This window comes from Anomaloglossus baeobatrachus, chromosome 8 (genome assembly GCF_048569485.1).
Source record: "Anomaloglossus baeobatrachus isolate aAnoBae1 chromosome 8, aAnoBae1.hap1, whole genome shotgun sequence".
Lineage (NCBI taxonomy): Eukaryota > Metazoa > Chordata > Amphibia > Anura > Aromobatidae > Anomaloglossus > Anomaloglossus baeobatrachus.
The window spans coordinates 41,128,200-41,272,378 of record NC_134360.1 but is presented as its reverse complement, the minus strand read 5'-3'; positions in this window follow the sequence as shown (position 1 = coordinate 41,272,378).

Genomic DNA, 144,179 nt, shown 5'->3' with positions numbered 1-144,179 from the left:
GAGGGGAAAAAAAAGAAAAGAAAAACAACCCTGCTCGTGAGAGCTTACAATCTACAATGAGATATGGGGGGGGTGGCAAGGTACAAGTGCTTATTTACAATGACAATCCAGCCATCTCACGGAAATGGGGGATGGTTTCCTGGACCAGAGCCTTGAGATGCATTTGGGTGCCATGGAGTTTGATGGGTGCCATGGAGTTCTGATCTCCCAGAAGCGAACTTAAGGAGAATGGCTCCCAGAGGTGGTGCATGTGCAGATGAGATCTCAGTTCGTCATTGAGGCGGTAGCTCAATCTGCGCATGCACCACTCCGGGCACTGTTTCTTTGAAGCACCGCTGACAGTGTCTGTATGTTCCTGCCTCACAGCGCATAGTGCATGCAGCAAGCATCCGGGAAACCTGCCGCACCGCCCGCAGCATCACCCTGCTCCATCACCTCCCGTGCCTCCTTTGACCCCACTCCACCACCGTTGCCACCACCAGTAAGACACCACTGAATTATAAGATGGACCCCATGGGTTGTTTTTTTTTTACCTTTTTCTTCTTTAAATTTGGGGTGCATCTTATAAAACCAAAAATACAGTACCTTCATTTGAAATGGATCCTGTAAAAAAATAATTTACAAATGCAAGAATAACAGATCACTAAATAGCAATCATTAACAGATCCGTCCTCCATAGACTCCAATGTTAACAAAAAAACGGATCCGGCAGAAATCAGTTTTTTAACAACGGACAAGAAAGTTGTGTTTGCAGAACTTTTTTCCCAATGGATCTCTGCAGGATCCCTTCTAATGGATGATTACTGGACATGTGGACTCAGCCTTACACTTTGTTATCCTAAATGTAGCAATTAATATGAGATTTATGGAGGATACTTTCTGTGTGTCGGATCTCTGGAGGTTCCCTGGACATGTCAGAGGAATGTAATGTTATGGTTGTATTATCATCATTAATAATATTTTCGCCTTCTGGGCTGTGGGGTGGACACATTTTCCGGGATTTGCGTTAATAGGCCCTGGTATTCTGGGATGTCGCTGCTTGTCCTTCTGACCTGTGAGTTTAGCCTTCTTTGGACACACTGACCCCTGGCCGAGCCTAAGGCTTCTCTGACCTGATCCCACCCGGCTCCTGCTCAAGCCGTCTCTCTTTGGTAGCCATCTCTGGTATTCACGTGGCCCAGACAGCGAGCTGGCCTTACCTGAGATAATTCTGTGTAATTACACCCTTTAACACGCTTTAAACGAGCCGTCCTTTGTTTTTACTTAAAAGACATGACATTCTCTCCTATTCACACCAACAAAATGCCCAGGGAATGTTATTTGCTGACCATTTACTTCTAATTAATTCTGTTTCATGGTGCCCCAAGACCCTAATGGCTCCTGGGGTGACTGATGGGTACAGACTGCTACAATTATGTTCGGGCTACATTTAAGATTGAGACATTGATTAGATTGACAGTCGGAGTCCGGTAAAATACATTTGATGAGCAGTGAAATTGCCCTCTTTTCTGCTTCTAGTGACTTGTCATACTTTTTTTGCCCTTTTTTGCTATTTATGTGGTTCATTATGTAAATAGACAAATGTGCATGTTTCTAAATTTGTGATACATTTTCTCATCAATGTATCCGAATTAGGGTATATCGACGACATTCTCATCAAGACAACTCCTCTACAATGTCAACATATGCACTAGGTCACTCTGTGCTGCTAATGATTCATTATAATACCAAAATACTCCAGTGGAACAGGACAGGTACATTTAAATATTTGTTCTCATATGGCTCTGTTCACATTGCATTGTAGCCAAGGCCAGACATATCATTGGTGCAACCTGTGCAGAGGCACAAACACTCAAAAGCTAAAGGGCAACTTCCACCTACAACGCGAGTGGACTTTTGCACTATGCTGAGCTATTGTGACGTCTGCCCGGGACCACAGACTCAGGATGGCTGTCATGGACAGACTAGAGGCTAGCCACCCACTCAGCAGGATCCCAAGGGCCCCCAAACCCTTTAACCCCTGTACAGGGATCTGTAATTACTACATGGCCCAGGAGGTCCCTACCTATGGAAGGCTGCAATCCGGAGAAGAGTAGTTGCCAGTTAGGGTCAAAACCAGGGGGTAAAACAGGGACAAAATCAGCAGGCAAGAGCGTAGTCAGGAAATTAGGCTAAGGTCAAACCGGAGATGGCAGCGAGGTACAAAAACGGCAGGCAGGAGAGTGGTCAGAGGTCAATATATGGAAATCAATAGTATAAAAGCAGGATGTGAACCAGGCAGCAGCAGTAAATTGCAAGACTACATCTGGCAGTAACCAGCACACTGAGGAGCAATATGAAGGGTGTAGTGCCTTCCTATTGGCCCTGGCTGAAAAGTGGTAACATCAGCTGGAAGACACACGTCACCACAGTCAGCTAGTGGTACTGTAGGTCCTAGTGCAACCTCGCTTCTAGTGCAACCCCGCCTAGTGGATGTGCCACTTCTGGGGCAGCAATGGGCTGCTATTTTTAGGTTGGGAAGGGCCAATAACCATGGACCTTCCCAGCCTGATAATACCAACACCCAGCTGTCTGCTTTAGGCTGGGAAGGGGACAATAACCATGGACCTTCCCAGCCTGATAATACCAGCCCTAGGCTGTCTGCTTTAGGCTGAGAAGGGGTCCATAACCTTATACCTTCCCAACCTGATTAAATACCAGTTCCCAGCTGTCTGCTTTAGGCTGGGAAGGGGCCAATAACCATGGACCTTCCTAGCCTGATAATACCAGCCCTAGGTTGTCTGATTAGGCTGAGAAGGGGCTAATACCTATGGACCTTCCCAGCCTGATAATACCAGCCCTCAGCTGTCTGCTTTAGGCTGGGAGGGGGCCAATAACCATGGACCTTCCCAGCCTGATAATTCCAGCCCTCAGCTGTCTGCTTTACCTACGCTGGTTACCAAAAATAGGGCGGACTCTGTCATTTGTTTTTTTATTTATTATGTTCACAGCAGGGTACAGGCATCGTCCCCATGCCAAAAAGCTTGTTGATTGGTTGCAGCCTTTCAACAAACTTTATTAGCATACAATCTGCATCCAAATTTGGACATGGAATTTCGTCAAAAATCTGTGTTCGAATTTGAGCCCCAGACACCAGGTGTCTGGTATGAGCCCCGAACTTTACCGTTCAGGTTCGCTCATCCCTAAGTGAACTGGATTCTGTTAGTCTAAATATCACAAATGATATAAAAGTGTTAGTATGTGAAGGCAGATTGGTTTTATAAAACATCCGAATAGATATACAGAAGTTGTCAGGAGTGTATCCATCCCCTATGTCAGGGGTGGGGAACCTCTGGCCCGCGGGCCATATACGGCCCGGCATGCCCTCTTATGCGGCCCCCGGGCAGAGTCCCGGGGGCAGCAGTGCTCGAGCCGCCACCACCATCTTGTGGACCGCCGGCCCTTTAAATCCACACATGTGCTGCTGTGGTCACCAATGCGTTCTCCCGCTGGCCAGTGCCAGTGAGAGAGGACTTACTTTGTGGGCGGGTTTAGTGCTCTGCATTGCCTGCCCTCTGCCCTCGGTGCTGCATGCCCCCGACCCTCTGAGCTACGTACCCGCCCCCCGGCCCTGGGAGCTACGTACCCACCCGCCCGGTCCTCTGAGCTACGCACCCGCCCCCAGCCCTCTGAGCTATGCACCCGCCCCCCAGCCCTCTGAGCTACGCACCCGCCCCCCAGCCCTCTGAGCTATGTACCCGCCCCCCAGCCCTCTGAGCTACGTACCCGCCCCCCTGGCCCTCACAGCTACGTTCCCGCCCCCCGGCCCTCTCAGCTACGTTCCCGCCCCCCGGCCCTCTCAGCTACGTGCCCGCCCCCTGGCCCTCTCAGCTACGTGCCCGCCCCCCCGGCCCTCTCAGCTACGTGCCCGCCCCCCCGGCCCTCTCAGCTACGTGCCCGCCCCCCCCGGCCCCCTCAGCTACGTGCCCGCCCCCCGGCCCTCTCAGCTACGTGCCCGCCCCCCGGGCCCTCTGAGCTACGTACCCGCCCCCCGGCCCTCTGAGCTAAGTACCCGCCCCCTGGCCCTCTCAGCTACGTACCCGCCCCCCGGCCCTCTCAGCTACGTGCCCGCCCCCCGGCCCTCTCAGCTACGTGCCCGCCCCCCCCCAGCCCTCTCAGCTATGTGCCCGCCCCCCCGGCCCTCTCAGCTACGTGCCTGCCCCCCGGCCCTCTCAGCTACGTGCCCGCCCCCCAGGCCCTCTGAGCTACGTACCCGCCCCCCGGGCCCTCTGAGCTACGTACCCACCCCCCGGCCCTCTCAGCTATGTACCCGCCCCCCGGCCCTCACAGCTACGTGCCTGCCCCCCGGCCCTCTCAGCTACGTGCCCGCCCCCTGGCCCTCTCAGCTACGTGCCCGCCCCCCCGGCCCTCACAGCTACGTGCCCGCCCCCCAGCCCTCACAGCTACGTGCCCGCCCCCCGGCCCTCTCAGCTACGTGCCCGCCCCCCGGCCCTCTCAGCTACGTGCCCGCCCCCGGCCCTCTCAGCTACGTACCCGCCCCCCGGCCCTCTCAGCTACGGTGCCCCCCCCCGGCGCTGCGTGACCGGTACCTACTCTCCGGTGCTGTGAGTCCGGCGCTGCTGTGTGCCCAGCGCCAGCCCTCTGCTGCTGTGTGCTCTGTCAGTGCTTTGTGGCCCCCCTCCCCTCAGTGCTGTGTGCCCCCCAATGTTGTGTATCACCCCAGGTTTGTGTGTCCCTCCCCCCCCTCCACTGATGTCAGGGCTCCGCAAGTGATATGTGCCTTCCCAGTGGTGCCTCTTGTGTGGTGCCTGCGCCCCAGCCCCTCTTGTGTGGTGCCTGCGCCCCAGCCCCTCCTGTGGCGCCTGCACCCAGGCGTCTCTTGTGATGTGCATGTCCTCAGCGTCTCCTGTGACTTATACATCACAGGAGGGGCGGGGGGCATATACATCACAGCGGCAGCAGACATCGCTGTGTGTGAAGCCGTAGGAGCGAGGAACATCTCCTTACCTTAATGAGGAAGGAAGGAGGTGGGCGGGATGTTTACGTCCCGCTCATCTCCGCCCCTCCGCTTCTATTGGCCGCCTGCCGTGTGACTTAGGAAGGAGGCGGCCAGAGCGACGTCGCAGGGCAGGTAAGTGCGTGTGAAGCTGCCGTAGCGATAATGTACGCTACGGCAGCTATCACCAGATATCGTATGTGCGACGGGGGCGGGTACTATCGCGCTCGACATCGCTAGCATTGGCTAGCGATGTTGCAGCGTGCAAAGTGCCCCTAACAGATGATTACCGGAGACGTGATGTCACTCGAACACTGCACCGGAGGACGTCGGACTGACCGATCAGCCAATTGTGAATTGCTCATCTTTAGGCTATGTGCGCACTAGAACTGTGAAGTTTCTCAAGAAAATTTCTTGAGAAACTTCTTGCAGTGAAAGATTTCCGGACCTCCGGAAAAAATCCGCGGCAAATCCGCATGCGGATTTGCCGCGGATTAGCCGCGAAATTGCCGCGATTTACCCGCGGGTGGTTCCCTGCGGATTTTTGCAGGCTGTACTGCCGAAATCCGCAGGGTACCTGCGGAAATAATGGACATGTTCATTTTCTCAAGAAATTTTCTCGAGAAATTCTTCTCAAGGAAATTTCTTGAGAAAAATCCACACAAGTGCGCACAGCTTTTTTTTTTCCCATAGAAATTGCTGGGAAATGTCTGCACAAAGATTGCAGACATTTCTCAAGAAATTTCCGCGGCAAATCCGCGGGTAAATCCGCGGGTAAAAAGCTCTAGTGCGCACAGAGCCTTAAACTTTTAAGGGAATGTGTCATCACAAATAAATCAGAATTTTGTGTTACATGTATTTTTAAAAACATCGTCAGTGGTGTTTTTTTTTTTTTTTTTTTAAAATCACAAGCTTTATAAAAAAAAAAACATAAATTAGTAATCTTGCAATTTTCAGATTGGCCAAAGGCGCGATTTTAAACTCAGATTTCCTGTGTTTGTTTTTTTTGCCCCCCCCCCAACCCCTCCCCTGAAAAGGGGGTTTCAGCAGTCTTATTATCATCATGACCAGGATTACAATGACTGATAATACCACTTTATATAGCTTATAACAACACAAGATTATCCTTCCACAACAGGTCACAGCTCACCTCTTCCCCCTCATTTACAATGACTTATAACACCTTTTTATACAGTAGATAACATTGGATCCACTGTTCACAATAGGCTAAGTCATAGCTCACCTTCTCCTCTTCCTGTTTATTGACTGATAAATTTTCTATATACAGAAGATAACTCAGGAGCTACCATTCACAATAGGGGATGTCACAGCTCATCTCCTCCTGTACAATGCCTGATAATACCTATATATACAGTAGATAACTCGGGATCCATCATCCACAATAGGTGATGTCACAGCTCCCCTCCTCCTCCCATATAATGACTGATAACACCTCTGTATAGATTAGATAACTCAGGATCCACCACGGACAATAGGTGATGTCACAGCTCACCTCCTCCTCCCGTATAATGACTGATACCCCTATATACAGTTAGGTCCAGAAATATTTGGACAGTGACACAATTTTCGCGAGTTGGGCTCTGCATGCCACCACATTGGATTTGAAATGAAACCTCTACAACAGAATTCAAGTAAGAAAAAACAAAAAACCAGCACCAAATGTGCACTTCAGCACTAAACATTCCAAACTGTACTTATTATAAAAATTTTGAGATTTTTGGCAAAAAATTGCAATTTCTTGAGCTGCCTCGCCACGTCACGGCAAATCTCATTTGAGGCAGTCCTACACTAAAATATTTTTATAAAATGTGCCATACGGCCTCACATATGAAATTTTTATAAGTAGTACAGTTTGGAATGTTTAGTGCTGAAGTGCACATTTGGTGCTGGCTTTTTGTTTTTGTTTTTTTTTTTCAACAGAATTCAAGTGCAGATTGTAACGTTTAATTTGAAGGTTTGAACAAAAATATCTGATAGAAATTGTAGGAATTGTCACATTTCTTTACAAACACTCCACATTTTAGGAGGTCAAAAGTAATTGGACAAATAAACCAAACCCAAACAAAATATTTTTATTTTCAATATTTTGTTGCGAATCCTTTGGAGGCAATCACTGCCTTAAGTCTGGAACCCATGGACATCACCAAACGCTGGGTTTCCTCCTTCTTAATGCTTTGCTAGGCCTTTACAGCCGCAGCCTTCAGGTCTTGCTTGTTTGTGGGTCTTTCCGTCTTAAGTCTGGATTTGAGCAAGTGAAATGCATGCTCAATTGGGTTAAGATCTGGTGATTGACTTGGCCATTGCAGAATGTTCCACTTTTTTGCACTCATGAACTCCTGGGTAGCTTTGGCTGTATGCTTGGGGTCATTGTCCATCTGTACTATGAAGCGCCGTCCGATCAACTTTGCGGCATTTGGCTGAATCTGGGCTGAAAGTATATCCCGGTACACTTCAGAATTCATCCGGCTACTCTTGTCTGCTGTTATGTCATCAATAAACACAAGTGACCCAGTGCCATTGAAAGCCATGCATGCCCATGCCATCACGTTGCCTCCACCATGTTTTACAGAGGATGTGGTGTGCCTTGGATCATGTGCCGTTCCCTTTCTTCTCCAAACTTTTTTCTTCCCATCATTCTGGTACAGGTTGATCTTTGTCTCATCTGTCCATAGAATACTTTTCCAGAACTGAGCTGGCTTCATGAGGTGTTTTTCAGCAAATTTAACTCTGGCCTGTCTATTTTTGGAATTGATGAATGGTTTGCATCTAGATGTGAACCCTTTGTATTTACTTTCATGGAGTCTTCTCTTTACTGTTGACTTAGAGACAGATACACCTACTTCACTGAGAGTGTTCTGGACTTCAGTTGATGTTGTGAACGGGTTCTTCTTCACCAAAGAAAGTATGCGGCGATCATCCACCACTGTTGTCATCCGTGGACGCCCAGGCCTTTTTGAGCTCCCAAGCTCACCAGTCAATTCCTTTTTTCTCAGAATGTACCCGACTGTTGATTATGCTACTCCAAGCATGTCTGCTATTTCTCTGATGGATTTTTTCTTTTTTTTCAGCCTCAGGATGTTCTGCTTCACCTCAATTGAGAGTTCCTTAGACCGCATGTTGTCTGGTCACAGCAACAGCTTCCAAATGCAAAACCACACACCTGTAATCAACCCCAGACCTTTTAACTACTTCATTGATTACAGGTTAACGAGGGAGACGCCTTCAGAGTTAATTGCAGCCCTTAGAGTCCCTTGTCCAATTACTTTTGGTCCCTTGAAAAAGAGGAGGCTATGCATTACAGAGCTATGATTCCTAAACCCTTTCTCCGATTTGGATGTGAAAACTCTCATATTGCAGCTGGGAGTGTGCACTTTCAGCCCATATTATATATATAATTGTATTTCTGAACATGTTTTTGTAAACAGCTAAAATAACAAAACTTGTGTCACTGTCCAAATATTTCTGGACCTAGCTGTATATTAGATGACACAGAATCCATCATTCATAATAGATTATGTCACAGCTCACCTCCTCCTCTTGTTTAATCACTGAGAGCACTTCTATATACAGTAAATAACTCAGTATTTACCATCCACAATCTGTCATGTCACAGCTCACTTCCTCCCCCTTCTGTACAATGACTGATACCACATCTATATACAGTAGATAACACAGGATCCATCATCCACAATAGATTATGTCACAGCTCACCTCCTCCTGTACAATGCCTGATAATACCTATATACAGTAGATAACTCAGGATCTGCCATTCACAATAGATGGTGTCACAGCTCACCTCCTCTCCCATGATTGATATCACCTCTACATACAGTAGATCACACAGGAGCCACCATTGACAATTGGTGATGTCACAGCTCACCTCCTCCTCCCATATAATGACTGATACCCCTATATATATTAGATGACACAGAATCCATCATTCATAATAGATGATGTCACAGCTCACCTCCTCCTCTTGTTTAATCACTGATAGCACTTCTATAAACAGTAAATAACTTAGGATTCAACATTCACATTATGTGATGTCACAGCTCACCTCCTCTTCCCCCTTCTTTACAATGACTGATAACAGCTCTATATACAGTAGATAACACAGGAGCCACCATCCACAATAGGTGATGTCAAAGCTCACCTCCTCCCCCTCCTGAGCCTTTACAGAAAGGAGACCCCAGCTCAGGGCGAACAGAGCATTTATTAATGCGAGCTACATAGTGCATTGCTCTCTGGCTGGAATTTAGGAAGATTCTGAATTTTATTCTTGTAAATACTCAAAATGCAGATTTTTAACTCTATGTTTTCACTTTGTGGTCGGAGGTAAAATGTTCAAGCTAACTGTTTAAATTTAGTAGAAGTCAATTATTAACCTGCAGAAACAAAATAACATTCCCCATAGTATCAGCTTTGTTCTGTTTATTGCATCTGATAAGAAAGGCTCCATCCAGTCCCACCGTGGCTGAAAATGCACCGCAAAATGAAACTTCCTGTAAGCAATGAACGCAAGAACCGTTCTCATAGACTTCTTGATTAATTCATTATAGGATTGACCCTGAATTTAGGGGTACTTTGCACGCTGCGACATCGCTAGCATCGGTTAGCGATGCCGAGCGCGATAGCACCCGCCCCCATCACACATGAGATATCTGGTGATAGCTGCCGAAGCGAACATTATCACTGCGGCAGCTTCACACGCACTTACCTGCCCTGCGACGTCGCTTTGGCCGGCGACCCGCCTCCTTCCTAAGGGGGCGGGTCGTGCGACGTCACAGCGACGTCACACGGCAGGCGGCCAATAGAAGCGGAGGGGCGGAGATGAGCGGGACGTAACATCCCGCCCACCTCCTTCCTTCCGCATAGCCGGTGGACACAGGTAGATGTTCCTCGCTCCTGCGGCTTCACACACAGCGATGTGTGCTGCCGCAGGTACGAGGAACAACATCGTATCTCCTATTGGTGCGACATTATGAAAATGACCGACGCTACACAGATCACCTATTTTCAACGCTTTTGCGATCGTTTATCGGCGCATCTAGGCTTTACACGTTGCGATGTTGTTACCGGCGCCGGATGTGCGTCACTTTCAATTTGACCCCGACGACATCGCAGTAGCGATGTCGCAGCGTGCAAAGTACCCCTAAGTATCAACTGTAAGTGGGATCTGCAGACGTATATTTCATTTTGCTTCTATAGTAATAATTGTCAGTAGTTTTTATATTTTGGCTTGACTTGAGTACCGAGTATAATGGAGGTTAATGGGAAAATCAAGCACTTTTCTGGGAGGACAAATCCTCCAGATTGCCATTAAGTTCCATTATACTCAATACTCTAGTTGACCAAGTCTAAGCATCCTATCTGCTCATTTCGAGTACCGAGCACCCCACCATGGTAGTGCAGAAAAAGGCTCCAGATTCCCATTGACTTCCATTATAGTCGATACTCTAGTTGACCAATTCCGATCGTCCTTCTGCTCGTTTTGAGTATCGAGCACTTGAGCATAGTAGTGCGGACAAATTCTCCAGTTTCCCATTGACTTCCATTATACTCCATACTCTGACCAATTCCAAGTGACCCCCTGCTTGTTTTGAGAACTGAGCACCCGAGCATGGTAGTGAGAAAATATGCTTTAAATTCCCATTGATTTCCATTATACTCGATACTTGAGTTGACCAATTCCAAGCGTCCTACCTGCTTGTTTCGAGTACAGAGCATGGTAGTGCAGATCCAGATTCCCATTGACTTCCATTATACTCGGGTTGACCAATTCTGTGCATCCTACCTGCTCGTTTTGAGTATCAAGCACCCGAGCATGGTAGTGCGGAAAAATGCTCCAAATTCCCATTGACTTCCATTATAGTCAATACTCGAGTTGACCAATTTTGAGTGTCCTACCTGCTCGTTTCAAGTACCGAGCACTTGAGCATGGTAGTGTGGAAAAATGCTCCAGATTCCCATTGCTTTCCATTATACTCAATACTCTAGTTGACGAATTCCGAGTGTTCTTCTGCTCATTTTCAGTATCGAGCACCTGAGCATGATAGTGCGGAAGATTGCACCAGATTCCAATTGACTTCCATTACACTCAATACTCAAGTCAAGCCCTTCCAAGCGTCCTACCTGCTTGTTATGCCCCAGATTCCCATTGACTTTTATTATACTCAATACTCGAGTTGAGCAATTCCGATCGGCCAACCTGCTCATTTCGAGTACCGAGCATGGTAGTGCGGAAAGATGCTCCAAATTCCCATTGACTTCCATTATACTCAAAACTTGAGTCGAGCCTTTCCAATCGGCCAACCTGCTCGTTTCTAGTATGGAGCACCCGAGCATGGTAGTACGGAAAAATGCCCAAATTCCCATTGACTTCCATTATACTCGAGTTGACCAATTCCGATCGGCCAACCTGCTCATTTCGAGTACCGAGCATGGTAGTGTGGAAAGATGCTCCAAATTCCCATTGACTTCCATTATACTCAAAACTTGAGTCGAGCCTTTCCAATCAGCCAACCTGCTCGTTTCTAGTATGGAGCACCCGAGCATGGTAGTATGGAAAAATGCCCCAAATTCCCATTGACTTTCATTATACTCGATACTCGAGTTGACCAATTCTGATCGGCCAACCTGCTCGTTTCGAGTATGGCAAACTTGAGATGAGCCTTTCCAAGTGGCCAACCTTATCGTTTTGCTTGTTGATCACTAGTTCCTTTAACTATTTTTACATTATATACATAAAGTTGAAAAAAAATGTTTTCGCTGTGACTTCTAGTGACTCTGGCAGAACAGACCAATTTGCAAACTCTTCCTTGGAGTAAACCGGTACCCCCCCAGCCCGCTTCTAACTAATAAAAGGGGCCATTCATAAAAGTCTTTTGTTGGGTGATCTAAGACCATCCAAATCCACTGTTCTAAAGATGCTAATTATAGTAATGTCCAATGTTAATCAGACCCCGTCCCCCCCTACGCTGCGGTGACAGGCACCTGCTGCCGGTTTCGGAGGGGGCTCCCTTTTCACTGTACAAATACAGCTGATCTGTCTGCGTTCCCCAGCTCACGTGCCGGAGGAATAAATCTGGATGTGCCCCTCTGTGTCCCTGCTCCATGTGTGTGTGCACTCAGTGCAGCTGCAAGCTGAGCAGCCATGGAAGGTGAGAGGTGACTGGCTCACCCCTCTTGTTCATTTTGTGATAACCAGCTCTGCTCACCCAAGCTGACATTGCTCCTGCTATTCCCTTTGTTGCTAGTGCAAATAGACACACTGTTTCCTTCCAAAGGCTAATGAGAAAGCAGCCATCTGAAATATTGCACTGTGCAGTCCCCAGGTTAAAACAAACATAAACACTTGCCTTGAATACTTTGCCCCAAGAGCCTTTTCTTATGAAGATAAGCTGGTTATCTCATTCACTCAGATTTTAATCTGACGGCCCCTTTGCTTGCAGCCGGCTGAATTTCGGATATGCATACCTCAATTTTGTATTTAAATCTCCGATTAGTTAAAACTCTTGAAAAGCAAATACAAAACACGTCTTAAATCCAGATTCATCTTTATTTCTAATTGACATATTTAAAAAAAAAGAAAAAAAGAAACAAAATATTCTGGACTTTTTTTTTAAATTTTATCCCCTTCATGGTCCGGCCTTTTTCCTGATCGGTCCAATTTTTTGAATTCTGACCAGTGTCACTTTATGATTCTGAGACTGTTTTTCCGAGACATATCGTACTTCATGTTAGCGGTAAATTTACTACAATATTGCAACATTTTCAACATTTCGCTACATTTCAAATTTGTTTACAAATAAACTAAAAACATAAGTTTATTTATAAACAAATTTGAAATTTATCGAAATTTTTAAAATGTTGCAATCTTCAAAATTTGAATTTTTATGCTCTTATTATTAAATCATATTTTGAATAGTTAATAAGATTTCCCACATGTCTACTTTACACCAGCGCAATTTTTGAAACTTTTTTGGGGGGGTTAGGAAGTTAGAAGGGTTAAAAGTTTATCGTCAATTTTTCATTTTGCCAACAAAATTTACAAAACCACTTTTTAGGGACCAAGTCACATTTGAAGTGACTTTGAGCAACCTAGGTGACAGAGAATACCCAAAAGTGACACCGTTCTAAAAACTGCACTCCTTAATATACTCACAAATCACATCTGGTGATTATCCTGTCATGCGGTGTTCTGCTCCTCACTCAATAGGTGTCATGGCGACTTAAGACTCTGTTCACATTGCAGAGTTTGGCAGGCAACCTGATGCTTGTTAGTTGTTCAGTCAGAGCCGGGCATTAACTGTTTTGTGCTAACTGGTCATCGGTATAGCAGGAGTTAAGGTACCGTCACACTAAGCGACGCAACCAGCGATCCCACCAGCGATCTGACCTGGCAGGGATCGTTGGTGCGTCGCTACATGGTTGCTGATGAGCTGTCAATTAGGCAGATTTCCACAGTGATCAGAGATCAGCCACCAGCGACCTGTGTAACGACGCTGTGCTTCGTAACCATGGTACACATCGGGTTACTAAGCAAAGCGCTTTGTTTGGATACCCGATATGTACCTTGGTTACCAGCGTCCGCAGCTGCTAAAAGCTGGCTACCTGCACACGTAACCATGGTACACATCGGGTTACTAAGCAAAGCGCCTTGCTTGGATACCCGACATGTAACTTGGTTACCAGCTTACCGCAGGCTGCAAGAAGCCGGCTCCCTGCTCCCTGCACATTCAGATCGTTGGCTCCCGCTGTCAAACACAGCGATGTGTGCTTCACAGCGGGAGACCAACGAGCAAAAAATGAACCAGAGCAGTGTGTAACGATCAGCGATTTCACAGCAGGGGCCAGATCGCTGCTTAGTGTCACGCACAGCGAGATCGCTGATGAGGTCACTGGTACATCACAAAACCTGTAACTCAGCAGTAATCTCGCTAGCGATCTCGCTATGTGAGAAGTACCCCTTAATTCCTGCTGGCTGGGGTCACAGGTTGCTGATGTCCTATCACAACTGGCTCCATCATATAAAAGATGCTGGAACTTAGCCCCACATGCCCATTATAGCTCTAGCATTTGCTCCAGCAATACCGGTCCTTCTATGTGGTGATCCAGTTATTGGTGAATAGTTGTATGCTATTGGGTTTGCGGTGGAAATATCCTTGTCATTTGTTTATTTCCTCCCTGTACTTTGTTTCTCCCTGAACATTTATTGTCTTCTCCCTTGTGTGTGCATGCAGTGAGTTTGAGCTTTGGTTTTCCCGTTTGTCGGGTTCATTTCTCGTGTCCCAGCCCTCCCATGGGGTGAGGGAGAGAGGGAATAAGACCAAGGCTACACAGGAGTTAGGACTATGTTGTTGGTCCAGACCTCTCCACCATCAGGCATACCTCTGGGATGAGGGACAGCATAGTATCCCCAGTCTGAGGGCCAGTCTACGCACCCCTACTCCTGCTTTTCGTGTCATACCCATGACATTCTTTAGGTCCTTCACCGGAAATCAAGCAATGTGGAAGAAAAAAATTAAAATGTAAGTTTCTCCCACAAAAATGTAACTTTAGCATTTCCATAAGGGTAACAGGAGAAATTGCACCATACAATTTGTTGTGCAATTTCTCCTGAGTACACCAATACCCCATATGTGGTGTAAATCTATTGTTCGGGTGCACAGCAGGGCTTGGAAGAGAAGGAGCGCCAGTTGATTTTTGGAATGTAAAATTGGCTGGAATCCTTAGCGGACGCCATGTCACATTTGCTGAGCCCCTGATATACCTAAATAGTGACCCCATTTTGGAAACTACTGTACATCCCTCAAGGATTTATCTAGAGTTGTGGTGAGCACCTGGAATCCACAGGGGCTTCACAGAATTTTACATTGAACTGTGAAAATTAAAAAATACATTTTTACCACAAAAATGTTGCATTAATACCATTTTGTTCATTATCATAAGGGTAACAGGAGAGCATTTACCACAATTTTTTTTGTGCAATTTCTGTTGAATTCAGGGATACCCCATATGTGGTGGAAAACTACTGTTTGGGCCACAGCAGGGATGAAAAGGGAAGGCGCGCCATTTTGACTGGAACAGATTGCGGAAGCCATGTCCCAATTGAAGATCACCTGGCGTGTCAAAACAGCATAAACTCCCTATAAGTGAACCGATTCTAGAAACTACACCTCTCGAGGAACTAATCTAGGGGTGTAGTGAACAATTTTAACCCTCAGGTGATTCACGGAATTGTATAAAATTGGGCTGTGAATATATAAAAAAATATATTTTAGCCCCAAATTTTTAATTTTCATAAAGGGAACAGGAGAAACAGGACCATAAAATTTGTTACACAATTTCTCCTGAGTTCGCCAATACTCCATATGTGGTTGAAAACTACTTTTGAAGCACGGTGCAAATCTCAGAAGGCTTGAGAAAGGTTCTTTTCACTGAAATGTTGCTATCACATCACATGGGACAATAAAGGTTTATTTTTTCAGCAAGGTATGGCGTACCACCTTCTTTTTTAGTTTTCTATGTATCTGCAATTGAAAGGATGCTTGGGAGGCTTGCACCCTGCACTTGGCTAAGAATTCAGTCTATATTTTATTCATACATATACTGTATATACAGTATATATATATATATATATATATATATATATATATACACAGTACAGACCAAAAGTTTGGACACACCTTCTCATCTCTAGAATAACTGTTAAGAGGAGACTTTGTGCAGCAGGCCTTCATGGTAAAATAGCTGCTAGGGAACCACTGCTAAGGACAGGCAACAAGCAGAGGAGACTTGTTGGGCTAAAGAACACAAGGAATGGACATTAGATCAGTGGGAATCTGTGCTTTGCTCTGATGAGTCCAAATTTGAGATCTTTGGATCCAACCACCGTGTCTTTGTAGAAAAGGTGAACGGATGGACTCTACATGGCTGGAGGAGGTGTGATGGTGTGGGGGGTGCTTTGCTGGTGACACTGTTGGGGATTTTTACAAAATTGAAGGCATACTGAACCAGCATGGCTACCACAGCATCTTGCAGCGGCTATTCCATCCGGTTTGCGTTTAGTTGGACCATCATTTATTTTTAACAGGACAATGACCCCAAACACACCTCCAGGCTGTGTAAGGGCTATCTGACTAAGAAGGAGAGTGATGGGGTGCTACGCCAGATGACCTGGTCTCCACAGTCACCAGACCTGAACCCAATCGAGATGGTTTGGGGTGAGCTGGACTGCAGAGTGAAGGCAAAAGGGCCAACAAGTGCTAAGCATCTCTGGGAACTCCTTCAAGACTGTTGGAAAACCATTTCCGGTGACTACCTCTTGAAGCTCATCAAGAGAATGCCAAGAGTGTGCAAAGCAGTAATCAAAGCAAAAGGTGGCTACTTTGAAGAACCTAAAATATAAGACATATTTTCAGTTGTTTCACACTTTTTTAAGTATTTCATTCCACATGTTTTAATTCATAGTTTTGATGCCTTCAATGGGAATCTACAATTTTCAGAGTCATGAAAATAATTAAAACTCTTTGAATGAGAAGGTGTGTCCAAACCTTTGGTCTGTACTATATATATATATATATATATATATATATATACACACACTATTTTTTAAGCAAAATATAACTTTTTTTACATAGCGTACCTATACGTACCTATATGGGACATTAACTTTTATTACTCTAATGACTGGTATAATGTATTGCAATGCACCAGCAAGCCGGAGCTTAGCTATAACTTACGCTGAGCTTCTGGTGGCCATTGAGCGTACGTAGCCTCTGAGCCCTACGCGATTGCCATGACTTACCCATATGTCATAGCTCATGAAGGGCTTATCTAGTGTCTTCTTTAACGTTGGCTTAGTTCACATGCAGCATTCATGTTGCGACTTTTAACAGATATTATCCCTTTTAGGCTTTTTGGACACTGTATTTTCGCCGAGTCAAAAAAGCAGCATCTTACAGTTCCAGAAAAGTAGATGCGATTTACAGATTTATTTATACTGACCAACGGTGCGAGTTTCAAATCCGCAGCATGTCAATCTCTGTTGTGGGTACAGAGAGTTTTCTGCGCAGATTTTCTCCATAGAATTTTGGTAGATGCAGAAAATCCACAGATAATACACACAGATCAGTTTTTAGAGCTTTTCCGCTGTGGAAGCGCACCAAAAAAAGCATGTAGCCCGCACGTGACTGTTTCAATAAAAATTTGTCAAAGCCAAATACCAAGAAGTATCAAAAACAAAGCAGCTTTATTTAAAGAGTATCTGTCAGCAGATTTTTGCTACCTCATCTGAGAGCAGCACAATGTAGGTAAAGAGACTCTGAATCCAACAATGTATCACTTAGATTTCTGGCTGCAGCCGTTCTGTCACAATTAGAATTTTTAGCTTTAGTCATGTAGCAGAGCTGAGAGAGCTGACTCCGCCCACCAGACTCTCTATAGATATTGTACATAGACAATGAGGTGACAATGAAAGGAGGGGGCGTGCGCTTGACTTTGTAGTCCGAGCAATGAGAAGTTCTGCTGATATTACAAACATAGCAACAACAGATTGGACCTTGACAAAACAGGCAGCCTTGAATTTTATGTGTTAACCCTTGCAGTATGCTGTGTTCAGCTTACATAGCAAAGTTTTTGTTTTCTTTGACAAATATGCAAATATATTTCTAAACTAGGTGTGAAGCCGACATCAGAGAAAAGAATTCAGAAGAATCACACCATAAATACAAAAATCAATTTTCCTTCTCCTGAGCTGAGATTGGATTTTAATTGATGAAATAGCTTTCCCCCAACATTACAGCAATCTTTAATTACACTGGCAGAATTTTACAATCAAATTAGATCCTCATCGTCAAACGTGCACGGCCGTCTATTCTACCAGTTGAAATGTGAATCTTGCTTTAATCTCCATTATGTTTATGTTGGAGTAAAGACACAGAGAAGAATGAAGATGGCCGTATGTATGCAATCACCGCTAATCATGCTGGTTTGATTGCAAGCTCTGTATTACATGTGCAGCCACTGTGTCTACAGCCACTGTGTCTGCAGCTGTATTCATCCTGTATGTCAGCTCCCCCTAGTGGTGGCTGCAGGCAGACAGAATTTTTTCATTTACCTATATACCGTAGGTATATGAAAGGAGTAAAGAGATTTTCAATTGAAGTTTCACCTTCTATAATAATATTATATATTACTATTATTATTATTATTATTATTTAGTACAAAATTTTGACTTTAATAGCATTGATGTTCAAACCTTTATACTTTCATTTCTTTTTACAATTTTAGAACCTTTTCATAAAGTGGTTGTCCACTACATTTTATATTAAAATTGGACTCATGGCAGTTTTGAAACAAGACCGGATACTCATCTGACCAACCCTCACAAGACCAGATACCTATTGGACCCTCACAAATCCAGATTCTCATCTATCCAATCCTCACAAGACCAGATACTCACCTATCAGGATCTCACAAGTCCAGATACTCCCCTATCCAATCCCACAAGACCAGACACTCACATGCCGGACCCTCACCAGACCATATAGTCACCAACCGGACCCTCACAAGACCATATAGTCACCAACCGGACCCTCACTAGACCAGATACTCAACGATCCGATCCCCATTAGACCAAATACTCACCTATCAGACCCTCACAAAACCATATACTCACCTATCGGACCCTCATTAGACTAGATACTCATCAATCAAATTCCGACAAGACCAGATACTTACCTATCGGACCCTCGTAGGACCAGACACTCACCTAACCAATCCCGACAAGACTAGATATTCACCTATCAGACCATGATAAGATCAGATACTCACCTATCCAATCACCACAAGACCAGTCACTCACATACTGGACTTCCCAAGACCAGATACTCATCAGTCTGATCCCCACAAGACCAGATACTCACCTACTGGACCCTCACAAGACCACATACTCACCTATTGAACCCTCAAAATATCAGATACTCACCTATTGGACCATCATGAGACCAGATTTTGATGTATCGGACCCTCACAAGACCAGATACTCACCTAAACAAACCCTCACAAGACCAGATACTCCCCTCACAAGACTATATACTCATCTATCGGATCTTCACTAGACCAGATACTCACCTATTTAACCCTCAAAATATCAGATACTCACCTCTTGGACCCATATGAGACCAGATACTCACCTATTGGACCCTCAAAAGACCAGATTTTCACCTATCGGGCCTTCACAAGTCCAGATACTCACCTATCCAATCCTCACAAGACCATATACTCACCCATTGGACCCTCACTAGACCAGATACTTAGCTATCGGACCTTCACAAGACAATATACTCATCTAGTGGATGCTCACTAGACAAGATATTCACCTATCAGACCCTCAGAAGACCATATACTCATCTATCGGATCCTCACTAGACCAGATACTCAGTGATCCGATTCCCAAAAGACCAGATACTCACCTACTGGACCCTCACAAGACCAGATACTCACCTATTGGACCCTCACAAGACCAGATACTCACCTATTGGACCCTCACAAGACCAGATACTCACCTATTGGACCCTCATGAGACCAGATATTCACCTATCAAACTCTCACAAGATCTCCCACTCTCACATTGGATCTTCATAAAACCAGAATCTCAACTATTGGACCCTCATCTATGGATTCTAATATGGTATATGCTATGAAATCCAATGCCAGTGCCTTCAATTCTTGTTTTTGTGAACTGCACAAAGCTACTAGTGCAGAGTCCAGATACATTAAAGCATCTTTGTAAATTAGAAAGGGTGGTCTATACCACACAGATCTGGAGTGGGTGCACCAGGCCTGAGAGTAGATGATTTAGCCGCCTATAGGTGGGTCAGGACAAATAGCCTTTGCCCCCTGCTCCGGCAGGTAATGTCACATGACTGGTGCAGCCAATCAGTGGCTACTGATTGATTGATTGATTGATTGATTGCATCTGAATGACAAAAGAGAGCTCAGAGACTGTTTCTTCTGGATTGCACAGATCATTAAGGCTGCAGCTAATCAGTGGCTGGCGGCTTGTGATGTCCCCTGTGGGGAAAGTAAAAGAGGAGACCGGTGTGGGGCACATGCATCAGTGCGGAGGAGCAGAGGGCGTCTTCTCTAGTGTTAAAATTCCTATGAACCCATTTTTTATATATTATTAGTGAACAACCCCCTATATTTTAATGAAATCCTATTTTTTATTTGTCAGTGTTGCGTTGTTTGCATTCGGTCCTATTGTTGTCGTAGATTATAGTGTACAGCGCTCCTGTAGTCTCTGGACTGTTGTTTTATCCATTAATGCCAAGAATACCAAGCTCAGAGCAGAAGCTGCTTTGTGGTTAGTCATACCCCTATCTCATGATCCAAGGACCTACAAAGCAGCACTTAACAAGGAGACAACCAAAAATGGGCTGGAAACAAAGGCCCCTCTGTGAAGGTTCGGTCAGCAAGGTGAGGCAGCCCTGGAATAAGGAGGTTCAGCCAAGATCAATGTGCAGCCTAATTGCCGCAGCCTGTCATGTTAATACTTAATATGTGTTAACCCCTTACCAGGAACAGCACAAGAATGTAGAAAGGCCGCAGCTCGTACGAGTGTGGAAAAAAAGAAATCAGTGCAATTTATAAGACTTTGCAATTAGAATATCTATCTACAGTGCCTTGAAAAAGTATTCATACCCCTCGAATTTTATCACATTTTTTTTCCCGTTACATCCACAAACTTAAATGTATTTTATTGTGATTTTAAGTGAAATACCAACACTAAGTAGCAAGTATTTGTAAAGTATAAAGGAAATGATGGATGGTTTTCTAAACATTTAAAAAAATGTAAATCTGAAAAGTGTGACGGGCATTAGTATTTAGCCCCCGCAGTCTGATTCCGCTAAATAAAATCCTGAGCGACCAATTATCTCCAGAAGTCATCTAAATACTAAATTGAGTCCAGTGAAGGCCTCAGTGGCGTTTGAGAACATTGGGAAACAAACAGCATCATGAAAACCAAAGAACACATCAGATAGGTCAGGAATAAAGTTGTAGAGAAAAGTAAAGCAGGGTTAGATTATGAAAAAAACCCAAGCAGGGTTAGGTTATAAAAAAATATCCCAAGGTAAAAACCAAGCAACACACCAGACAGGTCAGGGAAAAAGTGGTGGAGAAAAGTAAAGCAGGGTTAGATTTTAAAAAATAGCCAAAGCTAAAAACCAATGAACACACTGGACAGGTCAGGGATAAAGTTGTGGAGAAGAGTTAAGCAGGGTTAGATTATAAAAATTAGCCCAAGCTAAAAACCAAGGAACACACCAGACAGGTCAGGAATAAAGTGGTGGAGAAGAGTAAAGCAGGATTAGTTAATAAAAAAAATAGCCCAAGCTAAAAATTAAGGACAACACCAGACAGGTCAGGGATGAAGTGGTGGGGAAGAGTAAAGCAGGGTTAGGTTATAAAAAAAAATAGCCCAAGCTAAAAACCAAAGAACACACCAGACAGGTCAGAGATAAAGTTGTAGAGAGAAGTAAAGCAGAGTTAGGTATTAAAAAAATCCCAAGCTCTGAATATCTCTCAGAGCACTGTTCAGGAGTAAGGTACAACTGCAAACCTTCCAAGACATGGCCATCCACCTAAACTGACATCCCAAGAAGGAGACAAAAATAAGTGAAGGAACCAATAGGACACCCTGGAGGAGCTGCAGAGATCCACAGCTCAGGAGGGAGAATCTGTCCACAGGAAAATTATTAGACTTATATACTCCACAAATCTGGCCTTTGTAGAAGAGATGGTGGAAGAAAGCAATTTTCGAAATCAGAAAGCCATAAAAAGTTACAATTGCAAAAACAAACCTCAACATATAGGGGACTCAATGAGCATGTGGAAGAAGGTCATCTGGTCAGATGAGACCAATGTAGAACTTTTTGGGCTAAATGCAAAACTCTGTGACATCATCCTGAAAAACACCATCCCAAGCGTCAGACATGGTGGTGGTCGCATCTTGCTATGGGGAGTCTTTTCTTCAGCGGGGGCAGGGAAGCTGGTCAGAGTTGATGGGAAGATGGATGGCTAAATACTCCACAAGTGGTTTCACTGAGTAAAGACGGTAATTTAAATGTAACTATAGAGATAATTCACATTTGACATTTTGGTTGGAAGAAATCATGTTTTGTAAAAAGACCTGTGAGAATTTCCTCCTGTATTACATTTTTCCCTTATGGTTTGTTGAATACCATTTTGCACATTTTTCTTTCCTGACAACTAAAATATTTTGATTTATTCATTGTTTACAAACGAATAGAATAAAACACAAAATAATACCGTGAGATCATTATTCTTCAATGTTAATGAGTGCTATAATGCTGACTGTGCTCTTCATGACTTCTTGCCCTCTGACTTAACAAGAGGTATTTTCTTAATTTTCAAAGAGCAATATACTGTTTGTTGTTTTTGTTTGCTGTTTGCGGTGCCGGTGAAATCTTCTCAATCTCCATATGAAAAGAAGAAATTCTTTTGTCTTTTCGACAGGACTGTTTTTCATTGGGCTTGGTCAAAAATCTCTTCTTAGCCTTAGGGGAACAGTAATAAGTCAAAAGTTGTGCAATGTGTCAGGTAGTGTGACAGGATTTATGTGCTGCAGAATTGGACAGTTTCTGAGATTTATAGATCCCTTCCACCCAAAAAAGATTTTGTGTATTATTGTCACATGGTGAATAAAAATGTCCTTCCAGCATTTCATATAATGGTACTTCTGTGCTTTTAAAGCAAGGCTGGATAGGTTACTGCAGAGCTATGCGACCTTTATTCTATTCATATATTCTCCAGACTATCCCACAGCGCTGTGCAGACATTATCATCATTCACTGTTCTTTATAGAGCTCGCTATCTCTACTGTGTATGTCTTTGGTGTGTTGGAGGTAATCAGAATACCCAAAAGAAATCCATGCAAAGATCTTGGAATACAGCACCACAACCACCATCAGTACATGGATACAGTGCCAGAAGCACCATCTGTACAGGTATATACAGCATCAGAACCATCATCAGTACATAAATACAGCACCAGAACCACCGTCAGTACATGAATATCACCTCAGAACTACCATCAGTAGAGGAATACATTACCAAAATCACAATCAGTAAATTAATACATCACCAGAACCACCATCAATACATGAATGCAGCATCAGAACCACCATCAGTACATAACTACATCACCAGAGGAAAAAATAGTATACAAATACAGCACCAGAACTAACATCAGTACATGAATACATTTGTCATGGGTGGGTCACAGTTGACAGACAGTCCCGTTGTGTCTGGCTGTAGAAGGTCACAGCGTTTGGCTGCACAAACTGCTCCCTGATATTCTTTTCTTCCTGTTGTGGTGTAAATGGTATCCTATGTATCGTCTCTGCTTGGGGTAATTTTCCTTTTAGGACCCTGTGGATATCTTCACTTTTCAGCTGTTAATCATCATCACTTTCCCTTGTGTCCTTTGTTACCCACATTTCCCCTTGGTGTTTGCTGGTGATACAATCTATTATGGCACAATGTATTATGGCATGATAAATAATGACATATGGCACTTGTATAATGGCCCATGGTACAATGTATTATGGAACTTCTATTTCAGTGCAATCTCTTTCTTGGACAATGTTTGGCCTCTAATACATGCGTGTCTGGATTTAAGATCACCTGTTGATTTAACTGTTTGCCTCGTTGTCTGTCTTCACTGCAGATTGGACCTGGTTTGCCCAAGACATCAGCAATTTGCAGCCACCCTAAAGGTATGACGTGCACTCTTCAAACCCTCGCACTCAACCAGGTTCACCACACCATCATACCCAGTATCTCCTCCATATGGGGATAGACGGGGCATCCGAGGACCGAGCCTCGACCACGGCTACCGCCCTGAACCACCATCACAGTGGCAACCACAGCCTCCGTCCTGGACCACCATCACAGCTACCGCCCAGGACCACTATCACAGTAGCAACCATGGCTACTGCCCTGGACCACCCCATCATACACAATATCCCCCACCGTGACCGTGTGGAGATGGACGGGGCATCCGAGGATCGAGCCTCAACAATGGCTACTGCCCCGGACCATATTCACAGTGGCAACCACGGCTACTGCACCGGACCACCATCACAGTGGTAACCACAGTTACCGCCCTGGACCACCACCACAGTGGCAACCACGGCTACCGCCCTGGACCACACCATCATACACAGTATCCCCCACTTTGAGTTTATGGACGGTGCATCTTAGGACTGAGCCTCGACCATAGCTACCGCCACAGACCACCATCACAGTGGCAGCCACAGCTAACGCCCTGGACCACCATCACAGCTACCGCCCAGGACCACTATCACAGTAGCAACCATGGCTACTGCCCTGGACCACCCCATCATACACAATATCCCCCACCGTGACCGTGTGGAGATGGACGGGGCATCCGAGGATCGAGCCTCAACAATGGCTACTGCCCCGGACCATATTCACAGTGGCAACCACGGCTACTGCACCGGACCACCATCACAGTGGTAACCACAGTTACCGCCCTGGACCACCACCACAGTGGCAACCACGGCTACCGCCCTGGACCACACCATCATACACAGTATCCCCCACTTTGAGTTTATGGACGGTGCATCTTAGGACTGAGCCTCGACCATAGCTACCGCCCCAGACCACTATCACAGTGGCAAGCACAGCTATCACCCTGGACCACCATCACGGTGGCGGCCACAGCTAACACCCTGGGCCACCATCACAGTGGCAACCACGGCTACCACCCTGGACCACACTATCATACACAGAACACCCCACCGCGTGGGGATGGATGGGGCATCCGAGGATCAAGCCTCAAAAATGGCTACCGCCCCGGACCACATTCACAGTGGCAACCCCGGCTACTGCACCGGACCACAATCACAGTGGTAACCACAGTTACCGCCCTGGACCACCATCACAGTGGCAACCACGGCTACCGCCCTGAACCACACCATCATACACAGTAACCCCCACTTTGAGTTGATGGACGGTGCATCTTAGGACTGAGCCTCGACCATAGCTCCCGCCCCAGACCACCATCACAGTGGCAGCCACAGCTAACGCCCTGGACCACCATCACAGTGGCAACCACGGCTACCGCCCTGGACCACACTATCATACGCAATATCCCCCACCATGTGGGGATGGATGGGGCATCCGAGAACTGAGCCTCGACCATAGCTACCGCCTCAGACCACCATCGCAGTGGTAACCATCACAGTAGCAACTACGGCTACTGCCCTGGACCACCATCACAGTGGCAACCGATCAACAAACAATAGTCCTGTAACTAATGTTTAACCCTAGAACGCGCAAGCAATTCAATCTACCATAGAAAACAAATGACCTAGCAGGCCTGCGAGGCCCCAGGTATGCGTTCTAGGGTTAAGGGATGCAAATTACCATGTTTGTGTTTTTCTACAATTAGGTAATCTGTCATAATTTAGAGTCTGTTAAGATGATTGGAATTGAACCTGTAACCATAATGAGAGACATGAAAACAGGTAAACAGTAAGTTACCCTAAATGTGAAAGATTTCAGTAGTATCTCCAGTGGCGTCCATGAGCGGGCGTCCCGGTGCCTGTGTGCGCGTGCGCCGTATTCCCATGATGTATTATTATACTCCATGACTCACGTCTCTCCATCACTCAGAGCAGTAAACATTTCCTAAAGGTACAGATTGTTAATGTGTCTCTTTGCTGTGTTACCTGCTTCCTGACCGAGTTCAGTCTCCTCCAGGGGACAAGGAGAAATAAATAGGGCCGGTCATCAGTTCCAGGAATGATGCGTGAGGTGTGTTATGTGCCCTGGAACCACACCATGAAAAGTTTAAAAGGTTGTAATTTCCTCCTAAATGAGTACCTTGCTGCACGACTATTTTCCACTTCACGTCACACAGGTGGTTTCTTTGCTCAAAAAAGCACAATAAAACAAAAGTTCTTATGTTAGTGTGTTTTCATTCTTACATGGCTAATGATATCATTATATATACTGAGGATGAGTCACGTTACTTTGTCAGTGGAAAGCTTCCTTCAGTTTTTTTTTTGCAAAAAACACCATGGTTTTAATACTTTTTTTTTTAAGCCTTTTCATTATGCATAAATTTAAGTGATGTTTATGGTTTTTGTTGTTTTTTTTTTTCAAAATAATAAAGTCCCATAGGAAAGTGTATGAAAAAAAAAGCCCAAAACCAACCTATGGCACCAGTCTAACCCCCCCCCCCAAAAAAAACAGCATGAAAAACTAGACTTCTCTCTCAATAGGAGTCAGTATAGAGATGGCTATGCTTGCAGGTAGCCCTCCCCATTCAAAGTGAATGGTAGTTGGAATAAATGCTGAGATTCGGAGTCTCTGAACCTTCCTTAAAGGGATACTAACTAAAGAATTTACGTCTGGAACACCAATGGTATGAACATGGTGCAAGACTCAAAAACATAACTATATAATAGGAAAAAGAGTTGCACACAAGTCACAATGTATATGGGAATGATGAAAAGCAGAACTGCTATGGGAATACTAGACTGAAAAATACAATGAACTATCTGAAAAAGTGAAAAACATGAAAAATGGAATATGCATAACTGCTATGAATAATAGGAATATAAGAGATGTTTAGCCATTGTATTGATCAATTCAAAAGAGCCCCAAAACCAATGCCAAGTTAATCTCTATTTTTGGGTCCCTAGCCTATATGTAACCTCACCTGCAGTTAAAAAAATTACTCTGTATGTGAAGCAAAGGACCAAGCTATATATATGTGAAGTAAAACAAATGGCTGTGGGTGGGGCATTGTTCTCAGACAAAAAAGTGCATACTAACTAAAGAATGTATGTCTGGAACACCAATGGTATGAACATGGTGCAAGACTCAAAAACCTAACTATACCATAGAATAAAGAGTTGCACACAAGTCACAGTGTATATGGGAATGATGAAAAGACCCCAAAGGACCCCAAAAATAGAGATTACCTTGGCGTTGGTTTTGGGGCTCTTTTGCATTGATCAATACAATGGCTAAATATCTCTTATATTCTTATTATTCATAGCAGTTATGCATATTCCATTTTCATGTTTTTCACTTTTTCAGATACTTCCTTAAAGGGGGCTGCCAGCAGGATTTTCATATATAAAGTAAAGCCAGTGCTAAACTGGTGCTATGATGCTGAATCTAAGCATACCTTTTGTTCAGAGATTGGATGTTTTATTTCAGAAATATGTGCAAGTAAAGTTCTAGCATTGCACTGCTATTTGATTGACAGGTGCAACAGGAAGGGAATATGTGGGTCGAGTCTTGCTATCTATTCCCGTCCCTGTCTGCTTTCCAAGCCTTACCCCCCTGTCGCCATCATAGACCAGACATATGGGGGTGAGAAAAGATAGCAACACCCGACCCACATATTCCCTTCCTGTTGCACCTGTCAATCAAATAGCTGGAACTTTACTTGCACATATTTCTGAAATAAAGCATCCAATCTGAGAACAAAAGGTATGGTTACATTCAGCATCCTAGTGTCAGTATAGCACTGGTTTTACTTTATATATGAAAATTCTACTGGTTGGTTCCCTTTAAGGCTGGGGTCACACGATAATATAAAAATTCGGTTCCAATCTCATCTATAAAAGTGTTACGATTTTTTTCTCATTTGTCATCTGTGCACAATCCGTTTTTTTTTGCTAAGCAGCTATTAATCATTTACAGGACAATTTATAGTTTCCTATACTACAGGGGTGCACTATATCCATAAAAATCGGAAGCTATACTGTGGCTCCATGTGGCATCCAATTTTTTTCTTACACCCGTAGACTTGAATGGGCGAATCCCATCTGATTTCAGAGTCAAATGGCAGCATGCTAAACGATTTGGTATACGAAAAAAAATGTTCATCCATATTGTCTCATCGACTAACATTTTTCCGAGTGTGATACTTTTTTAATGTCTTGGCACTTATCCAATTTATAAGATGGTGTGAGCGAACCCTAAGGAGTTACCGACCATTGGGTACAGTTTTTTTTAATATTAATTAAATTAGATTCCCCAGATAAACAGAAAGAGCTCACTAACTGATTCTCGATTAATTTATTCTGCAACCAGCAATAGACAGGGCAATAAAGGGCAGCACACTCGCTCAGTAGTTCTGCAAACAGCAATAGACAGGGCAATAAGGGGCAGCACGATGGCTCAGTAGATCTGCAAATAGCAATAGACAGGGCAATAAGGGGCAGCACGATGGCTCAGTACGATGGCTCAGTGGTTGGCACTACAGTCTTGCAGCACTGAGGTCCTGCCTTGATATCTGCCACGGTTGTGACAGGGAGATATGGCTCATGATGCGACACACAACACAACACAGGGGGTACAGCGGGGACACTTTAACAACGGTGGGCCCTAGCACTAGTGAGAGGGAAGATGGACACCTCCTCCACTTACCTGCAACTGTACCCTGCACTCCTAGCCAGTCCCTATACACATTCCTCACCTGTCGCCTAGCAGGAACCTGAAGCCCTGAGTGTGACCCTATAATGGTCCTGGCTAGTGAGTGGGCAGGTAAGTGATGCTAGCCCCACCGCTGTACTAAAACAACACACAAGGGAAAGAAAGACAGACAGGGGGAAGACACAATAACAGACTGCTGCAGTTGGCACCAACACTTCAGCCTACACAGCAACTTGCAGAGAGGGCTCCACCAGCTCCTTCCACCTCCAGGCCAAGCATCCAAATGACAGTGAATAACCAGCACCCTCTACTGGGAGCAGAGGGTAAATATAGGGACTGGGAGTGGTCCAAACCGGAAACACCTGGGAAGGTAATGAGAATGCTTGCTGGCAAGGAATACTGATATTAACCCTCTCCTCCCCAAAGGAAAGGAAACTACATTTAATGCCAGAGGTAAGCATGGAAAAGGTTTTCTAGCCCTGAATCTGTCACAAGTCTCAAAAGCAAAGAGACAGCCGTGACAATATCCCACCAAGGACAACATCTGCGAGTTTGTATGTTCTCCCCGTGTTTTAGTGGGTTTCTTCTGGGTTCTAAGGTTTCCTCCCACACTCCAAAGTCATACAGATAGGGAATTTAGATTGTGAGCCTCAATGATGATGTCTGTAAAGTGCTGTGGAATTAATAGCACTATATAACTGAGTAAAATAAATAAATACAAGGCAAATGGTGGAAAGTGAAAATGATTTTTAGTCCAAAATGCATACAATTAATAAAAACAAACAAAAGGGTCCCCAAAGGTGGACAACCTCTTTTAACACCCCAAACCTCTTCTAGTGTTTGCTCAGCAAGTGGTTTCCTCGAGCACATGCTCACTCAATGAGCAGAGGGTAATAATCTGTTGGGATACCTGTGGGAACAAGTTATCTACTGAAAGAATTGGGTATGCTGAAAAGTGAAGTTGGAGCACCCCCAAACAAATAATATTGCCAGGTATTATTTCTAAAATTGACAGGTTTAACAACTTTACATGTGTATGGACACCATAAGAAGAGAGTCCCTCGCCTGTAATGTTTCACTTCATTGAGCTGTTGAAGGAGGTAGCCATCCCTGGGCCGCGCAGGCGCTGCTCTTCTTCACCAAGGAGACTCCATGTACGGACATGGCTTCGGGCAGGGTGCATGACACTTACTTGCTGCTTCGGGCCGGTGACCATCACCCCTGCTGCCAGTCGTCGATACCGTTGGGTAGTAACACACGCAACACCAGAGTTCACTTTGACTACCAGTTTTGTTTACACCGTTATGACAGACATGGCCTTCCTTTCTCTCTCTGTGCGGTACTACTTTTTGTTCTATCCCCCGCTTTCTTGGACTTCGTCCTAAAATCTTTGGGGTCTATACCTCCTTCCCCCTAGTACTGCATATCTTCACCCATTTCTGGGCCCAGTAGCTTCTCTAACCAGATGACTCTTTAAGCCCGCCTGGGTGAGCCGTAGGCTCCAGATCTCTAGAGGTTACCTCAGGGTTCCCTGACTGGCCCTAGTACTGAGGCCACGTGACCTCACTTTGAACCCACCTCTAGACTACCCACCTCTGGAGCTCCCTCATCTAGCAATCCGCCTTGCCACCTGTCACGCCTCCGTCTCACTACCTTAACTCTATCTTATCTAATATCTCTTCTAAAACTCAATCTACCACTGACCTAACCTAACAGCTAGATGGCAGAATTTGGCAAACTAGTCTACAGTCCGAACTCTACTACACACAGAACCTGTTCTCTAAAAAAACACTTAAATACTAACACATACATTTATATTATTCAACAGTATACACATGAAACATAGCATATTTTCATTATGGGGCACTGCCCTAGAAATAGAGGCTGCCTTCATGTACAACCCCCTTTGTTCCAATTCTTTTTCACACATGCTGTTGCTTAGTTCTATTCCTCCCATTCTGTAGAAGATATTTTTGCTTCTCTTGTCCAGATGTAGAACTTTGCATTTCTTCCTGTTAAATACCATTCTATTAGTCGCTGCCCATTATTCCTGCTTATCTATATCTTTCTGAATCTTTTCTCTGTCTTCTCTAGTGTTATCCCTCCTAGCTTTGCATTGTCTGCAAATTTGATTAGTTTACTTACGATACCCCTATCTATAGATAAAAATGTTAAACAACACTCGGGTCAAGACAAAGCTTTGTGGTACCCCACTTGAAACACTCTTTCAATTGGATGCGCATCCATTTATTACCACTCTTTGTGTGCGATCACCTAGCCAGTTATGAATCCACCTAACTGTAGCATTGTGAATCCCACACTTGGCCATTTTTTCAATAAGGATACCATGAGATACTTTATGAAATGCTTTGCTGAAGTTGATATATACTATATCTATCAAAAATCCCTGAACCACAGTCAGCGATTCCATCATAGAACGAAATTAGAGTAGTCTGGCAGGACTTGTTTGCTAAAAACTCATGCTGATTCTGGTTAATTACTGTATTCTTATAAAGTATTTACATACATGCTGTTTAATAATTTGTTCAAAGATCTTTCCTGGGTTAGAAGTAAAGCCACTGGCCTGTAATTTCCTGGCTCCATCTTCTTTCCTTTAGTAGATAGGGACAACACTTTGTCACGAAGTTGTGCACAAACTTCACTGACTGTCATGGTGGCATTGGCGGCATTGGACTCTGTTCAGATTGCAGACATGTGTGATTTATCTGAGGAAGGAGATGTGATTTCTGAAACGCATAATAAAATCACATTTTAACCATTACTGCTGACCATCTTCTTATGGCAGTGCGAGAGTCCACTTCTATTTGATTGTTTGACACAGATTGCAGATTCTGACACTTCACCCAATGATTTCACTGGTGTCTGGGATCAGCACAAGCAGACTCGGACATTGACCTGCTGTGTTCTGTTTCATAGGCAGGCTAGCAAACGTTAATGTCTGTTTTTCTGCTTGCATTTTTAATCACATGTTGTGAGGAGACCTATCACATCTGCTCCCCTCCTATTTATGAGGGTGGAATCCTTCTACCCATGCCAGCTATAGTTTATTCTATGTTAGTCTGTGAGGTGTGGTGTCGCAGACTTACTGGTGAAAGATGTGCTTGAGTTGTGCCTATTGCTTGGTGCTGTTGTGGAGTTTACCCCTGTTGTTTTGTACTTCCTTCCTGCTCTTGTTTTTGCTCCTGAATCTCTTATTGTCTTTACCTTTATTTGTGCGTGATATGTAACAAAGTTTTGGTTTCCCTTGTCTGTCTTTATCTGGGGGTTTCATCACACTCCTGTCCCATCCCTCCCTGGGGGGAAATAGTATTAGATCAGTATGGGTAAGGAGCAGGGCCAGGAAGGAGACTCAGGCCTCTCCACCATCAGGAGTATTCCTGAGGTTAGGGATAGCATAGGGTCCCCTAGCTTGTGGTCAGCTTAGGAGCCCAGGTTCCCCGCTATCCCATAGTCATCCTGAGTCATTTGCCCTTCTGCAATTTTCTGGGACTTCTCCTGTTCTACAGGTATTTTCAAAGTTTCTGGCTAGTGTTTCTGCAATTTTTCCTATGTGTTTCAGAACCCCTAGGATGTAATTTAGCTCCATCAGGATATTTAAATTAGCTGTGCATTATCTCTCGATTTATAAATAGTGTGGATTATTTCAGGGGTGGACATATCATTGGTGCAGCCCAAGAGGTTGGGGTGCCCATCACCAAAGGAGGTGGAATTGGGCATTTTCATGAGCTCTTAGGCAACAAAGGGCCCATATACTGATCTTGCTCAGGGGCCCTTTTCTGTCTGTGTCCGCCAGTGGATTATTGTATACCTTCGATATTATAGTAAAGATCCGTTGATGTTACATTTGCTTTCTTAGAGAACACAGATGCAAAATAGGAATTTAAAAGTTTGTCCTTCACAATTTTGGAGAAGTTATGAAGTTTGTCCAATATTTTGCCTTGTACAATTATAGTCGGGAGAAAACTATCGACCTTGTAATGACATGTCCGGCTTTATTCGCTGTATGCAATGGTTTTCCTTTCATTTTTTCCCCCATATACATGGACGTTGAGGACAGTGATGAAATGACAAGGACGTAACTGCCTTATCAAAGACATTCCGAGAAATGAATGTTAACGACGCCAAGAGCTTTGGATGAGTCCAGGACATGCCACCAGCAGATTCTCATTACAGATAATAGCAGACTGACTTCTCTGTGGTCCAGGAGCCGTCGTGCTTTGCCGATTGTCTTCAAAACCTAAAATTACTCCAATGACTAAGGTTGAGCTAAGAAAGTTCATTCCTTGAGTGGTTCCTCAAAGTTTTATGGCGCTTCTGACCTTTACGACCTTTTCACCTTTACATAATCAATTTTTAGATCTAAGTTGGGAAAGGATTAATAGTTCTCCATTTGCCATTCTTTTAGATAAATTGCCTGATACTTCCGATCAGATGGGTAGGACATGCTGATGCTTAAATCTGACCAACCACGAGGACGAGAATTGCTCTATAAGACCCAAATCTCGGAGTTACTGGCATATTGATCTGGATTTTTATTTTTGTGTCGTGTAGGATTTCTAATGCAATAGGTCATAGCCTCTGGGGTCCACTATTGTGCTTTTCTTCAGGTATTTTGGGCTGTGAAACAACTTTTGAGAATGGCAGGAAGTAAACTGTAGGCTGTTCCCTGAGATCGCGAATTTAGAAGGGAAAATATCTGGGAAATAGCAAGTGTAAGACATTACCAGTGGTCGGAGAAGAATAAGAGGGAAAGTGATGATATCTTATTGTAGTCAATCCTACTGCAAAGGACTCTTTGTACTTTTTTTTCTGCATTTGGTGCCGAAATTAGTCATTCTGCAAAAAAATATATTTTTAAGGGAGTCTATTTGCAGGTTTGACCTTGCAAAACCATTGATACTACTATATAAAAGTAAAAACAAAAAACAAAAAAACAAAAAAACAAAATAAAAACAAAAAAACAAAATAAAAACAAAAAAGTGAGCCGGAGTATGAGATGGTATACATGGAACTTGTGAGACCATGTTCACACTGGCCATGAGACAAAGAGAACCAAGGAAAAAATTGTGAAAACATACCCTGCTGTAACTAAATAAAAGCATAGTGCATATAAACATAGGGTACTTAGTAAACACTGTTTTTGATCAAAAAAAGCATAAAGCCATCCCACCAAACGTCAAGGTGTACCCAGTTGGGATAGTACCTACACTCTCTAATATTAAAACCTAAAGCCCGCTACACACGCTTCAATATATCTCACAATCCGTCGTTGGGGTCAAGTTGTAAGTGACGCACATCCGGCATCGTTTGTGAGGTATCTGCGTGTGACATCTACGTGCGATCAGGATTGAACGCAAAACCGTTGATCGCAAACACATCGTATCATTCTCTAGAATTGAGCGTTTTGTTGCACGAACCTAGTCAATTGTAACGTGTGACATCCCTCATACGATTTTGGTGTCTGATGCTATGTGCGCAGGTGTGCGCTCTGCACCGCAGCTTAAAAAAGGTCCGCTTCAGAGCGCAGCTGAAAAGCTGCGTTCTGAAGCGCCTCACAATGTCTGTCATTCACTAATCTCTGTCAGTCGGTCACTATCTCTGTCCCTCACTCTCTGTCCATGTCAGTCTATCCCCCTCTCTCATATACTCACCGATCCCCGATCCCCGGCGCTGCACGGCGTTCACACTGCTCCGGCGGCTTTTACTGTTTTGAAAAAGCCGGCCGCCCATTAAACAATCTCGTATTCCCTGCTTTACCCACCCACCGGCGCCTATGATTGGTTACAGTGAGACACGCCCCCACGCTGAGTGACAGGTGTCACACTGCACCCAATCACAGCAGCCGGTGGGCGTGTCTATACTGTGTAGTGAAATAAATAATTAAATAATTTAAAAAAACGGCGTGCGGTCCCCCCCCAATTTTAAAACCAGCCAGATAAAGCCATACGGCTGAAGGCTGGTATTCTCAGGATGGGGAGCTCCACGTTATGGGGAGCCCCCCAGCCTAACAATATCAGCCAACAGCCGCCCAGAATTGCCGCATACATTATATGCGACAGTTCTGGGACTGTACCCGGCTCTTCCCGATTTGCCCTGGTGCGTTGGCAAATCGGGGTAATAAGGAGTTATTGGCAGCCCATAGCTGCCAATAAGTCCTAGATTAATCATGTCAGGCGTCTATGAGACACCCTCCATGATTAATCTGTAAATTACAGTAAATAAACACACACACCCGAAAAAATCCTTTATTAGAAATAAAAACACAAACATATACCCTGGTTCACCACTTTAATCAGCCCCAAAAAGCCCTCCTTGTCCGGCGTAATCCAGGATGCTCCAGCGTCGCTTCCAGCGCTGCTGCATGGAGGTGACAGGAGCTGCAGAAGACACCGCCGCTCCGGTCACCTCCACGCAGGTAATGAAGACAGCCGCGCGATCAGCTGCTGTCACTGAGGTTACCCGCGGCCACCGCTGGATCCAGTGACAGCGGGTAACCTCAGTGACAGCTCAGCTGATCGCGCGGCTGTCTTCATTTGCTGTGTGGAGGTGACCTGAGCGGCTGTGTCTGCCTACACAAGTTGCAAGTTGCAGCTCCTTCTAACTCCAGGCCAAGCATCCAAATGAGAGTGACAATAACCGACACCCTCTGGTTCAGAGGGTAAATAAAGGACTAGGAGTGGTCCAAACCGGAAACATCTGAGATCATAACGAAACTGCTTGCTGGCAGGGAATACTGACATTAACCCTCTCTACCCTATACGAAAGTGAATACAAGGTAAAGTGAGACTCAGACTCAGAACCTGTCACAAAACTCTTATAGGCAAGAGGCGACCATGACACATACTCAGACCATGAAACATGGATGTATGAGTCCGGCCTAAAAGCCCCATACATATTAGACTAATGTCACCTGCACTTGCCTGTATTGGTGGACTCAGATGAGAGTGGGACTTGTATGGAGACCTACCGTCTTACCCCGATAGACGACGTTGGAGGAGAATGGGGGCTGCTGACCTTTAGCTGGGTCTCACTTGGAGATCATAGGAATATATGTGTATGGGAGATTCGGGCCAAAGCTTCTCGTTGAACGGTCGGCCATCATCTGGCCAACAGTGTATACGACCCCTTACTCTGAAGAGCTTGTGCAAAAAATAGAGGGGGCACTCACCATATCTTAAAAATTTCACTTTAGCCCATTTTTGTTAAAAACAACAGGCTAATGAGATTTACAGGGGGAAGAGGTGGAGCTCGGGGGCGACATGTCCCTCTTCTCCTGCAAACTCCAATACCCTATCCTTTGTAACAAAAAATGCATAAAGCAACGTTTTTTTAGATATGTGGCCTCATTATTTGTTACATGAGTGATACATTTAGACTGATTTTCTGAACTATTTTGGAACCACTACTTTAATAGAAAAAAAAATGTTCACAGATATCACCATTAATAGAAGGAGTGCCAGTGTGCAAGTCTTTACTGTTGCTTTCTCTGAAGTGTTCTCCGGTCTATACAATGCAGGGTCCACAGCTCCTCTCCTCTGCTTTTGAGTGACACCTGTACCTTGTTCATGGGTGGACACTACCCCAAAAATAAGCCCTAGCAGGAATTTTCAGCCTTTTCGGAATAAGGCTTCAATATAAGCCCTACCCCAAAAATAAGCTTTTGTCGCGGTTCAATAATGAAGTGTCCATGCAGTTAAAAGAGTTAAAAAATACAGAAGGACACTTCATTAAGAAGCAGATCCCCCCTAAAAGAAAGAAGACAGAAGACCCTGCAATTATACTCACCAGATCCCAAACGGGAGGCTGTGGAACACGAGGACCTTTGGTGGAACACATCGAGGATATGGTGCTCTGGGGACCTGGGACGTGGTGGAACATGAGGACCTGTGGTGGAACGCATGAATGTGTTCCACCAAAGCTCCTCCATGCTTTCCACAGTGCTGCGGGTCGAAAGCAGTCATCAGGTGTTTCTGTGTGCGTGAGAATGATGTTCCTGCGGTTTGATGTGTGTGAGTGCCGGCCGGACGCAAGGTAGGACTGCTGTGGAGCACACAAGGACCTGCTTGGAGCACCCGATGTGGATCACAGGAGGACCCATAAGCGACACAGATGTCCAGAGTCTGGTAAGTATGGTTCTTCTTGGGAGGTGTCTGCCTTTTTTAGGGGGGTAAACTTACCCCCATCCCGTGTTTCCCCAAAAATAAGTCCTACCCTGAAAATAAGCCCTAGCGCGTTTTTCGTGGTAAAAAATAGTATAAGACAGTGTCTTATTTTCGGAGAAACACAATATCACCTGATTTGCAGGACCAAACCTCTGACGGACTTCCTTTAAAGGGAACCTGTCACCAGATTTGGCGACTATAAGCTGCAGACACCAGCAGTGAGATCTTATATACAGCATTCCAGAATGCTGTATATAAGAGCACAGGACGCTCTGAAAAACATAAAAAAACAATTTCAATATACTCACCTGGGGGGCTGTCCGGTCCGATGGGTGTCACTGCTCTCCGGTCTGGCGCCTCCTCTCTGCTGTAATCTCCGTGCTTCTTCTATCCAGCTCAGGGCGGCATTGCGGTCCTGCGCAGGCGCACTTTGAGCGGCCATGCTGAAGGCAGATCAAAGTACTGTAATGTGCAGGCGCAAGGACAGGTTAAAGACCGCCTGCGTATGCGCAATACAATACTTTGTTCTACTCTGAGCACGGCTGATCAAAGTGCGCCTGCATAGGAGTACAATGTCGGTTAGTGTGGATGAAGCATCATGCACATGGGCCTCAGAGAACAGAGATCGCTGCAGAGAGGAGGCGCGGGACCAAAGAGCAGCGACATCCATCGGATCGGATCGCCCCCTAGGTAAGTATTATAAAAGTGTGAATTTTGCTCCTTTGTTGAGTTATGTTTATGTTTTCAAAAATATTGTAATCACTTCCAAGTAAGAAACAAAGTGTCCTTCTGCTGCCATAATGCATGTCCTCCACCAGCATCGGCTCCTTCTCAGATTGTCCATCCTGGAGAGTTAGGGGTACTTTGCATGCTGCGACATCGCTAGCCGATTGTAGCGATGCCGAGCGCGATAGTCCCCGCCCCCGTCGCGGATGCGATATCTTGTGATAGCTGCCATAGCGAACATTATCGCTACGGCAACTTCACACGCACTTACCTGCCCTGTGACGTCACTCTGGCCGGTAACCCGCCTCCTTCCTAATGGGGCAGGTCGTGCAGCGTCACAGCGACGTCACACGGCAGGCGGCCAATAGAATCGGAGGGGCGGAGATGAGTGGGACGTAAACATCCCGCCCACCTCCTTCCTTCCTCATTGCGGGTGGGATGCAGGTAAGGAGATGTTCCTCGCTCCTGCGGCTTCATACACAGCGATGTATGCTGCCGCAGGAACGAGGAACAACATCGTACCTGTCGCTGCAGCGAAATTATAGAAATGACCGACCCTACACAGATCACCGATTTACGAAGCTTTTGCGTTAGTTTATCGGCACATCTAGGCTTTACACGTTGCGACGTCGTTACCGGTGCCGGATGTGAGGCACTTTCGATTTGACCCCGACGAGATCGCAGTAGCGATGTCGCAACGTGCAAAGTACCCCTGAGAGCCGCTGTATGTGCAGCCTGTCAATCAATAATTGCTGACTGCTGTGTTGTGATAATATGGAGCGTAATAATATTTTGGGTCCCCGCCAGACCTCTGCTGAGAAGCCAGTGTTAGGACGGAGACACAGTTCAGAAAAATGGCCTGTTACGTGCATTGCAGATATAGCGGTGCTGCCCATCTAAAGTTCAGTGGAATAGTTGCGGTTTATGCCTAAAGGCCGCTTTACACGCTGCAATATCATTACCGATATCACTAGCGTGCGTACCTGCCGCCATCGTTTGTGTGACACGGGCAAATCGTCGCCCGTGGCGCACAAAATCGTGCGGACCCGTCACACTACTTACCTGCCTAGCGACGTCGCTGTGACCGGCAAACCGCCTCCTTTCTAAGGGGGCGGTTCGTTCAGCGTCACAGCGATGTCACAAAGCGGCCGCCCAATCAAAGCGGAGGGGCGGAGATGAGCGGGCCGAACATCCCGCCCACCTCCTTCCTTCCGCATTGGCGGTGGACACTGGTAAGGTGAGATTCCTCGTTCCTGCGGTGTCACACATAGCGATGTGCACTGCCACAGCAACGACGAACTACATCGTCCAAGCAGCAGCAACGATAATCGAGATTAGGGGGGGATGTCACGATTAGCGATTTTGAACGTTTTTGCGACGATTCAAAATCGCTCATAGGTGTCACACACAACGACATCGCTAAAGCGGCCGGATGTGCGTCACAAATTCCGTAACCCCAACGACATTGCTTTGGCGATGTCGTAGCATGTAAAGCCACCTTTAGGCTATGTGCCCACATGGTGTTTTTTTTGTTTGTTTTTGCGTTTTTCATGAGTTTTTCCTTGCTTGTTTTAATCAATAAAAGCAAGGAAAAAGCATCCCAGCAAAGTCTATGAGAATCCTGAATTGCTGTGACGTTGCTTCTTTTTTCCTTGCAGATTTTGTTGCTGAAAAAAGAAGCAGCGTGTCAATGGTTTCTGCATTTATTTTCTGCATGTCTATAATCCCCTTCAATGCTTTATCAGTGGATAATAGTGACACGTGGGAGGCTACCGGGCCGCTGTTCTTCTCCTGGGTCGCCAAGGTGGCCTCGTCTGGTTCCGTAACCCCGGCGGTGTCAATAAAGGCTGGGGATGGAGATGGTGGAAGTAGTTGTTCGTGACGCCACCTGTGGTGTGCGGCCAATATTAGCCGCCGCTGCGGGACTTCTTCTCTGGGACGGATGGTGATGCAGCTCGGTTGTTGCAGCTATCCACAGGTAGAGCTAGGCCCCAGGGAGGATGGGGGTGGTAGTAGTCGCCTATGGCGGAGGGGCACGAGGTTGCGAGCACCGGCAGTGTTGGGACGACACAGATGGTGCAGTTCAAGTTCTTTTACTCACTGGTCACACACTGCCGTTGGAGTACCGGGCTGCGCTGTGATGAGCTTCAGCCGATCCCAGATACTTCGGAGGTCGAGGCCGGTGTTTCATTCTGTGCGTCACCTTTTCGATGGTTTCCCTCCACCTCAGCTCCTGGGCCGTGGAACAGGTCACGGGTGCCTTCAGCACTCTTCATGAACTCTGGGATCCCCCTTATTTCCTAAAGAGCCCAGGTCGAGGTCACAGCTCCAGACCACGGGCCCCGAACTATCCGTGTCTTTGCTTGCTTTTCTGTTCCTGAGTCCAACCTCACTCGGACACTGTCCGGTGCTAACTGCCTTCTTGTCACTGTCTGAGTACTCACTCCTGGTCCTGGGACAAATTCCTCCAGTCGTCCATCTCCAGGACCTCTGGGGCTCTGCTCCTTGCTTCTTTCTCCTCAGACTGTCACTTCCTGTCTGTCTGTGTGAAACTGAAACTCTGTGTGTGATGGCTTCTCACTTTCCCTGTTGGTGCAACCGCCTCCCGGGTTGCTGAACTAGTGCGCAAGTGGTCCCATACCTCGTGATGATCAGCCCTGGCACCTACCCTAGCCCGATCCCAGTGGAAGAGCTCCCGTGTTATGTGTTGGATATGTTGTCGTGGTTATTTACCGGTGATAACCTCCTCCGTATCCGAGATGAATATTGCACCTCGGGTGAGGCACAGTTCCCTGTGGCGCCTGAAGCTGCAAGGGTGCCACAATAGCGCAGCACTTTGCCTCACACACTGTGCATACAACATGGTGTGTGAGGCTCTCTGTAGCTTAGTAACCCAGATTAAGCGATTCTTCTTCCTGCCTTCTGAATGCTGCGATCGCACTGATTGCAGCATTCAGTGGGTTAAACTGCTGACCGCTCCTGGTAGCAAGAGCCAGGTCCCAGCTGTAACATCATCCGGAGACCCAGCGGCGATCTCGGGGGTACAGCACCTGAACCCCTTCGATCACCATGACTAAGAAAAAGCACAAAAAAAAAGCAGGAAAAAAAACGCGCCTACATAATAAAAAAATATAGATTTGTGCGCTTATAAAGATATTCCGAACTGAACCTCGGACAAGGATCTGTCTGCAGCAAGTGAAGAGAATTCAATAGATTGCCAAGAATTTGGAAGGATTACATCTGGCAGCGTGCAGTGACGAGCGCTGCCCATCCTTCCCTATGGCTCCCTTTATTGTAGCCTGTCTCTACCTGACCTTTATGACCTCTGGGTCCTAGTGAACAAAGACAAATTACATTCAGTGTAATGAATATGAACAGAACACCGGCTTCCATACTCCTCCCGCGGCAAGGAATCTTTATTCAGTTTTTATCCTCTCTGAATATTTAACAATAAAAACGAACGTGTTCCCCGAAAATAAGACCTACCCTGAAAATAAGCCCTAGCAGGAATTTGCGACCTATTTATAGAAAGGCATCGATGCATTCCACCGCAGGTCATCGATGCATTCCACCGCAGGTCCTCGATACGCTCCACCACAGGTCCTTGATGCGTTCCACCGCAGGTCCTCAATGTGTTCCACCGCAGGTCCTCGATACGCTCCACCACAGGTCCTCGTTGCGCTCCACCGCAGGTCCTAGATGTGCTCCACCGTAGGTCCTTGATGCATTCCACCGGAGGTCCTTGATGCGCTCCACCACAGGTCCTTGATTCGTTCCACCGCAGGTCCGCAATGCGCTCCACCTCAGCTCCTCGATGCGTTCCACCGCAGGTCCTCGATGTGTTTCCTCGAAGGAAACTACTGAAAACTGTTAGTGAAATTCTAAAATAATCTGAAGAAATTGCCTGTGTGAAAAGTGTAAAAATTACAAATTTTTCTTTTTTCATGTAGAACATGGTATAAAAAAGACCATTCCTGCCTGCCCATTAAGTTGTTATAATGACCATCTGTGCGTCCTCGCACTGTCCTGCCCCCCTCCCCCGGCGGGGACATTGGTTTTCTTACATACCTGTCTGGATTTCCTGCAGTGGCTGCCCCATCCCCGGTCCATGCTGCTGTCTCCAAAAGCCTGTGTACACCTCACAGGCCTCCTGGTTCTATCTGAGGGGTGTGCACGGCCATGCCTCTTTTCTTAAAGGGCCAGTGTACCCTGACCTGGAAGTGCCTCTCAGCTCAGCTGATAGATTGCAGGTATTTAAGACACCTTCCCCTTAAGGGAGGTGCCTGGGCAACAAGTTAGTTATGTTGCTAGTTCTTAGGTCCCTTTGTGCTGCTGCTGACATTTGTTTATATTTCAGTGTTGGGCCAGTTTGCTGATCTGCTGCTGCCACTACCATCCAAGCCAGCTGGCTATCACGATACCCACCACTGCATGTATCGACACTGATCGTTGCTGCTGTATCTACCCATCCATTCATCCCAGACAGATCCACTACTCTGCCTGCTGGCGCATCTACCTAAGACTGTACTGTGTCCATGGCGCCAGCTGCCAGGGTACCGCATATCCCCTGGGGCTGCCCTCTGCCGGCTGCTTACCAGCGCGTGTACCTGCTGCCACCTCCAGTGGCAGTAGTGAAGACTCGACGGCCGATCCAGTTCGCTCCCCTAGGCAAGTGAACAGTATCTTTGGTCCAGTGGACCTACTAATACAGTGCTCGCTCCGCAAGCATAACAGTTGTAAGCTTTTTCAGCCCTGGTAAAGTCATTTAGGTAGGCACCCAACAAAAGACATACGCCTTGACGCTGGCTGCTGGGCTCACATAAAACTGGCCTTTTTTATATTTTAAGTGTCTCAATTTTTACATTTTACAATTTTATTTCCTTAGCAGTAATGAATGTCCAAATTCCTGTATTCAATGTTTGTATGCCTTAACGTAGAGTAAATTTCATGTTCAGTATGCACCTATTAACATTTGTCTGTTAGGCACAGTCGACAGTTTTTAGCAGAAAGGGAAAAGTCCTTTAAACTATGCATTTTAATCAGATAATCAGATTTCGGATTTGGGGTACACTGTTTGCGTGTGTGTGTGTAATATATATATATATATATAAAGCTGTGTGTATGTATTCGCTAAAGGAATCCGCACTGTCGCATTTACAATCACAACATTTTGCACAGACGCCTCATGTGACTCAGGAATGTCGTAGACTACATTCTGAGACGTTCTGAGAGGAAGATGTAACCCCGCACTTTACAGTTATTCACCAAAAACTTGCTTACATTAAAGTCTGTGGACCTGGGAGCTACAGGTCATTAATAGGAGATGTGATTGGTTGCTATAGGCAACAAAAGACATTTTTGGTATAAGAAGCTTATGTGTGAGGTAATATGATTTCTGTGGTGAAAGAGAGAGACACACACAGACAGACACACAGAGACAAAGACACACACAGAGGTAGACATATGTTGCGGGCGGGGGCCGCTGCTGCTTCTTCTTGAGGGGCCTGCTCGGATCCAGGTTCGCTGCTGCAGCTCGAGTAGTGACCGGACCCGGGCTTGCACGGCCGCCCGTCCTCCCAACCGTCGGAAAAGGGGATATTTACAGGGGAAGTGTTGTGTCTGTGACGCCACCCGTGGGTTGCAGTGAGGGATGGTGGCACCGCCGCTGCCTGGTGATGGGGCGCTCGGGGCTGATGGAGCGGGGCAGCAAGATGGGATCCCCTCCACGGGTAGGGGGGGTGTAGTCCCGTGGCCCGCGGTCTGAACACGGGAGTGATGGCTGCTGGAGGTGGCGCGCCGGGTTGGACCGGGGGACAATGGTGTACTCACAGTTCAGTAATTTCACACAAGTCCAATAGTAAACCAAGTTGCCAGTGGCCGGCTGCCTTAGGAAGGTGCATTCGGGTCCCGCACCCAGGTCGCTTAACAAGAATCCCTTCCTCCTGCACTTTTTGTTTTTCTTTCTCTTTGGACGACTTTGTGTGGAACGGAGAAGTCCACTCCCGGTTTTGTATGTGTTTGGAGCTGTGGCCTGCGAAAGCTGACCCTTGGGATCTCAGTGGGTTTTTGGACGGACACCCTATCTCCCGCATTGGGCTTCCGTTTCGCTCTATCTGGGCAGTTAATGGAACAAGGCCTAAAACCTTGTCCCCGGCTGGTTAATTGGAGAGGGGGTTTGCAACCTTCCTCGCCCTAGGGTCCAGGCACCCCGACTGTGCACGGCCTCTGGACCGGATTCCTGCTGTCGGCACCGGTGAGCTACAAGGCTGCCCCGGTCCACTTTAGGTTTCCCGCGACCAGATTTCCGTCGCCTGTGGCCCTGTTCACCGTCTGCCACCTAGCCGGGTAGTCCAAGGGCTCCTACCCCTGACTACACTGCACAGTCTGCACTTGACCTCTACTTGACTCTCTCAGACTAGACCCAAGCCGAGCTTGGACTAGACCGTACTGTTCTCCAAACTTAGACTGACTTGTTCCCCGCCTCTGACACCTCAGGACCCCTAGGTGGGTGTTCACATCCACCTGATCCCGCCCACTGGTGTGTCCCTATTATTACGAGGGGGTGGCTAGGGTTTAATGGATGTGTGTTGCCTAAGTGTGGGTTTCTGGTGGTAACAAGGAGGATGTAAAGTATTTGTGACTACCTGGTTTTGCCAGGGCATCACACACACACAGAGACAAAGACACACAGACACAGACACACAGAGACAGGCACAAACAAAGAGACACAGAGACAGACATGTACAGAGACAGACACACAGAGACACATACACAGAGACTGATACAGAAACAGAGACAGAGACACACACAGAAACACACAAAGACACACACAGAGACTGAGACAGAGACACACAGAAACAGAGAAACAGACACACACAGAGACTGATACAGAGGCACACAGAAACAAAGACACAGAGACAGATGGAGACAGACAGAGACACAGACACAGACACACAGAGACACAGACACAGAGAAACACAGAGACACGCAGAGACAGGCATACACAGAGACACACAGAGACAGAGACACACAGAGCGCCAGAGACACATAGAGACAGAGACACATAGAGACTGATACAGACACAGAGACACAGACACACAGAAACTGATACAGAGACACACAGAGACAGATGCAGAGAGACAGAGACACACAGACACACACACACAGACACACACAGAGACACACAGATACACACAGAGACAGACACACAGAGATGCACAGAGACACACAGAGACAGAGACGACAGAAACAGACACTCAGAGACACACACAGAATCACACAGAGACACACAGAGACAGAAACAGAGACGACAGAGACACACATACACAGAGAGAGAGCATGACAGACAGAGAGGGAGAGTGAGACACGCACATACCTTGTCGGCGATGTCGCGGTGACCGCCGAACAATCCTTCCTTCAAGGGGGAGGTGTGTTCGGCGTCACTGCGACGTCACTAAGCGGCCGCCCAATAGAAGCGGAGGGGCGGAGATGAGCGGGTCATAACATCCCGCCCACCTTCTCCCTTCCGCATTGACGGTGGACGCAGGTAAGGAGATGTTTGTCGTTCCTGCGGCTTCACACACAGCGATGTGTGGAGCTGCAAACAACATCGTATCTGCAGCTGGAGCGACGTTATGAAAATGAACGACGTGACACAGATCAGCGATTTTTGACTGTTTTGCGCTCGTTCATTGTCGCTCCTAGGATTTACACGCTGCGATGTCGCTACCGGCGCCGGATGTGCATCACTAGCGACGTGACCCCGACGATATATTGGTAGCGATGTCGCAACATGTAAAGCCCCCCCTTAGTTACCATCCCGGGCAACCTTGGGTACTACAGCTAGTATATATATATATATATATATATATATTACCCATTTCTGTGTTTATAGCAGGGCAGCGTCTGTTTTTTAATGCCCCCTCTGTAATGCACTTTGGGATGTGTAATTCAGTTGTTTTTTTTTCTGCTTTTTTACATTGACGGATGGTTTATATATGTCCTTAAAATTTCGCTTCTTTGCTGACTGGCTTGACACTGATTAGAGCGAATACACAAGGGGAGCAGAGATGGGAGCGCAGCCCCGGGTCTTACATACTAACATACTTAGTAGTGGAAACTGTTGCCTAAATTACATTTTAATTTTCTGGAACTGGTTACAGAACAAGTGAGTTTGTGGGTTCTGTGACAAGTCGTGATGCATTGTACCTGGGGGAATCCGGGCTTTTCTGTAATCCGATTAGCGCTGTTCAATTGTCATTTGTCAGCCTCTTTCCATTATAGAGGTTACGTTGTAATCAAATTACTGACAAGGGTGAACAGGTGATTTACTGACTGATGAAAATACCAATTTAACTCCATCATAGATTTAGAGGGAGGGATTATTGAAAAGCAATATATTTCAATCTTGATGTTTTAGTTTGTAAAAAGTTTAGATGGATGAGGAAAAAGTGAACATAAAGTGCTTTCTCATATTGCTATATTTCATATATTTTATTACTTGCACCAAGTTCTCATGTATCTTGGGTAAATGTTATGCATCTGCCAGAAATCTTATGGGCATAGCTACATATTTCTGTCCCAGACACAGATCCAGTCATGGTCCGATGAATTGTATACGAAATTTGCTTACCCCAGGGCAGGGACGCCATCAGGGCATGGCAGCCATGACTGGTGTATGGGGCCCGGTGAAGAGGGGGGCCCGGCTGGGTACAGGGTAATTACTTAGCTTTATTAAGCTCCGGGCCTTCCTCTTCACCGAGCTCCAGTCACAACCGCAGCAGAGGGGCCCGGACCTGTCACTTCGGCCACTACACACTGCTAATTTGCATGTGAATCCCTTCTAGAGCATCACATGCAAATTAGCCATGTGGTGGAAGCAAGGTCAGTGGATCAGAGCAGGGCACCGACATATCATCAAGCGGGCCAGTGTGCAGCAGGCCAGGGTGTATGTGTAACAAAGGGAAAAGCATAGCTGTGCACTGTATTTGATTCTCCCACTCTCTTGGGATGAAAGTGGGTAGGGTTTATGTAAACCCCCCTTCCAAAATTGGGAACTGGATGGATGTCACGTTCCTGTGAGTGGGGAGCTTAAAGGCAGGTTTTAATGGGGTTATCCAGGCTTGAGATGAAAGTCTGGAGTCACTCTATGTGACTTCTAAATCCTTATAGTGTGCACACCACACACTGTCAGGTTTCCACATTATCACTGCCAAGAGCGGGTGGTCTTGTGGTTTTCAATTTGTATACTTTTGGTCACTTTCAACTAGATGTGCTTGTCTTCGCTCAATCTAATTGTGTTGAATAAGCCTGTGCATGTTTAGTTACAATGTGGCTGGAGGTATGGAAATTGTGTGATCACTTGCTCTGGGTAGCAATACTGGGAGAATCCTGACAGTGTGCGATACACGCGCTATGAGAATTGCAAAGTCTGCAGCCACATAGAGTGACTGCAGACTTTCATCGCTCCCAGGTGTGGAAAACCTATTTCAATGCCCCTAGAAATATGGAAATGTAGATTGTGAGACTGATTAAGGACAAAGAGTGATGTAAGTCTTGATAATCTTGTTATGAACATAAAGACTCTCACACATGGGAAACGTAAAAAGGGAAGACCTGCTACAAGGAGGTGATGCACCCGCAACCAACTGGTCCCTGTCCAAGCTAGAAAGATCATAGCTGCCAACTAAAAACACCTCTTTGGACCTGACTGGCTACAAGGCCATCGAGCGGTTTCTTGTACCACCTGAGGGACCAGAGGGGAGGCTGCAACACACTGTTAACAAGGTTGAAAGGATGGTGTGCAGGAAGATACAGAACCCAGTGTGAGAAAACTAAAACACGTTCATATAATGTGAAGGAGTAGTTCCAACACTCAGCAGGAACTCAACTGGTGTTTACCCAAAGATAAACCCCTTAAGCTAGAGTCACACTTGCAAGTGACTCGCGCGTATCTCGCATCGCATCACCCGGCATGGCTTGCAGCTCTCTGGACAGGAGCGTCTCAGCTGTATAGAAATACATGCAGCCGACCCACTCCTGTCAGGAGAGTGTGCAGCCATGCCGGGTGATGCGATGCGAGATATGCGCAAGTCACTCGCAAGTGTGACTCTGGCCTTAGCTGAAGAGCTGGAACTCCTAGACTCAAATTCACCTAGAGGTATAGCCAGCAAGGAAGTGCAGTGAAAGGTGAACATATCAAGCCCAACCCATAATGAGATACGACAGACCAAAACGGGAAAATGAGGAACACCTGGAGATGGGCCAACCAAGAAGGGTGAACAAAGGCAATTAGAACCATCAGGGAAGGGAAGAAGCCAGAGAAGAAAAGACATTAGCCCAGCAGACAGTGGAGCCGACCATGAAACCACAGGTCACTGGATTGAACCCCCAAACTGAGCCATGACAAATCTGTGTACAACTATGTTGGTGCTATATAAGGAACATGTGATAAATGAAAAAAAAAAAAAAAAAAATATATATATATATATATATATATATATATATATATATATACTGAACAGATCTGTGCAGAAAAAAAAGAAAGAACAATTTGAAAGAAACAAGACAAGTGGAGAGGAAACTCAGGACACTGATCTAGTGTTAGGCTATGTTCACACGTTGCGTTTTTACTTCATTTTTTTTTTATACAAATTAAAAGCTGCTTTTTACAGGAAAACCTGTGAGATTCCAGAAATCATTAGTCAATAGTAAGACATTGTCACAGGTGACAGACAGTCATTTGGTTTTTGGCAATATAAAGTCACAGTGTTTCGCTGTGAAAATTGCTCCTTGACTTATTTTTATTCCTGCTGTTAGCATTCATTGCACCAGGTAACGTTCCTGTGGGGTTTTCATCTCTTCCCCTTTAGAACCCAGCGAAGCTCTCCTTCTGTTCAGATGCTTATTATCAGTATTCCCTTTGTACTTAAATACTCCCATCTTCTTTGGAGTTGTGCTGGTGATATTATTCAGTTCATTCAAGCTCTGGTTGCAAACAGGTGGCTTGTATTCAGCTTTGGTGTTGTTGCTGTTACTTTGCTGAGTCATCTGTGGATAAGTAGTTCCTGCATTTTCCCCCTGTTTGTCCTCCCTGTGTCTTCTTTAATGTTTAGAGGGGTTAACGAAGAGCTCATCCCATCTGTTCCCTATTTAGGGCCCAGCACTAGGGATACCGGGGTCGGGTATCCTGCTCGGCGTATAGGTGCGGAACCTATCTAGAGTGGTGAGGGACCCAAGGGACCAGCTGTAGGGATACCTAGGGTCAGGTATGCGGCTCGGCATATAGGTGTAGAACCTATCTAGGGTGGTGAGGGACCCAAGGGACCAGCAGTAGGGATATCTAGGGTCAGGTATTCGGCTTGGCGCATAGGTGTGGAACCTATCTAGGGTGGTGAGGGACCCAAGGGATCAGCTGTAGGGATACCTAGGGTCAGGTATCCTGCTTGGCGCATAGGTTCGGAAACTATCTAGGGTGGTGAGGGACCCAAGGTCCCAGCACTAGGGATACCTAGGGTCAGGTATCCAGCTTAGCGCATAGGTGTGGAACCTATCTAGAGTGGTGAGGGACTCCAGGGACCAGCAGTAGTTTCGGTCAGGGGTCACCATCTTCCCTTTCCCTAGACACAGGGTTTCCCTTCCCTTCCTATGGTACTTCCCTGTACCAAGCATGACTGAAGTATACTAAACTGTATGGGTTGTAAAAAACAAGGGCAAAACTCCAATATGTACGGCCGTTGACCACCTCAGGGGTGCATGGTTTCGCTGGCCCTGTGAACTTCTCCTCTGGCCTTTTTTAGGACAAAGCCATATTTATTCTTACCTAGTTACCCAGAAATTAGAAAAGTGGTAAAAGTGTAAAGTTTTTCTCCCGGCGTTGGTCACCCAGTGCAGCATTGATAGGGATTGATGATCCCACTCACACCTACATTTTTACGAGTTACCATCATACAGATATAGATTCTTCAGACTCTTGTAAAAATGTCCTGGTCACTCTACTTAGTCAATGAAAGTAAGAAGAAAGTGCTCCTGATCCATTGCAGAGATATGGCAGCCTGAGGGTTTACATTGCAGCTGCTAATAACATTCTTGCCTATGACGGAACAAGATTTACGCTGTTCCCCTCCTTCAGCGCCGGCTCCAGTGAGGTCTGTGTCTCTCCCAACCTGTCCCTGAGATGTAATTGTTCCTCTAATGCTGCCTTTATTTGAAGCAGATCCTCCTGGCTCCCAGAACAGAATGTCATTATGTCGTATTTTAGATGTATTTACATTTTCTTTGCCAGGGGGATGACATTCTAATTATTTCTATAGCTGACAGCACAAGAGTCTATTGGCATCATAGGTCCCCCTCCCGCGTCCTGATTATATGCTCTGTTTTCCTTCAAATCGCCCACAAATGACTCGGTGCAACCGTTTTATTATGTGGGATTTTCCTCAACTTTTCTTCTAAAGCAGAATTTCTTGTTCTAGGAGATACCTTATAGATAGTGATAGAGTCACACAAGATTTACGTCAGGTCTGTCCAGGGTCTTCTATGGTGGCACACATTTAGATTTTAGTTATCAATATGGCCATCCCGCGAGCTAATTGTCACAACAGGCACGGGGAAGTGATAAGAAGCCTTGTGTCTAGGGAAGTGGGACATGGTGGCCCCTGACCAAACCTACTGCAGGTCCCTGGGGTCCCTCACCACCCTAGATAGGTTCCACACCTATGTGCCGAGCCAGATACCTGACCCTAGGTATCCCTAGTGCTGGTCCCTCACCACCCTAGATAGGTTCCACACCTTTGTGCCGAGCCAGATACCTGACCCTAGGTATCCCTACTGCTGGTCCCTGGGGTCCCTCACCACCCTAGATAGGTTCCACACCTATGTGCCGAGCCAGATACCTGACCCTAGGTATCCCCACTGCAGGTCCCTCGGGTCACTCACCACCCTAAATAGGTTCCACACCTATGTGCCGAGCTGGATACCTGACCCTAGGTATCCCTAGTGCTGGTCCCTGGGGTCCCTCACCACCCTAGATAGGTTCCACACCTATGTGCCGAGCCAGATACCTGACCCTAGGTATCCCTACTGCAGGTCCCTTGGATCCCTCACCACCCTAGATAGGTTCCACACCTATGTGCCGAGCCGGATACCTGACCCTAGGTATCCCTAGTGCTGGTCCCTCGGGTCCCTCACCACCCTAGATAGGTTCCACACCTATGTGCCGAGCCAGATACCTGACCCTAGGTATCCCTAGTGCTGGTCCCTCGGGTCCCTCACCACCCTAGATAGGTTCCACACCTATGTGCCGAGCCAGATACCTGACCCTAGGTATCCCTACTGCAGGTCCCTTGGATCCCTCACCACCCTAGATAGGTTCCACACCTATGTGCCGAGCCGGATACCTGACCCTAGGTATCCCTAGTGCTGGTCCCTCGGGTCCCTCACCACCCTAGATAGGTTCCACACCTATGTGCCGAGCCGGATACCTGACCCTAGGTATCCCTAGTGCTAGTCCCTGGGGTCCCTCACCACCCTAGATAGGTTCCACACCTATGTGCCGATCCAGATACCTGACCCTAGGTATCCCCACTGCAGGTCCCTCGGGTCACTCACCACCCTAAATAGGTTCCACACCTATGTGCCGAGCCGGATACCTGACCCTAGGTATCCCTAGTGCTGTTCCCTTATTGACCGGGTTGAGCTCTTCATTAACCCTACTAAAACACTATAGAAAACACAAGGAGGACACACAGGGGAAAAAGCATGAACAACTTATCCACAGATGACTCAGGCAGAAGTTCCGGATACCTGAACCTTGGTTGCACCAATGATATGTCCGCCTCTGGACCGCAGGTTGTGAACTCTTGCTCTAGAAGCTACACTTTGCATTAGGCTAAGTTCATATGAGCATATTTTTGGTCCTTGTGGGCAACGATGGATCCATCCGGATAAAACTCGCAACATGCACAAGTCTGATCCAGTAACGTCCACAATTTGTAGACGTGACTGATCCAGAAAGCTCAGCCCTCATCTAAACGTAGCTGAAGGAAAGCCTACAGATTTCAGGTGCTCCTGTGACGCTAGGTACAAGGAAGTACCAAGCGAATGGCGAAAAGGAAGGGAAAGATGGTGATCCATGGCCAAACCTACAGCTGGTCCTTGGGGTTCCTCACCACCCTAGATAGGTTCCACACCTATGCGCTGCGCCAGATACCTGACCCTAGGTATTCCTAGTGAGGGGCCCTAAATAGGGAATGGATGGCATGAGCTCTTCATCAACCCCACTAAACACTATAGAAGACACAAGAGGGACACACAGGGGAAAAAGCATGAATTACTTATCTACAGAAGACTAAGGTAGACGTTCAGCAAAGCTTTCAGCAACGATATCACAGAGGAGCACAAGCCACCTGTCTGCACCCAATACTTGAATGAACTGAGAATATCACCAGCACCAGTCCAAGGGAGGAAGGGGTATATAAACACCAAGACAATGCTGATGATCAGCAGCTGGGTGGAAGGCGAGCTCTGCTGGGTCCAAAAGGGGAGAGATGAATCCAACAGGAAATCTACCTATACCAATAAATACTGACAACAGGAACATTGGAAAGTCAGGGAGCATTTTGCGCAGCCAAAAACTGTGACCTTCTATGGGCAGAAACCACATGACTCTCTGTCACTCGTGACACTACTGGCAAGTTTACACTACTGACTTGTTAAAGAGGTTGACTGCTACTTTTACATTGATGACTTATCCTTACAATACATCATCAGTGTCTGATCCGGTCCAACATCCTGCACATCCGCCGATCAGCCGTTACCAGTGCCTTCAGCGGCAGCTGGAAATGCTCAGTTCTGGAGCTGCCCCTTCAACTGATAGCGGGTACTGCACATCCGCCTCCCATTGATTTGAAGATAGGAACGGCACTATCAGAAGACAGGGCAGCTCTGGAACTGAGCATTTCTGGCTGTTTTCTACTGGGAACAGCTGATTGGTAGGGGTGTAGGGTGTCCTAACCCGGCCACCCAGGCGATGCTGACCTATCCTAAGGCTAGGCAATCAATTAATTAATAATAATAATAATAATTTTATTCATTTATATAGCACTATTAATTCCACAGCACTTTACATACAGTGGTAATACTGTCCCCATTGGGGCTCACAATCTAGAGTCCCTATTTGTATGTCTTTGGAGTGTGGGAGGAAACCGGAGAACCAGGAGGAAACCCACGCAAACACGGGGAGAACATACAAACTCCTTACAGATGTTGTCCTTGGTGGGTTTGAACCCAGGACCCGAGTGCTGCAAGACTGCAGTGCTAACCACTGAGCTACCACAAGACTGCAGTGCTAACCACTGAGCCACTGTGCCGCCCATCAATGTAAAAGTAGTGTACAACCAGCATTTATAGGAACATTCATGCATAAATTGATGAGTCAAGCTTAAAAGTTGGGTTGTCACATATTGGCCAGATCATGAAGGAAGGGATACTGTAATGGCAGCCATATTTGTTGTAATCCTATTCTCCTAGATATAGAGATGATTGAATAGTGTTTTGCATTTTATTTTTTAAGTAAAAAACCCTAATTGTATTCACCAAAAATGCTGCAAAAATGCAGCAAATAGGATTTGCAGCATTAATGCACTTTCTCATCGCTTTTTATGGGTAAAAAAATGCTGCAAAAATGCTGAAAGAATAGGCACGCTGCAGATTTAAAAAAGGCTGCAGGTCTCAAATTCAGTCAAGGAAAAAAAAAACAAGCATGTGCACGAGATTTCTGAAATCTCGTAGCTTTTGCTGGTACTGTAAAACAAAGCTTTTAATTTGCTTAAAAACCACTGAAACGAAAAAAAAAAAACAAACCTCTTTAAAGACAAAAGACGGAGACATGTCTTCCACCTGAAGAACTCTGTTGATTCTCGCATGTCTAAAAGTCAAGGTGTGTATGTACCCTTGTGGTGGAGTATGTGGCAGCGTGGTGTCACGGGTGTGTCACGGGTGACCGACAGTCATGTGTTTTCTTGCAATAGCTTGTCACAGCGTTTGGCTGCGCAAAATGCTCCCTTACTTTCTATTGTTCCTGCTGTTAGTATTCATTGTAATAAGTAGCTTTCCTGCTGGGTTTGCATATTTTCCCCTTTAGGGCCCAGCGAAGCTCTCCTTCTGTCCATCTGCTGATTATCACTATTCCCTTTGTGTTTAAATACTCCCATCTTTCCTGGACTGGTGCTGGTGATATTATTCAGCTCATTCTAGCTCTGGTTGTGCAAGTGTCGCGGGCGGAGGAGGGGACGCTGCGCTCTCCCACTGCTCGGGTCCGGCCGCTGCTGCTGCTGCTGCTCGGTGGTGGCTCGAGCGGTGGGCCGGATCCCAGGGACTCGAGCGGCGCTCCTCGCCCGTGAGTGAAAAGGGTGGGGATTGATTGTGGGGATTTGGTTATTGTCCGTGACGCCACCCACAGTTGTGGTGATATTGGTGACACCACCGCTGCTCTGGACGGGGATCCCGAGAGCGATGACAGGGAGCAGCCTGGATGTTATTTCTCCCCTCCGTGGGTAGGGGGTTGGTTGTCCCGGGGCCCAGTGATGGGGTAGGGATGCATGGCAGGCGGGTTACGGGGCCTGGCGAGGTGCAGGGTCACAGGGGCAGCGCTGTGCCGCACGGCACGGTGGTACTCACTCAGCCAATGATGAGGACACAGTTCTCGGTAAAACACACGGCTGGATGGACGGGTCCCACAGACGGCTGCGGTGTTGTTTTCCCCGGCAGGTTGGTGATGACTGCCTTTCCCTGCACCTATGTACTGTAAACGGTTCCAATGGGTTCCCACCGGTAACCCGCTCCCCAGCTTGGATATGGGCCGGAGGAGCCCCTTTTGCCCGCAGGCTCTGGCCCTGGGAACTTTAGCCTTGGTGGTGACTGTGTTTCCCTCTCTCGGTTGGACTGTTGCCTTCTGACGGGACTTGGCTGCTGGGAAACCCAGGAGGTTCCCTTCGCTAACGGATTTAGCAAATTCACGGTGACTCCTAGCCTTGCCGGGGTCCGCAAGAGCCTGCCAGATGGTGCTGACTTCTCTTTGTGTACCGGTCCGGTACCGCCGGGCCACCGCCCGTCCACGGTCCTTACGGTAGACTCCGATAGGCCACTCCTGCAGACGGTCACCACCGTCTGCCAACCTTGCTGATCCGTCCGGGCCACACACCCGGACTCACTTCAGGCTGCTTAACTGCCACTTTTTCCTTCCTCTCACTTTCCACTCAAAACCTAATCTGCTCCACTCCTCCACTCATCTGCCTGGTTTTCCCGCCGCCAGGACTGTGAACTCCTCGGTGGGTGGGGCCAACCGCCTGGCCCACCCCCCTGGTGTGATCATCAGCCCCTGGAGGGAGGCAACATGGGTTTTTGTCTGACTTCGGTGTGCCTGACCGAGAGTGTGGGGTGTGTGGGTGTTGTTCTCTGTGGCCCCTGGCTTGTCCAGGGCGCCACACAAGCAGGTGGCTTGTACTCAGCTGTGATATTGTTGCTGTCACTATGCTGAACTTCTACCTGAGTGATCTGTGAATAAGTAGTTCATGCACTTTTTCCCCTGTGTGCCCTCATGTGTCTTCTATAGTGTTTTGTTGGTCTGACAAAGACCTCATCCCACCCGTTCTCTATTTAGGGCCTAGCACTAGAGATACCTAGGGTCAGATATCCGGCTTGGCGCATAGGTGGGGAACCTATCTAGGGTGGTAAGGGACCCCAGGGACCAGCAGTAGGTTCAGTCAGGGGTCATCTCCTTCCCTAAACACAGGGTTTCCCTGGGTGCAAGCAGGTGGCTTTTACTCCTCTGTGGTATTGTTGCTGAAAACTTTCCTGAACTTCTACCTGAGTCATTTGTGAATAACTAGTTCATGCTTTTTCCCCCGTGTGTCCTCCTTGCATCTTCTCTAGTGTTTAGTGGGGTTGACGAAGAGCTCATCCTATTCGTTCTCTATTTAGGGCCCAGCGCTAGGGTCAGGTATCCGGCTAGACGCATAGGTGCGGAACCTATCTACGGTGGGGAGGGACCTCAGAGACCAGCAGTAGGTTTAGCATTTAGTGGGGTTGATGAAGAGCTCATCCTACCCATTTCCAATTCAGGGCTCACTACTAGGGATACCTAGGGTCAGGTATCCAGCTCAGCGCATAGGTACGGAACCTATCTAGGGTGGTGAGGGACCAGTGGTAGGTTTGGTCAGGGGTCACCATCTTTCCCTTCCCTGAATACAGGGTTTCCCTTCCCTTCTCTAACGAAGAGCTCATCCCACCCGTACCCCATTTAGGGCCCAGTACTAGGGATATCTAGGGTTGGGTATCCGGCTCGGCACATAGGTGTAGATAATCATTAATAATAATAAAGTTTATTTATATAGCACCAACATATTCCGCAGCACTTTACAATCAGTTGGGGGCTTGTACAGACAAAAACAAAACAATAATTCAGCAGCTACAGTAGGAATGAGGGCCCTGCTCGAAAGCTTACAATCTATGGGGAAAGGGGGGGGAGGACACAAAAGGTGAAGCACACTTGTAGTATCTGGTCTGGCCATCGTTATGCTAGTTTATTGGTTACTTATAAATATTACAAATATTTGCCTATGATTAAGGAGTTTTTCTCTGAAACGCGTAAGGTGTAGTAAGGCATATGGAGAGAATATTTTAATCCATTGATACCATTTTTATTGTGATTTAATAAATTTCTAATTTTTAAAAGACACCGGTGCTGGCTATGTTTCCCTCCCTGTTTCTCTTACAATGTTTATCTGAGCTGTGGACGCCAACCACGGGTACCGTGCACCGACCCAAATGGATTCCTATGCAGAAGAGTGGTGAGCTGGAACTTGTTTTTTGTTATTTTTACATAGGTGCAGAACCTATCTAGGTGGTGAGGGACCCCAGGGACCAGCAGTAAGGTTGGTCAGGAGTTGATGAAGAGCTCATCCTACCCATTTCCAATTCAGGTCCCAGCACTAGGGATGCCTAGGGTCAGGTATCCAGCTCAGCGCATAGGTGCGGAACCTATCTAGGGTGGTGAGGGACTCCAGGGACCAGTGGTTGGTTTGGTCAGGAGTTGATGAAGAGCTCATCCTACCCATTTCCAATTCAGGGCATAGCACTAGGGATGCTTAGGGTCTGGCATCCAGCTCAGCGCATAGCTGCGGAACCGATCTAGGGTGGTGAGGGACCCCAGGGACCAGCAGTAAGTTTGGTCAGGAGTTGATAAAGAGCTCATCCTCCCCATTTCCAATTCAGGGCCTAGCACTAGGGATGCTTAGGTTCCGCAGCTGTGCACTGAGCTGGATGCCAGACCCTAAGCATCCCTAGTGCTAGGCCCTGAATTGGAAATGGGTAGGATGAGCTCTTCATCAACTCCTGACCAAACTTACTACTGGTCCCTGGGGTCCCTCACCACCCTAGATAGGTTCCGCACCTATGCGCTGAGCTGGATACCTGACCCTAAGCATCCCTAGTGCTAGGCCCTGAATTGGAAATGGGTAGGATGAGCTCTTCATCAACTTCTGATCAAACCAACCACTGGTCCCTGGGGTCTCTCACCACCCTAGATAGGTTCTGCACCTATGGGCTGAGCTGGATGCCAGTCCCTAAGCATCCCTAGTGCTAGGCCCTGAATTGGAAATGGGTAGGATGAGCTCTTTATCAACTCCTGACCAAACCTACCACTGGTCCCTGAGGTCCCTCACCACTCTAGATAGGTTCCGCAGCTATGCACTGAGCTGGATGCCAGACCCTAAGCATCCCTAGTGCTAGGCCCTGAATTGGAAATGGGTAGGATGAGCTCTTCATCAACTCCTGACCAAACTTACTGCTGGTCCCTGGGGTCCCTCATCACCCTAGATCGGTTCCGCAGCTATGTGCTGAGCTGGATGCCAGACCCTAAGCATTCCTAGTGCTATGCCCTGAATTGGAAATGGGTAGGATGAGCTCTTCATCAACTCCTGACCAAACCTACCACTGGTCCCTGAGTTCCCTCACCACTCTAGATAGGTTCCGCAGCTATGCACTGAGCTGGATGCCAAACCCTATCTAGAGTGGTGAGGGACCCCAGAGACCAGTGGTAGGTTTGGTCAGGAGTTGATGAAGAGCTCATCCTACCCATTTCCAATTCAGGGCATAGCACTAGGGATGCTTAGGGTCTGGCATCCAGCTCAGCCCATAGGTGCAGAACCTATCTAGGGTGGTGAGAGACCCCAGGGACCAGCAGTAAGTTTGGTCAGGAGTTGATAAAGAGCTCATCCTCCCCATTTCCAATTCAGGGCCTAGCACTAGGGATGCTTAGGTTCCGCAGCTGTGCACTGAGCTGGATGCCAGACCCTAAGCATCCCTAGTGCTAGGCCCTGAATTGGAAATGGGTAGGATGAGCTCTTCATCAACTCCTGACCAAACTTACTACTGGTCCCTGGGGTCCCTCACCACCCTAGATAGGTTCCGCACCTATGCGCTGAGCTGGATACCTGACCCTAAGCATCCCTAGTGCTAGGCCCTGAATTGGAAATGGGTAGGATGAGCTCTTCATCAACTTCTGATCAAACCAACCACTGGTCCCTGGGGTCTCTCACCACCCTAGATAGGTTCTGCACCTATGGGCTGAGCTGGATGCCAGTCCCTAAGCATCCCTAGTGCTAGGCCCTGAATTGGAAATGGGTAGGATGAGCTCTTTATCAACTCCTGACCAAACCTACCACTGGTCCCTGAGGTCCCTCACCACTCTAGATAGGTTCCGCAGCTATGCACTGAGCTGGATGCCAGACCCTAAGCATCCCTAGTGCTAGGCCCTGAATTGGAAATGGGTAGGATGAGCTCTTCATCAACTCCTGACCAAACTTACTACTGGTCCCTGGGGTCCCTCACCACCCTAGATAGGTTCCGCACCTATGCGCTGAGCTGGATACCTGACCCTAAGCATCCCTAGTGCTAGGCCCTGAATTGGAAATGGGTAGGATGAGCTCTTCATCAACTTCTGATCAAACCAACCACTGGTCCCTGGGGTCTCTCACCACCCTAGATAGGTTCTGCACCTATGGGCTGAGCTGGATGCCAGTCCCTAAGCATCCCTAGTGCTAGGCCCTGAATTGGAAATGGGTAGGATGAGCTCTTTATCAACTCCTGACCAAACCTACCACTGGTCCCTGAGGTCCCTCACCACTCTAGATAGGTTCCGCAGCTATGCACTGAGCTGGATGCCAGACCCTAAGCATCCCTAGTGCTAGGCCCTGAATTGGAAATGGGTAGGATGAGCTCTTCATCAACTCCTGACCAAACTTACTGCTGGTCCCTGGGGTCCCTCATCACCCTAGATCGGTTCCGCAGCTATGTGCTGAGCTGGATGCCAGACCCTAAGCATTCCTAGTGCTATGCCCTGAATTGGAAATGGGTAGGATGAGCTCTTCATCAACTCCTGACCAAACCTACCACTGGTCCCTGAGTTCCCTCACCACTCTAGATAGGTTCCGCAGCTATGCACTGAGCTGGATGCCAAACCCTATCTAGAGTGATGAGGGACCTCAGAGACCAGTGGTAGGTTTGGTCAGGAGTTGATGAAGAGCTCATCCTACCCATTTCCAATTCAGGGCATAGCACTAGGGATGCTTAGGGTCTGGCATCCAGCTCAGCCCATAGGTGCAGAACCTATCTAGGGTGGTGAGAGACCCCAGGGACCAGCAGTAAGTTTGGTCAGGAGTTGATAAAGAGCTCATCCTCCCCATTTCCAATTCAGGGCCTAGCACTAGGGATGCTTAGGTTCCGCAGCTGTGCACTGAGCTGGATGCCAGACCCTAAGCATCCCTAGTGCTAGGCCCTGAATTGGAAATGGGTAGGATGAGCTCTTCATCAACTCCTGACCAAACTTACTACTGGTCCCTGGGGTCCCTCACCACCCTAGATAGGTTCCGCACCTATGCGCTGAGCTGGATACCTGACCCTAAGCATCCCTAGTGCTAGGCCCTGAATTGGAAATGGGTAGGATGAGCTCTTCATCAACTTCTGATCAAACCAACCACTGGTCCCTGGGGTCTCTCACCACCCTAGATAGGTTCTGCACCTATGGGCTGAGCTGGATGCCAGTCCCTAAGCATCCCTAGTGCTAGGCCCTGAATTGGAAATGGGTAGGATGAGCTCTTTATCAACTCCTGACCAAACCTACCACTGGTCCCTGAGGTCCCTCACCACTCTAGATAGGTTCCGCAGCTATGCACTGAGCTGGATGCCAGACCCTAAGCATCCCTAGTGCTAGGCCCTGAATTGGAAATGGGTAGGATGAGCTCTTCATCAACTCCTGACCAAACTTACTGCTGGTCCCTGGGGTCCCTCATCACCCTAGATCGGTTCCGCAGCTATGTGCTGAGCTGGATGCCAGACCCTAAGCATTCCTAGTGCTATGCCCTGAATTGGAAATGGGTAGGATGAGCTCTTCATCAACTCCTGACCAAACCTACCACTGGTCCCTGAGTTCCCTCACCACTCTAGATAGGTTCCGCAGCTATGCACTGAGCTGGATGCCAAACCCTATCTAGAGTGGTGAGGGACCTCAGAGACCAGTGGTAGGTTTGGTCAGGAGTTGATGAAGAGCTCATCCTACCCATTTCCAATTCAGGGCATAGCACTAGGGATGCTTAGGGTCTGGCATCCAGCTCAGCCCATAGGTGCAGAACCTATCTAGGGTGGTGAGAGACCCCAGGGACCAGTGGTTGGTTTGGTCAGAAGTTGATGAAGAGCTCATCCTACCCATTTCCAATTCAGGGCCTAGCACTAGGGATGCTTAGGGTATGGCATCCAGCTCAGTGCATAGCTGCGGAACCTATCTAGGGTGGTGAGGGACCCCAGGGACCAGTGGTAGGTTTGGTCAGGAGTTGATGAAGAGCTCATCCTACCCATTTCCAATTCAGGGCCCAGCACTAGGAATGCTTATGGTCTGGCATCCAGCTCAGTGCATAGCTGTGGAACCTCTCTAGGGTGGTGAGGGACCCCAGGGACCAGTGGTAGGTGTGGTCAGGAGTTGATGAAGAGCTCATCCTACCCATTTCCAATTCAGGGCCTAGCACTAGGGATGCTTAGGGTCTGGCATCCAGCTCAGCGCATAGGTGCAGAACCTATCTAGGGTGGTGAGAGACCCCAGGGACCAGTGGTAGGTTTGGTCAGGGGTCACCATCTTTCCCTTCCCTGGATGCAGGGTTTCCTTTACCTTTCGCCATTTGCTTGGTACTTCCCCGTACCTGGCGCGACAGCAGACTTGCGCATTTACACCGGACAACCCCTTTAAGGACAAAAATGGAGACATGTCTCAAGTCTTGGTGTGCACGTATCCTTGTGGTGGAGAGTACGTGGCAGCCGTGGATTCCACAGCCGCAGTGCACATCGCTTCCACTCCATGTGATTCTTGCACTTTACACACAAATGTGTTACATATTGCACTATGGTTAAAATTCTGAAAAAGGAACCATTTTTTTTTCCTCTCCGCTAAACATGAAATCCTGCTTTAATTAGCAAATCCGAAGCTCAGACATTAGGGAGGAAACGCAGAGAAGAAACATAAACATCAAGGACTTGTTAAGTAAATGTAATGTAATTCAGGCCATCTCTTTATTTGATCAGGCTTTAATACTTAGCAGCTCTGTAAGCAAACATTTATAGATCAAATCAAAAGGCTGCGGAGGAAGCACTCCGGATAAATTAGACGCTAAACTGATTTAAATTGACAGAGATTCGGGGATAACCTTTCCTGGCTAAAAAGCATATCCTATCAGCTGCACACAGATAATTAAATGAATGAGCTCTTTTCTATTGAACAACTGATTGTGAAATTGATAAACTTAATTAATAATTAACTTTTTAATTAAATATCAATTTAAGACAAGTGTGGTAATGTGTCACTTGCATTTAATGTTATGCTACCTTTTCCTCATTTGCGTGCTTTATCTGCTGGGTACGATCAGTCTGAAGAGTAACCCTTTGGGCGTCAAAGGGATCGGGGAGACTGAAAAAGAGCTGCAAAAGAGAATTGTGTAAACTATACGGGAGATAGGAGAGGGAGGATTTCAAAAAGACTCGAGGAAGTCTAGGCTCAGGATAAACTTCTCCTTCGTGAAGGCTGGCACGTGCTAGAATTGATACTTGGTCGTGGCTTGTCACCATGCAGCACTTCTGCCATGAATTTATCCAACCAGAGCTGTCATGTGGTTTCTGGCAATAGAAGGTCACAGTGTTTGACTGCACAAAATGCTCCCTGACTTTCCATTGTTCCTGCTTTCAGTATTCATTGTACTAGGTAGCTTTCCTGCTGGATTTTTATCTCTTCCACTTTACTCCTTCCGTCCAGCTGCTGGTTATCAGTATTCTCTTGGTGCTTAAATACTCCCAGCTTCCCTGGACTGGTTCTGGTGATATTATTCAGTTCCGTTCTGGTTGCAAGCAGGCGGCTTACTGTCCTCTGTACTATCATTGCTGAAGCTTGCTGAGTCACCGGTGGATAAGTAGTTCATGCACTTTCCCCATGTGTGTCCTCCTTGTATCTTCTTCAGTGTTTAGTGGAGTTGACGAAGCGCTCATCCCATCCATTCCCTATTTAGGGCCCAGCACTAATGATACCTAGGGTCAGGTATCCTGCTCAGCGCATAGGTATGGAACCTATCTAGGGTAGTGAAGGACCCAAGCGACCAGCTGTAGGGATACCTAGGGTCAGGTATCCTGCTCAGCGCATAGGTATGGAACCTATCTAGGGTAGTGAAGGATCCCAGGAACCAGCTGTAGGGATACCTAGAGTCAGGTATCCTGCCCGGCGCATAGATGCAGAATCTATTTAGGGTGGTGAAGGATCCCAGGGACCAGCTGTAAGGATACCTAGGGTCAGGTATCCAGCTCAGCGCATAGGTGCGGAACCTATCTAGGGAGGTGAGGGAGTCCAGGGACCAGCGGTAGGTTTGGTCATGGTGCAACATCTTTCCCTTACCTTCCCTTTTGCCACTCGCTTGGTACTCACCCGTACCTTTCGTGACAGGAACACCTGAAATCTGTAGGTTTTCTTTCGGCTAAGTTCAGATGAGGGCTGAGCTTTCTTGAGCAGTGACGTCTACAAATTATGAATAAATAAGGAATAACGTTTGGAACTCCATTCTATGTCTGAACTGGGTGCAAAAACCTAAAAAAAAATCACTAAATGGAGATAAGGTATGCACACCAGTGACTATGCAAGGGGAATACATGTAATAGCAGAAACTGCTGTGTGAATACTGACATGAAAAATCCAATAGCTATATGTAAGAGTGAATATGTGAAAAATGGAATCTGCATTACTGCCATGAACATATGAATAAAGAGAAATTTAGCTACTGAACTTTGGCGTAGTGTTGGGGCTCTATTGCATTGATCAATTCAGTAGCTAAATTTCTCTTGATTCATATGTTCATGGCAGTAATGCAGGTTCCATTTTTCACATTTTCACTCTTACATATAGCTATTGAATTTTTCATGTCAGTATTCACACAGCAGTTTCTGCTTTTCATGTATTCCCCTTGCATAGTCACTGGTGTGCATACCTTATCTCCATTTAGTGATTTTTTTTAGGTTTTTGCACCCAGTTCAGACTTAGAATGGAGTTCCAAACGTTATTCCTTATTTGTTAGTAGTTTTTCGTTTGTGAACCCTCCCCAACCACACCTATTGCCAATCCACATCATACGCATAAATAGCCTGGGTCTCGGCTTCCCATACACGGAAAGTTTTTTAACTGCATGAAAGGACACACACAAGCTAGGGACCCCAACGTAGAGAAATACTTTGGCGTAGTGTTGGGGCTCTATTGCATTGATCAATTCAGTAGCTAAATTTCTCTTTATTCATATGTTCACGGCAGTAATGCAGATTCCATTTTTCACATTTCACTCTTACATATAGCTATTGGATTTTTCAAGTCAGTATTCACACAGCAGTTTCTGCTATTTCATGTATTCCCCTTACATAGTCACTGGTGTGCATACCTTATCTCCATATAGTCTACAAATTATGGACGTAACTGGATCAGACTTGTGAATGTTGAGAATTTTATCCACGTAGATCCATCGTTGCCCACAAGAACCAAAAATGCACCCATGTGAACCTAGCCTAATGCAAAGTGTAGCCTCTAGAGCAAGAGTTCACAACCTGCGGTCCAGGGGCGGACATATCATTGGCCAAAGAGCCAAAGCAGGTGGAATTGTGCATCATGAGGAGCTCTTGGGCTACAAAGGGCCCATATATTGTTTGTGAATAATGTGCTGAAGTCCATTATTATAACTGCCAGATATCTGCTATTTTATGTGGCCCCCATCTATTTGTCCTTGGATATTCTTCTACCGGTATGTCTGGTAGCTGCTTACATGTCGAAGAGAAATGGTGGAGTAAGTACTATTGCTGCACTGTGAGTTCTAATATCTAATTATTGGTCTTTTCATACGGACCAAAGGGATTTTTTTGGGTATCCTTATGTTCCAGGGTCCCTTGTGTGACGCCCCTGGAGTATTCAGGTCGTCACAGGGTACTGCACAATCTGCCCTTCCCATGCAGTATTCAAATCCCTCATGGTTCTGGGTCCCCATCTTGCAGTGTTGCTTCCAACAGCAAATCAAATCCTAGATACACCCTGCACCACACCCACCAGGCACACCAGTGGGCGGCTTAAGTGGAATAGAGTCGCCCACCTGGGGGTCAGGTAGGGGAAGTGAGGAGTGTAGAAGAGAAGTGGAAAAGGATAAGTGTGGTAGCCTTCGAGCTGAGAGGAGCTCAGAGGAAGCTGGGAGTAGTGGCTCCCAGGAGAAGCTGACTAGGTTGCAGATGGTGTTCTGGACCTAGAGGAGTCAGACCCCCGGTCGCAGGGGATTGAGGCTAGGTGCCTGGGATCTGTCAAAAAGGACGGTCAGCAGCCTGATCCTGTCACCGGTCCGGGATCGAAGTAACGACGGGGTACACGGACCCTAGGTCGGGGAGAAGCTTCAGGCAACCTGGCAATTAACCTGCGGAGAACGGAGCCTTTATGGACTGTTCCCACTAGCTCCAGAACTGGTGCATTAGCGCAACGAGGGGGATAGGGCCTTCCAAACAAGCAGCCCACTGAAATCCCAAGCGTGAGCCCTGAGAGCAGGCTCCCTCACTTAGCCACAGTGGGGAGCAGGGCCCGGCAAGTTCCTAGATACTGGGCCACTACGAAGAATCTAAAATTTGTGCCAGGAGGCAGGTCACGAATCACCAGGCAGCACTGCAGGGGACAGGACCCGGACAAGCTCCCCTTAGAGAGGCAGCGACACCCAGAGACTTGGTTTACCCGATTGTCAGCGTCTGCTTATTTGCTCAGTGAGTACCTGAGTGATCCCCCCTTCACGGTACCCCGTAGCATCATCCAGAGTCCTGGGGCCTGCCCCTACCCATCAACAACACCTTGCTGCCCCGGTTCATCACCCCGGGTACTCCCAACAGCAGCAGCGGTACTCCCAGCTACCGCACACCACGGGTGGCGTCATGAACTATAACTCCCCTGTAAATACCCCCTTTTACTTTAGAGTGTGGCCCCTAAGCCCCCAGGTCCGGAGACCCTCGAGCCACGAACAGACACTACCCCCAGATCCGAGCGGTTCGATCCGCTGCTGAGGTGGCACACCCTCTAAAATCTTGGCGTCACGAACAGGATCCGAACAAGACCCACTAACCTGGGTGACGTGCGCCTTAGAATCCAAACTGCGTGTTAAAAGTCCCGTTCCCACCACTTTCCGCCATCTTTGGCGCCAAAACGCCGTCTTCTAGACCAAAAGCGCACGAAGCTGAAGCCCCGCCCTTCGTCTTGAGAGTTTGCCTGGAACCAGAAGTTCCCAGAGGGCCCCAGCGCAGCAGTGAGTGGCTGGCGAAAACCGAGGCGGCGTGACGGCATGTAACAGCGGAAGTGGAGCAGGGACGCCAGGACTCTGCGATAACGTTCCTGGGCACCGCAGAGGCAAGATGGCGGCTGCACGAGACTGGTCACCAGAGCGTGCTGCTCCTGTGACCGCGACCTGGATCGAGCAGGAGATGGAACAACTCTGTAGGAGGATGCGGACGCAGTTCCTCTTTATTCTGGATCACTGGAGGGAAGAGATGAGGAGCCTGGCAATGGCGGTGCGAGCCCGTGAGATTGAAGTCCCACGAGAGGAGTGGGTAAGCAGCTACCCAGCCCCGATTGATCCGGCCTATATGGCTACGGGGTCCGGTCTGCCCCCCTCCGATGCAAGTGCCCCACCACCGTCACCCTCATCCTCGGCGGACGCCGAGCTGCCTATCCTAACACCGGCAGTGGAACCTTCAACCCCCATTTGCCAAGAGCAAGCTGCAGAGCTTCCGACCCAACCACCCGACCAGGCCACGACAGCGGATACCCCAGCATCGGCCCGACCAGACTCTGCCTCATCACCGGGCCCGTACCTTGATACGGAGCACCCGGGTCTGGAGACCCTTGAGCCGCGAACGAACACTACCCTCCGGATCCGAGCGGTTCGATCTGCTGCTGGGGCGGCACACTTGCACCCTCTATAGTTATTCGCCTTTTTATTGTGGCCCTTTCTATAGGTTTAGAGCTCATGCAGACGTCCATGCATCACGGGCCGTTCACAGAACAGAATACACGGACTGGCCTGACCTGAACTCAGCAGGTTCATAGGCATACATGAGGTTGCTGAGCTTGGGTCAGGAGATACGTTGCGAGCCCGTGCATTCTGTCTCAATGCAGAACTGTTTTCACCATATATAATTGTCAAATTTGATATGCACTGAGCCTAAGGTCAGGATTAGACGGGCATATTTCACAGTGTGTATATAGACTCAATAAGCCCTTACTGCCAGGGGTCCCCTAACCAAAACATACAGCCTTATTGACGCCTATGAAGCTGTAAGATTTGGTAGGGAGACCCACAGTCAGTCTGGGCATTGTGGTCTATATACCGACTGAAATACACATGTCCGAAATCAGCCTAAAAGTGACCAGTAACCAGTTACACACCTGTCTCCGGTTTGGCTCTGCTCCACTGACCTCTCTTGTGCGTTACAGGTGGCCCGGCGCACTCCCATGCGATTTTCTACCTAGGCATTGGTATTAAGACTTCAATGTTCTAGGACTTTTTAGTATGTCAGTGCATGCCAGGTGTCTGCAGCTTCCAGGACGTCTCCTGTCTGCTTGCGGGCTTCTATGTTATTATGATTTTCTAGTTACTATGAAATTTTAGCTGCTACCTGTCTGCAGTCTCCAGGAAAATCTCCTGTCTGCCTGCGGCTTCCACGACTTCATCTACCTGTCTGCGGGTTTCTGTTTTTCTGCTACTTGCCTGCCTGCAGTTTCCAGTTCTTCAGCCCTCTCTCTGCTGTCATGATGACTAATGGATAGTGGAGAATAGGGACTCCTAAACTGTCTCTCAAGCTAGGAGGCCCTATGCTATCCCTAATCTCAGGGATACTCCTGATGGTAGAAATGCTTGAGTCTCCTTTCTGGCCCTGTTCCTGACCAGTCCTTTTCTGATTCCACCTCCCCCTCAACAGTGTGGTGAAACCCACAGTTAAACTCTGACAAGGGAAAACCAAAACGCTGTCATACAGCACGCACTCACAAAGGTTAAGACAATAATAGATTCAGGAGGAAAAACAAGAGCAAGAAGAAATCAACAAAACAACAGGGGTAAATTCCACAACTGCACCAAAGAACAAGCACAACTTTCACAGTAAGTCTGGGACACCACACCTCACAGACCAAAAAAGACAAACTATTGCTGGCATGGGTTGAAGGATTCAACCAGCATAAATAGGAGGGGAGGAGATATGATAGGCCTCCCCACAACATGTGATCAAAGGAGCAAGCAGACCAACAGAGATTAACTCTTGCCAGCCTACTTATGAGTCAACATACGGCAGGGCGACGCCCGAGTCTGCCTGTGTTGATCCTAGACAACAGAGAAATCAATGGGCAGAGTGTCAGAATATGCAATCTGAACATAGTCTGACGCCGCCATGACAGTTGGTTAAGTTTGTCCAAAACTCCATGTGACATCTGCTTGCGGTTTCCAGTAGTTCAGCTACCTGTCTGCCTGTAGTTTCCAGTTATTCAGCTATGTGTCTGCCTGCTGTTTCCAGTTCTTCAGCTACCTGCCTGCCTGTAGTTTCCAATTCTTCAGCTACCTGTCTGCCTGTAGTTTCCAGTTCTTCAGCTACCTGTCTGCCTGCTGTTTCCAGTTCTTCAGCTACCTGCCTGCCTGCGCTTTCCAGTTATTCAGCTACCTGCCTGTAGTTTCCAGTTATTCAGCTACCTGTGTGCCTGTAGTTTCCAGTTCTTCAGCTACCTGTCTACCTGTAGTTTCCAGTTCTTCAGCTACCTGTCTGCCTGTAGTTTCCAGTTCTTCAGCTACCCATCTGCCTGTAGTTTCCAGTTCTTCAGCTACCTGCCTGCAGATTCCAGTTCTTCAGTTACCTGTCTGCCTGTAGTTTCCAGTTCTTCAGCTACCTGTCTGCCTGCAGATTCCAGTTCTTCAGTTACCTGTCTGCCTGTAGTTTCCAGTTCTTCAGCTACCTGTCTGCCTGTAGTTTCCAGTTCTTCAGCTACCCGTCTGCCTGTAGTTTCCAGTTCTTCAGCTACCTGTCTGCCTGCTGTTTCCAGTTCTTCAGCTACTTGCCTGCCTGCGCTTTCCAGTTATTCAGCTACCTGTCTGCCTGTAGTTTCCAGTTCTTCAGCTACCTGTCTAACTGGAAAGCGCAGGCATTCAGCTACCTGCCTGCCTGTAGTTTTCAGTTATTCAGCTACCTGTCTGCCTGTAGTTTCCAGTTATTCAGCTACCTGTCTGCCTGTAGTTTCCAGTTCTTCAGCTACCTGCCTGCCTGCGCTTTCCAGTTCTTCAGCTACCTGCCTGCCTGTGGTTTCCAGTTATTCAGCTACCTGTCTGCCTGTAGTTTCCAGTTCTTTAGCTACCTGTCTGCCTGCGCTTTCCAGTTATTCAGCTACCTGCCTGTAGTTTCCAGTTATTCAGCTACCTGTCTGCCTGTAGTTTCCAGTTATTCAGCTACCTGTCTGCCTGTAGTTTCCAGTTCTTCAGCTACCTGTCTGCCTGCTGTTTCCAGTTCTTCAGCTACCTGCCTGCCTGCGCTTTCCAGTTATTCAGCTACCTGTCTGCCTGTAGTTTCCAGTTCTTCAGCTACCTGTCTGCCTGCGCTTTCCAGTTATTCAGCTACCTGCCTGCCTGTAGTTTCCAGTTATTCAGCTACCTGTCTGCCTGTAGTTTCCAGTTCTTCAGCTACCTGTCTGCCTGTAGTTTCCAGTTCTTCAGCTACCTGTAGTTTCCAGTTCTTCAGCCACCTGTCTGCCTGCGGTTTCCAGTTCTTCCGCTACCTGTCTACCTGCGCTTTCCATTTATTCTGCTACCTGTCTGCCTGCGCTTTCCATTTATTCAGCTACCTGTCTGCCTGTAGTTTCCAGTTGTTCAGCTACCTGTCTGCCTCTAGTTTCCAGTTCTTCAGCCACCTGTCTGCCTGTAGTTTCCAGTTCTTCAGCCACCTGTCTGCCTGCGCTTTCCAGTTCTTCAGCTACCTGCCTGCCTGTGCTTTCCAGTTATTCAGCTGCCTGTCTCCCATGTTTTTCACCTGCCTGCTGCACCGACGCCTGTGGCCCGTGTGCTCACCCAAACCTTGGGCACTGAGGGTCCACCTCACCATGTAAGCCCCTAACAAGCTGCTTATGTTATATTAGACACATGCACATTTTTTCCCCAGAATGAGCAGTGTATACATATTTATGCACATAGTGGGGCCACTAATGTCTTCTAATATTCTGTTTGTGCACAAAAATTGACATCTGTTACATGCTGATAAACATTCAGAAAATAAACCGTTCCCCATTAAGTATCCAGATAGAATACAAATGACAGAACCAATGAACGCTCCGCGTCGCGCGCGACGTGTTTACAGTGTTTATCATGTGCGCAGCTAATCTGTACAAAGCTTGTTTAGAGTGTCAGCTTTTTGCAGCACAAATTGGCCCTTGATTGTTGTTGTTTCTTTTTTTCTCATCTAATTAATTCTTAGCAATTAATATTATGTGCGGATTTATGTGTTGTCAAATGTATAATATTGGAATTCGACATTTAGAACGGCGTTCTGTTCATCCGGAAAAACAAATCTAAGGTATGAAGCTTCGATGGTTATCAAGTAAATACATTTTATGTCCCTATAAAATTAGTTATTAAGGTCTCCGTCCTGACAAGTCGGGAATCGAAAGGCATGGGAACATAAATCAGACCAGTGCCGAAACTTTAAGCTCCTGAGCCCCAATGCAAAAGCTCCATCAGGAGCCTCAATGCAAAAGCACCATCAGGAGTCCCAATTATTGCAAGTCTTAATAGTATTCCTCTTTTCATATATACCAATGGGACTTTTTGGGCCCCTTAGGTAACTTAGGTGTAATTTAACTCCCGCACCTTTTGTAGCTATAGCCTTGAAAAAGACCACCCCTGAGCATTATACAGAGGTAGCCCTCCTTTCCAGATGCCTCTCTACTAGCCATATTGAGCAACCATAACAGTATTTGTGGGTGCTATGTGCTTATTGCAAAGGACAAGAGGTGTTGGTCACTCAGTGATTGGTGGATTTCCAGCAGGTCCTCAGTTAGGGAGCAAGTTGTTTGTAATAGATATTAATTGTATATAGTCCAAACCCGCCTATTGTACCATGAACACATGACTATCGTCCATCAACAGCTGATGTCAACCCATAAAGATCGGGCAGTTGGTTTTCAACATGCCTAATCCTTTCATTCTCAGGGTAATTAAAGGGAATCTGTCACCAGATTTTTGCCACCTATTCTAAGAGGAACAACACGTAGGGGCAGAGACCCTGATTCCAGCAATGTGTCACTTACTGGGCTGCTTAGTGTAGTTTTGATAAAATCACTGTTTAATCAGCAGGGGATTATCATTACTATAACTGCTAGATCTGCAGCAGAGAAGACCATTGATTTTATCAAAATGATAGCACACAGCTCAGTAAGTGACACATCACTGGAATCAGGGTCTCTGTCTCTACATTATCCTGCTCTCAGATGGGGGAGCAAAAACCTGGTGACAGATTCCCTTTAAGGTACTGTCAGTAGGGTCTAGCATCTACCTACTCTTCTCTTTCCATTAAATACACATGTATGCTCATCCGAAGCGAGTGTCACTGAGTATGGGGGAATTAAATGAGCACTCAGATCACAGCTATGATGTGTGACCAGGTTGGCTGTAGGTTGGCCACCAATAGACAACAACCTGCTTAGGTGCCCCACGTAACATAAGCATACGCTCCCCTTCCAGACCGATGCTGCTTCGGTGATGTTGGAGCTGTGATTCTATATGGAGAGAAGGTATGCACACCAGTGACTATGCAAGGGGAATACATGTAATAGCAGAAACTGCTGTGTGAATACTGACCTGAAAAATACAATAGCTACATGCAAAAATGAAAAAATGACAGTGGAATCTGCATTACTGCTATGAAATATGAATAAAGACAAATTTAGCTATTGAATTGATCAATGCAACAGAGCCCCAAAACCTCTTCACGGTATTCTCTTATTTTTAAGGCCCCTAGCTAGTGTGTGTCCTCTCATGCAGTTAAAAAACTTACCATGTATGGGAAGCTGAGACCCAGGCTATATATGCGTATAATGTGGACCGACAAGGTATGGGGGCTCTGTTGCATTGACATATATTCCCCTTGCATAGTCACTGGTGTGCATACCTTCTCTCCATATAGTGATGTTTTTTTTAGGTTTTTGCACCCAGTTTAGACTCAGAATGGTGTTCCAGACGTTATTTCTTTATTTGTTTGTAGTCTTTCATTTGTGAACCCACCCCACCCATACCTTGTCGGTCCACATTATACGCATATATAGCCTGGGTCTCAGCTTCCCATACACGGTAAGTTTTTTAACTGCATGAGAGGACACACACAAGCTAGGGACCCCAAAAATAAGAGAATACCGTGAAGAGGTTTTGGGGCTCTGTTGCATTGATCAATTCAATAGCTAAATTTCTCTTTATTCATATTTCATGGCAGTAATGCAGATTCCACTCTCATTTTTTCATTTTTGCATGTAGCTATTGTATTTTTCAGGCCAGTATTCACACAGCAGTTTCTGCTATTACATGTATTCCCCTTGCATACCTTCTCTCCATATAGTGATTTTTTTTTAGGTTTTTGTACCCTGTTCAGACTTAGGGGCACTTTGCACACTACGACATCGCAAGCCGATGCTTGCGTTGCCGTGCGCGATAGTACCCGCCCCCGTTGCAGCTGCGATATCATGGTTATAGCTGCCGTAGCGAACATTATCGCTACGGCAGCTTCACATGCACTCACCTGCCCTGCGACGTCGCTCTGGCCGGCGACCCACCTCCTTATTAAGGGGGCGGGTCGTGCGGCGTCATAGCGCCGTCACACGGCAGGCGGCCAATAGAAGTGGAGGGGCTGGGATGAGCGGGACGTAAACATCCCGCCCACCTCCTTCCCTCCGCAGAGCCGGCGTGAGCCGCAGGACGCAGGTAGGAGATGTTCCTCGCTCCTGCGGCTTCACACACAGCGATGTGTGCTGCCGCAGGAACGAGGAACAACATCGTAACATCGGTATTTCCCAATTCATGGAAATGCCGGACCCTACACCGATGATACGATTACGACGATTTTTTGCTCGTTAATCGTATCAAAAAGGATTTACACACTACGATATCGACAGCGACGCCGGATGTGCGTCACTTTCGGTTTGACCCCACCGACATCGCAGCTGCGATGTCGTAGTGTGCAAAGTGCCCCTAAGAATGGTTTTCCAGACGTTATTTCTTTATTTGGAGCTGTGATTCTGGCTGTCATGGCTGATGAAGCTGTGAGCACTGTGAGTTGATTGGCTGCAGCGGTGACATAACAATGTTAAGTAATCACATGGATTCGCAGTACTGACATTGTGAGGCGCCAGGCCAGGTTTTAAGTATATGTTTGTTTGTTTTTATTCCCATGGGTCATTTACGCAATTAAGAAGGGGTTGTCAAATATTGGACAACCCCATTAAGGTTACCTAAATTTTATAAATCGGCACAGTTGATCAATCACTAAGCTAATAAGAAAAGGACGGTGAACTCACAGTAAAGCGAGACTGATTCCAGCAGTGCTGAACCTGAGGTGTGCATGCAGAAAATCCAGGAGTAAGCCATGAAGCGGTGGCACTCACCGGTGATTATAAGTCTTTTATTTCTTCCCACCGTAACAACAAGAGGCTGGGTAGGTGCAGGTCACATGCAGACTATGGCCGTTTTACGTGGGGCTGGGCTTCTACAGGTCCATAAGTGACCCGTACCTACCCACCCCCTTGTTGTTACTGTTTGAAGAAATAAAAGACATCATCACCGGTGAGTGCCACCGCTTTATAACTTACTCCTGGACTTACCTAAATTTTATTGCAGTCCTTTCAAGTGTCCTGTGGTACCAGTGTCTCTGCAGAGATGCCGACTTACTCACCGCACCGGCCGGGTCACATCCTCCCCCACACTTTTCCAGCCATCTACATGTGCTGCTGTCTCCTTCCCCTTTCGGGCCCTGTACATGCTGCACAGGGTTCCTGGGAATGCACCTAAGATGCGTGGGTGCACACCGGTCCTCCTCTTAAAGGACCGGTGTGATATTTCCAGGAAATGCCTCTCAGCCTATGGGTGAGAGACACAGTGTATTTAACACTAGAACTACTGAGGTAGTCATTTTGACTATTTTGCACCATGTATTTCTATATAGGTGTCACGAGTCCAGTAGTTCTAGTGTTAAGGCACCCTCTCATTAGAGGAGGTGCCTGCGCACACTTCTAGTTAGTCAGTCAGTCTGCAGTCTGATACTTAGCTAGTTGTCAGGTCCTGAGCTCCTGTCCCGTTATCCCTGTGTCTGTCTCCAGTATATGCCTTCCCATACCTGTTTATCCCTGTTGTGTCCACCATTTCTGTTTATACCCACCTGGCCAGCCTGCTTCAGTAACAATGCCTGTACCTATAACGGAGTCGGTCACCTGTCCAGGGAGTCAGCCGCCACAGTCCTGGTCACTGCCCTGGGAGTGGCACCTGGCGCCTGCCTCGTGGTGGGCGCTTAGTTAAGCCTCTCCTACTAAGGGGAAAGCCTGGGTCCTCCCTGTGGTCCATTGGGTCCACTAATCCCGCTCACTGCCTCCTTACATGTCCCAATCTGACAATGTACTCCTGGTTTGTAGTGTGAACTACAGTTTCCTCTTCTAAAACCTTCTGATTCTCTGATTATCCCGTTAGATACTCATGTAAGGTGCTGTGAAGAATTGGACCTTCCTGTTTCCAGCACGTGGCTCTTCGCTTCCTGAACGTCTTGATGACATCAGACTCGTAAGCAGCAGATGCGCAGGAAGCCAGGAGTTTACAGGTTCCCACTGGATGTCGTAACTTTTAAGTGGAACTCGCTGTGCAATAAAAGAGACGAGGATAAATCATTAGAAAAACAAACATTATATTGGCTACATTTGGTTTCCAGCAAATTTTCCAAATCCATCACTCATTGATCTTTTCCATCTACACCTTTGGCCTGGGACAGCTCATAGAATCCCACGGCTTCCAGTATCATCTCTACACTGATGATACGCAGATCTACCTCTCTGGACCTGACATTACCTCCCTACTAACCAGAATCCCACAATGTCTGTCTGCCATTTCATCCTTTTTCTCTGCTCGATTTCTAAAACTGAACATGGACAAAACAGAATTCATTATCTTTCCTCCGCCTCACTCAATACCCCCACCTGAAATATCCATCAATGTCAATGGCTGCTCACTCTCCCCAGTCGGCTCACTGCCTCGGGGTAATCCTTGACTCTGCTCTCTTCTTCAAGCCAGATATCCAAGCTCTTTCCACCTCCTGCCAACTCCTTCCTGGATTTGTGCATTCCTTAACCAAGATTATGCAAAAACACTAGTGGATACCCTCATCATCTCTCGCCTTGACGACTGCAACTTCCTACTCTGTGGTCTCCCTTCTAATACACCCCTCTAATCTATCCTAAACTCTGCTCCTCAAATGGTCCACATGTCTCCCCGATATTCACCGGCCTCTCCTCTCTGCCAATCTCTTCAGTGGCTTCCCATTGCCCAAAGACTCCAGTTCAAAACACTAACCATGACCTACAAAGCCATCCACAGCCAGTCTCCTCCATACATCTGTGACCTGGTCTCCAAGTACTTACCTGAACGTAACCTCCGATCCTCACAAGATCTCCTTTTTTTCTCCTCTCTTATCTCCTCCTCCCAGAATCGTGCCTCCTCCAAACTCTGGAACTCTCTACCTCAACATATCAGACTCTCATCTACCATGGAAACCTTCAAAAGGAACATGAAGACCCACCTCTTCAGACAAGCCTACAACCTGCAGTAACCTTCAATCCACTATACCTCCGCACGACCAACTCTATCCTCACCTACTGTATCCTCACCCATCTCCCTTACTCCACTGTACCACCACATGACCAGCTCTACCCTCACCTACTGTATCCTTATCCATCCCCCTCAGTCCACTGTACCACCTCACGACCATCTGCACCCTCACCTACTGTATCCTCACCCATCCCCCTCAGTCTATTCTACCACCGCACAACCACCTCTACCCTTACCTACTGTATCCTCGCCCATCCACCTCAGTCCACTGTACCACCACACGACCTGCTCTACCCTCACCTACCATATCCTCACCCATCCCTTGTCGACTGTGAGCCCTCGCGGGCAGGCTCCTCTCTCCTCCTGTACCTGTCTATGTTTTGAATTGTTTATGATTATTGTCATTGTTTTTATTATGTATTCCCCTTTTCACTTGTAAAGTGCCATGGAATAAACGGCGCTATGATAATAAATAATAATAAATTGAATTGAAACAATAAAAAAGTAATAATGACCACTGGTGGACACAGACAGGAGAGGTCTTTCAAGAACAATATATTGTTCCTTTGCAGTGCATAATGCACAATTCCTCTTCTTTGGAGCTGGATGTGGTCCCCTTACCTCTAGGGCAACTGTGCAATAACAATATATGGGCCTGTAATGCACAATTCCTCTTCTTTGGAGCTGTAGGTGGCCCCATTACCTTTTGGGCCCCGGTGCAATAAAGATAAATGGGCCTGTAATGCACAATTCCGCTTTTTTGGAGCTTTATGTGGCCCCCTTACCTTTTGGGCCCCAGTGCAATAACAATATATGGGTCTGTAATGCACAATTTCTCTTCTTTGGAGCTGGATGTGGCCCCCTTATCTCTTTTGCCCCGATGCAATAACAATATATAGACCTGTAATGCACAATTCTTCATCTTTGGAGCTGGATGTGGCCCCCTTATCTCTTTGGCCCCGGTGCAATAACAATATATGGGCCTGTAATGCACAATTCCTCTTCTTTGGAGCTGGAACTGGCCCCTTACCTCTTGGTCCCCAGTGCAATAACAATATATGGGCCTATAATGCAGAATTTCTCTTCTTTGGAGCTGGATGTGGCCCCCTTATCTCTTTGGCCCCGGTGCAATAACAATATATCGGCCTGTAATGCATAATTCCTCTTCTTTGGAGCTGGATGTGGCCCCCTTACCTCTTGGTCCCCAGTTCAATAACAATATATGGGCTTGTAATGCACAATTCCTCTTCTTTGGAGCTGGATGTGGCCCCCTTACCTCTTGGTCCCCAGTTCAATAACAATATATGGGCCTGTAATGCACAATTTCTCTTCTTTGGAGCTGTATGTGGTCCCCTTATCTCTTTGGCCCCTGTGCAATAACAATATATGGGCCTGTAATGCAGAATTCCTCTACTTTGGAGCTGGATGTGGCCCATTTACATCTTGGACCCCTGTGCAATAATAATATATAAACCTGTAATGCACAATTCCCCTTTTTTGGAGCTGGATGTGGCCCCCTTACCTTTTGGGCCCCTGTGCAATAATAATATATAAACCTGTAATGCACAATTCCCCTTTTTTGGAGCTGGATGTGGCCCCCTTACCTTTTGGGCCCCTGTGCAATAACAATATATGGGCCTGTAATGTACAATTTCTTTTCTTTGGAGCTGGATGTGGCCTCATTATGTTTTGGGCCCTGGTGCAATAAAGATATATAGGCCTGTAATGCACAATTCCTCTTCTTTGGAGCTGGATGTGGCCCCCTTACCTTTTGGGCCCCTGTATAATAACAATATATGGGCCTGTAATGCACAAATCCTCTTCTTTGGAGCTGGATGTGGCCCCCTTACCTCTTGGGCCCCGGTGCAATAACAATATATGGGCCTGGAATGCACAATTCTGCTTCTTTGGAGCTGGATGTGGCCCCCTTACCTCTAGAACCCCTGTGCAATAGCAATATATGGGCCTGTAATGCACAATTCCTCTTCTTTGGAGCTGGATGTGGCCCCCTTATCTCTTGGGCCTCACTGCAATAGCAATATATGAGCCTGTAAGGCACAATTCCTCTTCTTTGGAGCTGGATGTGGCCCCTTTACCTCTAGAACCCCTGTGCAATAACAATATATGGGCCTGTAATGCACAAATCCTCTTCTTTGGAGCTGGATGTGGCCCCCTTATCTCTTTTGCCCTGATGCAATAACAATATATAGACCTGTAATGCACAATTCTTCATCTTTGGAGCTGGATGTGGCCCCCTTATCTCTTTGGCCCCGGTGCAATAACAATATATGGGCCTGTAATGCACAATTCCTCTTCTTTGGAGCTGGAAATGGCCCCTTACCTCTTGGTCCCCAGTGCAATAACAATATATGGGCCTATAATGCAGAATTTCTCTTCTTTGGAGCTAGATGTGGCCCCCTTATCTCTTTGGCCCCGGTGCAATAACAATATATGGGCCTGTAATGCACAATTCCTCTTCTTTGGAGCTGGAAACGGCCCCTTACCTCTTGGTCCCCAGTGCAATAACAATATATGGGCCTATAATGCAGAATTTCTCTTCTTTGGAGCTAGATGTGGCCCCCTTATCTCTTTCGCCCCGGTGCAATAACAATATATGGGCCTGTAATGCATAATTCCTCTTCTTTGGAGCTGGATGTGGCCCCCTTACCTCTTGGTCCCCAGTTCAATAACAATATATGGGCCTGTAATGCAGAATTCCTCTTCTTTGGAGCTGGATGTGGCCCCCTTATCTCTTTGGCCCTGGTGCAATAACAATATATGGGCCTGTAATGCATAATTCCTCTTCTTTGGAGCTGGATGTGGCCCCCTTACCTCTTGGTCCCCAGTTCAATAACAATATATGGGCCTGTAATGCAGAATTTCTCTTCTTTGGAGCTGGATGTGGCCCCCTTACCTCTTTGGCCCCTGTGCAATAACAATATATGGGCCTGTAATGCACAAATTCTCTTCTTTGGAGCTGGATGTGGCCCCATTACCTTTTGGGCCCTAGTGCAATAAAGATATATGGGCCTGTAAGGCACAATTCCTCTTCTTTGGAGCTGAATGTGGCCCCCTTACCTTTTGGGCCCCAGAGCAGTTGCACTGGTTGCACCAATGCTTTGCAAAATGTACAATGGTGAAACAGATGCATATCTACAGTCCCATCAAATGAATAGGATTTGTCGATGGACGGATGTGAAGGCACCTTAGGGATTCATGCACACAGCCGTTTTATTGCACAAATCCTTAAAGCGACCCACCTATAGACAACATTTCCGGCCATAATAAAACCATAATACGGGCCCATTTTCCTGTCCTTTATAGATGCACGTGTTCACACTTGCATGTTGACATCACTGGCTGCTTCAATGATAATGTACATGGTGCTAAAGTAATAAAAACGTTTTTACGGATTTTCATTTATTTTTTTTTAATTAATAAATGGTTTATTTTCAGGTAAATGTTACAAAGGGTTGGGGCAAGGTTGGGAACATTTTGACAGGAAATGATCCTTCCTCCTCCTCTGAGATCACTGATTTATTTGGCAGCTCCTCCGCAGATATTACACATTACATGATGTCATCACATTCCACTTTCATCCACCCAGGTTTTTTCTGATTTTTTTTATTTTTTTCCTCCTACATAGCAGTTGTGATTTTCAGTACAAACAACAAAGTTTCGCCTTGATCACATTGTTAATCTGAAGCAGCGCTGAGAGGTTGCAAAGTCAGACACCCCCTTTAATTCACTGGGTAATGTGTATCCCCGGAGCATGTTATGTATATTTTGCTCTTGCCGGCGTTATCTTATAAATGTGACTGTGTAATGATACGAACTCTTGGTTCCTTTGAGTTTCTGCCAGGAAAGCACTTATATTGGAATATTGTTGTGTTGCTTGGCTTGTGCATCACATAATGCTTTACTAGCCGTCCGTGTTTGACCGTGTGTGAGTCTATTAGAGGGTGGGGGCTATATTTTTACTAGGAGAAAACTTCACCTTTATGGGCTGTAAATGTGACCACCAGTGGTCCTTATTGCAGAGATGTAAATACTGTTTCTGCCTTCTGCCAGCATCTATAAAAATAGCAATTACTGGAGACTAGAGTTGAGCGGACTGGCAATAATCCGGGTCCGGCGGATCCACGGCGGGTTGAAAAAGAAGTCCGGATCCGATCCGGAATCCGGCCCTATATATGTTAATGGGGAGCGGAATCCGGGACGAGAGAGAGAGAGAAAAAAAAAAAAAGGATCCGGATCGTGCACCCGGAATCCCGCGTCTGGGTCGGACTCGAATCTGCCGCTCAAACCGCGCGGATCCGGATTTTACTGATCCGGGTCCGCTCAACGTTACTGGAGACGTCTTACACCTTACATCCCGAAGAGGATGAGAACTGAAATGTATTAATTCTACATACTTGCTCACATTTACATAGTTAAAGGGGAATGGTCATATTCCATAAATATGTATATTACTACCTGGTGCAAATGCCGCTGTTCTCCTGAACCCGGCAATGTTTTTCTTTTGTTCCTGCGCCTCTCCGTACCTGAGATATGGTTCCATCTTCTCTGTATGCAAATCTAGTATCCTTACGCAAGTGGGCGTGGTTATCAGGAGACCACTCCTAGTTGACTCACAAGACTAAGATACAAGGAAGATGGGGCCCTATCTCAGGAATGGAGAGGTGCAGGAACAAAAGAAAAACATCACCGGATTCAGGAGAACAATGGCAGTTACACCAGTTTATATATATATATATAAATTCTAGATACTTGCTCACGTTTACATAGTTAAAGGGGAACGGTCATATTCCATAAATATATATATGATTACCTGGTGTAAATGCTGCTGTTCTCCTGAATCCGGCAATATTTTTCTTTTGTTCCGGCGCCTCTCCATTCCGGAAATACGGCCCCATCTTCTCTGTATGTAAATCTAGTATTCTTACGCAAGTGGGCGTGGTGATAAGGAGACCACTCCTAGTTGACTCACACGACTAAGATACAAGGAAGATGGGGCCCTATCTCAGGAATGGAGAGGTGCAGGAACAAAAGAAGAACATCACCGGATTCAGGAGAACAATGGCATTTACACCAGTTTTTATATATATATATATATATATATATATATATATATATATATATATAAATTTATAGGAAATTACAAGTCCCCTCTAAATATGTAATTGTGAGCAAGTACTGTATCTAGAATTTATACATTTTAGTTCTCATCGTCTTTGGGTTACAAGGTGTAAGAAATCACCAGTAATTCCTATTCTTACAGATGCAGTCAGTACTCTAAGAATAGCAATTACTGGAGACGTCATACACCTTACATCCCAAAGAGGATGAGGACTGAAATGTATAAATTCTAGATACTTGCTCAAAATTACAAAATTAGTGGGGACCTGTCATTTTCCATAAATATATATTATTACCTCATGTAAATGCCGCTGTTCTCCTGAATCTGGCGATATTTTTCTTTTGTTCCTGCGCTTCTCCATTCTTGAGATACAACCTCCTCTTCTCTGTATGCAAATCTAGTATCCTTAGCAAGTGGGCGTGGTTATCAGGAGACCACTCCTAGTTGACTCACAAGACTAAAGGGTGCTTTACACCAGACAATCTATCGTGCGATAGATCGTCGGGGTCACGGTTTTTGTGACGCACATCCGGCATCGCTGGCGATGCCGGCCTGTGTGACACCTCCTAGCGACGCAGTATCGCTCACAAATCGTGAGTCCGGTACTGCTCGTTAGGTTCCATAATATCGTTTGATTTAGTTGACCATCGTTTCCGTGGTAGCACACGCCGCTCCGTGTGACACCACGGGAACGATGAGCAGCTCACCTGCCTCCCACGGCCGCCGCCGGCTCTATGTGGAAGGAAGGAGGTGGGCGGGATGTTTACGTCCCGCTCATCTCCGCCCCTCCGCTTCTATTGGCCGGCGGCCGTGTGACGAACGTCCCTCCCACTCCAGGAAGTGGACGTTCGCCGCCCACAGCGAGGTCGCACGAGAGGTAAGTATGTGTGACGGGGGTTACTAACTTTGTGCGACACGGGCAGCGATTTGCCCGTGACGCAAAAAGGACGGGGGCGGGTACGATCGATTGTGAAATCACACAATCGGTCGTACCGTGTAAAGCAGGCTTAAGATATAAGGAAGATGGGGTCGTATCTCAGGAACGGAGCGGAGCAGGTACAAAAGAAGAACATCACCTGATTCAGGAGAACCATGGCATTTACACCAAGTAATACTATATATATATTATATATATATATATATATATATATATATATATATATATATATATATGAAATGACAGGTCCCCTCTAACTATGTAACTGTGAGCAAGTATGTAGAATTTATACATTTTAGTTTTCCTCCTCTTTGGGTTATAAGGTGTAAGAAATCACCAGTAATTGTTATTCTTACAGATGTCGTCAGCATGGACATGAGAAGATATGCATGAAGGGAAAGGAAAACTTTAAAAATTTGCTTTTAATCTAGAAGAAGGCAAAAAAAATAAATAAAACACAATGAATGATCCAATGCAGAGATATTAGCAATTAAGGCACTGTATTTGCCACAGGGTCGGACTGGCCCACCGGGTTAGCGGAGGATTCTCTGGTGGGCCCAGTCACTGGCATCGCAAGTATCTAGAATTTACACATTTCAGTTCTCATCTTCTTTGGGTTATAAGGTGTAAGAAATCATCAGTAGTTGCTATTCTTACAGATGCTGTCGGCATGGACATGAGAAGATATGTATGAAGGTAAAGGGTACAGGTAAACTTTAGAAATTTGCTTTTAATCTAAAAGAAGGAAAAAAATAAAACACAATGACTGATCCGTTGTGGAGATGTTAGCAATTAAGGTATTCTATTTGGCACAGGGGCTGACTGGCCCACCAGAGGACCGGAGGATTCTCTGGTGGGCCCAGTCACTGGCATTGCATAGACACTTGTGTTGGCACCTAATGAGTTAAATTTAGAGAACTTCAAGTGGGTTTTATCAGATGGCAACTCATTCCAGAAGAACTATACACCCCAGTGAAAGCCATCTGGTTATGTCGCGCCCCTGAGGCTTCAGTCGCCACAGGGTACTGCACCTCACTTAAGGTGCGGTACTCATCCTGGATCCAGAGGAGGTCGGTACCGGTTTCACAGCACACCAATACACACACACATTAGGATGCCCTCCTTTACCATGGACCAGGCTAGGTTTGGGTCAAAAGGAGTCGCCAACGTGGTTGGGTCTTTAGGACACCACCACACCTGGGATCCCCAATCCACTAGTGGCGGGAACATGGGACAGGGGGAGTTAGGAGGAACACAAGAGTTAAAAAGTTCCCCCCCAGGAGAGGAAGAGACATGTCGGGTTTTACCAGTGGCTCTGGTGGGACGCAGGAGACAATATGGTTGCCAAGGGAAGAGCTTCATTGCTCCCTCGGGACCGGTGCAGTGCAGGGTTCAGAATCCTAGGGTGGATATACTTCAGGTTGTCCACCAAAATCTGCAGGCCAGGGGCATTGCATGTCCCTCCAACCCCCACAGTTCCCGTAGCACAGTGCTTCATAGGATCCGGGGTCGTGCTCCAAGGCAGGCCCCACGACGGACCCGCAGCACCTGCATACGGGACGGGAGTAAACACTTTTCAAGAACTGGGGTTCCCAAGAAGCTTCAAGCCACTGGGATCCACATTTAGAAGGAGGAAGGGCCCACCGTCCATTGTACCGGTTCTGACCTCCAACGGATTCGGGATCGGCTGGGTCCCATCACGGCGGTGACCGGCATCTTCCGGGTAAAACCAAGACTGTGAGTAAAGAAGACCTTCAACCCACAGAGACTGTGTCCGCCTGTCCTTGCTGGCGCCGGCGATTACTACAACCCCCATGATTCTCCCCGGGGCCCGCTCCACCTGTGGGGAGCAGAAACATCTTAGCTGCTATTAACCATCTGCCCTTGAGGACAACAACAGCAGCGGCGGCTATTCCCTGGCCGTATACCACAGGTGGCGTCACGACATAACTCCTCCACCATCATCACCCCCAACCCCCTTCTTTTATTGTACACCTCAGGGCCACAAAACCGGGCAGGGCCACCCGCGACATCCCCAGACCCGCCATCACCAGGCCCGGCGACGAGTAAAGTTAACCCCTTGCCCCGTGAATGCTACAGTTACACCCACTTGGACTTATCTAATTTTAACTCATTAGGTGCCAAATGCTTTGATTGTTAAAATCTCTGCAACGGAGAGGCGACATTAAAACAAACAACCTATTGCTTTGTGTTTCCAGATCAACATGAAAAATTTGGTGGAAGGTCCAGAATGGCGCCAAATATATTATATATTATATATATATATATATAATATTTATATTATTTATTTTTTTTTATTATTTTTTTTAGCTTTTAATCTATTTAATACTATTTGGAATAACCAAAGAAAACTCTTAGTTTTCTTTGGTTATTCCAAATAGTATTAAATAGATTAAAAGCTAAAAAAAATAATAAAAAAAAATAAATAATCTAAATATTATATATATATATATATATATATATATATATATATATATATATATATATATATATATATATATATATACATACACCCTATATATATTTTTTTTATATTATGAATTTTGGCTTTCTTTAGTACTGTGATGTTTGTATTTTATGTCAGTAGAAAATATACATAGATGTCAAATGAAAAAATAAATAACTGAATTTTTTTTTTTTTTGCCATCATATAATTTCTTATCTTCCGTCTCTTTTTTAATCGAGCTGTTATACTATTAAAACAAATTATTATTCACATGAATAATATCAATGAGCATTAAGACGGCTGCAGAGACACAGATAATGTGGCCGATACAACAGATAGTAATCTGATTATCTGTGCCGCTGTGATAACAGGACTATTCTTCCTCACTGACACTTTGCATTTTGTACCAGAGCATCAGATATTGGGGGTGATCTCTCCTGGGGGCTCCGCTCTCCCTGGGGCAGAATTCCTCAGCACGAGTCTCCGAGGCTTGTCCAAACTAAGAGAACCAAGGTCGTCTGCGTGGGCTGCGCCTACATCAGGATTACGCCGGGTTTCCATTTATCCATAGAATCAGGATCAGTATTTCTGAGCTCCGATTGATGTCAAAACGGCATCTGGCTCTACGTCAAAAAAAGGCAACACGTAGCCTTCTCTGTTCCGGGTTCTCGAAGGATCGAATGCAACAACTGATGCGCTAGATCATGTATGGACACATTGTCACGCAAGGTTCGGGGAAGTACCAAGCGAGCGGCGAAAGGTAAGGGGAAGATGGTGACCCCGGACCAAACCTTCTACTGCTCCCTGGGGTCCCTCACCACCCTAGATAGGTTCGGCATCTATGCCTTGTGGAGCACACGCGTGTCCGTGACTCCAGTACTTGTGAAAAAGGTCGTCACTCGTACCGAAGACACAGATGTGTGCAGGAGGCCTTAGAAATAAGAAGGTGGAGAAACTTTATTTTTTCCTCCATGTACAAGATATTGATGACACTTGGACCACATTTTGCTCCAAAAATCGATCCGTTTTTCTCGTATGTGTGTCTAAATGAGCCCTTAGTCCTGCATCAGTCCTATCTGTTGTATGATAGATACAGTAGATCGTTGCGCCTCACATGACAAACAGACCCCACAATCACCACAAGCCACAAGTGTGAACATAGGCTAAAAATATTCCTTTTTTTCAGTGTGTCTAAATAGGAAAATTCAATTGTGCACCATCGTTGAGATGAACACAATGTGGTTCTATCCTATCTGTTGTATCATGGATACAGAAAATAGTTGTGCCTCACATCACAAACAGACACCACAGCCCAAGTGTGAATGTAGGCTAAAAATATTCCTTTTGTCAGTCTGTCTAAATATAGATATTGTCACTGGGAAAATTCAACTGTGCAGCATCGTTGAGATGGACACAATGTGGTTCTATCCTATCTGTTTTATGATAGATACAGCAGATCGTTGCGCCTCACATTACGAACAGGAGCCACAGCCCAAGTGTGAACATAGGCTAAAAATATTCCTTTTGTCAGTCTGACTAAATATAGATATTGTCACTGGGAGAATTTAATTGTGCTCGATCATTAAGACGGACACAATGTGGTTTTATCCTTTCTGTTATATGATGGATACAGCAGATCGCTGCGCTTCATATAACAAACAAAAGCCACAGCTCAAGTGTGAACATAGGATAAAAATATTCCTTTTGTCAATATATCTAAAAATAGATATTCTCACTAGGAAAATTCAATTGTGCAGCATCATTGAGATGGACACAATGTGGCTATATCCTATCTGTTGTATGATGGATACAGCAGATCGTTGCGCCTCACATTACGAACAGAAGTCACAGACCAAGTGTGAACATAGGCTAAAAATATTCTTTTTTTCAGTGTGTCTAAATGGAAAATTAAATTGTGCACCATCATTAATATGGACACAATGTGTGTTCTATCCTATGTGTTGTATGGTGGATACAGCAAATCGTTGCACCTCACATTACGAACCAAAGCCACAGCCCGAGTGTGAATGTAGGCTAAAAATATTCCTTTTGTCAGTCTGTCTAAATATAGATATTGTCACTGGGAAAATTAACTTGTGCAGCATCGTTTAGATGAACACAATGTGGTTCTATCCAATCTGTTGTATGGTGGATACAGCAAATTGTTGCGCATCACATTACGAACAGAAGCCACAGCTCAAGTGTGAACATAGGCTAAAAAATATTCCTTTTGTCAGTGTGTCTAAATGGGAAAATTCAATTGTGCAGCATCATTGATACAGACACAATGTGGTTCTATCCTATCTGTTGTATGGTGGATACAGCAAATCATTTCACCTCACATTACGAAGAGAAGCCACAGCTCAAGTGTGAACAAAGGCTAAAAATATTCTTTTTGTCAGTGTGTCTAAATGGGAAAATTCAATTGTGCAGCATCATTGATACAGACTCAATGTGGTTCTATCCTATCTGTTGTATGGTTGATACAGCAAATCATTTCGCCTCACATTACGAAGAGAAGCCACAGCTCAAGTGTGAACATAGGCTAAAAATATTCTTTTTGTCAGTGTGTCTAAATGGGAAAATTCAATTGTGCAGCATCATTGATACAGACTCAATGTGGTTCTATCCTATCTGTTGTATGGTTGATACAGCAAATCATTTCACCTCACATTACGAAGAGAAGCCACAGCCCAAGTGTGAATATAGGCTAAAAATATTCCTTTTGTCAGTGTGTCTAAATATAGTTATTGTCACTGGGAAAATTCAATTGTGCAGCATCGTTGAGACGGACACAATGTGGTTCTATAGACAAAGCTTTGCAGACTACAGGAAGGGAAGTAGACAAATGTGCCATCTGCATCAAACAGCAGCCTGACCCCCGATGTTCCTCGAATTCTGCAGGTGGGAAGAAATGTGCCCAATTCATAAATCAAGCGGCGGCTGAGCACCGTCCAGCCATAATGACAGGAAGCCATTCTGACATCACACACCCAAGGCTGCACCAATTTGGAGTTCAAACTATCTGACAACAGGTCACCGGCGCGCTCACCCCTGACCTTGTTCCAGCATTTAACTAGGCATTAGTCGGTGACAAATCACCCTGACTGCATTATCCACTTGGAAGTCTTGTGAATTCTGCCACTTAAACCTAATTGTTTGGCAACATGGAAACTTGACACTGATTGATAAAATTATAGCCAAACACTGGTTTAACTTACAGGGAAGTGACTGAAATCACTGCAGTTTATTGTAAGGACCCCTGGGAAAGACATAGTGATGATTCATCATAAAACGGCTGCCGTCCTTCACATTTCCCACTAAAACGCAGGCTCGAAATTCAATAAAGACTGCATCAGCCCGGCGACACCGGGGGGTTTAATGGCCGCGCGGTTATGGAAAAGTGTATCCCGCGAGCACTTATTCCGGTCATTAGAGGTTCGTTACAAAGACAGATAATATTGTTTATAGAGTGAAGAACTCGGCGAGATATGGAGGGGATTACAGGGATCATTTTCTGTTTGTTTGGAGTCATTTATCCAATATTTGTGTTGGATGACAGCGAAAACAACCAACTTGTAAGAGATTGGGTTTCGTTTTGATCAAACCCTCGGAGATTTTTCGTTTGAGCGAGTGATCATTTCGTTCGGGGAGTGTAAAGCGCAGACCAGGCTCTCGTCTGACAGATTTACCATTTTTGTTTTTATAGATTTGGTTTACTTATTTTTTGTATTTAGAACTTATATAAAAAATGCAAAAGTGATATTTTACTTTTTTGTTGTTGTTGCTGCAAATAATTTGCAATCTATTCTGAATTTAGGGCTCCTGGACAGGACCATCAGGGTATGACAAACATGACTGGTGTATGGGGCCTGGTGAAGAGGGGGGCCCAGCCAGGCCTGGGTAATTACTTAGCTTTATTAAGCCCTGGGCACAAGCAGGATCCTCCTCTTCTCCGAACCACGGTCACAGCTACAGCAAAGGGACACGGCCGGGTCCCTTTGGCCACTACACTGGCTAATTCGCATGTGAACTAACACTTGAGGGGCAGCGCACGCGAATTAGCCATGTGCTGGAGGCAAGGCAAGTGGGGAAGAGCAGAGTGCAGCAGCATAATGAGGTGATCACTCTGCGACCTCATCACACTGCTGCGGGTAACAGAGCGGTTGTGGCTAAATCCCAGTGGCTAGAAGGACCTGGTGCAGGTTAGTAGATGTGACTGGTTTGGTTTGTAGGTGTGATCGGCTTGGTTGGTGGGTGTGGCGATGTTTCCTCCCATCCACTATGAGGATGCAAGGGGAGGTCACCTTGCACCCCACCATCAAGGGGTCTTACCGCCAGACCCCCGCTTCTATTATAAACAAATCCAGGACTACGTGTAGTTTCTTCCTGGTATCAGCTATATTGGCAGAGGCCCCGCCCCTTATGGTCACATGGGCATAACATCAGCAGAGGTATCTTAGCTAACTGGGATTTAGCCTCTACCGTAACAGAGCAGCGGAGGTGATGAGGACGTCGCAGCCGGCAGGGAAAGGTAAGCGCTCAGTGAGCTGAAGACAGGGGAGGGATGCCCCACAAAGTGGGAGCTAGGGAGGGTGAGTAAAATGTAAAATTATTGTTTTGTTTTGGTTTTTTTTTTGCTTTTTGTGGCATAAAAATATACCAGGAAGAGCTGAGAAAGGGAGCATATATACCAGGAGAAGAATATATATACAATATATATACCAGGAATGGGACAGAAACCAGGATGGAGATATATACCAGAATGTGCCCAGGAGAGGGATATATATATATATATATATATATATATGTATATATATATATAGATAGTGTATATATATGTAGTGCCCCTGAAGCCATCAGGGTACTACAAGGTTCTGCATCCCCGCAAGGATGCAGGGCCTACCCCCTAGGGACCCAGAGACCCAGTGCCGGTAACACCGAAAACCCAGGTAATGCCAGTTTTTCCCCAATAATCCCCCATACAATGGTACCTAGCTAGGGTTTGACCAATGGATGGTCGCCTAGAGGTGGAGCCAAACCAGTGCACTAGTTGACCAGGTGGGAGGGGCAGACTGTGGAGAGTGAGGAGTGAGTTGACTGCAGTAGAGGAATGAAGGTGGAAGTGAAGCAACGTCCTGACTCAGGTTAACGGTAACACATGGTACCCAGGAGAGTAGTTGCCAGTGGAGTACAGTGGAGTACTCCAGGAACTACGCACCGACGGGGTACAGGACCCTAGGACAGGAAAGAGCTTCAAGCCGACCTGTTAAAACCTACTTAACGAGGGGACCATCAAGGACCTCACTGACCCTAAAAATCCGAAAAATCAATAGCAAAGGGAGAAGCGGGGACAGGACCAGAGACTCCAACCCCACAGGGTTCACGCTACCGTCAGGCGGACAGAAGTGGACAAACCACCAGATGGGGACCCCCAGTTGCTCTACTCCACGGGGCTCATTTACCAGAGACAGGGGCAGGGGAAGAAGGTACCAGAGTACTGAACTGGCACTGGGACGAAGGGGACCTGAAGGTGAAACCAGCCGGCCTCGGGTAACCTCTGTGTGGACTACCTTCTTCCGACACCCGTCACAACACCCATCCTCTGGGGCCTGGCCCTGCTTGTGGAGGGCCTACCATCCAGGCTGCAATTACCACCAGCCCCAGTAGTGACATTCTGCAGCGGCAGCTCCATATATATATAGCCGCAACACTGCAAGTGGCGTCACTGATGCACACTAACCTAAATCCCCTGTAAATACACCCCCATTACAAAAAGGGCCCAGGGCACGGAAGCGGGCAACGGCCACCACCGTGACATTCCCAAGAGAGACACTGCTCGGGACTGAGTACCCCATATCCCTGGGTGCGACATATATATATATATATATATATATACACCAGGAGGAGACCAAGGAGGGGACATATATACCAGGAGGAAGACAAATATGCCAGGAAGGGGACAGGAACCAAGATGGGGACATATATACCAGAATGGGCCCAGGAGATAGATATATATACCAGGAGGGCCCTAGGATGGGACACATATACCAGGATGGGACAAATAAACCAGGATGGGGACATGGGGACATATATACCAGGAGGAGGACAAATATACCAGGAAGGGGAGATAAAACAGAATGGGGACATATATACCAAAATGTGCCCAGGAGAAGTCTATATAGACCAGGTGGAGCCCAGGAGTGGGACATATATACCAAAAGGAGGACAAATATCCCAGAAAGAGAACAGAAACCAGGATGGGGACATATATACCAGAATGTGCCCAGAACAGATATACATACCATGGGGGGTTCAAGATTGGACATATATATCAGGATGGGGACAAATAAACCAGGATGGGGACATATATACCAGAATGTGCCCAGAAGAGGGATATACATACCATGAGGGGCCCAGGATTGGACAAATATACCATCATGGGGACAAATAAACCAGGATGGGGACTTATATACCAGGAGGGGCCCAGGATGGGGACATATATACCAGGAGGAGGACATATATGCTAGGAAGGGACAAATAAACCAGGAAGAAGACATATAACAGGATGGGCTCAGGAGTGGGACATATATACAAGGAGGGGGACATACATACCAGGATGGGGACATATATACCTGGAAGGGGACATATATACCAGGAGGATATTATACAGAGGAACAGTGTTTGTGTGGGGGGATATTATAAAGAAGAGTAGTTCATGTGGGGTGATATACAGAGGGCCAGTGTGTGTGAGAGGATATTATATCTTTGGGCAGCTTATGTAGCAGGCTAGTATACAGAGGGCAGGATATTTGAGGGATATTATACAGAGGGGCAGTTTGTGTGGTATGTGGGTGGATATTATACAGAGGGGCAGTGTGTGGGGGATATTATAAAGCGGGACATTGTGTGGGGGTATATTATACAGAAGGGCAGTGTGTGGAGGGGATATTATATATTGGGGCAGTGTGGTAGAGTTTTTTTGGAGAGGCACTGTGTAGAGGGTGTATTATGGAGAGGGGTGATGTAGATGGTGTATTATGGAGAGGGGCAGTGTACGGGGAATATTATTAATTTTATGAGGGAAATACTTCATTTTCTGGAATGACCACAAGGCTGCTAACACTTTTGGCTATGACTCTCTCTCTCTCTCATATATATATATATATATATATATGTATATATATATATATGTTAGGGCCAGGTGGACGGGCAGACCCAGGAGGTGGATCCACTGGGCTGGACACCTCACCGAGGCCAAGGTGCCCGGTAGCCGGAGCACTACGGGTAGCAGGACAGTGTTGATGAATGGTTTGCATCTAGATGTGAACCCTTTGTATTTACTTTCATGGAGTCTTCTCTTTACTGTTGACTTAGAGACAGATACACCTACTTCACTGAGAGTGTTCTGGACTTCAGTTGATGTTGTGAACGGGTTCTTCTTCACCAAAGAAAGTATGCGGCGATCATCCACCACTGTTGTCATCCGTGGACGCCCAGGCCTTTTTGAGTTCCCAAGCTCACCAGTCAATTCCTTTTTTCTCAGAATGTACCCGACTGTTGATTTTGCTACTCCAAGCATGTCTGCTATCTCTCTGATGGATTTTTTCTTTTTTTTCAGCCTCAGGATGTTCTGCTTCACCTCAATTGAGAGTTCCTTAGACCGCATGTTGTCTGGTCACAGCAACAGCTTCCAAATGCAAAACCACACACCTGTAATCAACCCCAGACCTTTTAACTACTTCATTGATTACAGGTTAACGAGGGAGACGCCTTCAGAGTTAATTGCAGCCCTAAGGCGGGCTTTGCACACTGCGACATCGCAGGTGCGATGTCGGTGGGGTCAAATTGAAAATGACGCACTTCCGGCATCGCATGCGACATAGCAGTGTGTAAAGTCTCGATGATACGATTAACGAGCGCAAAATCGTCGTAATCGTATCATCGGTGCAGCGTCGGCGTAATTCATAATTACGCTGACGCGACAGTCCGATGTCGTTCCTCGCTCCTGCGGCAGCACACATCGCTGTGTGTGAAGCCGCAGGAGCGAGGAACATCTCCTACCGGCGTCACTGCGGCTTCCGTAGGATATGCGGAAGGAAGGAGATGGGCAGGATGTTTACATCCTGCTCATCTCCGCCCCTCCGCTCCGATTGGCCGCCTGCCGTGTGACGTCGCAGTGACGCCGCACGACCCGCCCCCTTAACAAGGAGGCGGGTCGCCGGCCACAGGGACGTCGCACGGCAGGTGAGTGTGTGTGTGAAGCTGGCGTAGCGATAATTTTCGCTACGCCAGCTATCACCACATATCGCTGCTGCGACGGGGGCGGGCACTATCGCACTCGGCATCGCAGCATCGGCCTGCGATGTCGTAGTGTGCAAAGCCCGCCTTAGAGTCCCTTGTCCAATTACTTTTGGTCCCTTGAAAAAGAGGAGGCTATGCATTACAGAGCTATGATTCCTAAACCCTTTCTCCGATTTGGATGTGAAAACTCTCATATTGCAGCTGGGAGTGTGCACTTTCAGCCCATATTATATATATAATTGTATTTCTGAACATGTTTTTGTAAACAGCTAAAATAACAAAACTTGTGTCACTGTCCAAATATTTCTGGACCTAACTGTAGGTCTTCCCGGGCGGTATCTGGGCCAGGGTGACAGGGGCCACCGGAATGATTTTACTTGGGCAGATGATGGGCTGGGATGTCTCCTCCTCCTGTTCCATGGGCATGAATGACCTGGACAAGGCATCTGCTCGCACATTATTGTCCGCGGGTCGAAAATGGAGCTGAAAATCGAACCTGGCAAAGAACAAGGACCACCTGGCTTGCCGTGGGTTCAGTCGCTGAGCGGACCGCAGGTATTCCAGGATCTTGTGGTCCGTGTAAATGATCACGGGGTACACTGCTCCCTCCAGAAGGTAGCGCCACTCCTCCAGAGCCAGTTTGACTGCTAATAGCTCTCAGTCACCGATGGTGTAGTTGCGTTCAGGCGCTGAGAAGCTCTTGGAGTAGAAACCGCAAGTAACCATCTTCCCGGAGGAGGACTTCTGCATGAGCACTGCTCCGGCTCCCGAGGAGGAGGCATCCACCTCCAAGGTGAACTGTCAGTTTAACTCAGGACGGTGGAGCACAGGAGAGGAAGCAAATGCCTGTTTCAGGGAGCCAAACGCGGCGTCGGCCGCAGGTGACCAGTCCTTTGGATTAGCCCCCTTCTTGGTCAAGGCGGAGAGAGGCACAGTCAGGGCAGAGAAGTGAGGGATAAACTGACGGTAATAGTTTGCAAATCCAAGAAACCGTTGAATTGCCTTCAGTCCGGAAGGAGGGGGCCAGTTGAGAATGGAGGAGACCTTCTTTGGATCCATCTGCAATCCGGTATCGGAGATAATGTAACCCAGGAAGGGAAGAGAAGACTGCTCGAAGACACACTTCTCGTACTTGGCGTACAGACGATTCTCTCTCAGTCTTTGTAGTACCAGCTGCACGTTCTCTCTGTGGGTCTGGAGGTCCGGAGAGAAGACCAGGATATCATCAAGATACACCACCACACAGATGTAGAGAAGGTCCCGGAACACATCGTTCACCAATTCTTGAAAGACTGCTGGTGCGTTACACAGGCCGAAGGGCATCACACAGTATTCATAGTGCCCATCGCGAGTATTGAATGCGGTCTTCCATTCGTCCCCAGAGCGGATGCGGACCAGGTTGTAGGCACCCCGAAGATCCAACTTGGTAAACACACGAGCTCCTCTAAGCCAATCAAACAATTCGGGGATGAGCGGCAAGGGGTATTTATTTTTCACGGTGATTTGGTTCAATCCCTGGTAGTCAATGCATGGGCGCAGGTCGCCCTCTTTCTTCTTAATGAAGAAGAAGCCTGCTCCAGCAGGAGAGGAGGATCTCCGAATGAATCACCTTGCCAGGTTCTCCGTGATGTAGGCAGACATGGCCCTTGTTTCAGCAGGGGACAGAGGATATATCCGTCCTCGAGGTGGTGTAGTTCCCGGGAGTAGGTCGATGGCACAGTCGTAAGGACGATGTGGCGGCAGTACCTCTGACTCCTTTTTATCAAAGACGTCCGCGAGGGACCAATAGGCCGAGGGCAGTCCCGGTAGGGACTCCGGAACCGGAGGTCGTCGGATGGGCTGTATGGTCTTCAGGCAGTTCTCGTGGCAAAAGGAGCCCCATCGGGTGATTTCACCAGTACGCCAGCTGACTGACGGTTCGTGTGTCCGTAACCAGGGGAGTCCCAGCAGGATTTGATGAGACATGTGTGGGAGGACGTAGAGAGCGATGTTCTCGGTGTGCAGGGCACCGATACGTAGTTCCACCGGCTTGGTGATCCACGAGATGGGGTCAGAGAGGGGTCTCCCATCTACAGAGGCAATCACGAGGGGTTTGTCGAGTGGAGTAACAGGCACCTGGTACTTGTCCACCGTGGCCTGCTGGATGAAATTGCCTGCTGCCCCGGAATCGAGGTACGCCTCGGCCGTGAACCGCGTCTCTCCCGTTGTCACTTGAACAGTCCACGTAACCGGGTCTGAGAGAGTCCCAGCACCTAGGGTGGCCTCTCCTACCAACCCTAGGCTTTGGAGTTTCCCGGCCTCTCTGGACAGGAACGTAGCAGGTGTGTGCCCTCTCCGCAGTAGAAGCAGAGATCCTTAGCGAGCCGTTCTGCTCGGCGTTGGTCGGACTGCCTCAGACGATCAATCTGCATGGGTTCGTGGACAGAGACGCCAGACGATGCCGACTGAGGTACGACGGGCTTCTGTGGAGGAGAGGAATGCCGTATTGGACGTCTCTCGCGGGACACCTCTTTGGATCGTTCCTGGAATCTGAGGTCCACGCGGGTGGCTAGTGCAATTAGGGCATCCAGTGTGGAAGGAACATCGCGGCCTGCCAGCTCATCCTTAATATGACTGGAGAGTCCTTCCCAGAAAGCGGCGGTGAGGGCTTCATTGTTCCCCCCCAATTCTGAGGCCAAGGTGCGAAAGCGGATGGCATACTGCCCCACCGTCATGGTCCCCTGACGTAGCCTGAGGAGGGATGAGGCGGATGCGGCGGCACGTCCGGGTTCGTCAAAGGTGGTTCTAAATGCCTGCAGGAAGTCCTGGATGTTAGTGGTTACAGGGTCCTCCTTTTCCCACAAGGGGTTCATCCAGGCCAGTGCCTCACCCTCTAGATGGGACATCACAAACGCCACCTTGGCTTGGTCGGAGGCAAACAGGTGCGGAAGCAGCTTAAAGTGGAGGGAGCACTGGTTTAAGAATCCTCTGCATGTCTTGGGATCTCCGGCATAACGGGGTGGAGAGGCCAAGCGGAGTTTAGAAGCTTCCGAGGTAGCCACCACGGGAACCGTGGCCGTGGACTGTGCAGTAGTAGCCTGAGATGCCAGGGACGTGGCAGTTGCTTGCAGCGTGTTCAGGCGGGTATCCACCGAGGACATGAAGGCCAGCATGTGGGACTGGGTCTCGCGCTGTCGTACGAGTTCCTGCTGCAAGGTTCCCAGCTGGGTCGCTAGTGCTTCGGCGGGATCCATGGCCTGTTCTTACTGTTAGGGCCAGGTGGACGGGCAGACCCAGGAGGTGGATCCACTGGGCTGAACACCTCACCGAGGGCAAGGTGCCCGGTAGCCGGAGCACTACGGGTAGCAGGACAGTCCGTTCAAAGGAGTGGAGTGAAGAAGTCCCTGGGACCACGGGGTCTCTGAAGGTAGTCCGGGTGACAGAGCTCAGGTTCGGAGGCCGAGATGACGTCAGGCAGAGTCCGGAACCAACGGAGCGAGAAGATGGGTCACCACAGGGATCGGAGATGGTATGAACTGACGGGATGGCAGACAGTCACCGTTCGGGGTTCGGGTATCGTCAGGACCGGTTGGCGAGGCAGGAGCGGCTCTACGAGAGAGATAGGTAAGTATACCACAAGACACAAGGAGACCTGACTCCTAGCTTAGCAAACACGAAGAACAGGCCCCGCCCACTTGGAAAGGATCCCCCTATATACCCTGTACCTGATTCTTCAATATCCTGTTGGAGGACACTGGCCCTTTAAGAGAGGGTCAATGACCGCGCGCTCGCCCTAATGCGCATGCGCGAGGCCCGGGTGCCAGAAGCCAGAGCAGGGAGCGGTGCACAGGAGGCAGAAGTGCCGGGCTGGAGCAGAGTTGCTGACGGGCGCCGGGAGCGGGGACCGGGCTGCCTGGGGACCGCAGGTGATGGGGCATGGAGGCTGTGGAGCGGGGGACGCCTGGCAGAGGAGCCGGGGAGCGTGACAGGGGAGCCGGGGAGCATGACAATATATATATATATATATATATATATATATATATTTATTTAATTTTTATTTTTTTTTTTTTTTTTTTTTTCCTTAAGAGTGGCAGTGAGACTGTGGAAGGTTTGATCAATGGGGTAAAGCTGGGGTGGAGCCTGGGCAGAGCCTCAAGGGGGCCCGAACAATTTTGCCAGTATGGGGCCCTGAAATTCCTAGTGGCGGCCCTGGTCCTGAATAATTTTTCCACAACTGTTCAGACAGTAACAATATAGAATCCATTTACAAACTTTCTAATGATCGATTTGAAAACTTGGGTGACTGTCATGATGTGGCTGTAACCCCACTGTGCAGTGGTGACACGTATCTCTTCCTGGGAGAGTGAAGGTCCATCCTAAAATGTTTCTAATTTTAATGTTTAATTTATTTTTTTTATTCAATTTTATATACTTCCTATTATACAGTGATCAGTTCTCATCAGTCTCATTATTATCACAGACAAAAATCTATATACAGCAGATAACACAGGATCCACCAATCACAATAGGAGATGTCACAGCTCACCTCCTTCTCCTCCTGTCCAATTATTTAGTGGAACAAACTTCCTTAGTAAAGATCATAAAAATGAACGCTAAATAAAGATGACTAAATCTGTGGAACTCAACCATTGGGTTCCATTGGTGGATATTAATTTGGAAAAAAAAAAAAAACAACAATAAGCTAGCGGACCAGAGGAATAAAATATTAGCAAAAGCTGGCAACTTTTCACATAGAAAACACTTTTTTGAACAGGAAATCCCTAATTTTTTTTATTTTACATTTTTCTTATTTTTTTGATCCTGAAACAATCAATCTTGAATAAATCCTGCACAGGGGTTAATCTCCGGCTTGTGTCCGGGAAATGGAACTAATCCCTGTGACAATAAGGCGTGGTTTAGAGACTTTCAGGGGGGAGGCTCCTGCTGCAGACGGACACACAAAGGACAGTGCACACAGGCGAAGTTTTCTTAATACATTTCTTAGTTTCAATTGGAATATAAAACAGGATGACAATAAACAATTAAAAATGATTAATGAGTTCAAACCTGGCTAAGTGTGATCTTAAAAGTGGTCCAATGGAAGAATATACAGTGCCTTGCGGAAGTATTCGGCCCCCTTGAATTTTTCAACCTTTTCCCACATTTCAGGCTTCAAACATGAAGATAAAAATTTTAATGTTATGGTGAAGAATCAACAACAAGTGGGACACAATTGTGAACTTGAAGGAAACTTTTTGCTTATTTTAAACTTTTTTAAAAAATAAATAACTGAAAATTGAGGCGTGCAAAATTATTCATCCCCTTTACTTTCAGTGCAGCAAACTCACTCCAGAAGTTCATTGGGGATCTCTGAATGATCCAAAGTTGTCCTAAATGACTGATGATGATAAATATAATCCCCCTGTGTGTAATCAAGTCTCCGTATAAATGCCCCTGCTCTGTGATAGTCTCAGTGTTCTGTTTAAAGCGTAGATAGCATCATGAAGACCAAGGAACACAACAGGCAGGTCCGTGATACTGTTGTGGAGAAGTTTAAAGCTGGATTTGGTTACAAAAAGATTTCCAAAACTTTAAACATCTCAAGGAGCACAGTGCAAGCGATCATATTGAAATAGAAGGAGTATCATACCACTGCAAATCTACCAAGACCCGGCCGTCCATGCAAACTTTCATCTCAAACAAAGAGAAGACTGATCAGAGATGCAGCCAAGAGGCCCATGATCACTCTGGATGATCTGCAGAGATCTACAGCTGAGGTGGGAGAGTCTGTCCATAGGACAACAATCAGTCGTACACTGCACACTGGCCTTTATGGCAGAGTGGCAAGAAGAAAGCCATTTCTCAAAGATATCCATAAAAAGTGTAGTTTAAAGTTTGCCACAAGCCACCTGGGAGACACCCCAAACATGTGGAAGAAGGTGCTCTGGTCAGATGAAACCAAAATCGAAATATTTAGGCACAATGCCAAACGATATGTTTGGTGTAAAAGCAACACAGCTCATCACCCTGAACACACCATCCCCACTGTCAAACATGGTGGTGGCACCATCATGGTTTGGGCCTGCTATTCTTCAGCAGGGACAGGGAAGATGGTTAAAATTGATGGGAAGATGGATGGAGCCAAATACAGGACCATTCTTGAAGAAAACCTGTTGGAGTCTACAGAAGACCTGAGACTGGGACAGAGATTTGTCTTCCAACAAGACAATGATCCCAAACATAAAGCAAAATCTACAATGGAATGGTTCACAAATAAACGTATCCAGGTGTTAGAATGGCCAAGTCACAGTCCAGACCTGAATCCAATCGAGAATCTGTGGAAAGAGCTGAAAACTGCTTTTCACAAACACTCTCCATCCAACCTCACTCAGCTCCAGCTGTTTACAAAGGAAGAATGGCCAAGAATTTCAGTCTCTCGATGTGCAAAACTGATAGACACATACCCCAAGAGACTTGTGCTGTAATCGCAGCAAAAGGTGGCGCTACAAAGTATTAACTTAAAGGGGATGAATAATATTGCACGCCCCAATTTTCAGTTATTTATTTTTTAAAAAGTTTAAAATAAGCAATAAATTTCATTCAACTTCACAATTGTGTCCCACTTGTTGTTGATTCTTCATCATAAAATTAACATTTTTATCTTTATGTTTGAACCCTGCAATGTGGGAAAAGGTTGAAAAATTCAAGGGGGCCAATTACTTTCGCAAAGCACTGTAGATTTTTTTTTTAACCACAATGAGCCCAGATTAACAGAAAAGCTGGGGCGGAGGAGCCCTCTAAATGGGATGGCATTGCTGTGATTTTTTTCTTTTCTTTATTTTTTTATTTTATTTTTATTTTTATTTTTCTTCATTTTTTAATTTTTATTTTATTTTTTTAATTTTTCTTTATTTTTTTCTTTTATTTTTTTATTTCTTATTTTATTTTATTTTTCTTTATTTTTTAATTATTTATTTTTTTATTTTATTATTTATTTTATTTGTATTCATGTTTTTAATTTTTTTTATTATTTACTTTATTTTATTTTTTATTTTATTTTTTAATTTTATTTTATTTTTAATTTTATTTTATTTCTTATTTTATTTTTCTTTATTCTTTTTTTTTATTTATTTTTTTATTTTATTATTTATTTTTATTTATGTTTTGAATTTTTTTTTATTACTTACTTTATTTTATTTTTAATTTATTTTATTTTTTTATTTTATTTTATTATTTTATTTTTAATTTTATTTTTTTGTTTTGTGTGTGTGTTTATTTTTGTATAAGACATTTCTGAACAATCGCAGCAGTCATACTTATTTGTATGGTACGTTGCTCCGCCGATCGGCGGCCAGGATGTTGTATCGCAAGGCGGCGTAAACAGAAGAGGCTCTTAGGATAGCACCAAGGCCAATTCCACCCGAGGTTCAAAGGAAAGCACGCTTATAAAGCTCTTCAAAGGAGCAGGGGGGATAATTACTACAAGCAGCAGCAGCCGGCGCGGATTGCTCCGGAATCATGAGATATTAAATTAGGAATGAATATAAGTCAATACGCAAATGTATGATGAGTCTCATGATTACAATCAGGCTGCTAAATGTCATTTGTGCGCCTCTCTAAGTACAGACAATGCCCTGTACAAATCATACTATTCATCTCGCCTGGCAGAAAGAAAAAAAAAACTTATGTTATACAAACTCTTCAAAGGAATCTTTTAAGACAAAAAAAAAAATTTGCTTACATAACAAGTCACATTGTGCTCCGCCATCCAGGGATCTGCGGGCCATACAGCCGCGAATGCACCGAGGAGGAGGATTCCTCACTCATTTTTAGGTCTTTATACAAGTGCATCTCAATAAATTAGAATATCATCCAAAACTTAATTTATTTCAGCAATTCAATAGAAAAAGGGAAACACATATATTATATAGAGTCATTACACACAGAGGAATCGAGTTCTATATATTCTATAGAGTCATTACACACAGAGGGATCTAGTTCTATATATTATATAGAGTCATTACACACAGAGGGATCTAATCCTATATATTATATAGAGTCATTACACACAGAGGGATCTAGTTCTATATATTATATAGAGTCATTACACACAGAGGGATCTATTCCTATATATTATATAGAGTCATTAAACACAGAGGGATCCATTTCTATATATTATATAGAGTCATTACACACAGAGGGATCTAGTTCTATATAAATATAGTCATTACACACAGAGTTCTATATATTATATAGAGTCAATACACATAGAGGGATCTATTCCTATATATTATATAGAGTCATTACACACAGAGGGATCTAGTTCTATATATTATATAGAGTCATTACACACAGAGTTCTATATATTATATAGAGTCAATACACACAGAGGGATCTATTCCTATATATTATATAGAGTCATTACAAACAGAGGGATCTATTCCTATATAGTATATAGAGTCATTACACACAGAGGGATCTAGTTCTATATATTATATAGAGTCATTACACAGATTCATCTATTCCTATATATTATATAGAGTCATTACACACAGATTGATCTATTCCTATATATTATATAGAGTCATTACACACAGAGGAATCTATTCCTATATATTATATAGAGTCATTACACATAGAAGGATCTATTCCTATATATTATATAGAGTCATTACACACAGAAGGATCTATTCCTATATATTATATAGTCATTACACACAGAGGGATCTATTTCAACTGATTATTTCTGTTATTGTTGATGATTATGGCTTACTGCCAATGAAAACCCAAAAGCCATTTTGTCAGAAAATTAGAATAATTATCACAAAACACCTGCAAAGGCTTCCTAAGCATTTAAAATGGTCCCTTAGTCTGGTTCAGTAGGCTACACAATCATGGGGAAGACTGCTGACTTGACAGATGTCCAGAAGGCAGTCATTGACACACTCCACAAGGAGGGTAAGCCACAAAAGGTCATTGCTAAAGAAGCTGTTCATAGAGTGCTGTATCCAAGCATATTAATGTAAAGTTGAGTGGTAGGAAAAAGTGTGGTAGAAAAAGGTGCACAAGTAACTGGGATAACCGCAACCTTGATAGGATTGTTAAGAAAAAGCCACTCAAACATTTTGGGGAGATTCACAAGGAGTGGATGCTGCTGGAGTCAGTGCTTCAAGAGCCACCACACACAGACGTGTCCAGGACATGGGCTACAAGTGTCACATCCCTTGTGTCAGGCCACTCATGTGTCATGACCAATAATAACGCCAGAAGCGTCTTACCTGGGCCAAGGAGAAAAGATCTGGACTGTTCTCAGTGTCCAAGGTGTTTGTGGCGCCCCTGAGGCTTCCGTCGCCACAGGTCATTGCACCCCATCAGCGGTGTGATGCCCCATTCTGGGAGAGGAAGAGAGTGAACTCCGGTCCCCTGGTAAATCCACACTACACCCATTGCTAGGGACACACAGGACCAGGGAAAGTGGCAGGCAACCCTCCCATGCTGCATGCTGAGAGGGGCTGTAAGACCCATCCCTGCTCCCATAGGGTGGTAGCTTAGCAACTGGGGAGGTGGGAGGAGCCACCAGAGAGCAGATAGAGAAAGGAAGGTCAAGTTAGTTTCAGTTTACCTCAGGGAGTGAGAGAAGCAGCATGTAGTTGGAGGAGAAGAACGAAAGGAGGGAGGAGGAGGCCTGCTGGAGGCAGGCAAGGAGGAGAAAGAAAAGAAAGAAAGAAAGAAAGAAGGAAAGAAAGCTCCAAGTCAGACAGGAGCAGAGGAACTGAAAGAGACGCTTCCTGGTGAAGACCCTGGGACCCATAGGTCCAGGTGACACCACGTAGGAACAGAAGGAGTCGCAGGGCCGCGGGTAGTCCTGTAGGTACCACGAGCAGTCCTTGTTGGGTACCGAAGCCGAGGGCCCAGAGGCGCTACGAGTAGCTGCAGGCTGCGGTGGCCTGGTCCACAGTGACATCGGTGGAGTGATTAAGCTGCGACAGGGGACGGTCCCTAGAGACTGGAGGAGTGAAAAGACAATCTCCAAACAGTAAAAACCGAGGCCCAGGGACGTTGTAAGCTCCCAGGGCCAGAACCCATAGAAGACCTTCAGAAAAGGGGTAATCAGCCGACAGGTGACCCCCCAGCCTGGAGGCTGTAATGGAGGCCAAGCCAGGTCCATCTTAACTAAGGCAAGGCTAGTGAAGACAGCAGAGAAGGAGACACTAAAAGGAGGGTACCGGATTTCGCGCTCTGAATCACCCAGAAGGCGGAGGTCCCTGACAGTGGTCCCAGCAGTCCGAGGGTCCTGCTACAGCTGTGACAAGAACTGTGAGTAAAGAACTTGAACTGCACCCTTGGAGTTGCCTCTGTCATTTCATCTGCATAGACACTTACAAGCACCAACTGTGCCCCGGGCATTGCTCCACCTGTGGGGAGCAGTACCACCATTGCTGCCATAACACCATCCCGGAGGCCTCACACAGCAGCGGCGGCTTATTAGCCGCATACCACAGGTGGCGTCACGAACACAACCATTAACAAGCAAGCCACATATTTTACTGACACCCACCAGGGCCACGGAGCCGGGCCCAGCCACCACTGACTACCACCGGACTAGTCCGGCCCGGCACCGGGTGTCCCATAGCCCTGGGGTGGGCGAGTCAACTTTTGGCGTCACGAACAGGATTTCGTGCCCGGTCTAACCGGGTACTGTGCGCCTGAAGAACCGTGTGACAGACTGTGTACTTTACTGAGAAACCGCCGCCATTAGCGCTGCTGAGAGCGGGAAGAAGGGGGGCGTGTCAGAAGAAAGGGCGCGAAGAGAAGCCCCGCCCCATTGTCCAAGAAAAGAGCGCGAAGCGGTGCCCGCCATAGAAGTCGGAGGAAGAAAAGATGGCGCGTGAAGAAGCTAAAAGGATGGACGCCGAGCAACGAGCGGCCAGAGGAGGAGTGGCCGAGCCGGGACACGCACCTCAGAACCGGGTTGTGTCCTGCGTCCTGGAGAGCGGAGAAGATCCAGCAGCCGCTGCAGAGCCGGGTAAAGAGAGTGACACCCCCAGCCGGCGGAGCCCGGATTGCCAGGTGGGGTTCCTGCCCGGTCCTCCTGCAGGCGCGCGTGCCACGACCGCAGCTCCGATACCAGCACCCTGCAGCAAGACAGCGACCACCAGAACACCGGAGATGCAACTGAGGGGTGAGTCATTTAATGCCCCTGCCGGCGCGAGAGCCCCAACCCCCGCTGCCATGTCCGCGGTCCCTGGAGGGACGCTCGACGCGGCGACGCCGATCCGGGCCGCAGCTACGCCAGGTGCGGCCCGCCAAGATCTCACCGCAGCAGCGACTCCAACCCAGGCCGCCGCCATGCCAGGCGCGGCCCGCCAAGACAAGGAGGCAGCCCCAGAAGAGCCAGAGTGGCGCCGTATGGCTGGTAACCCCCTGCAAGCCAGCAGCACTACCTCAGAGCAGGCCCAGGCCGCAGCATCTTGCAGCAGGCCTGCTACAGCCACGCAGGAGACGCAGACTGTGCTGACCGCTGTCTACCTGCTGCCAGGTGGGGAGCTGGAGAAGAATCCCTACATGTAAAGAAGTAAGAAGCAGCTGAACTGTACATAGCCCCTGATTCTTTTCGAAGACGACACCCTTTCCTGCTGTGTTTTGCCCCTTATTCTTTTTGAAGACGTCACCCCCCATGTTATGTGCTACCGGGCCACTGAACTGGAATGTGGGCCCCGGTGGAAGTGTATGTGGCATGTCATACCAGGCCACTGGACTTAGTGGCTGGTATGTTGTTTATGTGTCCTATGTAACCAGGCCATTGGACTTAATGGCTGGTTGATTATGTCATTTTGTTTGATTGAAAGAAACGAACTGCCGGGCTACTGGACTTGTTGTAGCCAAAAATGTAATTAGTTGCACCTGTTGTGCCCCCTACCAGAATTATGGGGGATTTGTTGAACCGTGCAATGGACTGGAAGTGCACACTTAGAGTTTTCTTTATAAGAAGTTGCAACGTTAAAGTATTTGTGCCTCCGACAAAGGGAAGAAATGTTTTATTGTTTCATGTTTTGCATACAAAAATGTTTTGCACTTTCTTCACATGTTTTTGTTGTTTTTCAGCCCGAGGACGTGCTGGGATTTGCTGTGGGGGAGTGTGGCGCCCCTGAGGCTTCCGTCGCCACAGGTCATTGCACCCCATCAGCGGTGTGATGCCCCATTCTGGGAGAGGAAGAGAGTGAACTCCGGTCCCCTGGTAAATCCACACTACACCCATTGCTAGGGACACACAGGACCAGGGAAAGTGGCAGGCAACCCTCCCATGCTGCATGCTGAGAGGGGCTGTAAGACCCATCCCTGCTCCCATAGGGTGGTAGCTTAGCAACTGGGGAGGTGGGAGGAGCCACCAGAGAGCAGATAGAGAAAGGAAGGTCAAGTTAGTTTCAGTTTACCTCAGGGAGTGAGAGAAGCAGCATGTAGTTGGAGGAGAAGAACGAGAGAAAGGAGGGAGGAGGAGGCCTGCTGGAGGCAGGCAAGGAGGAGAAAGAAAAGAAAGAAAGAAGGAAAGAAAGCTCCAAGTCAGACAGGAGCAGAGGAACTGAAAGAGACGCTTCCTGGTGAAGACCCTGGGACCCATAGGTCCAGGTGACACCACGTAGGAACAGAAGGAGTCGCAGGGCCGCGGGTAGTCCTGTAGGTACCACGAGCAGTCCTTGTTGGGTACCGAAGCCGAGGGCCCAGAGGCGCTACGAGTAGCTGCAGGCTGCGGTGGCCTGGTCCACAGTGACATCGGTGGAGTGATTAAGCTGCGACAGGGGACGGTCCCTAGAGACTGGAGGAGTGCAAAGACAATCTCCAAACAGTAAAAACCGAGGCCCAGGGACGTTGTAAGCTCCCAGGGCCAGAACCCATAGCAGACCTTCAGAAAAGGGGTAATCAGCCGACAGGTGACCCCCCAGCCTGGAGGCTGTAATGGAGGCCAAGCCAGGTCCATCTTAACTAAGGCAAGGCTAGTGAAGACAGCAGAGAAGGAGACACTAAAAGGAGGGTACCGGATTTCGCGCTCTGAATCACCCAGAAGGCGGAGGTCCCTGACAGTGGTCCCAGCAGTCCGAGGGTCCTGCTACAGCTGTGACAAGAACTGTGAGTAAAGAACTTGAACTGCACCCTTGGAGTTGCCTCTGTCATTTCATCTGCATAGACACTTACAAGCACCAACTGTGCCCCGGGCATTGCTCCACCTGTGGGGAGCAGTACCACCATTGCTGCCATAACACCATCCCGGAGGCCTCACACAGCAGCGGCGGCTTATTAGCCGCATACCACAGGTGGTGTCACGAACACAACCATTAACAAGCAAGCCACATATTTTACTGACACCCACCAGGGCCACGGAGCCGGGCCCAGCCACCACTGACTACCACCGGACTAGTCCGGCCCGGCACCGGGTGTCCCATAGCCCTGGGGTGGGCGAGTCAACTTGTTTTCAGATGACAGTAAATTTTGCATTTCATTTGGAAATCGCGGTCCCAGAGTCTGGAGGAAGAGTGAAGAGGCCACAATCCAAGCTGCTGAGGTCTAGTGTGAAGTCTCCACAATCAGTGATGGTTTGGGGAGCCATGTCATCTGCTGGTGTAAGTCCAATGTGCTTTATCAAGACCAAAGTCAGCGCAGCCATCTACCAGGAAATGTTTCAGCACTTCATGCTTCCCTCTGCTGACAAGCTTTCTGGAGATGAAAATGTCATTTTCCAGCAGGACTTGGTCCCTGTCCAGTGTCCACACTGCCAAAAGTACCAATACCTGGTTTACTAACCACAGTATCACTGTGCTTGATTGGCCACCAAACTCGCCTGACCTAAACCCCATAGAGAATTTATGAGCGACACCAGAGCCAACAATGCAGACGAGCTGAAGGCGGCTATCAAAGTAACCTGGGCTTCCATAACACCTCAGCAGTGCCACAGACTGATCGCCTCCTGCCACATTGCCGCATTGATGCAGTAATTCATGCAAAAGGAGCCACGACCAAGTATTGAGGCATTTACTGTACAGACTTTTCAGTAGGCGCCGACATTTCTGAGTGTAACATAATTTCTTCAGTTGGTCTTATATAATATTCTAATTTTCTGAGATATTGAGTTTTGGGTTTTCATTGGCTGTAAGCCATAATCATCAACATTAACAGAAATAAACACTTGAAATAGATCCCTCTGTGTGTAATGACTCTATATAATATATAGGAATAGATCCCTCTGTGTGTAATGACTATATAATATATAGGAATAGATCCCTCTGTGTGTAATGACTCTATATAATATATAGGAATAGATCCCTCTGTGTGCAATGACTCTATATAATATATAGAAATAGATCCCTCTGTGTGTAATGACTATATAATATATAGGAATAGATCCCTCTGTGTGTAATGACTCTATATAATATATAGAAATAGATCCCTCTGTGTGTAATGACTATATAATATATAGAAATAGATCCCTCTGTGTGTAATGACTCTATATAATATATAGGAATAGATCCCTCTGTGTGTAATGACTCTATATAATATATAGGAATAGATCCCTCTGTGTGTAATGACTCTATATAATATATAGAAATAGATCCCTCTGTGTGTAATGACTATATAATATATAGAAATAGATCCCTCTGTGTGTAATGACTATATAATATATAGAAATAGATTCCTCTGTGTGTAATGACTCTATATAATATATAGGAATAGATCCCTCTGTGTGTAATGACTCTATATAATATATAGAAATAGATCCCTCTGTGTGTAATGACTATATAATATATAGAAATAGATTCCTCTGTGTGTAATGACTCTATATAATATATAGGAATAGATCCCTCTGTGTGTAATGACTCTATATAATATATAGGAATAGATCCCTCTGTGTGTAATGACTCTATATAATATATAGAAATAGATCCCTCTGTGTGTAATGACTATATAATATATAGAAATAGATCCCTCTGTGTGTAATGACTATATAATATATAGAAATAGATCCCTCTGTGTGTAATGACTCTATATAATGTATGTGTTTCCCTTTTTGTATTGAATTACTGAAATAAATTATCTTTTTGATGATATTCTAATTTATTGAGATACAGTATACTTGTATGCGCTACCGTACCTTTAAGACTTTTTACCTAAGAAAACCTATTCCTATTTTCTTTTTGTTAGTTTTTTCACAACAGTGTTTATTTCATTATGCAAAAATTGTGTGTATATGAAAATTGGCTGATTGTGACAATTTTGTTTTCTTTTTGCTGCTTTTTTTTGAGGGGGGGGCTGACTTTGAGCATTGCAGCACATCAGTTTTTACATAATTTTTTCCTTCCATTCAAAGCAATGAAAAAGTGGGGGGGGGTGTGTTTTTTGGTAATATAACTTACTTTATTAAACATTTACTGGAGACAAGTCATGCAATTAATCTGCACAAAAAATGCAGCTAAAAATACTAGAAAAATGCAGGTAAAATACTGAAAAACTGCAGCTAAAAATGCAGCTAAAGATACTGAAAAAATGCAAAAATGCAGCAAAAAAAATGCTAAAAAAAAAAGCAGCAAAACTTGCATTTTTAATGCAGTGGTTTTACTGCAAAGAAAGCAGGATCTACTTGCAGCCCGCAGGCCCGTAGATCCTGTGACAATCGCGGCCAATGCAGGGGCCGCCACCGTCATGGCTTTACTTCAGTTGAATGAGTCTTGGCAGAGAGGAGCTCTCTGCACAGCCAATTAGAGGAGCTCTCTGCACAGCCAATTAGAGGAGCTCTCTGCACAGCCAATTAGAGGAGCTCTCTGCACAGCCAATTAGAAGAGCTCTCTGCACAGCCAATTAGAGGAGCTCTCTGCACAGCCAATTAGAGGAGCTCTCTGCACAGCCAATTAGAGGAGCTCTCTGCACAGCTAATTAGAGGAGCTCTCTGCACAGCCAAATAGAGGAGCTCTCTGCCAGCCAATTAGAGAAGCTCTCTGCACAGCCAATTAGAGGAGCTCTCTGCACAGCCAATTAGAGGAGCTCTCTGCACAGCCAATTAGAGGAGCTCTCTGCCAGCCAATTAGAGAAGGTCTCTGCACAGCCAATTAGAGGAGCTCTCTGCACAGCTAATTAGAGGAGCTCGCTGCACAGCCAAATAGAGGAGCTCTCTGCCAGCCAATTAGAGAAGCTCTCTGCACAGCCAATTAGAGGAGCTCTCTGCACAGCCAATTAGAGGAGCTCTCTGCACAGCCAATTAGAGGAGCTCTCTGCCAGCCAATTAGAGAAGCTCTCTGCACAGCCAATTAGAGGAGCTCTCTGCACAGCCAATTAGAGAAGCTCTCTGCACAGCCAATTAGAGGAGCTCTCTGCCAGCCAATTAGAGGAGCTCTCTGCACGGCCAATTAGAGGAGCTCTCTGCCAGCCAATTAGAGGAGCTCGCTGCACAGCCAATTAGAGGATCTCTCTGCCAGTCAATTAGAGGAGCTTTCTGCACAGCCAATTAGAGGAGCTCGCTGCACAGCCAATTAGAGGAGCTCTCTGCACAGCCAATTAGAGGATCTCTCTGCCAGCCAATTAGAGGAGCTTTCTGCACAGCCAATTAGAGGAGCTCTCTGCACAGCCAATTAGAGGAGCTCTCTGCACAGCCAATTAGAGGAGCTCTCTGCACAGCCAATTAGAGGAGCTCTCTGCCAGCCAATTAGAGGAGCTCTCTGCACAGCCAATTAGAGGAGCTCTCTGCCAGCCAATTAGAGGAGCTCTCTGCACAGCCAATTAGAGGAGCTCTCTGCCAGCCAATTAGAGGAGCTCGCTGCACAGCCAATTAGAGGATCTCTCTGCCAGCCAATTAGAGGAGCTTTCTGCACAGCCAATTAGAGGAGCTCGCTGCACAGCCAATTAGAGGAGCTCTCTGCCCAGGCAATTAGAGGATCTCTCTGCCAGCCAATTAGAGGAGCTTTCTGCACAGCCAATTAGAGGAGCTCTCTGCACAGCCAATTAGAGGAGCTCTCTGCACAGCCAATTAGAGGAGCTCTCTGCACAGCCAATTAGAGGAGCTCGCTGCATAGCCAATTAGAGGATCTCTCTGCCAGCCAATTAGAGGAGCTTTCTGCACAGCCAATTAGAGGAGCTCTCTGCACAGCCAATTAGAGGCCTCACTCCCAAATGCGTATACTACTGCAATGTAAAAAAAAAAAAACGGATTGTACTCCCACCAATTTTATTTAAAGAGGCAGTGTTCATCTACAAGTTTTTTTTCTCAGCAGTAATTGGGCTGAGGAAATAAATTACAGCACACGGTGTATGGCCTTGTATATCAACCAGAACTCGTCAATGGGTGCAAGAAAAAAATTGGACATCACATGGACCATCCGTATGCCATCCCATATTTTTCTCGCACACATCTCAAAAAGAATAAAATAATATAGAGGTATATGTAGATAAATATAGAAAGATATTGGATATATAGAAATCCTGCAGATATATAATTTCACAAACCCCCCTACATACTATACACTAACACCCTTTAGTGCCTAAAGGATACTTAGCCTGGTTTAACCTAATAAATAAATAAATAATTTAAAAAGTAAGGTCCCCTTTATTTTTTATCACCAGCAAAGGTAAAGCAGACAGCTGGGGGCTGATATTATCAGGTTGGGAAGGTCCTTAATTATTGGGTCCTTCCCAGGCTAAAAATAGCAGCCTGCAGGCACCCCAGATGTGGAACATGCATTAGATACGGCAATTTTGCCCGACTCTTTCCCAATTGCCCTGAGGCGATGGCAATCGGTGTAATGGTAGTTGGGGTTGAGATCAGCTGTTTAAATGTTAACTAGTATCAAGTCCAGAGGTTAGTAATGGAGAGGCATCTATCAATCCGAAATAGTCCACAAATGGAAATCTGAAAGACCTAAAAAGAGAGAAATAAAAATAAGACACTGTCCCTCATTCACAAACTTATTAGTAAGCAAAGTTCCCACACAGGTCCGATGTAGTCTAGTAGTTCCCACAAGGCTTCCCGACCCTGAAAATCAAAGGCTATAAAGCCACATTCTGAGGCTTATTCTGAGGCTCTATAGACTTTGAGCAGCAGCCAGTCCCAGCTCACACTGCGCTCCACGAGACTCGGCAAATCTCATGAACGGTGATGTCAGTACTGTTACTGATATCACAGTTCATCACAGTCACCGGGTGTCGCACAGCAGGACCCAGATCTCCTGAAGAGTGGCAACGTTAAGTCAGTGCCATTCAGTGGTGATAACGTTACCCAGTGCCACTCAGTGGCACTGGGTCTTGTGGAGTATTGCATGAGCCAGGAGAGGCTGCTGCTTAAAGCCTATGGAGCCTTTTAAAATAAACTATTTTTGTGTTTTTTTCTTTTTACTTACTAGATTAGTAATGTGGGTGCCTGATAGACCCCTCTCCATTACTAAGGGTACCGTCTCACTAAACGACGTACCAGCGATTCTGACCACGATATGACCTGGTCAGGATCGCTGGTGCGTCACTACATGGTCGCTGGTGAGCTGTCAACCAGGCAGATCTCACCAGCGACCAGTGACCAGACCCCAGCCATCAGCGACGCAAGGAAGCGCTTCGCTTGGTTACCCGATATTTACCTTGGTTACCAGCACACACCGCTTAGCGCTGGCTCCCTGCACTCGTAGCCAGAGTACACATCGGGTTCCTACGCACACCACTTTGCTTATTTACCCGATGTGTACTCTGGCTACGTGTGCAGGGAGCAGGGAGCCGCCACTGGCAGACTGAAAGCGGCGTATGCTAGTAACCAAGGTAAATATCGGGTAACCAAGCAAAGCGCTTTGCTTGGTTACCCGATATGTACCTTGGTTACCAGCGTCCGCAGCTTCCAGACGCCGTCTCCCTGCTCCCTGCACATTCAGATCGTTGCTCTCTTGCTGTCAAACACAGCGATGTGTGCTTCCCAGCGGGAGAGCAACATCCAAAAAATTAACCAGAGCAGTGTGTAACGGTCAGCGATTTCACAGCAGGGGCCAGGTCGCTGCTCAGTGTCACACACAGCGAGATCGCTAATGAGGTCACTGGTGCGTCACATAAACCGTGACTCAGCAGCGATCTCCTAGCAATCTCGCTATGTGAGAAGTACCCCTAACACTTGGGCTTGATGTCAGCTGACATTACACAGCTGACATCAAGCCCAACTACCATTACCCCGATTGCCACCGCATCAGAGCCAAGGCGAAGCGCCGAAATTCGCTCATCTAATGTGATGTTCCACTTCTGGAGTGGCTGCGGGCTGGTATATATAGACAGGGAAGGGCCAAATAACTCTGGACCTTCCCAGCCTCATAATATTATCTCTCAACTATCCACTTTACCTTTGCTGGTTATCAAAAATAGGGGGGATCCCATGTCATTTTCTCAAATTTGTTTATTAGGTAAATAAGGCTATGCAGCCTTTAGTTCCACATCAAAGGCTGCAAGTTTATGCATGTAGGGAGTGTAAAATTACAGTATTCACAAAAGGGAGTACATCCCTTAACTTTTTCTAAATATTGTAATTATTCAAATTGTCTCTCCAGGAAAGGAGAGACATTTTAGCGCAGCGCCACCTATTGGAAGATATTGTATTATTTTTTATGGGACAACACTGAAGATCTGACCCTGTGATACAATGTGCAGTGTCAGTGTGCAGCTTGTATAACAGTGTAAGTTTGGTGTCCTTTGAATAACTCAATACACAGCCATTAATGTCTAAACCGCTGCCAACAAAAGTGAGTACACCCCTAAGTGAAAATGGCCAAATTGTGCCCAGTTAGTCATTTTTCGTCCCTGGTCTCATGTGACTCATTAGTGTTACAAGGTCTCAGGTGTGAATGGGGAGCAGGGGTGTTACATTTGGTGTTATCTCTCACACACTCTCTCATACTGGTCACTGGACGTTCAACATGGCTCCTCATGGCAAAGAATTCTCTGAGGATTTAAAAAAACGAATTGTTGGTCTACATAAAAATGGCCGAGGCTATAAGAAGATTGCCACCATCCTGAAACTGAGCTGCAGCACGGTGGCTAAGATCATTCAGTGGTTTAACAAGACAGGATTTACTCAGAACAATCCTCACCATGGTTGACCACAAAAGCTGAGTGTACGTGCTCAGTGTCATATCAGGAGGTTGTCTTTTCATAGTAGATGTATCAGTGCTGCTAGCATTGCTGCAGAGGTTACAGGGGTGGGGGGTCCGCCTGTCAGTGCTCAGACCATACGTCGCACACTGCATCACATTGATCTGCATGGCTGTCATCCCAGAAGGAAGCCTCTTCTAAAGATGATGCATAAGAAAGCCGCAAACAGTTTGCTGAATACAAGCAGACTAAGGACATGAATTACTGGAACCGTTGTGTGGTCTGATGAGACCAAGATAAACTTACTTAGTTTACATGGTGTCAAGTGTGTGTGGTGGCAACCAATTGAGGAGTACAAAGACAAGTGTGTCCTGCCTACAGTCAGGCATGGAGGTGGGAGTGTTATGGTTTAGGGCTGCATGAATGCTGCCGGCTGTGGGGAGCTATAGGTCATTCGGCGAACCATGGATGCAAATATGTACTGTGACATACTGAAGTCAAGCATGATCCCCTGTCTTCAGAAACCGAGCCACAGGGCAGTATTCCAACATGATAATGACCCAAAACACATCTCCAAGACAACCACTGAGTAAAGATGCTGGACTGGCCAAGTATCTATGGGTCTAAAACCTTTTGAACATCTGTGAGGCCTCCTCAAACAGACGGTGGAGGAGCACAAGTTCTCTAGCATCCACCAGCTCCGTGATGTCAGCATGGAGGATGAAAGAGGATTCCGCGGCTCCTGTGAAGCTCTAGTGACCTCCATATCCAAGAGAGTTAAGGCAGTGCTGGAAAATAATGGTGGCCACACAAAATATTCACACTTAGACTGAGGCCATATGAGCTGTCAGAAAAGTAAAAAGATTTTTCCAGCATCCAGTTCCAGCTTTGTAAGAATAGGTACGCGTTTCGGACAAACTTCGTCCTTATTCGTCTTAGATTAAGGACTCAGCTTGTCCGAAACGCGTATCTATTCTTATATACTGCTATAATGCCTGTATTTTAACATGAAAGGATGACTTTTAAAACATTTTGAAATAAAGAAGAATCAGCAGTGGGCTTCTGCTTACAAGTATCCATGCACCGTCCTGGCCTAAATGAATCTCCAGATGTGTGAGCTGGTCCCTTTTTTCCCTTTGAATATTGGGGCCACATGAGCGTATGGCATCTGATGCGAGTGTATCGGAAGCGACCCTCAGTTCCCGCTGTGCTGCAAGTGCATCAGATGCTTTATGCTAATCACTCTCGGCTTCTGCTGTGCTGCGAGTGTAAGCCGGGTGTCATGCTACTGTGATCTGATCCTGTGATCAGATCACAGCTGCGGAGGAGATCGAGGGACTAATCTCCCTATCTCCTCCATTGCCAGCTGATGTGATTATTGCACTGCACTCTAGTGTCATCCGAGTGTAGTGCGATGTTTCACTCGCACCCATAGACTTTTATGGGTACGAGTGAAAACGGATCGGATACCAACCGGAAGAATGCTGCAATTCTTTTCTCGGTCCAATTAGGGCTGAGAAATTAAATCGCAGATGGGAACGGTCCCATCAAGTAAGTAACACTGCTCCGAGTGGAATGCAATTTTTTTTGCCGTGTGTCCTCCTGAGCCTAAAGGGCACTATACACGCTGCGATATCACTATCGATATCGCTAGTGAGCCCCCGTCAGTTATGCATCACAGGCAAATAGCTGCCCGTGGTGCACAACATCGCTTACACCTGTCACATGGACTTACCTTCCCTGTGACGTCGCTCTGGCCGGTGATCCGCCTCCTTTCTAAGGAGGCGGTTCGTGCGGCGTCACAGAGACGTCACACGGCAGCCGTCCAATAGAAGCGGAGGGGCGGAGATGAGCGGGCGGAATATCCCGCCCACCTCCTTCCTTCCTCATAGCCGGTGGACGCAGGTAAGGAGAGGTTCCTCGTTCCAGCGGTGTCGCACACAGCGATGTGTGATGCCGCAGGAACGAGGAACAACCAGCGGCATGCACCACCAACGATATTATGGAAAAGAGCGACGTGTCAACGATCAACGATTTTTGTAGTTTTTGTGATCGGTGATCGTCGCTCCTAGCTGTCACACGCTGCGATGTCGCTAACCCCGACGATATATCGTTAGCGATGTCGCAGCGTGTAAAGCACCCTTTAGAGCACAATTTGTTCATTTTCACTTAGGGACGCACTCACTTTTGTTGCCAGCGGTGCTACATTCTGTATTATTTTTAGCATTACTTTCAGTAAAACTACACATCAACCTTCTCAGATCCACTTCCAGCCGTGCAAATAAGGGAACATTCAGAGATGTGGTTCCTATTGGATTTTTTTCTTCTATGATTACCGCAAAATGTGTGCAAAATGCTGCAATTTTGTTGTAACCGCTGTAAAAACAAACACAATTTGTGCAGAATGTGTAACAGCAACTGGATGCAAATGTCCATAATGAGCTCATATTTTGCTTTTTTTGTTACTTTTGGATGCATGCAGTTTTTTTCATACGTTACTATGTTTTATTATTTCTGATACTGTTTATTAAGATGTGTGTGTGTCTGTGTGTGTGTCTGTGTGTGTGTGTTTGTGTGTGTGTGTGTGTATGTGTCTGTGTGTGTGTATGTGTCTGTGTGTGTGTATGTGTGTGTGTGTGTGTCTGTGTGTGTGTGTGTGTCTGTGTGTGTGTATGTGTCTGTGTGTGTGTCTGTGTGTGTGTGTATGTGTCTGTGTGTGTGTATGTGTGTGTGTGTGTCTGTGTGTGTGTATGTGTCTGTGTGTGTATGTGTCTGTGTATCTGTCTGTGTGTTTGTATGTGTCTGTGTGTGTGTGTGTATGTGTCTGTGTGTGTATGTGTCTGTGTGTGTATGTGTGTGTGTGTGTGTGTATGTGTCTGTGTGTGTGTGTGTATGTGTCTGTGTGTGTATGTGTCTGTGTGTGTGTGTGTGTGTCTGTGAGTGTGTGTGTGTGTGTGTGTATGTGTGTGTGTATGTGTCTGTGTGTGTGTGTATGTGTGTCTGTATGTGTGTGTGTGTGTGTATGTGTCTGTGAGTCTGTGTGTGTGCGTGTGTCTGTGTGTGTATGTGTCTGTGAGTGTATGTGTGTCTATGTGTCTGTGAGTCTGTGTGTGTGTGTGTTTCTGTGTTTGTGTGTGTCTGTGTGTCTATGTGTCTGTGAGTCTGTGTGTGTGTCTGTGTGTGTGTATGTGTGTCTATGTGTCTGTGAGTCTGTGTGTGTGTGTGTCTGTGTGTGTGTGTGTGTGTCTGTGTGTGTATGTGTCTGTGAGTGTGTGTGTGTGTGTCTGTGCGTGCGTGTGTGTGTGTGTGTCTGTGTGTGTGTGTGTGTGTGTGTATGTATGTGTGCGTGTGTGTGTGTATGTGTCTGTGTGTGTGTATGTGTCTGTGAGTCTGTGTGTGTCTGTGAGTCTGTGTGTGTGTGTGTCTGTGTGTGTATGTGTCTGTGTGTGTGTGTGTGTATGTGTCTGTGTGTGTATGTGTGTGTGTGTCTGTGTCTGTATGTGTCTGTGAGTCTGTGTGTCTGTGCGTGCGTGCGTGTGTGTGTGTGTGTATGTGTCTGTGTGTGTGTATGTGTCTGTGAGTCTGTGTGTGTGTGTGTATGTGTCTGTGAGTCTGTGTGTGTGTGTGTGTGTGTGTGTGTATGTGTCTGTGTGTGTGTGTATGTGTGTGTGAGTCTGTGTGTGTGTATGTGTCTGTGAGTCTGTGTGTGTGTGTCTGTGTGTGTATGTGTCTGTGTGTGTGTGTGTATGTGTGCGTGTGTGTGTGTGTGTATGTGTCTGTGAGTCTGTGTGTGTGTGTGTGTGTATGTGTCTGTGTGTGTGTGTATGTGTGTGTGAGTCTGTGTGTGTGTATGTGTCTGTGAGTCTGTGTGTGTGTCTGTGTGTGTATGTGTCTGTGTGTGTGCGTGTGTGTGTGTGTGTGTGTGTATGTGTGTGTGTGTGTGTGTGCGTGTGTGTCTATGTGTGTCTGTGTGTGTCTGTGTGTGTGCGTGTGTGTGTCTGTGTGTGTATGTGTCTGTGTGTGTGTGTGTATGTATGTGTGCGTGTGTGTGTGTGTGTCTGTGTGTGTATGTGTCTGTGTGTGTGTGTATGTGTGCGTGTGTGTTTATGTGTGCGTGTCTGTGTGTCTGTGTGTGTGTGTGTGTGTATGTGTCTGTGTGTGTGTGTGTGTGTGTATGTGTCTGTGTGTGTATGTGTGTGTGTGTGTGTGTGTGTGTGTGTGTATGTGTGCGTGTGTGTTTATGTGTGTGTGTGTGTGTGTGTGTATGTGTGCGTGTGTGTTTATGTGTGTGTGTGCTTATATATGTGTGTGTGTGTGTGTGTGTGTGTGTGTCTGTGTGTGTGCGTGTGTGTGTCTGTGTGTGTATGTGTCTGTGTGTGTGTGTGTGTGTGTATGTATGTGTGCGCGTGTGTGTGTGTGTCTGTGTGTGTCTGTGTGTGTGTGTGTGTGTGTATGTGTGTGTGTAAAACATCTCTACATGCATAAAATGAGCGGGGTGCGGGTGAATTTGCATTAGGTTCTGGCTGCTAGTGTAATAATCCGAGCCTATTTACTCCGTCCCTCTCCAGAACAACTGATCTTATCACAGTCTGATTTAATTTCAAAGACGGATTGTGATTTGGCAGGGAGGGGGGAAAATGGCTAATCAGAAGTAACCATCTGCTCAGTTGCCATGGGAATATTACTCCCAAATAAATGTGCTTCTTAGCCAAAATCAGAGATAACGGCGGCATAAAGAGAAGGCGGAGCTTTGATAATAGAGGGAAAAAAAGAATACTCCGAGGGGCAGAGGACGTAGCAGAGAACGCTACTTTTGGGAAGAGATGTGAATTGGGACCACGCGAGTCGGCAGATACGAGACGAGGCTTTTGTGCGAAAAAAGAAAAATAACACTGGAAGCTGAATTTGCATCAAAGGAAAAGTGTCAGAGGCCGGGAACCTGGCGAGCCAACTACAAAAAACAGTCCCCGTAAGCCACCCCAAAGCTTAAAGTATTTACTCAGTGCTGAGCCTTCATCTCTGATCAGTTCTGTGAGGTTTCTTCACTGCATTCCCCTCCGTTAGACTATGTTGTACCGAGTTTAGTGTATTTTGCACTGAAAGGGGTCAGGAGACCTTTGTTTCACTTTGGATATCTTCAATGCTGGAGAGTAGAAGGGGTTAAAGCCGCGCTGTCGCCAAAGGATGAACGAAATTTTTTTGACGATTTAATGAAAGATTATTTTATTCCATAGGTCTACGCGTTTCGAGGTGAGGACTTCTTCAGGAACACAAAAATCAGAAAAAGTTTGATTTTTGTGGTCCTAAAGAAGAGGTCCTCACCTCGAAACGCATAAACCTATGGAATAAAATAATCTTATATTAAAGGAAACCTGTCACCACTTTTTTACCCTATAAGATGCGGCCACCACCACCGGGCTCTTATATACAGGATTCTAACATGCTGTATATAAGAGCCCAGGCCGCTGTGAGAACATAACAAACACTTTATAATACTTACCTAATGGTCGCTCGGTTGGCCAGATGGGCGTCTCCGTTGTCCGGTCTCGGCACAGCCTTTTTTGGTCATCTTTGTCCTCCTTCTCTAGCCGCGGTGCATGACGCGTCCGCCATCATCCACACTCGCCAGCATTCAGGTCCTGAGCAGGGCAGATCAAAGTATTGTAGTGCGCCTGCGCAGGACCGGCGAGTGTGTATGACGTAGGACGTGTCATGCACACAGGCTTCAGAAAGAGGACGAAGATGGCCGAAAGAGGCGGAGCCGGCACCGGAGAACGGAGACGCCCATCTGGCCAAACGAGCGACCGTTAGGTAAGTACTGTATTATAAAGTGTTTTTTATGTTCTCACAGCGGCCTGGGCTCTTATATAAAGATGTTAGAATGCTGTATATAAGAGCCCGGTGGTGGTGACCACAGCTTATACGCCAAAAAAGTGGTGACAGGTTCCCTTTAAAGTATTTACTCAGTGCTGAGCCTTCATCTCTGATTAGTTCTGTGAGGTTTCTTCACTGCATTCCCCTCCGTTTAGACTATGTCGTACTGAGTTCAGTGTATTTTGCATTGAGAGGGGGTCCTTAAAGGGGTAAGGAGACCTTTGTTTCACTTTGGATATCTTCAATGCTGGAGAGTAGAAGGGGTTAAAGCCGCGCTGTCGCCAAAGGATGAAAAAAAATTTTTGGTCGATTTAATGAAAGATTATTTTATTTCATAGGTCTACGCGTTTCGAGGTGAGGACTTCTTCTTCAGGACCCCAAAAATCAGAAAAGATTTTGATGATTGTGGTCCTAAAGAAGAGGTCCTCACCTCGAAACGTGTAGACCTATGGAATAAAATAATCTTTCATTAAATCAACAAAACAACAATTTTCATCCTTTGGTGACAGCGCGGCTTTAACCCCTTCTACTCTCCAGCATTGAAGATATCTACACGCTGGGGCTGCAGCAGCCGCCTACGATCTGCATGCTTTTTGTATTGGTTGTGACTTTCACAGCCACACTAGGTGAGTATACAGTAACAGACTTTTATTTTAATATTTTGGTAAGACATTTTGCGCTCTCTTTCTCTTAGTTTTTCTTTCACTGTGGATAGACAGTGACCTTTCTGCATATGTCACCTTTTACAGTATAAAAGGGAACTCCGCAGTGATACTGCGAGCGTAAAACTGAAAAGCCGAGTTCACATGACTAGTAATCATCCGTTAGGATGGATCCTGCAGAGATCTGTTGGCTAAAAAGTTGTACAGACAAAACTTTTTTGTCTGTTTTTAAAAACCTGATTTCAGCTGGACCCATTTTTTTCAACATTGAAGTCTATGGAGAACGGATCCGTTAATTAGACATATAATTATATGTGTCAGTAAAGTTACTGCCATGCCTCAGTTTCAGGACTCGATCCGGTGACCTTTTGCTGTGCAGTTGGTTTCCTTCCAGGCTAAGCCACAGCCAGGTCAATCTCTATCCAAATGCTGATGGTTCTTTTTTATCTTTGCTTTCTTCCTTTGGTTTGTAGGTGTTCTCACTTGCTTAGTTTGTTTCTGTCCTATCACATCCCGGGTGGGGCTATGTTTCTCCTTTCATCAGCCTTCTTTCCTGACTGTTTTTTTCCATTTAAATGGATGTTTGGAGTGCCAGCTCCTCAGTTAAGGATATTCTTGCTGAATTATCTCTATTGTTTTCCTTGCAGTTTGTTTGTGAATTTCCCTTCCCAGCATGTTTCTCTGTACGTCTTTGGAGGAAACCCACACAAACAAAGGGAAAATATACAAACTTAGTGCAGATGTTGTTCTTGTTGGGAATTGAACCTAGGACCCCATCGCTGCAAGACTGCAGTGCTAACCACTGAGCCACCACAAGACTGAAGTGCTAACCACTGAGCCACCACAAGACTGCAGTGCTAACCCCTGAGGCACCACAAGACTGCAGTGCTAACCACTGAGCCACCACAAGACTGCAGTTCTAACCACTGAGGCACCACAAGACCGCAGTGCTAATCACTGAGTCACCACAAGACCGCAGTGCTAACCACTGAGGCATCACAAAACCGCCGTTCTAACCACTGAGGCACCACAAGACCCCAGTGCTAACCACGGAGCCAACACAAGACTGCAGTGCTAACCACTGAGCCACCAGAAGACTGCAGTGCTAACCACTAACACACCACAAAACTACAGTGCTAACCACTGAGCCACTGCAGGACTTCAGTGCTAACCACTGAGCCACCACAAGACTGCAGTGCTAACCACTGAACCACCACAAGACTGCACTGCTAAGCACTGAGCCACCACAAGACTGCAGTGCTAACCACTGAGGCATCACAAAACTGCAGTGCTAACCACTGAGCCACCATAAGACAGCAGTGCTAACCATTGAGCCATCGTGCCACCATACCTCTCCTAGTTTGTCGATTCCTGTGTGAGTGGTAGGGATCAGTCATAATATTTAGTTTCATTCACCAAAAAAGCAGCAAAAACACATGGTCTCATTGCTTTCTATAGTGAAAAACATTGCAAAAATGCTGAAAGAATTGACATACAGCGGTTTTCCAATTCAGTGAGGGGGAAAAAATGCAATCATGTGCACAAGATTTCTGAAAGGTTATAACTTTTGCTGATAGTGTAAACAGCAGCTTTTAATTTGCATAAAAAAATGCAGTGTGTGAACATAGCCTTATACACTCCCAGGATGATCAGTCGTATAATGGAGAAAGACTTAAATGGACAGATTAACTAGATCAGTATTGTTTCTAGTTTCTATGACTTAGGCCTAAAACACACTTCCGCAAAAAAAACGTACGTGTCTTACGGTCCGTTTTTCGGGTCCGTGTTCCGTTTTTTTCGGGCGTTTCTCCGGTACGTATGGCATCCGTGTGATGGCGTATGCGAGCTGTAAGTGTGTCGCCCGTGGATAAGGGGTACTCAGATCCGGGCCACGAGGTCACTTCTGTGGGTATCACGGTGGCGTGACCCGGTCTGTGATCCCAGGCTCCACAGTAAAAAGGGGGTTAGGTAAGGGAGATTGTCCGTGACGCCACCCACGGTTGTGGTGAGGTTGTGACACCACCGCTGCTCTGGACGGGGATCCCGGGAGCGGTGACAGGGAGCAGCGTAGTTGTTATGTCCCCTCCGTGGGTAGGGGGTTGGTTGTCCCGGGGCCCGGTGATGGGGTAGGGATGGATGGCAGGCGGGCTACAGGGCCTGGCGAGGTGCAGGGTCGCAGGGGCAGCGCTGTGCCGCACGGCACGGTGGTACTCACTCAGCCCAATGATGCACACAGAGTCTCTGCTGAAACAAACGGCTGGATGGACGGGTCCTACAGGCGGGTACGGTGTTTTCCCCTGACCCCAGGTTGGCAATGTAAGTCCTTTCCTGCACCTTCCGTACGCTCCTCGTGCGCTCCGGTTTCCAGCTGGCTCCCCGATTCAGTACCAGTGGGCCACCGCCCAGCCCCGGCTACCTGCGGTTCCACCAACTGTCTGCCCGGCTCCCTGCAGATGGCCACTACCGTCTGCCTGACTCTCTGCTGCACGAGGGCCCTAGGCTCCAACCTAGGCCCCAGTCTGCGTCTGCCTCTCTGCAGACCTCCTCTCTCTTCCTCTCCTAGACTTGTCTGCACTTGTTTCCTGCCTCAGGCCAGCTAAACTCCTGGGTGGGCGTCTCCATCTCCTGAGTCCGCCCACCTGGTGTGTCTGTCTGAGCCCGAGGAAGAAACCAAGTGTCACTGAGGATGTCTGCTGTGAACTGCTGGGGGTGGGGGTGTGTGTGTGTTGTTACCTGTGGCCCCTGGCTTGTCCAGGGCGCCACATGTGTACGTGTAAAATGTCCGTGTTTGTGTGTAAAATGCCCGTGTATGTGTACGTGGAATGTCCGTTTGTGTGTTGCACAATGTCGTTGATACATGCCGGCTGACAGCAGACAGAGTTGCGCGATGAGAATGAACTCGGGTGAACTTCACCCGACTTCATTGTCATGCCCGGCTCTGTCTGTGTGCCGCGTACTGATTAGCGGTCACCTGTGAAGGATTCACCAGTGACCGCTAATCCCCCGAGTGACAGAAGTGAGCAGCCCTCTCTCATACTTACCGCTCCCCGATCACCAGCGCGGCGAGGAACAGCTGTGCAGAGAATACGCGGCAACAATTACTTTGAATATGCCGGCCGCTCATTATTCAATCTCGTATTCCCTGCTTTCCCCACCCACAGACGCCTGTGATTGGTTGCAGTCAGACACGCCCCCCACGCTGAGTGACAGCTGTCTCACTGCACCCAATCACAGCAGCCGGTGGGCGTGTCTATACTGTGCAGTAAAATAAATAAATAATTAAAAAAAACGGCGTGTGGCCCCCCCCATTTTAATACCAGCCAGATAAAGCCATACGGCTGAAGGCTGGTATTCTCAGGATGGGGAGCCCCACGTTATGGGGAGCCCCCCAGCCTAACAATATCAGCCAGCAGCCGCCCAGAATTGCCGCATACATTATATGCGACAGTTCTGGGACTGTACCCGGCTCTTCCCGATTTGCCCTGGTGCGTTGGCAAATCGGGGTAATAAGGAGTTATTGGCAGCCCACAGCTGCCAATAAGTCCTAGATTAATCATGTCAGGCGTCTCCCCGAGATACCTTCCATGATTAATCTGTAAGTGACAGTAAATAAACACACACACCTGAAAAAATCCTTTATTAGAAATAAAAAACACAAACATATACCCTGGTTCACCACTTTAATAAGCCCGAAAAAGCCCTCCTTGTCCGGCGTACTCCAGGATGGTCCAGCGTCGCTTCCAGCTCTGCTGCATGGAGGTGACCGGAGCTGCAGAAGACACCGCCGCTCCTGTCAGCTACACGCAGCTAATGAAGGCAATAGCGCGATCAGCTGTATTCAGCGTTGGCCGCGAGTAACCTCAGTGGCAGCTCAGCTGATCGCGCTATTGCCTTCATTAGCTGCGTGTAGCTGACAGGAGCGGCGGTGTCTTCTGCAGCTCCGGTCACCTCCATGCAGCAGAGCTGGAAGCGACGCTGGACCATCCTGGATTACGCCGGACATGGAGGGCTTTTTCGGGCTTATTAAAGCGGTGAACCAGGGTATATGTTTGTGTTTTTTATTTCTAATAAAGGATTTTTTCGGGTGTGTGTGTTTATTTACTGTCACTTACAGATTAATCATGGAAGGTATCTCGGGGAGACGCCTGACATGATTAATCTAGGACTTATTGGCAGCTATGGGCTGCCATTAACTCCTTATTACCCCGATTTTCCAATGCACCAGGCCAAATCGGGAAGAGCCGGGTACAGTCCCAGAACTGTCGCATCTAATGTATGCGGCAATTCTGGGCGGCTGCTGACTGATATTGTTAGGCTGGGTTTACACACTGCAATATCTCAAACGACATCGCTGTAACGTCACCGGTTTTGTGACGCAATAGCGATGTCATTTGCGATGTTGCAGTGTGTGAAACACATCAGCGACCTGGCCCCTGCTGTGAAGTTGCTGATCGCAACAAATCGTTCAGGAACATTCCTAGGTCCTTTGTTTCCCGCTGTGCAGCATGCATCGCTACAAAGTTTCAGTGTGTGAAAGACTTTGCAGCGACTTTGTTAGCAACTTCCCTTTCAAAAAGCTGCTTATCAACGTCCCCAACAACCAGCTAGGTCGCTCTGCAGGTCCGGATCGCTGTTGCGTTGTTGGCCAGGTTTGCCTGTTTGACAGCTCACCAGCGACTCACCAGAGACTTAGGGAGGTCGCTGTTACGTCACAAAACCGGTGACGTTACAGCGATGTCCTTTGCGATGTTGCAGTGTGTAAACCCAGCTTTAGGCTGGGGGGCTCCCCATAATGTGGGGCTCCCCATCCTGAGAATACCAGCCTTCAGCCGTATGGCTTTATCTGGCTGGTATTAAAATTGGGGGGGACCGCACGCCGTTTTTTTTAATTATTTATTTATTTATTTTACTGCACAGTATAGACACGCCCACCGGCTGCTGAGATTGGGTGCAGTGAGACAGCTGTCACTCAGCGTGGGGGGCGTGTCTGACTACAACCAATCATAGGCGCCGGTGGGTGGGGAAAGCAGGGAATACGAGATTGATTAATGAGCGGCCGGCAAATTCAAAGTAATTGTTGCCGCATATTCTCTGCACAGCTGTTCCTCGCCGCGCTGGTGATCGGGGAGCGGTATGAGCCGGGGGAATTAAAAAACCGAGCGCCAATGTAAGTATGACTGAGAACAGCAGGAAAAAAGGTAAGTATACTGAAGTTAATTTAAAAAAAAAAAAAAAAAATAAGATCGCTAGTGTAAAAACGCACACGCACGAAACGTGCTGAACACGGACATACTCCGTGTGCGATACGTGCAGGCACGGACCCATAGACTAAAGCGGGTCCGTGCCTGCGTGCTGCCGGCCAAAAACGGACATGTTGTCCGTGTAGAAAAGCGCACACACGTAGTTACCACACGGTCACACGTTCTGTGTGATTTTACGTGTGTGTGCCATCTACCATAGAACAACATGGGTCTCCGTGTGTACGTGTCTCCGGTACGTGCAAATACATACTGCACACGTACAAATTTAACGGATGTGTGTTGCGGGTTTTAGGTTGTCTTTTTGTGCGCCTGAAACGCGTCAATGTTATCTTGCTGCATTTTTTTCAGTGTTTTTAATATACTTGGAATAAAGGTTTTTTTATTTTATTCATCGCTCCTTGGAAGACACCGCTTCTGCGTTTTTTAGTATGGTCTTTGCCCTGGTTTTATGCAAATCCAATGTTAATAAAACACTGCTTTTTACAGTCCCAGCAAAGCCTATGAGATTCCAGAAATCACCCTCCTTGGTTTTTGCTGCTTTTTTGAAAGAATGTGCATGTCAATTATCTCAGCGTTTTTCCCACTATTTTACCTCTTTTTTTCTTTTTTTACCAATCAAATCAATGAGGAAGTGCAAAAAAGTGCCAAAACTTGAGGGTTTTTTGCAAAAAAAATGAGCAAAAATGCCCTGAGTGAACATAGCCTAATGGTGCAAAAACCTTGTTTCATCATTTGCGGGGGGGTTTTAGGCACTTTTCCTTTATTGTTTTGTGGCATTCGCTGATTATTTTTTGCACTGGCTTCATCAACGTGAATTTTGTGAAAAGTCTTAAATACTTTTTTTTTTTTCTTTAACCGTTTTAGCAGAAAAAAATAGGCGCACGTTTTGCAAAATGATGAAAAAATGTGCAAAAACTAAAAATTTCTGGTATACAGAGGATTACTCCAGGGGGGACTCCGGAGTACATTTGCAACACATTTTGCGACTTTTTAAATGTTTTTTACTCACTTTTTGTGCCTTGTTTAAAAAATTAGGTGCAGTTTTGCAAAAGGGTTGTGTTTTGGTGGAAAGGGACGGGGCCTGCTGGGTGGCTTTGGTGGAAAAGGATGGGGCCTGCTGGGTGGCTTTGGTGGAAAGGGATGTGGCCTGATGGGTGGCTTTGGTGGAAAAGGATGGGGCCAGACAGGTGGCTTTGGTGGAAAAAGATGGGTCCTGATGGGCGGCTTTGGTGGAAAGGGATGGGGCCTGCTGGGTGGCTTTTGTGGAAAAGGATGGGGCCTGCTGGGTGGCTTTGGTGGAAAGGGATGTGGCCTGATGGGTGGCTTTTGTGGAAAAGGATGGGGCCTGCTGGGTGGCTTTGGTGGAAAGGGATGTGGCCTGATGGGTGGCTTTGGTGGAAAGGGATGTGGCCTGATGGGTGGCTTTGGTGGAAAAGGATGGGGCCAGACGGGTGGCTTTGGTGGAAAGAGATGGGGCCTGATGGGTGGCCTTGGTGGAAAGGGATGTGGCCTGATGGGTGGCTTTGGTAGAAAGGGATGGGGCCTGATGGGTGGCTTTGGTGGAAAGGGATGGGGTCGATGGGTGGCTTTGGTGGAAAGGGATGGGGCCTGATGGGTGGCTTTGGTGGAAAGGGATGGGGCCTGATGGGTGACTTTGATGGAAAAGGATGGGGCCTGATGGGTGACTTTGGTGGAAAGGGATGGGGCCTGATGGGTGGCTTTGGTGGAATGGGATTGGGCCTGACGGGTGGCTTTGGTGGAAAGGGATTGGGCCTGATGGGTGGCTTTGCTGGAAAGGTATGGGGCTTGATGGGTGGTTTTGGTGGAAAGGGAAGGGGCCTGATGGGTGGCTTTGATGGAAAGGGAAGGGGCCTGATGGGTGGCTTTGGGGGAAAGGGATGGGGCCTGATGGGTGGCTTTGGTGGAAAGGGAAGGGGCCTGATGGGTGGCTTTGGTGGAAAGGGATGGGGCCTGATGGGTGGCTTTGGTGGAAAGGGATGGGGCCTGCTGGGTGGATTTGGTGGAAAGGGAAGGGGCCTGCTGGGTGGCTTTGGGGGAAAGGGATTGTTGTGGTGGAAAGGGATGGGGCCTGATGGATGGCTTTGGTGGAAAGGGATGGGGCCTGACAAGTGACAACTTGCCCAAAGTAATGAACAAAAGTTTTGGCCAATATTCATGGCATAAAGTAATGCAAACAAAGTGATGTAAACCTAAGCTAGGCAATTAAAAAAAACACATTTATCAAGCACTATAAAAAAAATTGGCATTTTCTTTAGTCTTAATCAGTCATAAGTGTCTAATATTCGGGTGAGCAGAAAGTGGCCATGGCAAAGCTGCTTCTGAGGGCTAAGCTGACCTCTCCGCAGGATTTATTACTGCGTTACCTACCGCGATGCGCTCAGTGAGGGCGGGTCTGCGCTGACATCTCCCAGGTTTGGCTAGGTTTGCACTGTTTGGATGTTTGCACAGTGATAAATGGCGCTTTTTGGTGCAGCGATGGAGCCTTCACCGGCCAGAGCACCTGACACTGTTTGTGAGGTCTTCCTCCGAGTATTATGAGATCTGCACAGTCCGTTCCGCTTGTCTCATAATTTACCGTTTTTGTTTTACAACTACAAGGGCACGTCCTCTTGGAATTCTTCTCAATCTGGAGCTGATTTGTGAGAGCCTTTAACCTGAATCAATATTTTATAGAAGAAAAGCCTTCTTTTTCTCCTGGTTTGTAGGAAAAATGTTTCTTTATTAAAAGAAGACAGAGGCAAGATCCGAAGAAGACAGAGGCAAGATCCGAAGATGATAGAGGCAAGATCCGAAGACGACATAGGCAAAATCCGAAGAAGACAGAGGCAAGATCCGAAGATGATAGAGGCAAGATCCGAAGACGACATAGGCAAAATCCGAAGAAGACAGAGGCAAGATCTGAAGAAGACAGAGGCAAGATCCGAAGAAGACAGAGGCAAGATCCGAAGATGATAGAGGCAAGATCCGAAGACGACATAGGCAAAATCCGAAGAAGACAGAGGCAAGATCCGAAGAAGACAGAGGCAAGATCCGAAGAAGACAGAGGCAAGATCCGAAGAAGACAGAGGCAAGATCCGAAGATGATAGAGGCAAGATCCGAAGAAGACAAAGGCAAGATCCAAAGAAGACAGAGGCAAGATCCAAAGAAGACAGAGGCAAGATCCGAAGAAAAGAGGCAAGATCCGAAGAAGACAGAGGCAAGATCCGAAGAAGACAGAGGCAAGATCCGAAGAAGACAGAGGCAAGATCCGAAGAAGACAGAGGCAAGATCCGAAGAAGACAGAGGCAAGATCCGAAGATGATAGAGGCAAGATCCGAAGAAGACAAAGGCAAGATCCAAAGAAGACAGAGGCAAGATCCAAAGAAGACAGAGGCAAGATCCAAAGAAGACAGAGGCAAGATCCGAAGAAAAGAGGCAAGACCCGAAGAAGACAGAGGCAAGATCCGAAGAAGACAGAGGCAAGATCCGAAGAAGACAGAGGCAAGATCCGAAGACGACATGGGGCAAGATCTGAAGAAGAGAGCGGCAAGATCCGAAGAAGACAGAGGCAAGATCCGAAGAAGACAGAGGCAAGATCCGAAGAAGACAGGGGCAAGATCCGAAGAAGACAGAGGCAAGATCCGAAGAAGACAGAGGCAAGATCCGAAGAAGACAAGGCAAAATCCGAAGATGACAGGGGCAAGATCTGAAGAAGAGAGAGGCAAGATCCAAAGAAGACAGAGACAAGATCCGAAGAAGACAGAGGCAAGATCCGAAGAAGACAGAGGCAAGATCCGAAGAAGACAGAGGCAAGATCCGAAGAAGACAGAGGCAAGATCCGAAGAAGACATGAGGCAAGATCTGAAGAAGAGAGAGGCAAGATCCGAAGAAGACAGAGGCAAAATCCGAAGAAGACAGAGGCAAGATCCGAAGAAGACAGAGGCAAGATCCGAAGAAGAAATGGGGCAAGATCTGAAGAAGACAGAGGTAAAATCCGAAGAAGACAGAGGCAAAATCCGAAGAAGACAGAGGCAAAATCCGAAGACGACAGAGGCAAGATCTGAAGAAGAGAGAGGCAAGATCCGAAGAAGACAGAGGCAAAATCCGAAGACGACAGGGGCAAGATCTGAAGAAGAGAGAGGCAAAATCCGAAGAAGACAGAGCCAAGATCCGAATCAGACAGAGGGAAGATCCGAAGAAGACAGAGGCAAAATCCGAAGAAGACAGAGGCAAGATCCGAAGAAGACAGAGGCAAAATCCGAATTAGACAGAGGCAAGATCCAAAGAAGACAGAGGCAAAATCCGAATCAGACAGAGGGAAGATCCGAAGAAGACAGAGGCAAAATCCGAAGAAGACAGAGGCAAGATCCGAAGAAGACAGAGGCAAGATCCGAATTAGACAGAGGCAAGATCCGAAGAAGACAAAGGCAAGATCCGAATTAGACAGAGGCAAGATCCGAAGAAGACAGAGGCAAGATCCGAAGAAGACAGAGGCAAGATCCGAAGAAGACAGAGGCAAGATCCGAAGAAGACAAAGGCAAGATCCGAAGAAGACAAAGGCAAGATCCGAAGAAGATCTCCAAACCCCTCCAACTCGGTACACAACACAGGACAGAGGGGAACACCGAGGATGGACTTAAAGGGTGTGATCACAAATAACATGTTTCATTTACATTTTTAAAGGGGTTTTTTTGGGGGGAGAGGAGGGTTTTTTGGTAATATTTTTATTATTATTTCAAAATTCCTGTCTATATAAAAATTAAACGTTGGGAATTTTGCTCTGGGCACAAAGTCTAGTATTAGGCTGACACTTTCTAAGGCACTACAAAGTAACAGATATATAAAAAGATATAACAGGATCCACCATTCACAATACATGATATCACAGCTCACCTCCTTCTGTACAATGAATGATGACACCTGTATATACTGTAAATAACAAAGGATCCACCAATCACAATAGCTGATGTCACAACTCACCTCTTCCTCCTTCTCTATACAAAGACTAGAAACACCTCTGTATAAAGTAGATAAAACAAGATCCACTATTTACAGTAAGTGATGTCACAGCTCACCTCTTCCTCCTCCTGTAAAAAGACTAATAACACCGCCATATACAGTAGATAAAACAGGATCCACTATTCACAATAGGTGATGTCACAACTCACCTCCTCCTCCTGTACAATGACTGACCCCTTGTGAGGTAAATCCGGAGAGATGACGATAAATCATGATATTCAAGTATGTCAGGAAGCCCTCTCCTGGTGTCAACCCCCCTTTCCTTCACACAACTGGTTTAGCAACAAATCCCATGGCCATGTCCTGTGATATGGAAATGAGGTGGTGTGGGAACAATGGACACAGGATGACTCCCTGCCGTCACCCTGTAACAAGAGTTGTATCTCATTAGCAAGGCTATGGAAATAGCCAGACAGAACGACTCCAGTAAAAAATGGTTCATATCTCGCAAGCCATATTTCCGATAAATATGGCAACCATAAAAATGGTGTCTCCGCATGTGGACGATGCCGGCACCCCCTTTTTATGGGAGCAGGACATTGGGAAATGCCCCAGGCGTGATATCAGCCAATGGGGAACTGGCAGACAGGTCATGAGTCCCCTCGTTCTGTGGCTAAATTCATAGCTGTCACAATGAGAGCATTGGCGTCCGCCTACGACGCTCCCAGGCAAAGTTATGGCCCATATTCCATGTTGGGATATTGTCCATAACTCAAGCCAGGGGTGGAGCAGTGCTCCCTGTGAGGTCACGAAGGTAGGAGGAGACCTGGATCTGCCCAGGTTGATAACCCTACTTCGGCCATTTTCCAGGGTTCTTCTGCTCGGGGGCCTGGTTGGGAAAGACCTGTGAGGGAGTTCCTGGAAACCTGGTCTACAGCGCCCCCCTGTGGCCAGACGCAACAAGGTAACTGCTGGAACTGTGTATGCCTGTTTGTAACCCATGCTTTGATTGTAACTGTACTCTGACATATGTATATTCTGTAGATTCCCTATTGTATATATTGTAGTTTCTAGTGTGCTTTAGGCTGATTAAATTATATAATTAATCTTGGGCTGTTCTGTTATCTCGATCTTGAATCCCACGTCTGTGTGTTCGGCTAATAGTTACCGTAAATCGGTTGGTGGCAGCGAATTGTGCCAAGGATTATTGTGGGGAGGCCAGTGAGATTCGGGGAGATTTTATATATTCCGCCCGCGGAGGTCGGGGGAATATATACCTTACTCTCACCGGGGACCCTTCAATAATCGGCATAAGTAGTATAGCGGCCTCCTTGCTTATTGTCGGGCAATTCCATAATTGGCCTGACTATAAGAGGGGCGCTAGAGAGCGCGTCACGTGCTCTGTCTGTCGGTCGGGAGGTATAAAGGAGGGGTGACCCCCACTTGTTACCCCCCGATTGTGACGTACTGGTAGCCAGCGCGGGGGATTTCTGAGTGACCCCCCCGGTGGTTTGTGACATATTGGTGGCATAGCGGTGGGATCGAGATAATAGTGTGTGTGAGTGTGAGACCCATACTCCCAGACACTAAAGACTGCCTGCAGCAGCTGTGGCTGCTGGGGTCTTCAGACTAGCTCAACACTAGAGTGTCAGAGTGCAGATACTGTAAGGTGTGTGGAGGCATCAGGTGTCAGTTCTGTGTCAGTGACCAAAAGTCTGCAAGAATGGCTGATGGCACCAGGAGCAGAGCTATGCAACTGGCCAATGCTAAGGCAGGAGCCGAAGAGAGGGAGGACGGTGCTGTGGACAGCAATGAGGAGGTTGCCCACGAGTCCTCCAGGAGCTCGACGCCAGAAAACCGTTCTGCCGAGGACATTGCGCAACCTGGCACTGCTGGACAAGATGAGGAGGAGCTCACCCAAGGTTCCTCAACGAGCCAGATGCCAGCCCTCCGCTCTGAAAGGGACAGTGAATCGCCTAGCTCTGCAGCGTGCCGCAGATCACCACGTGCCATTCCACCGAGCCTGGGAGGCTCGGATAGCCTTCTTCAAATGGCTATGGCCCTTCTCCAGGCTGGAGACCAGAAGGGCTACAAGGAACTCCTGGCAGAGCGCAGGGCAGAGCGGCACGCAGAGCGTGAGGCTGCGGAGCGAGAGCGGCAGGCAGCGCGTGAAGAGCGAGAGCGACAGGCAGACCGTGACTACCAGCTGCAGCTAGCTCAGCTCCGGCCCTCATCAGCCACATGTGACCTTCGAGACACCAAACTTCCAAAGGTCCGTGTTGAGGACTTCCCAGTGCTGGAGAAGGATGGAGACTTGGACTCTTTCTTGACTGCTTTTGAACGGACTTGCTTGCAGCACCATCTGAACAAGGACCAGTGGGCCAAATACCTGACCCCCCGTTTAAGGGGTAAGGCCCTGGATATCCTTGGTGACTTGCCTGCTGAGGCAGATCAGGGCTACGACACCATCAAGCGGGCCCTGATCCAACAGTACAACCTCACCCCGGAGTCCTACCGCAAGAAGTTCCGGAGCCTGCAAAAGGGACCAAAGGACTCCTGGGCTGACCACCGGCGGGCACTTGCCCGAGCTGCCGACCACTGGACCCAAGGCCTGCAGCTTTCCACCGGACCGGAGATCCTGGACTTGTTCATCACGGAGCAACTCTTGTGGAACTGCCCTGAGGATCTCCGCCAGTTCATCCGAGACCAGAAGCCAAAGGGGTTCACGGCTACAGCTGCCCTTGCCGATGACTACACCAACAACCGGGCCCCTGAGGCCAGGAGAGCAGCCACCAGCAGCACCTGGAGAGGGGGTAAGATGAACTCTGCGACTGCCCCACCTGCCCCTAGACTGCAGGGGGTGTCCCCCTCAACTCCCCTCTCCAGGCCCGTGGCAGAGCCAAGACGGTGCCACCAGTGCAACCTACCTGGACACTTCAAGGCCATGTGCCCTCAGCGTCCCAAGGCCCCGGCTCCGTCCCCGTCCCAAGGGCCGCCCAAGGTGTATTGTGTGGGTGGGGGTGGTGGTAGGTCCCTGGACAGCTTCCAACCTGTCACCGTCGGCCGGTCTGTGACCATAGGACTGCGAGACAGCGCCTCGGAGGTGACTCTGGTGCGGCCTGAGATGGTGTCCCCCCAAGACTTGATCCCTGGAAAAACCCTCGCTGTCTCCGGGATTGGAGGCATTGACCCGGCGCTGCCTGTTGCTGACATTTATGTGGACTGGGGCGCAGGGCGAGGGGTGAGGGAGGTGGGGGTAACTGATCGGATCCCTGCAAACGTGCTACTTGGGACAGATTTGGGGCAGATAACCTCCCAGTTTGGGCCCCAACCGAGGGCTGAACCTTCAGCCCGTACTGACATGACTCCTAACAATGTTAATGTGTTATCTATGAATGATGTAAGGGAGGAGGGAGTGAACTCTGATATTTCTGCTTGCATAGACACCATAGACACACACTCAGCTGCAGCTGTGACAGGGGAGGGGGTCAGAGAAAGGTGTGACAATGCCTCTACAAGTAACCAGCCTGTGAGCTGGGATCTGTTGCCCTCTGCAGGGATAAGCAGAGAGCAGGGTGCTGCAGGGGGAGGACCAGTGTGTGGGGTGGGGGCTACCACAGCAAATGTGGGGTCCCCAGAGATTTCACAGCGGGGTTCTGTTGCTGCAGGAGGGGAACAGGCAGGTGAGATTGGGGCCGGTCCAGGAGCGGAAGTGCTCCCAGGTAAGATCTCGGTGCATGGTTCCCCCACAACCGGGGTGTCAGGAAGCCAGGTAGGTCTGCCTGAACCGGCGACTTGGTCAGGAACGGAGGAGGAGCAGGCACGACCCACGGTCGCAGCGGCTGTGGCCGCTGTCACCCGCAGTGGGAGTGCTGGAAGCCAAGGGGCCTCCCGGAGGTCCGATAGCTCTTCCCCTTCTGACCAAGTGGCAGCCGAGTCAGGTGGAGGCCAGGACACAGGTCCCGGGGTACTGACTGAAGATGTGACAGTCTCGTCGATTCTGGCCACATCTAGTCAGGGGTTTCAGGCAGCGTTAGAAGCTGACGACAGCCTGAAAGCTCTTAAGGAGCAGGCGGCACAGCCTCCCTCGGACTCGGACCCGGAGCGAGTGGTCTGGGACCAAGGACGGCTGTACCGGGCCACGGTCCAGCAGGGTTCACCGGAGGCGTGGCCCAGGGACCGACAGTTGGTGGTACCCTATCCGTTCCGGACGGAGTTGTTGCGGATCGCACATGAGATTCCGATGGCCGGACACCTAGGGATCGCTAAGACCAAGGCCAGGTTAAACCAGCATTTCTACTGGCCAAAAATGGGGGCCGATGTGGCTGCCTACTGCCGTTCGTGTGAAACCTGTCAGAGAGTGGGGAAGGCGGGGCCACACCCCAAAGCCCCACTGGTATCTCTGCCAATCATCGATGAGCCTTTCAGGAGGGTGGCTGTGGATCTGGTCGGCCCGCTGGCCATCCCCAGCAGCTCCGGGAAACGCTTCATACTGACGGTAGTGGACTATGCCACCCGGTACCCGGAAGCAGTGGCCTTGTCGTCCATTCGGGCTGACAAGGTGGCCACCGCATTGCTGGAGATTTTCTCCCGAGTGGGTTTTCCCCAGGAAATGCTCACTGACCGGGGGACCCAATTCATGTCCCAGCTGATGGAGGCCCTCTGTAAGCAAGTCCAGGTGCGACATCTGGTGGCCAGCCCGTACCATCCACAGACTAATGGCCTGTGCGAGCTGTTTAATGGCACCTTAAAGCAGATGCTTAAGATGTTGGTCGACTCCCATGGGCGTGACTGGGAGCGGTATCTCCCACACCTGTTATTTGCTTACCGGGAGGTTCCACAGGCCTCAACAGGATTCTCACCGTTTGAGCTCCTGTACGGGCGACGTGTGCGGGGCCCCCTGGCTCTGGTGAAAGAGGCTTGGGAAGGGGATTTGGCCACCCCTGGAGTGTCGGTTATCGAGTATGTCATGCGCTTCCGGGACAAAATGCAGGCCTTGACGCAACTGGTACACGACAATATGGCTCAAGCCCAGGCCGATCAGAAGCGTTGGTACGACCAGAACGCTTGTGAGAGGACCTACCAAGTGGGTCAAAAGGTGTGGGTACTGGTCCCCGTACCACAGGACAAGCTTCAGGCAGCCTGGGAAGGCCCATACCTCGTGTACCAGCAGCTCAACCCTGTAACGTACCTGGTCACCCTGGACCCTGCCCGTGGAAGGCGGAAGCCCTTCCATGTGAACATGATGAAGGCACATCATGAGCGGGAGGCATGTGCGCTCCCCGTGTGCAACCTGCCCGAGGAGGGAGAAGCGGAAACCCTCTTGGATATGCTAGCCCAGGTTAGGGCAGGCGGATCCATTGAGGATGTGGAGGTTGGCCACCAGCCCTTGGAGGACCAACGGTCCCAGCTGTGGGCCACCCTACACCCCTTCCGGGGGTTGTTTACCAACCAGCCCGGAAGGACTGACTTGGCTGTCCATCACGTGGACACTGGGGATCATCCCCCGATCCGGCGTTCAGCATATCGGGTCTCCCTGGAGGTGCAGCAACACATGCGCCAGGAGATTGACGAGATGCTGAAGCTGGGGGTGATCCAGGCATCCAACAGCGCTTGGGCCTCGCCTGTAGTCCTCGTCCCTAAGAAGGACCGAACCACTCGGTTCTGCGTGGACTACAGGGGGCTCAATGCGGTCACGGTCGCCGATGCGTACCCAATGCCACGCATCGATGACCTGCTCGATCAGTTGGCCGGGGCTCAGTACCTGACCATCATGGATCTGAGCCGGGGATATTGGCAGATCCCCCTGACTCGCAAGGCCAGGGAACGCTCTGCCTTTATTACCCCATTTGGACTGTACGAGTCCACGGTGATGCCATTCGGGATGAGGAATGCCCCTGCCACTTTCCAGCGGATGGTCAACACCCTGCTCAAGGGACTTGAAGGGTACGCGGCCGCGTACCTGGATGACATTGCCGTCTTCAGTCCCACCTGGGAGGACCACCTAGAGCATCTAGCACAGGTGCTCAGGCGGATCCACCGGGCAGGTTTGACCATCAAGCCGGGAAAGTGTCAGCTGGCCATGAGCGAGGTCCAGTACCTCGGTCACCGGGTAGGTGGGAGAACACTGAAGCCCGAGCCTGAGAAAGTGGAGGCCATCGCATCCTGGCCCACCCCCAGGACCAAGAAGCAGGTGATGTCCTTCTTGGGGACCGCTGGGTACTATAGGAGGTTTGTTCCATGCTATAGTAGCCTGGCAAAGCCCTTGACGGACCTCACCAAGAAGAAGCTGCCCTCTGCAGTCGATTGGACAATGGACTGCGAGACAGCCTTCCGGGCCCTAAAGGACGCCCTGTCCAGCCCGCCCGTGCTACAGGCAGCCGACTTCACGCGGCCGTTTGTAGTACAGACCGACGCCAGTGACTTCGGCCTCGGTGCGGTGCTCAGCCAGGTGGACTCTGCGAGCCAAGAGCACCCAGTCTTGTACCTGAGCAGGAAGCTGTTACCAAGGGAAGTTGCCTATTCCACGATGGAGAAGGAGTGCCTGGCCATAGTGTGGGCCCTGCAGCGTCTGCAACCCTATCTATACGGGCGCCACTTCATCGTGGAGACGGACCACAATCCCCTCAGCTGGTTGCACACCGTCTCTGGGACGAATGGGCGATTGTTGCGATGGAGCCTTGCGCTCCAGCAATACAACTTCACCATTCGCCACAAAAGGGGCCGTGACCACGGTAACGCAGACGGGCTGTCCCGACAAGGAGAGGTCGCGGACGGGCGCACGGGGGAACACCGGAGTGTGCTGCCCCCTAGCGCCCTCAAAAGGGGGGAGGTGTGAGGTAAATCCGGAGAGATGACGATAAATCATGATATTCAAGTATGTCAGGAAGCCCTCTCCTGGTGTCAACCCCCCTTTCCTTCACACAACTGGTTTAGCAACAAATCCCATGGCCATGTCCTGTGATATGGAAATGAGGTGGTGTGGGAACAATGGACACAGGATGACTCCCTGCCGTCACCCTGTAACAAGAGTTGTATCTCATTAGCAAGGCTATGGAAATAGCCAGACAGAACGACTCCAGTAAAAAATGGTTCATATCTCGCAAGCCATATTTCCGATAAATATGGCAACCATAAAAATGGTGTCTCCGCATGTGGACGATGCCGGCACCCCCTTTTTATGGGAGCAGGACATTGGGAAATGCCCCAGGCGTGATATCAGCCAATGGGGAACTGGCAGACAGGTCATGAGTCCCCTCGTTCTGTGGCTAAATTCATAGCTGTCACAATGAGAGCATTGGCGTCCGCCTACGACGCTCCCAGGCAAAGTTATGGCCCATATTCCATGTTGGGATATTGTCCATAACTCAAGCCAGGGGTGGAGCAGTGCTCCCTGTGAGGTCACGAAGGTAGGAGGAGACCTGGATCTGCCCAGGTTGATAACCCTACTTCGGCCATTTTCCAGGGTTCTTCTGCTCGGGGGCCTGGTTGGGAAAGACCTGTGAGGGAGTTCCTGGAAACCTGGTCTACAGCGCCCCCCTGTGGCCAGACGCAACAAGGTAACTGCTGGAACTGTGTATGCCTGTTTGTAACCCATGCTTTGATTGTAACTGTACTCTGACATATGTATATTCTGTAGATTCCCTATTGTATATATTGTAGTTTCTAGTGTGCTTTAGGCTGATTAAATTATATAATTAATCTTGGGCTGTTCTGTTATCTCGATCTTGAATCCCACGTCTGTGTGTTCGGCTAATAGTTACCGTAAATCGGTTGGTGGCAGCGAATTGTGCCAAGGATTATTGTGGGGAGGCCAGTGAGATTCGGGGAGATTTTATATATTCCGCCCGCGGAGGTCGGGGGAATATATACCTTACTCTCACCGGGGACCCTTCAATAATCGGCATAAGTAGTATAGCGGCCTCCTTGCTTATTGTCGGGCAATTCCATAATTGGCCTGACTATAAGAGGGGCGCTAGAGAGCGCGTCACGTGCTCTGTCTGTCGGTCGGGAGGTATAAAGGAGGGGTGACCCCCACTTGTTACCCCCCGATTGTGACGTACTGGTAGCCAGCGCGGGGGATTTCTGAGTGACCCCCCCGGTGGTTTGTGACACCCCTATGTTCAGTTGATAACTTAGGAGCCACCATTCACAATAGACGATGTCACAGTTCACCTCTTCCTCCTGTGCAATGACTGATAACGCCTCTATATACTGTAGATAACACAGGATCCACCAATCACAATAGCTGATATCACAACTCACCTCCTCCTCCCTCCCTACACAAAGACTAGTAACACCTCTATATAAATTAGATAAAACAGGATCCACTATTTACAGTTAGTGATGTCACAGCTCACCTCTTCCTCCTCCTGTACAAAGACTAATAACATCTCCATATACAGTAGATAAAACAGGATCCACTATTCATAATAGGTGATGTCACAACTCACCTCCTCCTCCTGTACAATGACTGACCCCTATGTTCAGTTGATAACTTAGGAGCAACCATTCACAAAAGATGATGTCACAGCTCACCTCCTCCTCCTGTGCAATGACTGATAACGCCTCTATATACTGTAGATAACACAGGATCCACCAATCACAATATGCCACAACTCAACTCCTCCTCCCTCCTGTACAATGACTAATAACACCTCTATATACAGTAGATAATACAGGATCCACCATTCACAATAGGTGGTGTCACAGCTCACATCCTCCTCCTGTACAATGACTGATAAAACCTATATATACAGAAGATAACACAAGGATCCACCATTCATAATTGGTGGTCACAGCTCACCTGTTCCTCCTGGATAACCCTGCCTCAGCCACTGATTGGCAGCTTCATGTGTACCTTGTGTATAGGCAGAAAGCTGCAAATCAGTGTTGGGTTTATGTAAAACTCAACTCATGACTATGGAGTACAGAATTGATGATAACCTCCTGCTGATAAAACCACTATTTTATCAAAACTACAGCAAGCAGCCCAGTAAGTGATAGATCGCTGGGTCTCTACTCCTACATTATGCTGCTCTCAGATTAGGTGGCAGAAACCTGGTGACAGATTCCCTTTTAATTATTCACTTTTAGGTTTAGCAATAGACTTCTGCAGAAAAGTATTTTGGACACAACGCTCCCTACTGGTCACTCTAAATGGTTTTATATCCTTAATAAGACTGTGTCATTGAATCATTAAAGTGGTATTCTCATGGTATGAAATTGGTGTAGTTTGTCAACATGATCCTTTGCAATTGGCTTTCCTATGTACTCTCCGACTATGACAGCTTTTATCTTACATAGTGCACAGATGTTGCCAAGGAGATTGACCACCAGAGCTTAGCCGAGTATAGTGGAGGCTGAATTCTAGGCTGAGGAATTTACTTCTGACATTCCAGACACCCTTTTGCAGCCCTTTGATTTCTATAGAGCAGTTAGCGGCTCACCTCTATCCCCCCCTTGTAAGCTCCTGACCCATTATCAGTGAAAATCACCAAATCCTTAAGCAAATACTTATCATAATGCAATACACTGAGTGAGGCGTCTGATTGGCTCCATATTTATTCTGCAGCAGGACAATGACCCCAAACATCTAGCAAATGTAATTGAGAACTATCTTGAGTGTAAAGAAAGAACAAAGAGTCCTGAAAGTGATGATCCGGCCCCAAAGAGCCCTGATCTCACATCATCCTGTCTGTCTGGGATCAAATAAAGATACAGAAGGATCCGCAAAAGAGAAGATCGGGGGTCGGTTCTCCAGGATGTTTGGAACAACCACCGTGATGAGTTCCTTCAAAGACTGAAAGCCTCTTATTTTGCAAGCTTTGTTCCACACCCACTGTAGATCCACTGGTCCCAGAACCAGGCTTACCCTGAGAGGGGCATGACTAAATGCCTACCCAGTCTTCATCAGAGCCTCTGAATGTGAGGATGGACTTGTCTGACAATAAGCACCAGAGTAGCGCCTGGTTGCTGTGCTCCACCAAGGGGACTGGTTAGCACAAGGCGAGACGGGAGAAAGGATACACTGCCACTCGGAAAGGAAAGATGGGAACAACCTCTGACACTTAACCTAAGCAAACCTGAGCTCTCTGATGTCCCTAGATAGCTTATTTGACCCCATTACTATCCCTGTATTACCCTGAGCAGAACCCTGGCTAGTGCACAGGGCAGTGGGAATGCTAGTCCAGCTTTAGGGTAAAGACACAGAGGGGATAAGACAGACAGGGGTAAAAGAAACAGCAATCATAAGACACACCAGACTACAGGATGGAGTAAAGGGAAAGCATAAGTGAGGCAAACTGAAATGGGATCAAAGGAAGGGAAAACACCACACAATTTCCATGCTGCAATCTCCGGCTATGCTTCCCAAAATGACATTTTAGTCCACAGCTCATAAGTCCACTCCTAAGACTAGCTATAGCAAAGCTATCACTGGCAACTCCCTGAGCTGACAGGAGAGTATTTATAGCAGAGGTGAATGGGAAACTCAGAACAGCTGAGACCCAACTTTTCATCCTTAATTAGGAGACCACACGAACTGCTTAACTCTTGTATCACCGGATCAAGGAGAATCTGCACAGCCAGCAGTTTTAACCTGTTCACATGTGTGATTGTATCCCTGCACTGTGATCTCCTGATACCTGAAATAGAGGGGACCACTCTCCATTGTGGTAACCTTGTGACAAATGCATGTTAAACTTTAGTTTCCTCAAAGTAACCCCCATTTACTCTGACAGCTTTATACCCCCTTGGCATTCTTTCAAGCACCTTCATCTGGTATCACCTGGAATGAACTTCAGTATACAGGTATGCCTCGTCAAGAGTTCATTTGTGGAATCACCAGCCTTCAGAAAGTGTTTGTGACCATTAGATATGTTGTGCAGAGGTAATGTAGGTATAAGTCAAAAAAGAGACAACCATCTCCGTTATTACTTTAAGACACAGAGCTCTAGAACCTTTACGGCATCATCAAGTGCAGTCATGAAAACCATCAAATTCTATGATGAAACTGGCTCTCAAGAGGACCGGCCGAGCCAGTAAAGGAAGACCAAAAATTGCCTCTGCGGCAGAGGATAAGTTCATCAGAGTTGCTAGCCTCAGGAATTGCAAAGTGTCAGCAGAAACCATCAAATGCTATAATGAAACTGGCTCTCAAGAGGACAGACTGGCCCAGGAAAGGAAAACCAAAAATTACATCTGCTGCAGAGGATAAGTTCATCAGAGTTACCAGCCTGAAAAATTGCAAAGTGTCAGCACTTCAGATAACAATTCTCATAAATGATGCACAGCAGTCATAGCTCAACTGTCCAGAGGAGACTGAGAGAAGTGGGTCTTTATGATTGAACTGCTGCAAAGTAACCATTACTGAGAACCACAAATAAGAAAAAGAGACTTGCGTCAGCAAGGCAACACAAGGACTGGTCATTAGATCAGTGAAATTATTTTCTGTGGTGTGATGTATCAAGTTTTGAGATTTTTAGTACCAATCGCTATGTCTTTGTGAGTTGCAGGCAAGGTGATCGGATGATGTCTACATGCATGGTGTGAGGGGTGGTGGTGGAGTGGTTGTTTGCTGATGATCCAAAACAATGTGACACACTACGTGAACAAGAAGGGGAGGGTTGGAGGCTGCAAAATATGACATGGTCTCCACAATCCCACAAGTTTGACCCAATTAAGATGCTTTGGGTTAAGTTGAACTGGAGAGTGAAGATGAAGCAGCCAACCATTCCTCTGGGGATGCCTCTGATGGAAAGCCATTCCAGGTGACAACCTGAGACAGCTGCTTGAAAGCAGGCCAAGAGGGTGTAAAGCTGCCATCAGAAGAAGAAGGGGGGTACTTTAAAGAATTTAACAATTCCCACGCATTTCTTTACACCATCTTACCATATGCGTCTTCTTCTTTGGTTTTGCTGCTTTCAGTCTGAATCTACACATTGCACATTCCAATAAGAACAAGGAAAACTACTACATGAGCAGATGTGTTTTAGCGCCGGTGTCTCTGCAGAGACACCGACTTACCGCCCTGGCCGGATCGCATCATCCCCCCATACTCCCCCGGCCATCCACGTGTGCTACTGCCTCCTTCCCTTCTCGGGCCCTGTACATACTGCACAGGGTTCCCATAAATGCACCTAATGCGGGCGTCACACGAGGCGATCTATCGTGCGATAGGTCGTTGGGGTCACGGTTTTCGTGACGCACATCCGCCTTCGTTGGCGACATCGTCCCATGTGACACCTACGAGCGATCGCAAATCGGTGACAAATCGTGTATCGTGTACTCGTCGTTTATTTTTAAAAAATCATTTATTTTACTTAGCGCCGGTTGTTCATCGTACCCGGGGTAGCACACATAGCACTGTGTGACACCCCGGGAGCGATGAACACAGCTTACCTGCGTCCCGCGGCTCCCTCCGGCTATGCGGAAGGAAGGAGGTGGGCGGGATGTTTACGTCCCGCTCATCTCTGCCCCTCCGCTTCTATTGGCCGGCCGCTGTGTGACGTCGCTGTGACGCCGAAAGTCCCTCCCCCTTCAGGAAGTGGATGTGCGCCGCCCACAGCGACGTCGCTCATCACATAAGTAGGTGTGACAGGGATTAAACGACTTTGTGCGATACGGGCAGCGATTTGCCTGTGACGCACAAACGACGGGGGCGGGGTACGATCGCACATGCGATTGCACGATAGATCGTACCGTGTGAAGCCCGCATAAGACGTGCGCACGCACACTGGCTCTCCTCTTAAAGGATCGGCGTGCCATTTCCAGGAAATGCCTCTCAGTCTATGGCTAAGAGGCACTGTGTATTTAAGGCACCCTCCCTTTAGGGGTGGTGCCTGCGCAATGCTTCTAGTTAGTCTCCAGTCTGCTACCTAGACTTAGTTAAGCCTCTCCCACTAAAGGGTAAGTCCCCTTGGTGGTCCAGTGGGTCCACTAATCCCCTTTGCTGCACTACATCGGCCATGAGCATTACATATGTCTAGACTTTTGACCAATATACTGTATATATATCATTATGTTTTTTATTTTTCCTTCCTGCTGTTTATATAATTTTGAGATTTTCTGTCGTAATGTAGAGAGATTACCATAATAGTGTCCTGTACACAATCTAAGCCACATCTGCATTGAGGGAAAAGTTAGTACACCCCCTCCCCTGTATACATTAGATGGCTGGTCGTCCCAGCAGACATGCATCTGTCTACAGCCATCTTTAGCCGTCAGTCTTGGGCATGAATTATGATTTTTTTTTTTGTCTTACATTTGAAGTATTCTAATATATTCCAACCTCCTTTTTTTATTTTTCTATGATTATTACTGTTATTATTTTTCTCTCTCTATTGCAGCATACCGGGACTTTAAATCCTCTTACACCATTTCCTACAGTGGCAAATAAGAGATAAAATATAAAAAGCAGAAGAGAGAAAACAATGCAGACATTCCCTGGTGGAGATTTACAGATATGGAGCATAATTGGATTTTATTAGCAGATGTCATTATTGTTCAACTGTCTTACACTCGATATTTATAAGTTCTTTGCAGATAATTGAAAAAAAAAAATGTAAATGATACAAAGGTCACATTGTTATTTCTCAGAATGTTATTAACGGCGATGGAGATAGAGAAGATGTAGACACGGGGCAGTGATTTCACTCTTGTATTATATCTTAAATTGCAGTTTATAAGCAGATTATATTTTCATTTCTGTCTTTTTATATTGGAAAAATATATGGTGATTTTTAATTGCGGGTTTTCGTATGGTTTCGTGGACATTTTGGTATAAAGATAGGCACTCCGTATTTTGAACATGGAAAATTTTTACGCTAAATTTACCAATAAATTTACCAAATTTACCCAATAAATTGGGTGCAACTTTAGAGACGCTCATTTTTCACTTTTTATCCCACCTACCTGGAGCGAGAATTGTTCCAAAACTGGCAATCAATGCTCACCCATTACTGAGAACTTGCAGACCTTTTTGTATGTACCGTGCTTCCCCAAAAATAAGAGGGTCTTATATTATTTTTTGCTCCAGGGCTTATTTTCAGAGGATATCTTATATTTTCCACATTTATGCTTGAACAAAAAATTAACATGTATTCAGATCTACTCATGTCATCACATTCTGGAATATCCACATTTTGTGTTCCTCCTATTACTGGGTCAGATGTACATTTTCTTATCTGATCCGCTATCCTCATGGTGCAGAACCCGTCCTATAGTGGTGGGTACAGACCATATTTACAAAGGTTTATATTACCTGCTTAAATGTATTATTCTCTATGTACTGCTACGTTTACCCCCCAAAAAAGCAGACACCCCCTAAAAGATCACACTTACCAGACTCCAATTAGAATTGGCAAGTGAATGGGCTCTCACATACAAATCTGCGTCACTTTCAGGTCCCCCTGTGTTCTACAGTGGTTGGCTCCCCCTGGTGACTGGAAGCAGTATTACTTGTGCAGAGTGATACTAGTACCCGATCTGTGTGTGAGAGCTGCAGTGCAATACAGCTGGATCGGTGAGGGACCTGAGAACAACACAGATCTCTATGTGAGAGCCCATCCACCATCAGCACTTGCCAACTGTTTGGTGAGTGCAATTTATTTTTCTTTTGAGGGTGTCTGCTTTCTTTTGGGGGTATCTACTTTCTTTGATGAAAAGTCCTGCTGTATTCTTTAACTATTTATCTACTTTGACACTTACTTATGGAAGCACAACTAGGGCTTATTTTTTGAGTAGTTAAAAAATGTACGTCTGGAACACTTATGGTGTGAACAGGGTGCAAGACTCAAAAATATACAACTAAACAATAGGATAAAGAGTTGCACGCCAGTCACAATGTATAGGGGAATAATGAAAAGCAGAACTGCTATGGGAATACTAGACTGAAAAATACAATGGACTATCTGAAAAAAGGGAAAAACATGAAAATGGAATATGCATAACTGCTATGAATAATAGGAATGAGAGATGTTTAGCCATTGTATTGATTAATGCAAAGGAGGCACAAAACCCAACGCCAAGGTAATCTCTATTTTTGGGGTCCCTAACCTATGTGTAACCTCACCTGCAGTTAAAGGTTAGGGACCCCAAAAATAGAGATTACCTTGGCGTTGGGTTTTGTGGCTCCTTTGCATTGATCAATACAATGGCTAAACATCTCTCATTCCTATTATTCATAGCAGTTATGCACATAACATTTTCATGTTTTTCACGTTTTTCAGATAGTCCATTGTATTTTTCAGTCTAGCATTCGCATAGCAGTTCTGCTTTTCATTATTCCCCTATACATTGTGACTGGTGTGCAACTTTTTCTCCTATTGTTTAGTTGTATATTTTTGAGTCTTGCACCATGTTCACACGATAGGTGTTCCAGACGTACATTTTTTAATTAGCATGCATTTTCTGTCTGAGAACCCTGCCCCACCCATAGCCATGTGTCTTATTTCACATATATAGCTTGGTCCTTTGCTTCCCATACAGAGCAAGTTTTTAACTGCAGGTGAGGTTACATATAGGCTAGGGACCCCAAAAATAGAGATTACCTTGGCGTTGGTTTGGGGCTCTTTTGCATTGATCAATACAATGGCTAAACATC